This window comes from Malania oleifera, chromosome 7, assembly GCF_029873635.1.
Source record: "Malania oleifera isolate guangnan ecotype guangnan chromosome 7, ASM2987363v1, whole genome shotgun sequence".
Lineage (NCBI taxonomy): Eukaryota > Viridiplantae > Streptophyta > Magnoliopsida > Santalales > Ximeniaceae > Malania > Malania oleifera.
Genome location: NC_080423.1, coordinates 92,796,437 through 92,940,615, shown reverse-complemented (window position 1 = coordinate 92,940,615; position 144,179 = coordinate 92,796,437). Strand labels below are relative to the sequence as shown.

Genomic DNA, 144,179 nt, shown 5'->3' with positions numbered 1-144,179 from the left:
GATTGGGTTGTGTGGCCCGAAGGCGGGACTTGACAATGGTTGGCCGACCACTGTCAAGTCGATAGTCTAATCTATAGGTCCGATGGGTCTACCCAGACTGGTTCGTACACCAGGGACGATAACAACACACTTCTTGAAAATAACCGCATCGACCATCTAATCTCACACCACTCCGTACAGTGGCGTTAACACAGATATCATGATCACGAAGACCATAGACACAAAGCAACGGTACTGTGCAAGTGCTAGCCTAAACCAAGTCAACCAGGTTTTGATAACATATACATATACTGAAATTGTGATACAGAGATATATCATATCTTTCATTTTCACATTAATCATATCATTTTACATATATAAGTGTATCATGAAAATCATCGGCCCGTACGCCGGTATTACACATTATATCGTAGCTCGGCCCCTACACTAGCTACACATAGCACAGCCCGTACGCTGGCAAATCACATCACATAGCTCGGCCCGTACGCCGACAAATCTCATCACATAGCACGACCCGTACGCCGACAACTCACATCACTTGGCACAGCCCATACGCCGGCAAATCACATAAAATCTCATCATAAAAATCTCGGCCCATAAGCTGGTTTTCCCATCATAATAACCATATCACCACATTCCCAGAACAACAGTATATCACAATCATTACTACTTATGCCACACTAAACCAGTTTTCCACGTATACAACATATCATTATTTTCAACAGGGTTTTCTCAAGTATAAAACATATACATAAACATATGTATTTTTCCTAAAAACGAGTGTCATAAATATATACATACATATTGCAAAAAGAATTAGCTTAGTTTATCCCCTTACCTGATTCCTAAATAGCCCCTAAGAAAATCTTCCCCGCCCCCGCAGGGTTCTTAAATCAACACCCTGAAAAATGAAAACTCACAGAATTAAACTCTAGTATTTCAACGTGTATAACATTTCTTATAACTGCCATTAAGTCAAATTTGGCTTAAAAGCCTCCCTTCAACTTAGGGATGATTCCCAACATTTCCAACTGACACTTCTAGAAACGAAAACCCCCAGTATTAAATTTCAGTATTTTAACGTATAAAACACTTTTCTCAACTATCACAAATCCAAAAATTGAGTAAAAAAGCTTACCCTGGATTTGGGATGGAATCCAACTTCACTTCCTTAACAATTCGTCCCGGCAGACTTTGTGGAGAACTCCGCCAAGATCGTCGTGGTAGTTTCAGATCGTCGATCTAACGACTGATGTGGCTAGAAACGTAGAAAGAAGGGAGAGAGAACCGTAGAGAGAGAGAGAGAGAGAGAGAGAGAGGAGAGAGAGAGAGTTTTCTTAAAAATATGATATTTCTCCAAGATTTTTCACTCTTATAAAACAGAATTTCGTCGACGAGCCTGACCTTCGTCGATGAGTCCTTCACAAATTTCGTCGACGAGTTCCTGTATTCGTCGATGAAATTCAGGCTGCCTCAGACCCCCCTCTCGGTATTTTCTCGTCGATGAGCCCCTGTGTTCGTCGACGAATTTTCTATAGCCTTCGTTGACAAATACAGGGGATTCGTCGACGAAGCCTAGAAACTCCCCCTTTTTGTTTTTCTCTCATGAAATGCAGCGTTCGTTGATGAAGTCTACGGCTTCCTTCTATTTCTGGTTTCTATTTCCCTTTCCTTATTATTTAAATTTCCTTTTAAATTTGGGTCGTTACATGTATAATATAACTCACACCTATGTAGTTAGAAATACACATTTTCTTCATAATATAATCAACTCAATAAATAATATCATTTACGTAAATTCACATATATGTGTAGAAGAAAGCCCCTTTTGAACATACAACATCATCATGTAACCCCCATGATCTGGTTGTGTGGTCCGAAGACTGAACCTAGCTTGGCTGGCCTACCACTAGGCTAAGTCAAACCTTATGTCTGCAAATCCGATTTGCCTACGTAGCCTGGTCTAGACTCCAGGGGGTACACAACCCTTCTGTGGCAAAATCTAATTTTCATTACCAACACTTCTGTCCAGAATAGTGTGGTTGCACTATCTCTAATACTGGCTACGGTATCGTGCTCTTATCATATCTGGTCCTCAGGGTTCTTAAACCATATAATGCAATTTAAGTAATAAAAACTATTATATAACTCATTTTGTAAATCAGTATAAAACCTGTCGTATCAAAACCTGGCATATAGACGTCACATCAAAACCCGGCATACAACTATCATATCAAACCTTGGCATACAACCATCATATGAAACCTCGGTATACAACCGTCATATCAAACCCAGGATTCATCCGTCATTCCATAATTTTCACCACATTTCTAGTATTTCCATCAATTAATACAAATCACATTTTCATTGTATATTACCATAAAATACTCAAATTCAATTGTGCTGAAAAGTATAGATAAATCTCATGCCGCATGATTTTTGACTGATAAATCATAATATACTAAACTACTTGGGAAAAATATGTTTCCGTTGAAAAACTAGGTTTGACCATCTTCATAATTAATTTAACTTTAAATACCGGTTTTATATGAAAATAAGATGATCAACCCTATTCACTTTGGTTTTTTCCCCCAAACACTAATAATAATCAAAACCATAAACTTCATATGCCTAAATCATTTAGAAAATCCTATACAACTTACATGAATCCATATACTCAATTTTAATCGGTTCAAATTCAATAAAAAGTTGACATAATTTATGTAATGCCCCAACTCACCACGTAGGGCCTGGGGTGCTACTTAAGCAATGTCTGCGTACTTAATACCATAGTCATAATATAATTGTAGCAAAAAAATTAATACATTCTTCAAAATATAATACCAGAGTTCTAAACTTCTAACATACATAGAAGTCTACCAATATCCTTATTACAAATCATAGTGTAGTACAAAGTCAACCTAGTCCCAACAACCATAAAACATAACCAAGGAATTTAAATATAACTAAAACCCATAAAACACATTATAGAAGACAAATAAAACTAGCTACCGCCCAACCCCGGAGCTTGCTAAGCTCGATCCCGAGATGGTCCTGAAAAGATGATTATATATTGGGGTGAGACACTTCTCAGTAGGGGAAAACTAAGTTAAAATCAGTGTGTAGTCAGCATGAGTTTTAGTGTATATTGAAAATAACCAGTTCCTCATTTAACCGAAAATATCATTTAAAAATATATAATCATTCCATACAGTTGAAAATATCCCTTTTCTTTTCCACAATATAAACCAGTTCAGTAAATATTTAACACCATTTACATAAATCCACATATATGCATATAAGACAACTCCCTGTGACTAACGCCATTTACTTCTCCCATGGCATGGGTTGTGCGATCTGAAGGCTAGACTAAGCCTGGGTGATCAGCCCAAAACAAAGACAAAACATCATCCTCTGCAAGTACATCTGCAGGCATCCACAACCAAGCTGCAGGTCTGATGCCCTTACTTCAACCTCATGCAGGTAGTCAACTGAGACCCCTCCTACACTTCTATCCAGAACAATGTGGGTGCACATGGTCTAATAATCAATCACTAGCAACGGTACTGTACTCACAATACACTAGTCCCTAGGTTCCTAAAGCATATCATGCAATTTAAGTAAATAAAACAGTAGTATAAATCATTTCATTTCAATTGCCATTTAATAAGCACCCGGCCCCCGACCGTCAGTTACACTCGGCTCATAGCCGTCAAATAAAACCTGTCCCCTAGCCATCATATAAAACTCGGTGCCTGATCGTCATATCATATCCCTACATTATTCATAAGCAATTCCAGTATGTTTCACAACCATTCTCAAATTTGGTTTCACGATAAACCATAAAATCATTCACCTGTCATACAATTTCAATATTTGAAAACAGTCCAAGAGACAACCAAGGATACACCATATTTTTAGTTCGTAAAATAACTCAGATTTTCCATTGTTCATAATATTCAAAAATACTATGCCATATATCCTAGGTTTGTAAAATCCCTATTGAACGGTTGGTTTTCAAAATAACCTTTGAACTTATAAATAAATAAATAAATATACCAGTTTAATTCGTTCAAATTTAATTAAAATCCTGACTTAACTTCATCCTCTTACCTGATTCCTGAAAAGCCTGCTAAAATTCTAACGACGCCTGAGGCGTTCAAAACTTCAAACCCTGAAATTACATTATCCCCAATAAAATCAACTCAAACTCAGTATAAAAATCATTTACTACCTTTCTTAGGCTAGCATACTCCAAATATACACATAAACTGTAATGACCTACTTGTATAATCATAATTTTTTTTTCCATAATACAATATCCATATAAAAGTCCTATCAAATCACAATTAACCTGATAAACCATAATCCACCTAGACCCAAGGGTACCAGGGGTAAACTTGAAACATAATACCAATACCTAAGTAACAGGAAACGTGAAATCATATACCTATCAAATTACTATCCAACACAGTACCAGAGTTTACTACACTCGTCATACATAACCCAAAATAACCAAAACAAGTCCTAGGGTCATCACCCAAAAATCCGTCTGACCCTAACAAAAGACTTACCCTTCAGGTAGGGTAGGACTATCGAACTCTAGCGCTGCGGAGCCTTATCCGCTTTCCTATCTGGGGCTCTTGAAATGTTTATATAATTTGGGGTGAGACACCTCTCAGTAAGGGAAATAAACTAATGTCAGTGTGTGACCACATGACTAGTTTCGTGTTATATATATAATAGTATATAAACATAATTGATAAAATTGTTTGTATTATATCTAAGAAAACATATATTATCATATCATAGTAGAACATACTGAATTTCTGTACACATAAATCATCTCATATAACAATACATAGAAAACATCTTTGATGATTAGCTAGCTGGTGTCATGTCTTACCCCCATATGACTGGGTTGTGTGACCCGGAGGCGGGACCCGACAATGGCTGGCCGACCATTGCCGAATCAAATAAAAGTCTGTAAGTGCGATGGGTCTGCCCCTCCTGGTCTGGACACTAGAAGGACGCCTGCGCTGCAATAAACCACATCGACTACCAATCTTCCACTGCCCCGTACGGCAAGCGGTATCACTAACATAATCATGATCGTAATCATATAGCTACGATATCGTGCTTCGTGAAAGCCTAAACCAAGCCAACCAGGTTCTGATAACATATAACATATTTTCAAATATTGATACATGACTATTACATAATCATATCTGTCATGTTAAAATTTTCATACATCTTTACATAACATATCATATAAAATTTACGACCCTTATATCGGTATTTTGTATTTTATAAATCACGACCCGTACGCCGGCATATCATATAAAAACCTTGGCCTGTACGCCGATATATCATTATGAAAATCTCGACCCATACGCCTATATATCATATAAAAACCTTGGCCCGTGTGCCGTTATATCATATAAAAATCTTGGCTCGTACGCCAATATATCATATACAAACCTCGACTTGAAGAATCCCTGTATCCTTTGACATTTTCTTGAAAATAGTAAAACATACTTATTTTGTAAACATCATATTCCATTATCATAATTTTTCCATGGTAAATTCTACTCATGCCACACAAAAAGAGGTATTAATCCTATATCTGATCAATAACATTATTTCCAACATAATTCTACAACATACATATTTATCTAAAATTAAATGCTGTAAAATAGTAAATACCTTTTTGTAAAATCCTGACTTAATTTATCCCCTTACCTGATTTTTGGAAAGCCCCTAAAATAATCAGTCCTGCACTTGCAGGGTTCCCCGTTCAACATCCTGTAAACAACATCTCCCTGAAAAAAACTTCAGTATTTCTTCGAGTACTACATTTCTTACAACTGCAGGAAAACCAAATATTGAATAAGAAGCCTTACCTTAAATTTGGGATGAAATTCAAGTTATCCCCACCAACGATCTACTCTAGCAAACTTGAAAAGAACTTTCCCAAGAGTGTCATGGTGGCCTTGGATCGTCCAACCGGTAAGAATCCAACCCATAATCTTAGAAAGAAGGGGGAAGGGACGAACATGAGAGAGAGAGAGAGAGAGTGTGTGTGTTCTTCGCATGATTTCTGATGAAAAATTTGAGTTTAGGCTATTTATACACCTGCACTCGTCGACGAAGTGACGTGGCTCGTCACGTCACTTCGTCGACGAGGTCACAAAGGAAGTTCGTCAACGAACACCTATTTCTCATCGACAAAATTCAGAACTAAAAATATAACAACCTGCTTAGTTTACCTTATATATTTTTTCTTTTTCTTCCAAAATAACAAAACCAATATAATAAACCCAGCAGATCATAATCAACCTGAACCCGTGGGTACCAAGGATACAATAGAGATACAATATAGAAACCTAAGCAACAGGAAACATAAAATTATATACATTTCATAATATCATTCATTATAATACCAGAGTTACTATATTCATCATATACATCCTAAAACAATCAAAACTAATCCTAGAGTCGTTGCCCAAAATCCATCTGACCCTGTCAAAACACTTATCCTTCAGAAAGGGCAGACTAACTGTATCTATCTTAGCGGAGCTTTATCCACTCTCCTATCAGGGGCTCCTGAAATGTTCATAGAATTCGGGGTGAGACGCCTCTCAGTAAGGGAAAATAAACTTATATTAGTGTGTGGCAACATGAGTTTCTCTATGTTATACATAAAACCATACATAAACATATTTAATAAAACTATCTGTATCATATCTGAAAAAACATATATAATCATAGCATGACAGAACATACTGTATTTCCATAAGCATAATTCATCATATATATATAATAATACAAAACAACCCTGGTAGGTTAGCTAGCTATTGTCATGTATTATCCCCACATGATTGGGTTGTGTGGTCCGAAAGCGGGACCTGACAATGGTTGGCCGACCACTACAAAGTCAAAAGTACAGTCTGTAAGTCCGATGGGTTTTCCAGACCTGGTCCGTACACCAGGGGCGCCAACACTTCTTATAAACCACATCAACTATCCGTCCTCACACTGCCCCGTACGACAGCGTTAATACAATATCATGATGATCATGAACACATACCATCGGTACCGTGCAAGTGCTAGCCTAAACCAAGCCAACCAGGTTATGATAACATATATCATATAACCAAACTATAATACATGAATATTTCATACTAATAATTGCCAGATTAATATCATCACATCATTTTGCATATGTATATATATATATATATATATATATATATATATATATATATATATATCATGAAAATCATCGGCCCGTACGCCAACATTTCACATTTTACCATTCACGGCCCATACGCCGTCATATCATATTCATAACTTGGCTCGTACGCCGACAAATCATATCCATAGCTTGGTTCGTATGTCAAAAAATCATATCCATAGTTCGGCCCGTACACTGGAAAATCATATCCATAGCTCGGTTCGTACGCCGTCAAATCATATCCATATTTAAAATTCTGTATTAATATTATGTTCCCAGAAAACAATAATTCATAACAAATTCCACTCATGCCACTCAAAATTAGGTTTTACGTATATTTAAACATATCGTCATTTTCAACAATATTTTCCAAACATAATGCATATATATATATTTATTTATTTATTTTCCTAAAATCAAATGCTGTAAAATTATACATATATATATATATATATATATATATATTTCGTAAAATGATTAGCTTAATTTATCCCCTTACTTGATTCCTAAAAAAAGCCCCCAAAGTATATTAGTCCAACACCCGCTGGGTTCCCCGGTTAACACCCTGAAAACAACATTTTCCAAAACTAAACTTCAGTGTTTTCTTCATATATAACATTTCCTACAACTACAATAAAGCCAAATTCTGAATAAAAGTCTTACCTTGAATTTGGGGTGAATTTCAAGCTCGCACCACCAATGATCCACTTCAGCAGATATGCAGAGTGTCGTGATGGCTTTGGATCGTCGATCCTGTGAAGAACGGACCCAGAAAACTAGAGAGAAGGTCTGGAAACCGAAAAGGGAGAGAGAGAGAGAAAAGTTGTGCGTGAAATTTCTGCCAAAAATGAGGTTTATGCCTATTCATACACTGACCTTCATCGATGAGCCACGTCACCTCGTCGATGAGGTCAAGAAGGTAATTCGTCGACGAACTCTCACATCGTCGACGAAATTCAGAATCGTCCAAAACATCCTCTCGGTATCTTCTCGTCGATGAGACATATTCCCATCGACGAATCCCTCATATGCTTTCGTCGACGAATCCCCTGTGTTCATCTACGAGACCCTGTTTATTTCTTTTTTCCCCCTTATTTAAATACCATAATTTCTTTGGGTTACTATAAAAAATAGTCTCTCGATATCTTTTCGTTGACAAGACACGCGTCCCCCTCGATGATCCCAATAAGCCACTTCGTCGATGAACGCTTCACGTTCATCGACGAGGACTTGTTGTGACCCCCTTTTATAATTTTTCTTTTTCCTCTTTCTTTTATTATTTAAATACCATAATTCTTCGGGTCTCTACATTCTCCCCTCCTTATAAAAATTTCTTCTTCGAAATTTACTATCCATACGATTTATCATCCCTTAAAGAAAACAGACTACTTATTTTATTACTTTTCCTCACTTATAGCGGAGGAACACCGTGGTTACATTTAGAGTTCTGGGAGATTACACTAGAGGAGAATTGAATAATACCACCAGTACAACTACAACTTGATTTGCACACCCTTAGTATTTCATGAGTTATGAATTGGTAATGAAGCTAATGAAATGGTATTGCTTGTGGACAAACTTATAAAGCAACCACAATATCCTAAATTCAAGTTCAAGATTTTGGTAACTTTTTGCACTAAATTTTTTTTTTTTTCTAAAAGAGGGCGGCACCTCTATTTATTTGTTAATATACCCTCACTTTTGGCGGAAGAATACCATGGTTACAAGATAAAACAAAAGGGAGAGTATAGAAAAATCCTCAAAAAAAAAAAAAAATCGACGCCAGCAACCAACCAAATTAGGATAACAAAACTAAACATAACTTTTTGCACTAAATTTAAAGGTGAAAATTTTCGATAAATTTTCCTAACTTGGAGGCTGTAATTTTATGATTTACATGGTCATCGAGCTCATGCACACCCAAATCGTCCCTTCTTCAATCCTCCAATGCACACATATACATAGTTTTCCAATTCATTGATTCAAAATTTATAGTCGTCTTCTAAATCTAGAACACAATGAGAACATTATCCATATTGTCCCAATGAGGAACATATATATGACATTAACTATAATTATTAATTATGGAGTTGTTGAGATAAGACATGCTTATTAATGAATTTATTTATTTTATTAGGTTGGAGGATAGAACAAGGGACTTAGATTTTTTTTTCATTAATAAAACTCAAAATTAATGAATTTTCCTAATGATAATTTGATTAATACACTAATGGTGGTTGCAATGTCCCTAACTAGCTTAAATGCACCTGCAAAACAAAACCCATTAAATTAAGAAATGCATATTTATAACACAAAAAGCTAATTAATCTTTTTCCATTGTCTTTATTTGCAGAATTAACCTATGAATAATAATAATAATAATAATAATAATAATAATAATAATAATAATAATTATTATTATTATTATTATTATTATTATTATTATTATTATTGCCAATATTCAACTACTCACAAAGCATAAGGTTTGAAGTGGGTACTTTTATACTTTTAATTTTGGCAAGTGATGAGATATGAGAAGAGAAGAATGGCAATAATAACAAAGCATGTGCAGGGGCCCCTCCTTTCAATTCCCTTCTTGGTAATTGAAGCAATGCACAAATAATCATGCAAGTCCAACATGGACACACTTGCCCATCTAGGATAGAATTTTTAAAATAATAATAGTAATAAATTGTGTCTAAGTAGTTAGTGATTTTAATGCATATTTAATTTTACGTTAGGGTTTATTGGGGTCGATGCAAAATTTAGCTTACCGTGATAACTTTTCGCATGATTGCTATCAAGAAGGTGTAGGTTGGGAGATATTCAGGCTTGAGGATTCGAACTTATGCCCAAGTTAGAACATAACTTATGTTCGGATATAGGTGTGTTTGTCTTTCATTGAGACAGAGATTAAGATTTGTTTAACTTATAAATTTTTTTTAATTTTTTTATTTTAAAAAGATTATAAAGATATAATTTTTTTTTGTTAATATTTTAAAAATTTTATTAAAAATAAAAAAATGAAGAATTTATTAAATCGTAAAAAATAATTTTTTATTTTATTTCGAGATCTCCAAACTTGAGATGCCCCTTCTAATTGAAGGTTACGTGTTACAATATGATTGAAAATTTGTTTCACATCTAACAATAAAGATTATACATTTCAATCTTACTTTTCTTTTGTAATATTCATATATAAAAAATTATCATATTTCACATATATAAATAAGAGATCATCTGTACAATTATATACTGATGTATTATAGCATGAATAATATTATGATTTTATTAAAAATAATTAATAGACAAATATCTCATTATAGTAAAAGAAAAATTTCGGTACATGTTCATGTAACTAATATTGTGATTTCTTTAAAAAAAATATTATATGCAAATATCCCATTACAGTAGAAATAAAAATAATGTTTTTTTAAAAAAAATTAATAAAAAACTACAATAAAAAAATCCGTATTAATAAGTAATATGATAAGGATAATGACATATATTTTGAAAAATATAACTAAATCTTGCCTAGGAAGTAATTAATTAAATTACATTATTAAATATAAGTAATTAATTAAGTCAATTACGACTACTCTCCTACATTTTTTTGTAATTATTTTCTATAATAATTGTCCTACAAATATTAACATAATTTTACTTATTTTTAAAAAAATTCTTGTCATTATAATTAGTTGTTGTTAGACTTTTATTGTTAATTTATTATTATTTATTGTTAGGTAAAAAGTAAATTAGGAAAAACACAGAACTTAAAACAAAGAATAGCTTGTGCGTACTGTCAGTGTGCAGATCTAAAGAAGAAGCTCTCTCTCTCTCTCTCTCTCTCTAAATAGAAAGAAACTAACAAGAATTGGTTTCTAGGGGACTTTGCATCTGCTGCACACCGTGGTAGATCTCTCTTCACCTCCGGCGCACATTTTGCTGCGCGGCGATGACTCTGGTGTTTGACTCGTAGGCCGGCGGCGATGAATCGAAGCGTCAACTCCAGGGAGTCGTTGGTCGGAGGGAGGAATATCCTGGACGGATCCCTGCACCGGCGGGGTCGAAGTCTCACCGGATTCTCCAAAGAGGCGGCCGAGAATTTGGATCTCTTCTCCAAAAACCGCCGGACTCTGTCTGTTGCGTCGTCCGACGAATCCGAAGGTACCTTCATCTTTCCTCCAGAAGGCCAAACATTAGTGTCTGTGGTTATTTTTTTTCCTGTCATTTCTGTTTAGCTCCGACGGACTGGAATGAGCTTATGGATTAACGAATTGGAGAGGAGAATTTAGTCATTTAGGACAAAATCTAATATTTTGTTTTCTCTTTTGATTTTGCACTGTCTGAGCGCTTCAGAATCAGGTCGGAGAGACTGAGAAAGAGAGCTGTTTGATTCACGCCTGAAACGACGTCGTTTCGCTGCTAAAACATAGCTTTAGTGTCTAGGCTCTGATGAATTCTCTATGAATTATGTGCCGATATTCATATGATTTAAATTTTTAATTTTTTTTTCTTTTGATTTGTTAGGGAGAGAGGGAGGGGGAGCCAGAAGCAGTTTCACCGAAATTTTCAATTTGCAGTTATTTTCTTAATATTTTTACCTTCTCTTTTTGTAGTTTCGCTGAAATTGGGGAGACTTTCAGTTGGACCAGCGAAGGCAGTTAGGACTGGAATTGATGATCTGTTGTCATCCGCTGATGGAGGAAAACATGATTACGATTGGTAAATCTTCTACATTGCCTTTATTAGTTTCATTTTATATACCTGACTGAATTTCAGATCTGCCTTCCAACCTTTTCATCTCCATTAAGATCTACACGTTTTCTTTTTTGAGGATGTGAAAATGGCGTTGCATTGAAGTCTAGGTTGTGGTTGTATTTCAAGTAAAGCTGTACATAGCCATTCAACTTTTGTTGTTATGTATGTTTTGTGTATCAAAAAAAGTTTTGTTGTTTCATCAGTTCTAATTAGTAAGGGAAAGATAGATTTACATCCCCTGAATTTTTCGTTAAAGACAGGAGACTGGCCTCAACTTTTCGAAAATTTCATGAAACTTCGTTGACATTTTATTTTCGGGACAGTTGGCTGCAGAGAACTTAATCAGAATGTAATGATGTCATCCATTAAAATCTTTTAACCCTTATGTTTCCATAACACATTTTTTAAAATGTTTTTTTTATTAAATTATGTATCTTTCATCCTATCATCTTTCTCCCTCATAATACAATTGAAAATTCACCGGGCACTGACCATCATCCACAAGGTATTGCAACAAAAAGGAAAATATGGAAACCAGCAAATCATAATTCTTTTCTTTTTAGGTTGATTTGAACTTAAATGTAGGGTTCAAAAATGCTTACTGGCTTTTAATCCGAATGCTCAGGACAACAGACCAAAACTCTAATAAAAATGAAATTGATTATGCTATTGAAACCTAATTCAGGCACAGGCACAGGTAGAGCATGAAAATGTGTAGGTCTGGCATCATGAGATTTGAAACAAGGAAAGGGAGAAGGAGATGGGGCCAGGCTTGTGGGTCTGTAAGAGGAGTGTTAACTAACAGATGGCCATTTTCTCTGTCATGATTTCAATTTCTTTATATGGCGCGGCTTCTTATATTATATATATAGGGTAGTGTTTGCTTTGATCTAAACTTGTTTCCATTGTCTTTGGTTTTTGTTGGAGACGTGGGAATCCCACATTCTGACCGTGAGATTGATAGGGCACAGAAAGTGCAAAACAATCTAATTTAATGGTGTTCATTGATGAGGGAGTTGATTGGAGAGTTTTTGAAATGTGAATGGAGGTTTTTGTCCTTTTGACAATTCTCGAGGGACTTTAGCATATTTTGTCAGTCAAAGTAATGGAAAATGACCTGAATCACTTGATTATTGCCCTTGTCTCTCTCTCTCTGTTTCACACGCGCACGCGCATGTGCATATGTTTATATATGGATGCCTTTCTTTAAAATTGATAATTTTAGATAAATGTTATGATTTGGGTTTACCGTGAAAAGGAGCCATACAGACCATAAAGAGTCATTACAAGATTTATATGCCTGATAAGCCACATATATTTTATATGTATGTATGTATGGATATATGGATGGATGGATGGATGCCTTTCCTTAACTTTGGTAACTCTAAATAAATGTTATGATTCGGGTTTACTATGAGAGATACACAGACCATAAATAGTCAATACTAGAAGACATAGATGTCTGACATGCCACATAGATGTGTTTCTTTTTTTGGAATATGCACCGGGTATCCATGCATCCGTTTTACGGTCCACGTGACTAATCTTGCGCCCCTTGAAGTTGACCCCACAATTCCAAAGGGAGGATAAATTCAAGAGTCCAGGGGCAGAAACGAGCCCGGGAGGGTTTGACACATAGATGTGTTTCTTGCCCCTGTGTTTTGGTGTATATTTTTTTATTGAAGCATGCCTTGAGGCATTATGCTTTGCACACCTTTAGAAAACAATAGTTTAAATCAGTTGAGTTCACTCAATGCTGAATTTTTTTGTCATTGATAGTAATAAAACTTGAATTTTGTATTTAGGACTCTTCTGCTGCCATTAATAGATGATATTATTATTCAGTTTTTAAGTAAATTTTTTTTAATTGTTTTCAATACATGGTAGGTAAATGTTCCATTTACTATCAGCCATACATGCCTATACAAGATGTGTTGCACTAAATAGTTGCTATAGGGAAAGACTTGAACCAGTGATCAGAGATTGTTGTGTGCCTCTTTTATTATTTATTTTATGTATAAAATTTGTCATTGTCTTATGATGTTAACAGGCTTCTCACACCCCCTGGAACTCCTCTATTTCCTTCTTCGGATGGAAGTGAATCTCAAACAACCTTAGTGGCCCCAAGAAGCAGCTCTGTAGCTAGATCAAGCTCTACAACTAAATCTTCAAGGGTATGCATTCCAAATTTCTCCACTTAAAAGTTTCAGTCCAAATCCAAAATATAGTGCATTCCCAGTGGATGTTTGCTTTATGCTTTTATTAATGATTGAGCATAAAGAGCAATCCGGCTTGAGATAAAAAGGAAATTCACCATGCTATTGAAGTTGTGAGGCTGATGTCACTAGAGTGAAATGTGTTTTTGATAAACTATCCAAGACAAAGAAATGGCCAATCTTTACCAAACACTGTCGTTAAACTCTGTCTATGCTTTGATTGCTTATTATGAGGACTGCAATGGTCCACTAATTATTATGAATTATTTTATTTGATTAAGTCAAGAAAATATTTCCTTGCCTGATCATGAAAAGGTTCTGAAACATCAAACATGTTTGTCAAGCTTTTTATGTGTAACTAATTTAAAGTTAATTATTTGACTCAAATCTGATTTGTTTGACAAATTCCTCATCCTATTCCAATAAACACTTGAGATGTCCTGTTTGTCTATTTTATTTGTAGTCTATCTCAACATTGCCGAGAGTTCCTAGTTTCATTTGCTAATCCCATTCAATTTGCTATACCGTTAAGGTAAGAAGGTACTTAGATAAAATTGTTAGCAATTAATAGGCTTGGCTGATATTTATGAAGAGGAAATATAGTACTTACAGACGGGTAAAAAAAATCCTAATGTAGAAATAAGTGGCAGCCGCCCAAGAGCTATGCTTTAGCTATGGTTCTGGTTAACTAAGGAGGCAACGTGATGGAACAGACTCTTATGTTCTTGTTCAGGTCAAATTTAGTTTTAGTCTGAACCCAGAACCACTGGTAATCAGTGGCAGTGGGTCTTATTCATCAGGATTTAATCAATCAAGATCTTATGTAGATTGTTTGTACAACCTGATTCCACCTTAAGGATTGTGTGCAGAACCCAAATCCTCCTTAAAACATTTCTCTTTGTGCTATTATGTATTTTTACATTTTAGTAATGATAGTTTCCCAAGAATGATTTGTTGCTGCTTGCCAAGGAACTTCTTTTGAAGATTATTATGTTGAATGACTAATCTGTCCCCAATTTCTTTATTTCAGCTTTCAGTGACACAATCAGAGAGTAACAATGTCTCAAGACCAACTAGAAGCAGTTCAGTGACTCGGCCTTCTGTCTCTACTACACAATACAGTTCCTATTCCTCAGCTAGATCATCCTCATCCATCCTCAACACCAGCTCAGCTTCGGTCTCATCATACATTAGGCCTTCAACCCCTACGAGTCGCTCTTCTACAGCTAGATCATCCACACCATCTGCCCGTCCAACACTTTCACGATCCTCAACTCCATCTAAAGCCCGCCCAGTGTCCACCTCTTCATCAATTGACAAAGCTCGACCATCCCAAAATTCTAGACCCTCCACTCCAAGTTCTAGGCCACAAATCCAGGCAAATTTAAATTCGTCAACAGCTCGGTCAAATTCTCGGCCATCAACCCCCACTCGACGCAATCCATCTTCTTCTCCACCTGTGCCAAGTCTATCAGCCTCAGTTGGGCGTGTTCTATCAAATGGGCGAAATCCAGCACCATCATCCCGACCAAGCTCCCCAGGTCCACGGATCCGGGCCCCACAACAGCCAATCAATCTTCCTGATTTTCCACTTGATACACCACCAAACCTGAGGACAACTTTGCCAGATAGGCCACTCTCAGCAGGTAGATCCCGGCCAGGGGTTGCTGTCACTGCAAAGGGCAACTCAGAGGCTTCTGGCCCCACTAATTTGCCTAGAAGACAGTCATCACCCATTGTCACTAGGGGAAGACTTGTGGAACCTGCTGGAAAGGGGCGCTTGCATGCCAATGGCCATGTTGATTTACCAGAGTCTCGAAAAGGTGCACATGTCTCAGAAATGACAACGAGGAAACCTGTAAAAACTTCGACAGCCACAGAGAGCACTGGATTTGGGAGGACGATCTCCAAGAAATCACTGGATATGGCTATCCGGCATATGGTATGCATACATTGCTTGCTTTTATGTTTTTTGAGGTATTTGTAGGTTGTGACATATCAATATGCTAGTTAGCTTGTCCATATTTTCAAATTTCAAGTCCAACATTTTTGCAATGTTGTGCATTGGTTTTAAGAAAATTATTATTATGATTATTCTTATTATTATTATTATCTGCCAAGTGGGGTGACTCATGAAATTTAGTTTGTTGTCATGCCCCTCTGGATGTCATCATTATCCCTATCTCTTGACCTTTTTTTGTACATCATTGCCAATCATAAGATCATATATTAATTGTTATCACCATCACTATCATATAGTTACCATTCCCTCTAGATCAACTGTCAAAAACATTGGAGATCGCCATCAAAGCGTCATTGCAGTGACCATTGCCATGAACTTCTGTTTATCATTGTTTCTGTCTGGTAATCATCAATAAGAATTAGCAACAGTACACCGTGTTATAATGGTGGCCACCATCAAATTTCTAAATTGTCATTGTTCATTATTATTACATCATCATAGTAATTATTGATTGCCTTTCCTCCTTAATCAGACCAAGACAGTGACATAATGTCTACTATAAGTAGGATGGGATGAAGAAGAGCATTGTATCAGTGTTTGGTTAAAGGATGTTCTACACATACTGGCAGAATTAATTTGCCTTCTGCCTGGTTTGTAAAGAATTGTCTTAGAGAAGAAATTGTTTTTTAGAAAGAATTGTCTTCGCTGAAATTTTGATAAATTTGATGGAGTTCCATATTGGTCCTTCCATGATTGGTGCTCATAGTTTGTAGCAGGTGTAGAGGTGATGATTTTAATATTTTTTGGATTCTAATTTATAACATTTTAGACAACCTTTTTGTTTTGAGGCAGAAATAAGTGCGAAATGGAAGATTGGAGGTCTGACTATTTTTAGACACTTTGCTATTGATGCTAATGTTTGAAGAGAGTTATGTTTTTGGGACAACATTTCTATTGTTGCTTGCATAAGAAATGAATTTTCCCTTGTTTGGTTGAATACAACCTTACCCATATTTCCATCTAAATACAGGACATAAGAAGCAGTGCAGGTCGCCCACTGTCGGGCACCTCCCTCTTCCCTCAGAGCATTCGCTCTGCCACTGCCAAAACCCACTCTAGCCGTGCAACAAGTGCTCCAGCTTCTGTCAACATCAATGGAAGTCCGCCTTTCAGTAATGGCAGAATATCAGAGAATGGAAACGGAAACTATAATAGTAGGTCTCCAGAACTTGGGAGTGAAGGCGATCATTTTTCTGCAAAGGTGAGTGAAATCGACATGTTTGAGAGCTCCAGATACGATACCATTCTGTTGAAGGAGGATTTGAAGAGCACAAACTGGCTGCATAGCGTGGATGATAATAAGTCGGATCAAGGACCCATCTTTGGCAATGGGTTTGAGCTTCTGCCTGAGCCTTTTGGCCCCTTATAGTCTCTGGAAGTGTGTGTGCTATTATTATTTTTTGACAGTCGTATTTATTTCCTTCAAATGATTTTCCTGCTGCTGAAGAATGGAATATGTCAATTTTGCATATTTTACTGCAGTAAGATGCATTTGTGGAAGGCTGGTGGGAGGGCGAAAATGTTGAGGTTCCAAATTGTATTGTCGAGTCCTGCCCGTATTATTGGATGGGTTTGTTTTGAGAGGAGTCTACCAGGGAGATGGAGGGATAGAGGGCTAAAATGTATATGCGTTCGTGGGGACTGGGAGAAACCAATCAAATCAGTTTGAGAAAGAATTGAATGTAATCGAGTTCATTTGATTTTATCATGCTCTCCACTTCATTCGTTGTCTTTCCTACTCCATATGGCAAGCCAAAACATACTACTAAATGTGATGCCTAAATCTTTTAAAATTTTTTTCCCTCTCCAATCACTTTGAATCTTTGGCGTCAGGAAGGTTACTAGCATAAAAGGCATTTGTATTATTAGGATTTATGTTTTTCTGTCCATTAAAGGCTGATTAGAGTCGTACAAATAAAGATAGTTTATGTAGTTTATCTATTATGTTTTTTAATAATATGATCTACTAAAACAACAATTATTTCATATGATAAAAAGTAATTACAAAATAATATGTATGAATTGTATTTACATGTGCTGTATGTAATTGCCAATTAGTGCTTTTAGATGGCAAGATGTACATAAAATTATAGATTTGATGAAGGCAAAAGTAAACTACAGTTGGTTTGATAAGGGATCTTATTTTTTTAATAAGAGAATGCATCACAAACCCAAATGGCCAAATAAATGAGTATAATTCGTCAAAAATAAATAAATAAATAAATAATGTGACATACAAAGATGACATTGTTCCAATAATAAATTAATCTATGTCCTTCATGTACATGATCAACTCCATTAAGTTTTACGATTATTTATCAACAAAAATCATCTTTTATAATCAAAATTCATTAGGATTATTCAAAAGGTCCAATTGTCACTTTTAAGTTAGGGAAAATTTGTAATAGAAGACGTACTTGTACTTTAGGGTGTACAAGTGTATTTTCCTTTAAAAATTTTCACCCTCATATGAAGTGTCTATGAGGACACAATTTTCTAACCTAGATTTTCTGCTTAGACCCACATAAGTGAGAGAACTACTTTGGTATGGTACACAATAATGTTGATCTCAAGTGGGTTCAAATGTTCATATAACATGTTCTATTGATGGGTTCTAAATTTTACATACAAAAACTAGACTAAAACTTGAGAAAAACTTGTAGGAAATGGTTTCTTAATTTGCTTAGGATTTTTACTAGGCACAAAATGGTATATTAATATTTTAAGTTATTAGAGTAATGTTAGATCCACATTGTCGGAAAACATATCAAACTATACCTCACACTTTAGAGTGGATCAAAAATGCTAATATGGTATTTTGTGATTAGTGAATGTCGGATCATAAGTAAAAGAGATCGTTTCTTATAAATCATTCTCCTAAAAATTAAATTTGTGAAGGATACATTGAAAAACACTTAGAAGGAATGGTCCACGCATGTACAACTTAGAGCCTATAAATTGTAAGATGTCATGTTAGTACTTCAACTCATACAAGTAAGTTCTATTGCCACATTAGCAAGAAAAATGTGCTCATCAAAGCTAGGTATGATGGGTTCTAGTGCTCTATGCATGATTTTAAAATCGAACGGGTGACTAACTCGATGACACCAGGGTTGTTCAGATAGATTTGACTAGTGAGTTGAACTGTTGATGTACCGGTGATGTTAATATACATAATAATATATATTATTTAGTATCTTGATTAAAAAATAATAGTAGACCACCTCCTATATAATATTAAAAAAAATATTATTAGCATTAAATTCAAAATCAGTTACGAGTAAAGATCTAAATAAAATTGTAACTATTTTTTAAAGTTCTTGATAAATATTTTTATTTTTTAAAAAAATATTACATTTAGTCAAAATAAATTAATAAATTACCATCTATCTCTTTCACGAATAATTAAAAAAATGAACTGAAAATAAAATAGTTGCATAAGATCTTTTATTACATAAAAAGAATAAAAAATTAGTATTTAAGAAATATGTATGGCTTTATTAGTTAGCAAACAACATAAATGACAAGTTGAGTCTTCTCTTATTAAATCGACCAATTCCTAATTAAACCCAACCTCTTCCTTTCCTCCCATCTGTTCCCAATATTTTTTCCCCAACATCTCTCTCTCCATGGAAGACAAAAATAACTTTGCTCTTTCATTTTCTCAAAATCACCTATTAATTTATTTCAATCAAAAGCCTCAAACCATCAAAATCATTCATGGTAGAAGATATTGCTCTAAGTATCACCATTTAGGAAGGAGATGGTAACGATGTAGAAATTCATTACAAGAAAGAATGGTCGCTACTGTTTGACCTGAAGTTTGAGTCCCTGATGCAGGGAGGGAATGGTGGTGATGTATTTTAAATTGTAGCTTAGGACTTCCATATAAGAGGTCTCACATTCAAATCTTTTGAGTAGAAAGGAAAGCGTATGACATGAATGATAGGGGTAGATGTTTACCATAAAAGCAATTCATAGTTACAAAACATATATTGTTGGAATTTTGTAGACTTATATAACCTATTTTATAAAAATTTTGACTAAATAAATATCAAATATTTTGGGAATATGGAATTAGTAGGTTTTATGATGAATGATCATTATATCATGTCCACGGGTTTAAAGTACCAATTTATATAATTTTAGTATTTCTAGGTCTTGTTTACATGTATGTACGATCACCCTTGCATGTATGCATGACCTATAACTTTGATGTAGCTACATACACAAGAAGTAGGGGTCCAAACGAACCAAGCGGCTTGGGAGCTCGATTTGATAAGATTTTGTTCGAACTCGTGTATTATCTAAATAAGTGATTCTCAAGCCCAAATTTTTGAGCTCGTTTAATTAACGAGTCGAGCTTGCATAAAGGAAACAGGTAGAGAGCTCCCACATAAAAAATACAAAGAATGTTGGCCTCCTCAATAGTATATAAAACCCCTTGCCCAACACCCCCTTCCATCCACCTTCCCACAAGGCTACAAGCCAGCTCCATCACATACCTGCTACTTAGTGTATGATTAAAGTTGTGGCCCTTTATAATTATGGGTTTTCCTTGGCATTTCTAGTTGTATTTGGGTCTGTTTCATGATGGATATACTTTAGTACTTTAAACCCAGCTAGCCATGAATGGCCTTTAAAATTTTAACTATTAAACTGGGTTGCCTTGGTTTTGTTTGGTTAGTGGTCGAGACCGAGCCGAGCTCGAGTTCAGCCTGAGCCTATGAATAAAATTTCGAGCTGAGCTCAAGCTTGATTTTTGCAGTTTGAATTGAACCAAGCTTGAGCTTGACCTAAGCTATTCTTCTTTCAAGCTGAGTCTGAACATGTTAAAGCTTGGCTTGGCTAAGCTCCTTTGTAGCCCTACCAAGAAGATGAATTTTGGATACAAACATGACTATGTATATTCCAAATTGAGTCTCTCATTAATTAAAACATAAAATTTTGAAAGCAATCTCATATGACCATGATTATTTAAACATTAATAAATTAATAGGCATTATTGATTGTATCCTCACCTATGCAGGGCTCAATCAATTGTATTTATTTTGGAAAATTGTAAGTTTCCCTATTCATGTAAAAATGTTTTGGAATACTGTTGGTGCTAGGAATTTGATGATTGGTGGTCGTACCCTCTTGGTGTGTCATTGGTTGCAAAAAATTTCTAGTAAAGATAAAGAAAGTGAATTGGTATTGTACATTCAAGAATTCAAGAATCCTATTGATATTGAATTTTGGGTTGTATGATATTTGCTAATTTTTTTTTTCCCGAGCAAATTGATTTAGGCATTGCAGAGATGATTTTGTTTTAGGCATTGTAGTTCATGACCCTTAGGTAGGACTATAATGACTTAGAAATTTTGATTTTTTACTCAAAACGAGGAAACCAGTTTAGCATTGTAATCTAAGACCTTAGGCTAGATTTCAATGTCTTGAGGATTTGGTTTGTACCTAACAATTGATTAGACAGTGAGAAAAGTATATGCATGACATGATTTTGTTTTACATGTGTAATGAAATATATTCATTTATTACTTCCTTAACTGCTTTGCCTACTATGTAATTGTTTGCCATCAAAATATTATCTGAGACCAATTTAAGGACTAGGTTTAGTCGCTTAAGTTTCATCTTATTGTATGTAAATTTGGTATTGAGAGTAGATAAGCATGTAAACCGAATGAGGCTGCTTTTATTAAGATATAGATTCTATTATGAATAAAAATAGAAACACTTAAATTGAGTATGTCTAATGCTTATAGAACATTCTATAAGAAAATCCATTAGACATATCATCCCTAAGATGGGGAATGCTAGCGTCTTTATAAAAGTTGGTTATTAGTGGACGATCAACTGCCATCCTTTCTTATTTTTCATAAAAAAATGTTCAAATACTCAAACTCCTTTGAAAAGGCTCATAAGGTCTATGTATAGGATCGTGCCTCATTGAAACCTTATTACCTTTTGCCTTTCCAAATTGATATACCCAAAATATATCACCTACCTAGAGGAGACCAGAACACAACAATAATGAGGGGTGTTACTACCCAAGTCAACCGCCGCGCCGGAGCAATTGACGCCCGCCTTATAATGGCCAGAGTGATCCACGCCAATGGGGTAATAACTGGAGCGATTCATGCCCACCCCATAACTCACCAATAAATGGTGTATCACCCTCGGGTCAAACTCTTTCACTATAAATAGTGACTTGAAGAAGAGGCTAAGGTATCTCATTCTAAACTCTACTTTACTGTTGCATAAAAAACCTCTTGAGCCAATCCCTGACTTAAGCATTGAAGAGATCCCCCAAAGTACACCCCAGGTCCTCCAAGCCTTACTTATTTATCTCTTTTCAGGTGGTCGTGATCAGGGATCGTGAAGGTTGTTCAATTCTTGGCTGCAACAGTTGGCGCCGTCTGTCGGAACATATTGAGAGGTTTTCTCTTTCAATTCTTGATCATAACTACATCAAATAATTGAAGGTCGATGCATTGGCTTGATTGAGATCGTATGAAATGCCGCCGTCTGACACCTAGACGTACTCGACACCATCTGATCCATCGTCGATCAGGACCCTACCCAACCCAAGCTCTTCATTTGCGGCCTTGGATGGGACACTACCATCAAGAACCTCCGCAATCTCTTCTTAACCTATGGTGACCTCGAAGAAGCCGTCACAATCCTTGGCAAGGTCACCGGGAAAAGTAAAGGGTATGGGTTTATCACGTTCAAGCATGTCAATGGTACTTTGCTTGCGTTGAAGAAGCCAAGTAAGAAAATTGACGAATATGTAAGAACTCGAACTGTGATAAATAAGTTAAATAAATAAGAGAGGGGGCAAAATTGGGAATTTGGAAGATTTCGTCGACGAAATTCAGAGACTCATCGACGAGGAGAAGCCGAGGAGTCTCGGAAAAACCAGCGATCTCAGATTCGTCGACGAGGCCACCAATTCGTCGACGAAGTCACTGAAAGATTCATCGACGAGAACACTATTTCATTGACGAAATTGGGACGGGTAAAAGGGCTATAAAAGGAAATTTCCATTACTTCTTAACTAAGTAACTTAGAAAATCTCTCTCTCTCTCTCTCTCTCTAAGACTCTCCCTACTCTCTCTCTCTCTCTAGATTTCTTCGTCGATCGTTGATGGAATCAGAAATCTGAAGTTACCACAAGGATCGTGGAAGGATTCTCTACAACTTTTATGGATCGGAATCTCATTTCGGAGATTTTTGGGTTTCAGCGTAAAATTGAGGTAAGGCTCGGTTTTCATTTCTGATCCTGCAACTTTGTAGGTAACTGTCTTGTGAGCATATTCTGTAATGTGGTTTGTAGGTTTTGGAACTCGGTTCGCTGTTTAGGGGTCTTGGAGTTTGGGATTTGTGATTTGGGGAAAAAGTAAGGGGAAACTGTGTTATATTGGTTATTTTTGAAATCGGACTCAATGAAACTATGGTTCACGGTCCTGTGTGTGTTTTGGCTACTCATTTGGGGGGATCTAACGGGGAAAACTATGGGTTTTTCATTATTACAGTTTTGGGAAAAAGGGGGCCACGGGCTGCATCCCTGGTTTTGTTGAAAACCGTGGGTATATGTTGATTTATACTATGATATTGGGATGACCATGCCTTGACTTTGTTTAAACTGTATTTGTTTGGAAAATCATGATTTAGATTACCAAATGGGTGTGGTTTGTTTGGTTATATGAGCATGCATATGTTGTATTTTGGTGAAATAGGAACGGGGTTCCGAATTGTTCCAAGTTTGAAAATTCGGCTTTTGCCGAAGAGTGCGCAATACCACTAGATTGGCCGACTTTCGAGCCGAAGGGTGTGCAAACACCAGATCTACACCGATTCAATGCTGATGCTATGCCAGGTTACCAAGGGCACCGACGTTTGCCGAAGGGTGTGAAATATCACCAGATCACCAGTTTTTATCGAAGGGTGTGAAATACCACCAGACAGTTCGGCTTCAAGCCAAAGGGTGTGAAATACCACCAGATCACCGATTTTTACCGAAGGGTGTGAAATGCCACCAGATAGTTTGGTTTCGAGCCGAAGGGTGTGACGACACCAGATTGTATTGCTTGGGTTTGTGAAAATACTGGAACTGTTTTGAATCTTTTGACTGTTGATTCATGCATGTTAGTGTATCATGATAACACTCAAATGCCACACACCGATATAACCTGTGTTCTTCCTTACTGAGAGGTATCTCACCCCTACTGTACGTACATTTTTACAAGTCCTTCAAGTAATCGGAACTAGCGTCCTGGTGTAGGGAGTGTAGTGGCCGGTGTACTGCGTTTAGCGCTTGGGTAAGTGCTAGGACTGTATTTTGATGGGTTGCCATTTTGGGATGTGTTGGGCACCCAGTTTTTACGTTTTGGTAAAGCCATATTTTGCTCTTGTATAGACTCTGGTATGGTACTGCATATGTGTGTATAGATGACCTTTTTTCGCTACGTATTTGTTTGTGATTGGATGTGTTTAGGGTGCCTAGGAACCCCACGGGGTCGGACCCTCATCCATTATACTGTATCTTTGGATGTTTTATCAGATACAGGGACAGATTAGTTACATTTTCACCCATGGGTCCCATTTCTGGATTCGGGGCGTGACAGCTTGGTATTAGAGCTAACTAGGTTACTAGATCTTATAGACTTGGTTAGGCTTAGTTATGAGTACATACCAGAGTATAGGATGTGGATATGGGTAGGGTTGGTTGAGGGTTGTTTGGTTGCTAGACCGGGATTTATCGACGGTATTCCATGTTTTTCCTAGGATGATGATTCCAGTAAAAACAGGGCAGATCATTGATGACTTCCATGTCAGTGTGATAGGACAGACCTAGACCTGGTAGAGGGTAGTTAACACGATTAGTGTAGATCATTGTGTTAATTGTATGTGTTGTAGGGATACTGATAGATTCCTATTGTGTTGCAGCATGGAGCCCAAGGATAATGACTTGGGAAGTGGCTCCGAGGAGACTGTGAGTGATGAGTCTCCTTCTGTGCCTCGAGGTTTGACGAGGTAGGTATTGTGGGAGATCGGGCGGAGTGTGAGGAGACGTGAGCGCTCTCCTACTACTACGGGGTACACCATTGAGAGGTTCACATGCATGCATCCTTCGACGTTCTCTGGAGGACCTGACCGGACAGTAGCAGAGGATTGGGTGGAGAAGTCTGAGAGGATCTTGGAGGTCTTGCACTGCACGGATAGGAAACGAGTCCTTTATGCCACCTTCCAGCTATCTAGGGAGGCGGGTCGATGGTGGACTGCGGTGAGTCTGCTGGAGAAGTAGAGAGCCGATCCAGAGGAGATGACGTGGAGCCGTTTCAAGAAGGTGTTCTTTGATAGATACTTCTCGGATTTCGTACGTGATGCAAAGGCAGATGAGTTTTCTGTGCTGACTCAGGGGAGTATGACGGTGCAGGGGTATGCAGCTCGATATATAGAGTTGTCTCGCTTTGCACCATGTATGATCTCGAGTGAGTATGAGAAGACTCGGAGGTTCGAGAAGGGTTTGAGGAAGGATATTCGTAGACTAGTGGGTATGCTTCAGATTCGCGAGTTCTCGGTGTTGGTGGATAAAGCCACGGTGATTGAGAATGGTATCCGAGAGGACGAGGTGGATCAGGAATCGAGGAAGAGGACAGTACGTTCTGGTTCTCAAACAGGATCTCGTCAGGAATCGTGGAAGAAGAGGAGCAAGGGCTCGGGCTATCATGAATACCGAGTTCCAGGATTCTCAGATGAACCAGACTCGTGGACGTTGTGTCAGATGCCACAAATGGCATGAGGGTGAGTGCCAGTTATTTGAAGGTAACTGCTATAATTGTGACCAGCCAGGTCACATGTTTCGTGATTGTCGTGTACCAAAGCGAGATGTGCCTGCATCTAGTGTGAACTGAGGGAGCAATTAGATACCTCGGGGAATTGTTCAGACGAATACAGCTTCGGCCAGAGTATACTCTTTTACTCCAGCGGACGCTTAGCATGCAGGTAATGTGGTGACAGGTACCTTATTATTGCTTTTGAATAAAGCTTATGTTTTGTTTGATTTGGGTGCAACCCATTCCTTTGTATCTGTGAATTTTGTGGGACGATGTGGGGTTGAGACTCGAGACATGAATAAGGTTTTATCTGTTACTACACCATCTGGGAGTGTATCTTTCTGTAGGAAGATGTTGGTAGACTGCCCAGTGGAAATTCAGGAGAAGCTACTACCGGCGAATCTTGTGGTATACGACATGTCGGGGTTCGATATCATTCTAGGGATGGATTGGTTGTTCTCTAGTTATGCTATGATTGACTGTCATTGGAAGGTGGTAGTTTTCAAACCTCCTGGGGAGCAGGAGTACGAATTCGTGGGATCGTGTGTGCATTCAGCGCCATAGATTCTGTCGGCACTACAGACAAGGAGGTTACTCTTGGACGGATGTCAGGGATACCTAGCTTGTATGAAGGAACCGCCGTAGAATGAGTTGAGACTCGAAGATATTCGGGTAGTCAGCGAGTTCCCGGATGTGTTTCCAGATGACTTACTCGGTTTACCTCCAGATCGTGAGGTGGAGTTTACGATAGAGTTGCTGCCCGATAAGGCACCGATCTCTAAAGCTCCATACCGGATGGCTCCAACAAAACGTCGGGAGTTGAAGGAGCAGTTACAGGAATTATTGGACAGGGGATTTATTCGACCTAGTGTTTCTTCCTAGGGAGCTCTAGTACTATTTGTAAAGAAGAAGGAGGGGTCGATGCAGATGTGCAATGATTACCGTGAGATTAACAAGGTAACTGTGAAAAACCGTTATCCTTTACCTCGTATAGATGATCTCTTTGACCAGTTGCAGGGCACGCGGGTCTTTTTGAAGATCGATTTGCAGTCAGGATATCATCAGGTGAGGGTTAGAGTGGAGGATGTAGCAAAGACGTCATTCCGAACCAGATATGGCCACTACGAGTTCTTAGTCATGCCATTTGGGTTGACGAATGCTCCAACGGTGTTCATGGGTCTGATGAACAGAGTTTTCCATGCATACCTAGATCGATTCATAATGGTATTCATCGATGACATTCTGGTATACTCGAGGAGTACGGAAGAGCACGTGGAACATTTGAGGTTAGTGTTACAGATTCTGCGGGAGAAGAAGCTGTATGCTAAACTGAAGAAATGTGAATTCTGGTTGAGTCAGATTGCGTTCTTAGGCCATGTGGTTATTGGGGATGGAATATCCGTTGATCCTAGAAAGATTGAAGTTGTGGTCGACTGGGTAAGGCCAAAGAATGTGCAGGAGGTTCGGAGTTTTCTAGGACTGACGGGTTACTATCGTCGGTTTGTAGAGGATTTCTCTAAACTGTCTGGACCTCTGACACAATTGACCAAGAAGGGATTCTAGTTTGAGTGGACCAGTGATTGTGAGCAGTGCTTTCAGGAGTTGAAGCACCGGCTGGTTACTACTCCAGTGTTGACCATTCCTTCGAGGGATGGTGGGTTTGTGATTTATAGTGATGCGTCTTTGAAACGCCTAGGATGTGTGCTCATGCAGCAGGATAAGGTAGTAGCTTATGCCTCTCGGCAATTGAAAGATTATGAGAAGAATTACCCTATGCATGATCTGGAGTTGGCTGCTGTCGTATATGCACTGAAGATCTAGCGACACTATCTGTACGAGGTATAGTGTGAGATCTTCACTGACCATAAGAGCCTAATGTATTTCTTCACACAGAAGGAGTTGAATATGAGGTAGATACGGTGGCTAGAGTTGATTAAGGACTTCGATTGTACGATTAGTTATCACCCGAGGAAGGCTAATATGGTAGCTGATGCGTTGAGTCGGAAGTTAGGGCCTACGACTGTATCTGTGGTTGTAATTCAATATCACATTAGAAGGGATTTGGAAAGCTTAGGTATAGAGTTGGTGGTTGGTGATCATCAGACTTATCTTGTTGGATTGGTGGTCCAACCGACCTTATTTGAGCATATAAAATCCACGCAGGCTTGTGATGCAGAGTTGGAAGAGGTTATGGAAAAGGTACAGCCGGAACTGACTACAGAGTTTAACATCTCTGAGGGAGGTGTGTTGAGATTTGGGACCAGACTATGTGTTCCAAACGATGATGAGATCAAACAGATGATTCTAGAGGAGGCGCATCGTTCTATATATATGGTACATCCTGGTAGTACAAAGATGTATCGGGACTTGCGTGAGACTTTCTAGTGGTCTGGTATGAAGAGGCAGATTGCTCAGTTCGTGGAACAGTGTCTGACGTGTCAGCAGGAGAAAGTTGAACATCAGAGGCCAGTAGGGCCGTTATAGCCTTTACCTTTTCCGGTGTGGAAATGAGAGCATATTTCCATGGATTTTGTGACCGAATTTCCATCAGTACTTCACGGACAAAATGCTATTTGGGTGATCGTGGATAGATTGACGAAATCTGCTCATTTCATACCGATGAAAGTTAGTTATCCTTTAAGTAGGCTGGTAAAGTTGTATGTGCGTGAGATTGTGAAAATGCACGGGGTACCAATGTCCATTGTGTCAAATCGAGATCTGAGGTTCACTTCTTGATTTTGGACGAGCTTACAGGAGGCACTGGGGACGAAGCTTACTTTCAATATAGCGTTCCACCCCCAGAGTGATGGACAGTCGGAGAGGACGATACAGATATTGGAAGATATGTTGCGAGCTTGTGTGTTAGACTTTGGTGGTAGCTAGATACAGTTTGTGGAACTTGTAGAGTTCTCTTATAATAACAGCTTCTAGTTTAGTATCGAGATGGCACCGTTCGAGGCTTTGTATGGTCAAAGGTGTCGATCTCCTTTATGTTGGGATGAGGTTAGTGAACGTCAGATGTTAGGACTTGAACTTATGCAGCAGGCGTCTGAGAAGATGGGTTTGATTCGGGAGAGGATTAGATCATCTTAGAGTCTGTAGAAGAGTTATACAGATGTTCGCCATTGTGAGTTAGAGTTTGAAGTGGGAGGTAAGGTATTTCTGAGTATCGCTCCGATGAAAGGGGTGATGAGATTTGGGAAGAAGGGCAAGTTGAGCCCGAGGCATATCAGACCACTCGAGGTGCTTGAGCGAGTGGGTCCGGTAGCCTACAGAGTTGCATTACCTCCAGCACTTTCGAGGGTCCACGATGTGTTTCACGTATCCATGTTAAGGAGGTACGTGTTGGATCATTCACATGTTATCAGTTATGATGTGTTGGAAATTGTGGATACTTTAGCGTATGAGGAGATACCTGTTCAGGTTCTGGATCGTAAAGTTCAGAAGCTTCGTACCAAAGAGATACCGTTAGCGAAGGTATTGTGGTGTAACCATGAGGTTGAGGAAGCTTATTGGAAACTGGAAAGAGAAATACGCCAAAAGTATCCATAGTTGATTTGAGCACTTGTACATGATCTTACTATGGGTTGGGATGGGTGGTTAGTTGTCGGGAGTGTGTGTGTATTACGAACTCCTGAGACTATTGTATATGTAACCACGGTATTCCTCTGCCATAAGTGAGGGTATGTATATGTATGTGTATGATGGGGCTATGCTATAGTGGTTGCCAGTTTTCTCTAGAGTTGCGTCTATGTATCCGATTGTATGAATGAGTTTATGGATGAGAGATGACAAATTTCGAGGACGAAATTTTGTAAGGAGGGGAGATTGTAAGAACCCGAAGCGTGATAAATGGGTTAAATAAATAAGAGAGGGGCAAAATTAGGAATTTGGCAAATTTCGTCGATGAAGCCATATTTCGTCGACGAAGCCTTTGTTCTTCTCGTCGATGAAATTCAGAGACTCGTCAACGAGAAGAAACTAAGGAGTCTCAGAAAAATCGGCGATCTCAGATTTGTCGACGAGGCCACCAATTCGTCGACGAAGTCAATGAAAGATTCATCGACGAGAACACTATTTCGTCGACGAAATTGGGCCGGGTCAAAGGGCTATAAAAGGAAATTTCCATTACTTCTTCACTAAGTAACTTAGAAAATCTCTCTCTCTCTCTCTCTAAGACTCTCCCTACTCTCTCTCTCTATAGATTTCTTCGCCGATTGTTGATGGAATCGGAAATCTGAAGTTACCACGAGGATCGTGGAAGGATTCTCTACAACTTCTACAGATCGGAATCTCGTTTCGGAGATTTTTGGGTTTCGACGTAAAATCGAGGTAAGGCTCGATTTTCATTTTTGATCCGAAAACTTTATAGTTAACTGTCTTGTGATAATATTCTGTAATTTGGTTTGTAGGTTTTGGAACTCGGTTCACTGTTTAGGAGCCTTGGAGTTCAGGATTTGTGATTTGGGGAAAAGGTAAGGGGAAATTGTGTTATATTGGTTATTTTTGAAATCGGACTCGGTGAAACTGTAGTTCATGGTCCTGTGTGTTTTGGTTATTCATTTGGGGGGATTTAACGGGGAAAACTATGAGTTTTTCATTATTACAGTTTTGGGAAAAAGGGGGCGAAGGGCTGCATCCCTGGTTTTGTTGAAAACCATAGGTATATGTTGAATTATACTATGATATTGGGATGGCCGTGCCTTGACTTTGTTTAAACTGTATTTGTTTGAAAAACCATGATTTAGATTACCAAATGAGTGTGGTTTGTTTGGTTATATGAGCATGCATATGTTGTATTTTGGTGAAATAGGAACGGGGTTCTGAATTGTTCCAAGTCTGAAAATTCGGCTTTGCCGAAGAGTGCGCAATACCACTAGATTGGTTGGCTTTCAAGACGAAGGGTGTGCGAACACCATATTAGCATTGTTTCAAAGTTGATGCTATGCCAGGTTACCGGGGGCACCGAAGTTTATCGAAGGGTGTGAAATATCACCAGATCATCGGTTTTTACCGAAGGCCGTGAAATACCACCAGACAGTCCGGCTTCGAGCCGAAGGGTGTGAAATACTACCAGATCACCGATTCTTACCGAAGGGTGTGAAATACCACCAGACAGTTCGGCTTCGAGCCGAAGGGTGTGACGTCACCAGATTGTATTGCTTGGGTTTGTGAAAATACTGGAACTGTTTTGATTGTTTTGATTGTTGATTCATGCATGTTAGTGTATCATGATAACACTCAAATGCCACACACTGATATAACCTGTGTTCTTCCTTACTGAGAGGTGTCTCACCCCTGTTGTACGTACATTTTTACAGGTCCTTCGAGTAACTGGAACTAGCGTCCTAGTGTAGGGAGCGTAGTGGTCGGTGTACTGCGTTTAGCGCTTGGGTAAGTGCTACGACTGTATTTTGATGGGTTGCCATTTTGGGATTTGTTGGGCACCTAGTTTGTACGTTTTGGTAGAGTCATGTTTTGCTCTTGTATAGACCCTGGTATGGTACTGCATATATGTATATAGATGACTTTTTTCCGCTGCGTATATGTTTGTGATTGGATGTGTTTAGGGTGCCTGGGAACCCCACGGGGTTGGACCCTCATCCATTGTACTGTATCTTTGGATGTTTTATCAGATATAGGGACAGATTAGTTACATTTTCACCCTTGGGTCCCATTTCGGGGTTCAGGGCATGACAGAACAAATAACCGGGACCCTGCTTGTGATATTGGGAAATTCCGAATCTAATGTGAATTCGATTGCAATTGATGTTTCTATGTGCAAGATTTATGTAGCTAACGTGCCTATTCTCAAGGTATGATTTTTTCTCCATCATACAATAATAATTCTAATATATATGCCACAATTTCAACACTTGAAGAGCTCCGCCTTGATGGCTAATAATAATTAATAGAATGTTCAAGTTATTTAATTGATTGAATAATGATCTATGCCCCAAATGCATAGTGGGGTCATGACAGCTGCACTGCTAGTCAAATAAACAAAATCAAGCTTTGAAATTCAAATGGGTTGGCCGAATGCACCATGGGGTCGACAATGAAGACTCTTGCACATTCATGTGCGCTGAACAATGTTCTGAACAGTGAATTTGAAAATGCCATTGGAAATTTGAGTTGAAATTGCAATGCACACTGAAATTGCACCATTATAGCAACTGCAATCGGCAAAACCAAACTCCTTAATGACATTTTGTTGAGCACCTGGAGCCCAATCAGCTGAACAATCCACACCATAATCAAAACAAATAGTAACAAAATCACTGTCATCAATAGTAGACATCTCGTAGATCTCAATCTCAAACTTCAATCTACTACGGGCATGAGTCACTTCCAAGTCTGCGACCCAATCTCTGAAAAATCTAACTGGGAATAGCCTTCGATTGAAAATAAAGATAGAGCAACCATAAAATTGGTGTAACAACCAATCGGACATGAAATCCAACCAGAAAAGAAACTAAAACATCTACAAAACTCAAAGCCACAAATGGTCGAACACATGGTGCACACACAACCATCATACACACAACTTTAACCCCTATGAAATCAAAACTATAAATACCTCTTGGATTGAAAAACCATCTCGGCATCAAAACCCATCAAAATATATAAAAAAATCAGATTCAACAATTCCATGGTACCCAGGATATCTGAGATGGAGAAAACACCATCATCCTCACCATAGGAAGATAATTTACACTTTATCTCCATCAACAAACTGGAATTGGAACTCAAATGAATCATCCACCCCTCATCGGATGACGCAAAAAGCATCCAGCACCATCAAAAGCTGAATCTTCAATTTTAAAATAAAAAAGTCACCCGTTTGTTCATATCGAATTAGGGTCCGAGAGCTCGCAATTTTCAAACTGGAAAATTTTTGTTGCTGCCTTTTTCAAAACCCTAGAACAGTAGAGAGAATGAGGAAGGGAAAAACCCCTTGGTAGGAGTGGAAAAAAAGGATCTTGATCACGGCATTAGAGGTCGCGAAAATGGAGTCTCGGGAATTGAACATATCAATTAGGCGATTCTCCCTTGATTAATCTTAACTGTCGAAACCATACTCGTAAGAGATGCATTGGTAAAAGCAATACCTTCTTTGTGAGGTTTACAGGCTTGCAGGATTTGCGTCCCATAGTCCGCGAAATCAAAATTCAGTGAGCATGGAATTAGCCCATGGGGAGCGTCCCTCCCAGAGAGGTTCCTTTGATCAAGTTAGTTTGTGAGAAAAAAATCATTCTTCTGATGCAAGAATGCTTGTCAAGCCTTCTACCAAATCCAATCTTATTTGACAAGGCAAACTGTCCATGGTTTGTAATAAGTCTGTTTCAAATCTAGTATGGTTATCACACTTTAACATCTTCAAAACATGAGACTAGTATTTCTGTTGGAGAAGACAATGTTGCTACACATTTCAAGGCCTTGCGAGAGGAGAGATGCACGGACGTATTGAAGTGTTGAGGCAATCATCCTTGCCTGATTCTCAAGGTATGGGCTTTTCTCCTTCAAACCGGTTTCTTTTAGTAAGAACCTAATTTTTTATGTTGATTAAATAATGAATAATGGGAGTAACTTGTCCTATCATTTGAAAATCATAGTAAAGTTCTTTATAGTAGGTAAACAGCCTAAAAAATGAGCACAACTCATTAGGCAAAGAAAAATTGGCTCAATTGAGGCTTGGAGATGGCCCAACCAATGAGCAACGCTTATGAGGCCTGAAGATGCTTAGAAAATGAGCACGACTCATTAGGCAAAGAAGATCGGCCCAACTGATGAGCAACGCTAATAAGGTCAAATGACGCTTAAAAGATGAGCATGACTCATTAGTTAAAGAAGATCGACCCAACTGATGAGCAATGCTCATGAGGCCTGTAGATGCCCAAAAGATGAGCATGGCTCATGAGGCAAAGGAGACCGGCCCAACTGATGAGCAATGCTTATGAGGCCAGAAGACTCCCAAAAGATGAGCACGACTCATTAGGTAAAGAAGATCGACCCAATTGACGAGCAACGCTCATGAGGCCCAAAGGTGCCCAAAAATGAGCATGACTCATTAGGTAAAGAATACTTGCCCAAAAGAGCTGCTTGGCACAAATACCCCACGAAGAGTTGCTCGGCACAAATGTCTAATGAAGAACTGCTCAGCACAAATGCCCATGAAGAGCTGCTCGACACAGATGCCCCATGATGAGTTGCTTGATGCAAATGCGCCATGATGAACTTTTTGGCACAAATGCCCCACGATGAGCTGCTTGGCAAAAATGCCCCCACGAAGATTTGCTCTACACAAAGGCCCAATGAAGAGCTGCTCGGCAAAGCCAAAAGCGTAGTTGGGTTGGCTCGGGTAAGTCGAAGTGCGCCCCAAACCTGGCTTTGCTAGCTGTAGATAAAGAAGCAACGAACAAGGTAAAAAAATAATAAAATAAAATAAAATAAAATAAAACACACAACATTATTTTGGATCGGGTCATCATCCAGATAAGACACAACTAGACTCCACAAAGCCTAATAAGAATAACTTTCGAACTTTGGAAATGAATTTCAAAATTGAAACTAAAAAGGGGGGGGGGGGGGGAGGCAACTGATATATTCAAAATATATCACCTACTTAGAGAATACCAGAGCGCAGCATTAATAAGGGGAGTTATCGCCCAAGTTAGCCTCCACGCCAAAGCAATTGACGCCCGCCTTATAATGGTCAGAGCGATCCATGCCAACGGGGTAATAACCGGAGCGATTCACACCCACACCATAACTCACCAATAAATGGTGTAACATCCTCGAGTCAAACTCCTTCACTATAAATAGGGACTCGAAAAAAAGGTTAAGATATCTCATTCTAAACTCTACTTTACTATTGTATAAAAACCTCTCAAACCATTCCCTGACTTAGGCATCAGAGAGATCCCCCGGAGTACACCCGGGTCCTCCAAGCCTTGCTTATTTATCTCTTTTCAAATGGTCGTGATCAGGGATCGTGAAGGTCATTCAATTTTTGGTTGCAACACAAATCATCAAATATTAAATAAATACAATGAAAGACACAAAAAGAAACACTTTTTTTTTTCAATTTTATGTTATAACTGGATCTTCAAAATAAAAAGCCTACATATCCTCAGACAAAGGATCAAAATATCTATAGTTCCCAAAAATATTTTTAATTTGGACTTAAAAAACATGTTTGGGTTTTTTTTTTGAGAAAACCTTTAATTAGGAAAATTTAACATTTTTAATAAAAAAAAAAACTTGTTTTTTTTGCAAAGTTTACCTTAAAAACATAGAATCTTGAAATCAGCAATTTTAGAAAAAAAAAAAACTTTTTCCAACCTTAAGCCGCATCATAGGTAATTGTATTAAAAAAGTTTTTTTTTTTTTTTTGAAAAATGAATTTTTAAATTTTTGTGGAAGGAAAACTATAAAACCTACCTTGAAAATACTAAAATTTGATAAGAATCTGTTTTGAAAAATGTGTCCAAAAGCTACATGATGGACAATCATTTTTACTTTTATTTTTTGAAAAATTAGTATTCCTTGAAAAGGAAAAACATTTGGTTTTTTAAAGAGAAAAACCATAAAACTACCAAAATTCAAGTACCAATAGACTTCACCAATCATTCTAAAGAGTGTGTAAATACAGAAATATCCCAAAAGATTAAGGAAAAATCCAAAAAAAAAAAAAAAGAGAGCCAAAAATAGCCTTTGGACTAGGCAATTGATTGTGCCTTAATGATCAGTCGACCATCTGTAGAATGGTAATTGGTCGGTCGTGCCATCAAGGTCGGTTGACCACTTGCGTACAACTTTTATATTTTTATAATATTAATGCATGTTTAGTGGAACTAGATACCATATTGCTCTACATGGGTCCTAGATGATATGCTAGTGTTCGATTCTAACATGTATACATAAATGTTACATTAAATTCTGTGCAAATCAACCATGATATAATATGCAATTAAAAAGATATAGCATTAATTATCATAACAAACCGAGAGAACTGATTCATGAGGATTAACTTGATGAGAAAAACTCACTCAAAGAAATAATCACAAGAAAAGATGAAGAAAGGAAATAATGCCAGTTCCCAAAATGTATGAGCTTCCCCAACACACTATACCAATTTCTTCTTTTTCTTAGTATTCTTTCTCTTTTTCCCTTTCTATTTCAAACCTACAAAATGATCCTTCATGGTCTATTTATAGACAACGCAAGTTGGTTTGAAATTCAAAATTCAAACCAACTACTAACTACGAACCAATAGCTGGCCAATCTCTTGATCCTTATGGGACACATGTCAATGGTTAAGACATGTGACACAATTGGATATACAATCAATCAAAATGAAAGATTCAAAATTTAAAAATTAACTGAATCAATCAATTGAGCATTATGGGATACACATGACGTTTTATTGTTTTAGAATAATATTATTATTTTTACAAAAATTATAATATTTTATTATATATATTATTACCATAGAAAATAATTACACAATTTTTTTTATGGTTTCATATCAAGGAATAGTAGAAGGATCTATAGCTATTGCCAAATTTAACCATGTGAATATTCATTCATTTTAATGTTGAACGGAATAATGCAAAATAATTAACTATTACCACGGAGAAACATGTCTATATTTTCATTTACATTACATCTTATTTTCATAAGCAACCAAACATAACCTTAGCACCATAGCCTTATTCGATCACTAGCCCATGATTTTATTGGTTGGAAGGCACAAATGCATACTTGAAGAGGATAGCGATTTATTTGACAAAAGAGGAGTTTGCCCATAAATTAATTGACTATCTTTGAGGAGAAAATATTAGATACACTATCTCTACATTGAAATCAAAATAATTTTTCATCTCGATACAATAGATCAAACATCAACTGACATCATAAATATTTTTACGAACACAATTTTGATTTTACAAAGAGCTGAATCGAAAATCGGACTTTGTTTAAGTAGGTTCATTAAGGATTAATTGGACTTTGTTTGTGGGGAGCATAAAGCCCTTGTCCCTTCAATTAGGACATGAGAAATTCGTGGGTCACACTGTTTTCTGGCCCTTTGGAAAAGGAAAAAAAAAAAGACCTAAATTTAAAAACCCAGGAATGAAAACTACATCCCATGCATCTCGACAATAAATGTTTTTTTTACTTCTTCTTTTTCTTTTTTTCTTTGAGGGAAAAAAAAAAGTTAGTAAAGCAACTAGTATAGTAATGCATGGAATGTCAAAGGAGGCTTTGATTTTGAAACGACAGTGTGGTGGGGCAGAGGGTGCTTAGCTTTAGATAACGATTTGACTTTTGAGCTCAACTTGCATTTAGGGGCCTTTGCAAGTTTATCTTATTATACAATCATATTTGAGAATCTACGGTTTTTGAAAGTTCCATTTAAGGTGTTTCGAGAAAACACGAGGCACGCATGGGATTCGTGTTTGGAATGAAGTTTTTAAAAAGGTTATTATTTTTCTTATCAAAATTGTCCTGATTAGAGTGAAAAACTTCTTTCTTCGATGCATTGTGCAAATCGAGGATCATTGTCTGTATATTCACATTTGTAGTATATATTTCTCATGAATAATTGAATGATCAATCAAAAATCACTTCATGATGAGTTCTATTATTGATCATTCATGATATATGTATGTCAAATCAATATAAGATGGAGAAGATGGACAATCCCCTGTTGCTATATTTGGAAACTCAGATTTTATATCTTAAATTTAAATTTTTATGAATTTAAACAAAATGTAATACAAAATCATGTTGACTTCATTGGCAACAAAATACTTTAACCTTGTGTTTCAAAGTTTGAATTTTGGATCTTAGAATTTCAATTTGTATAGAATTGAACAAAAAAGTAACGTAAATTTGTATTGAGTTTCTTTAAATCCCAACAAATTTAAATTCAATCTTCGAAATCTATGCTCCCAAACACTATCTCAAAATTCTTAGGTTTGTTGAGAAAAATAATCTTGATCGTTGAATTGATAATAAAAAAAAAAAAATTATATACCCGGCCTCACATGGTAAGGGGTTTAAGGCTTGTTGTTGGTTTTTTTATTAAAATTTGTATTTGAACTTTATGACTTTTTTGAATAATTTAATATCAACAAATTTACTGTATCCTAAAATAAATTTACTTAATTTTTTTACTATAAATTCATTCAAGCAAGGACAAATGCATCCCAAAAACAATAAATTATTCAAAGCTTAAGCTTATAGAAATTTTCTAAATTTATTCTTCTATCACGTGCAATCCTAACAATAGGTAGATAGAGTCTCAAAAATTAAAGGAGATTAATCTTCAGTATATATAGTGAGGAAGACGAAGAAGAGGCTATATTTATTATTTGAAAAAACAAATCAAGCAAGAACTTAAGAGATATTACTTAAATTATATGATGGGTTCAGAGTATCTATGTGAATTTAAATTTGAACTTTACGATTTTTGCACAATTTAATGTCGATACATTTAAAATTTTAGAACTGTATACCTATTTTACTTAAATTTAAATTTAATTTTTTAAAATTAATTAGATATTTTTACATTTAAACTTTTCAAATTCAAATACACTAGTCCATGCATGCATCCGACGATACATAAAGCACGTCTCAAAAACATGATTTTCAGCAAAAATTCAATCAAGCAAGAACGTGCTTACACATGGTGATAAAAACCTAATCGTTCTCCATTTATACTATAGTATGATCAATTGCTAATATTCTATTTTAATCCCAAAATTTATATATATATTTACATGTTTAGAATGTTATTTTTAGTAATGAAAAAAAATATTATACAAAAGCTTATCTCATTCTCTAGTAATTAATTTCTCCCACCATTGTCGTAAAGAAGAAAAAAAGATTAGGGGGTGAAAGGCAAAAGGAGGTAGGATGGCATAATGAGCATACCACAAGCAAAGGTGCTTTCACTGTTCAGCATCGCATAGCATGTGTCACACGAAGACATCAACCTTTTGTGGGACACAAACATGACCTGCTCTCCACTGGCAATACATTAAATTCAATTAAAAAATAAGTTATCAACATGAGTCAAACCATGAATTAACACCTAAAAGCAGTCCTTTAACATCTTCCTTACTCATTGTATGCTTCTCCCTTTCTAAGATTCCAGCTCTATGGAGACTCTTAACCTAAGCTAGGATGGTCTAAAAGCTCTAAACTCTTATTTTTCATTTGGTCTATTTATGAGTCAAAACATATTTCTAACTGTCTTTTAAGTCTTATCTTTGAACAATGGCGTAAAGAAAAACTATATGTTTTATTAGTAGAAAGTGGTTTTGAGGTAAATTAAGTAGGTCAGGTTTATAAGGTATTTACCTTGAGAATATATAATATGCATAAATTTCAAGTAAATTTTTTTAAGATACACATTTTTGTTTAAGATGGGTCGAAGAAATACTCTTGTAGAAGAATGCTGATATTTCTAAATTAATTGTCTGTAAAATGAAAAATAAGATATGTTTGAAGGAAGAAAATTAGAAGAATCTGAAAATAGAAATAAAAAAGAAATGGGTTTTTTTTTTTTTGCTGCAGCATGTTGCAGCTTCCTTTTTTTGCATGGTTTATTGACGTAAGCAAAACCGACTTCATTGTTTATGTATAGGCTTAATTAATTATGCTTATTGACATAAATATTTAATTTTTACAAGGTAATATCTTTTCAAACTGTCATGATTATTAAATTTGAATTTAAATTGACACTTAGTTGCTATAAGTTATTTGTTAACGGTCATAAAATTTAAATTTAATTATTGTTTCTTTTCAAAATTAAATTTGAATTTTTTTAAAATTTTAAACATGAGATCTGTTGTGAAAAATGAATTACACAACGAAATATATATGATCAAACACACAATGCAATAAATGATGAATATATAGAACAATCTACAACCACAACACGTATATGGAAACAAGAACAATAAACACAAAGAATTACGTGATTCGGCAATGCCTACTATTGGCCCCACAAGGTTTACGAATCTTATTTTGATGATAACAAATCAAGGAAATTTAACATATTTGGTTAAGTGATGATGTTTCAGGTAATTCAAGTATCAAGATCAAGTGACTCAAGTGGCCAATATCAAAGAGCTTGATAAATGTCATTTAAAAGTTTGAACTTAATGACACAAGATCTTATGAAATTAAAGATGAAGTTTAAAGCCAATCTCAATGTGAAAAAATGGAAGCTATACATGAAGACTTAGTGATTAGAAGTGTGATACCCCGTGGAAGAAAAGTATAAAAAGGATTAGATGTTACTACCCATATTAACAAGGTGAACCTTTCTTTTCGAGAGTCTTCCCATACGAACTCCACGGTTAAGCGTGTTTGGTAATAATCTTGGGATGGGTGACCTTCTGGGAAGTTTTCTTAGGAAGTGTGTAAGTGAGGGCAAAACACACTGAAAAGGACACGTGTTGGTCTGTGGGGCCAGTCATTAGTCCGATAAGGCCCTCCCCCTATTGTCTAGTTTAGATGGAGGAGAGACGCAGTGCTCCCTGTCAGACCCTGGTTGGGGCATTACAAAATGGTATCAGAGCAATTACCCAGCCTGAAGTATGATAAGATTCACATCGCCTAGGTTTGGAAATGTGGGTTCGCAACGAGGACGTTGCATTCTATAAGTGGGGGAAGTATCTGATACCCCGTGGAAGAAAGGCTTAAAAAGGATTAGATGTTACTACCTATATCAACAAGGTGCACATTTCTTTTTGGGAGTCTTCCTATAAAAACTCCACAGTTAAGCGTGCTTGGCTTGGAGTAATCTTGGAATGAGTGACCTTCTTGAAAGTTTTCTTAAGAAGTGTCTGAGTGAGGACAAAACACACTAAAAAAGACACATGTTGGTCTGTGGGGCCAATAATTAATCCGATAAGACCCGCCTCCTGTTGTTTGGTCCAGGTGGAGGAGGAGAGACACAGTGCTCCCTAGTAGACCCAAGTTGGGGTGTTACAAGAAGAGTCATAGATTTTAAGAAGTCTCATATAAGTACTTTAAACATTTCAATATGAATGAATGAAACTCTTAGTGTCGACACCCCAATTTTAACAAGCAAAGGTGCTTTCACTGTACCCCCAGGGTGTGGTTCAGGTGGTAGTGCGGGCTGCGGGAGTGCCTTTCACGAGGTCAGGTGTTCAAACCCTCCCGAGTTCGTTTTCGCCCTTGAATTCCTAAAATTTACATCTCTTTGGAGTTGTGGGGTCTACTTCAAAGGGGCGCGGGATTAGTCACGTGGACCATAAAATGGATACGCGGAAACCCGATCCGTAATCCAAAAAGAAAAGGTGCTTTCACTGTTCAACATCAAAGATATCAACCTTTTGTGGGTCACGAACATGACCTACTCTCCATTGGTAATACATTAAATTCAATTAAAAAATAAGTTATCAACATGAGTCAAACCATGAATTAATACCTAAAGCGGTCCTTTAACATCTTCCTTACTCATTATGTGCTTCTCCCTTTCTAAGATTCTAGCTTTATGGAGACTCTTAACCCAAGCTAGGATGGTTTAAAAGCTCTGAACTCCTATTTTTCATTTGGTCTATTTATGAGTCAAAACATATTTCTAATTGTCTTTTAAGCCTTATCTTTGAACAATGGGGTAAAGAAAAACTATATGTTTTATTTATAGAAAGTGGTTTTGAGGTAAATTAAGTAGGTCAGGTTTATAGGGTATTTACCTTGAGAATATATAATTTGCATTAATTTCAAGTAAATTTTTTTAAGATACACATTTTTGTTTAAGATGGATCGAAGAAATACTCTTGTAGAAGAATGCTGATATTTCTAAATTAATTGTCCGTAAAATGAAAAATAAGATATGTTTGAAGGAAGAAAATTAGAAGAATATGAAAATAGAAATAAAAAAGAAATGGGTTTTTTTTTTTGTTGCAGCATGTTGCTTCCCTTTTTTGCATGGTTTATTGATGTACGCATAACCGACTTCATTGTTTATGTATAGGCTTAATTAATTATGCTTATCGACATAAATGTTTAATTTTTACAAGGTAATATCTTTTCAAACAGTCATGATTATTAAATTTGAATTTAAATCGACACTTAGTTTCTATAAGTTATTTGTTAACGGTTATAAAATTTAAATTTAATTATTGTTTCTTTTCAAAATTAAATTTGAATTTTTTTAAAATTTTAAACATGAGATTTGTTGTGAAAAACACATTGCACAATGGAATATATAGGATCAAATACACAATGCAGTAAATGATGAATAAATAGAACAATCCACAACCACAATAAGTATATGGAAGCAAAAACAATAAATAACACAAGGAATTATGTGGTTTGGCAATGCCTACTATTGGTCTCACAAGGTTTACGAATCTTATTTTGATGATAAAAAATCAAGAAAACTTAACATATTTGGTTAAGTGATGATATTTCAGGTAATTCAAGTATCAAGATCAAGTGACTCAAGTGACCAATATCAAAGTGCTTGACAAAAATCTGTTAAAAGCTTGAACTTAATGACACAAGATCTTATAAAATTAAATTAAGATGAAGTTTAAAGCCAATCTCAATGTGAAGAATGGAAGCTATACATGAAGACTTAGTGATTAGAAGTGTGATACCCCATAGAAGAAAGGATTAGATGTTACTACCCATAACAATAAAGTGCACCTTTTTTTTCGGGAGCCTTCCCATAAGAACTCCACCGTTAAGTATGTTTGGTTTGGAATAGTCTTGGGATGGGTGACCTTCTGGGAAGTTTTCTCAAGTGATATGCCCAAAATAAACTAGCCAATAACAGCAAGTCAACACCTAGCCTGCGCCTCCCCCTAGATCAAACATTCTGACGAAAGCAATCAACTCCAATCCAATAAAGAGGAGGAGAGATCCACGCCAGTAGCTTAAATAGCCGAGTGATGGGCGCAAATAGTTTATGACCTGGGAGCAATTCATGCCCCCGCGCAATAAAGACGAATCAACCAAGGGTCAACTCGAGCCCCTATGAGAAGGGATGTGAGGAAGAAGCCAAGGTAAGTCATTCAACTCATTCTACTGTTGCATTCAGCCTTTATAGAGCATTCCTCTCACTTAGGCATCGGAGTGATCCCTCAGAGTACACCCCGGGTCCTCCAAGTCTTTTTGTTTCCATCTTTTTCAGGCCCCCCGGAGATCAGGGCAGTCTTATCGATCATCACTGATTTTATCCTGCAACAGTTGGCACTGTCTGTGGGAACCGCTCTATAGAGGCACTCATCCTGCTCCATTTCCGCCTTTAAAAAAAAAAATGTCAACCTCACACGACTCTTGTCATGCCCCGAACCCCGAAATAGGACCCAGGGGTGAAAATGTAACCTAATCTGTCCTTGTATCATACAAATTATTCACACATACAGTACAAAGGATGAGGGTCCGACCCTGTGGAGTTCCCAGGCACCCTAAACACATCCAAACACAAACATATACGCAGTGAAAAAACCATACATACATATGCAGTACAATACCAGAGTCTATACAAGAGCAGACACAATACTCTATCAAAACGTACAAATGAGTGCCTAACACATCCCAAAATGGCAACCCACCAAAATTACAATCCTAGCACTTACCTAGCGCTAAACGCGGTACACAGGTCACTACGCTCCCTACACCAGGACGCTAGTTCTAGTTACCCAAAGAACCTGTAAAAATGTACGTACAGCAGGGGTGAGACACCTCTCAGTAAGAAAGAACACAGGCTATATGGTGTGTGACATTTGAGTGTTATCATGATACAATATACACGCAGTTAAATGCAGTCCAATACTAGTTTACACAGTGCATACACGCACACATATACATACACATGATCAGTAATCCCGGTGTCATCACACCCTTCGGCTTGAAGCCGGTCTGCGATAATCCGGCGTTGGCCCATAGCCAACTCGTGAAGCACGGCGCCACCGGCACATGGCTAGTCCTCAACTCCCATGGCATCATACCGGTATATAGCTGGTGGATCCACACCCTTCAGCCTGATCTTCCGGAATAGGCTCACGCCCTCGGATATAGAACCGGACACTCTTGCCCACATGGAAGGCGGTAAAATACACACCCTCAGATATAGAGCCGAACACTCTTGCCTACATGGCAAGTGATAAACACACGCCCTCTGATATAGAGTTGGACACTCTTAGTACCTGGAACAATTCGGAACCGCGTTCCTACTAGCATTTCAACATATCACACACACATGCATGCTCATATAACCAAACAAACCACACCCATTTGGTAATCTAAATTATGGTTTTTCAAAAAAATATAATTTAAATAAGTCAAGGCATGGTCATCCCAATATCACAATATAAATCAACATATACACACAGTTTTCAACAAAACCAGGGATGCAGTCCGTCGCCCCCTTTTCCTAAAACTATAATAATGAAAAACTCATAATTTTCCCTTTAGATCCCCCCAAATGAGTAGCCAAAACATACACAGGACCATGGACCATAGTTCCACCGAGTCCAATTTCAAAAATAACCAATATAAACATAGTTCCCCTTACCTTTTCCCCGAAAAGCATATCCCGAACTCCAAGGCCCCTAAACAGCGAACCGAGTTCCAAAACCTACAAATCAAAATATAGAATATGCTCATAAGATAATTTCCTACAAAACTACCAGATCAGAATTGAAAACTGAGCCTTACCTCGATTTTACGCCAAAACCCAAAAATCTCCGAAACGAGATTCCGATCCGTAGAAGTTATAGAGAATCCTTCCACGATCCTTGTGGTAACTTCAGATTCCTGATTCCATCAACGATCGGTTAAGAAATCTAGAGAGAGAGAGTAGGGAGAGGTTTAGAGAGAGAGAGAGAGAGAGAGATAAGATTGAGTTTTCTTAACTTGGAAGAAATGAAAAAATCCTATTTATAGCCCTTTGCCCCCGCCCAACTCATCAACGAAATGGTGTTCTCGTCGACAAATCTTTCACTGACTTCATCGATGAATCGGTGGCCTCGTCGATGAATATGGGATCTCCAGTTTTTTCGAGACTCCTCGGCTTCTCTTCGTCGACGAGTCTCTGAATTTCGTCGATGAGAAGAAAAAAGGCTTCGTCGACGAAATCTAGCTTCGTCAACAAAATATATCAAATTCCCAATTCGCCCCTCTCTTATTTATTTAAACCCAATTATCACGATTCGGGTTCTTATAGCTCTAACTCTGGCCCCACTGGAAAAGAGTCAGCCCAGTCAACCCACTCTACACCCGCAGAACCTTTAGGAGATAGAAGGGAGGAGTTCCTCGCCTTTCAAAATAAAATAGAGGACATGCTCAACCTGTTCTTACGCCAAAAGAGTCAGGAAGGGTGCACCCCACTTCAACAATGGGTGAGTCCGGATCCACCCCGGAAAACAGATGAACCAAAGGAGAGCGAGGAGAAAACTTTCCCTACCAAAAAGGTAGAAAATGCGAATAGCATAGACGTCAACCAACAAAAAAGATCCTCGGAGTTGGAAGAGAGGATCAAAAAGATAGAGCAGATAGAAAAAATGAGGAAAGAAGGCAAGACCAACCTCCTCTATAAGGAAGCGTCTCTACGGTCCTCGAAGCCACCCTTCACAAGAGAAGTGATGGAGGTCCCACTGCCGAGCAGATTCAAGATGCCCACCTTTGAGAGGTATGAGGGTCTCTCCGACCCAATCGACCACTTGGATACCTTCATGGTGCTGATGCAGCTACAAGGTGCTCCTGATGCCATTATATGTCGTGCCTTTGTAGTAACCCTCAGGGGTAGCGCTAGAGATTGGTATCGGACCTTGCGACCTGGATCAATTGGCTCCTTCTCGGAGATGGAACAACTATTCACCAGCCACTTCCTCAGCAGTTGGAGGATTCTCAAAACAACAACCCACCTAATGAGCATGGTCTAGGAAGAGAGGGAGACACTAAAGAAATTCATGCATCGCTTCAACGCCGCAACCTTGGAGGTCCGCAATCTATACGTGGGGGTAGCATTGGCAGCCCTGACCACAGCTCTCCAACCTGGAAGCTTCCTGTACTCGCTAGGAAAAAACCCATCGGTTGATATGGGGGAGTTGATGGCCTGAGCGCAAAAGTACACCAACTTGGAAGAGATGATGGACACCAGGGGAAGTCGTATTGAGTTGAAGAGGAAAGGGAATAGCCGGGAGATGGGCGAATCCTCCAGATCTACGAAAAGACATGAGGCCACTATGCTACTCACCAGCCCTAAGATGAGATGACAGTCCAGTAAGTTCTCCACCTGTACACCCGTAAATATACCGCGTTCTGAAGTATTGATGCAAATAAGAAAGAAAGATTATGTCTCGTGGGCCAAACCCATGTGAACTCCTGTGCATAAATGAAACACGTCTAAGTTTTGCCAATTCCAAAGGGATCACGGGCACGACACAGAGGAATGCATTTAGTTGAGAAACAAAATTGAAGCCCTAATAAAAAGTGGATACCTATGAAGGTTTATCAAGAAAGAAGATCCGTAGAGGGAACCTCGCGAACAAAGGAGACCCAATGTAATCTACAAGGAAGAATAAGTCATATGGGAGATTGTAGTGATCTTTGCAGGATCTGCAAGTGGAGGAGACAGCGGAGGCGCTCGCAAAAGGTATGCTAAACAAGTGCTCTCAGTGGAAAAAGGGGAACCAAATAGAAAAAGAAACAGACAAGGTGAAGATATCATATTCAACAACCAAGACGAAGAAGGGGTACAACAACCACATAATGATGCACTGGTACTCTCCTTGTTAGTGGCGAACTACAAAGTCAAGCGCATATTAATAGATAATGGGACCTCGACAAACATTATGTTCTGGTCAGTACTAGAAGGGATGAAAATTGGAAAGGAAAGACTCAAACCAATTGCAACCCCCCTGGTTGGGTTTGGTGGAGATGTGGTTAATCCCATAGGGACAATCACACTACCTGTGACAATGGGGACAACCCCACAGCTAGTTACTTCATGGACAGAGTTCTTGGTGGATGATCGGCCCTCGGTGTACAATATCATATTGGGCTGCCCTTTTCTTAACGCAATCCGAGCTGTAACATCGACTTACCATCTCAAAATGAAATTCCCCACACCGCAAGGGATAGGGGTGGTTGAGGGAGATCAAACAATTGGTCGGAACTGCTACATTATGGCCTTGAAAGGAAAATGGAGGCAAAAGAAACCCTAACTGTGGAAGATCTATAAGTAAGGGGGGAATATCCTCAAATCAGCACAGTAGATAAAGATATTGCTCGCATACCTCTATGTGGCCACCAAGAGAGATCTGTGCAGATTGGGAGTCACCTGTCTGACACCTTGAGAGCAGAGCTAAGCCAGCTATTGAACGAATTCGCGGACGTGTTTGCTTGGTCTGATGACGATATGCCGGGTATTGATCCTGCTATCATAGAACATAGGTTGCAGGTGAACCCCAACCATCGACCTGTGAAGCAAAAGAAAAGGAGTTTCGTGATGGAACAAATTAAGGTAATTGATGAGGAGGTAACAAAGCTTATGCAAGCAAACTTCATCAGGGAGGTGAACTAGCTGGAGTGGCTAAGCAATATGGGCTTGGTAAGGAAGCCTAACGGAAAATGGCACACATGCATAGACTTCACAGATCTAAATAAGGTGTGTCTGAAGGATAGCTTCCCTCTCCCCCAAATTGATAAGTTGGTAGATTCAACTTCTTTGCACGAACTTCTCGGCTTTATGGACGCATACTCGGGATACAATCAAATCTCCATGCATCAGGCTGACGAAGAGAAAACGTCTTTCATCACTGAAAGGGGGCTGTACTGTTATTGAGTCATGTCCTTCGGATTAAAAAATACAGGAGCCACGTACCAGAGGTTGGTGGACAAGATATTTAAAGATCAGCTTGGTAAAACTATGGAGGCATATGTAGATGACATGCTGGTAAAAATCTTGAAAGCAGAGAAGCATTGCGAAGACCTGAGAGAGACGTTTGAACTCTTATGCAGGTACCATATGAAGTTAAACCCATCAAAATGCATGTTCGGTGTTTCAGCAGGAAAGTTCCTTGGTTTCATGGTGATGCATCGAGGTATAGAGGCCAACCCAGACAAAATAAGAGCACTGTTAGAAATGGAGGCTCCGTGGACGAAAAAGGAGATCCAAGTCTTAACAGGGAGGATAGCCTCCCTCAGCAGGTTTGTCTTCTACTCAGGGGGCAAAGGCTTACCTTCTTCAAAGCACTAAGGAAGAAAGGAGGATTCGAATGGGGGGAGGAACATAGCAATACCTTCGAACAGCTTAAACAGTATCTCAGCTCCCTACCTCTGTTAAAGAAGGCAAAGACAGGAGAAGACCTATACTTGTACATAACCTCAACAGCAAATGCGGTCAGCTCAGTTCTAGTCCAAGAAGAAGGCAGGCAGCATCAACTCATATATTACACTAGCAAGGTGTTGAGTGGAGCATAAAAAAATTACAGCACAACTGAAAAGGCAGCTTTCTCCATCATCTGTGCTGCACGAAAATTAAGGCCCTACTTTCAAGCTCATAAGATAACTGTGCTAACCAACCTACCACTGAGATAGATTCTCTAAAAGCCAGAAAGTTTGAGGAGGATGATGAAGTGGTCCATTGAATTGGGAGAGTTCGACATACAATACTTGCCAAGACCTACGGTCAAGGCCCAGGTGCTCTCTGATTTTGCAGCAAAAAGACCCCCTGAAGTAATGGGAAGATCATATATGGGCGTTGCATGTTGACGGGTCATCAAACGCAGCCGGAGGAGGCACAGGATTTATCCTCATGGCACCAGATGGTACCGAGACTCTTTACGCACTAAAATTGGAATTCTCAGCAACGAATAACGACGCCGAGTATGAAGCTTTGTTAGCAAGTCTACGACTAGCAGAAGCATTGGGGGTAGCGCAGATCAAGGTGTCGAGTGATTCCAAATTCGTAGTAGAGTAGCTGAAAGGAGAATTTGAAGCTAAGGATCAAAAAATGAAGAAGTACCTGGCCAAGACCCAAGAATACGCAAAGGCATTCATCCATTTTGATATAGAGCGCGTGCTAAGAGCCGAGAATACAAAGGTTGATGCGCTCGTGAAATTGGCCTTAGCAACCAGCTCGGAATGGAGGGATGATGAGGAAGGACGCGATCGAGCTCGTCAAATGATGTGACAACTGCCAGCGCTACGGGGGAATACCACACGCACCCTCCAATCCCCTCTCCCTTCTTGCCAGCCCCTGCGCCTTTACCTAATGGGGAATAGATATCTTGGGACCTTTGCCACGGGCAGCTGGACAAAGGAATTTCTTGCTGGTAGCGATCGATTACTTTACTAAGTGGGTAGAAGTCAAAGCCTTAGCCCACATAACTTAGCGAAACATCACTCGATTCATCTGGACATCGGTGGTCTACCGGTTTGGAATTTCGTGGGCCATGATCGCTGATCATGGGAGACAGTTCGACAACGAGCGCTTTAGAAAATTCTACTCGAATTTATCCATTAAACTACTCTTCGCGTCAGTAGCACACCCCCAAAGCAATGGACAAGTCGAAAACATGAATCGTACCATACTATACGGCCTAAGGACAAGGCTCGAATCTATGAAGGGTAGATGGGTAGAAAAGCTCCCCTCCATTATCTGGGCATACCACACAACCCAGCAAGCCACGACAGGGGAAACCCCATTCATGCTCGCCTTTGAGGTAGAAGCAATCATCCCAGTAAAGGTGGGTATCCCCTCTTGGCGGAGGCAATACTTCAATGAGCAGGCCAACAACGAATAGCATAGGGCGGAAATAGACTTGCTAGAGGAGAGATAGTATCAGGCCGCATAAAAATTGCCGCTTACCAACAAAGGGTAGCAAAATACTACAACCATCGAGTAAGAGTGCGCAACTTCCATCCTGGAGACTTGGTCCTCAAGAAAAATCAAATTGGCACACAAGAGTCAGGCTCGCACAAGCTAAAGCCAAACTGGGAAGGTCCACACCGAGTTGCAGCAGAGATTAAACCGGAGACATACAAATTGGAGGAGATAGGAGGAAAGAAAATCCATAATACATGGAACTCCAATATGTTGAAAAAAAGTATTATTCATAAAGTGTTTCACACAACGTAGTAATAAATTTTCAATTACAGCAGTTGTACTACTTCAATAAGACTAAACAAAGTTACAAGCAAAATTTCAGCGGTCTAGCTCACTTTGCTCCCCTCTCCCGCTTCCTCCTCTTCCCCCTCTTCCTCTTCGTCCATTTCCTCTGCAGAGTCTGGACTCTCGTCTCCATAACTGTGCAAACACACGCCCTCCAAAGGGAGATCCGGGTGCTTAGTTCTCACTTGTTCCTAGCACCTCCTGAACCCTACTTGATAGGCCTTCACGGTGTCAAATACGAACTGCTACAATGGTTTGGGCCGCGTCAGCAGCAGCGGTAGCCGCAGGAATTTCCTCTCTACGGATCCGCTCGATTTCTTCCTAGAGGGCACATTGCCGGTTCTCGGCATCATGGATTTCGTTTTGAGAAATTACATATTTCTCCCTTGCATCCAGTGTCTGGCGGTACATCTCGTCCACCTTTTCTTCTTGCACCAAGGCCATTGTCGCCAGCTGAAGAAAGAAACAGGGGAAAACGGATTAGTAAAACTCCACCGTAAGAAGAAAAATAACCTAGCTGAAAAGTATACCTGGTAAGAGGTGTGCCAGATCTTCACTGAAAGAACATTAGGAAGAGAGCACTAAGCTTGAACATAGTCCTCCACATGGACCGCCCGGCATAGAGTGGAGGCAAAACGAGTCGGCTCATGAAAAATTGCCTCATTATAAGCTGTGGGGACTGGAGAAGAAGCTGTGATGTTCTCACCAGTAGGGGCTTCACTATCACCTATAGCAGGTGCGTACCTCTAAGATGATTCTCCCTCGAGCTTCCTTCTCTTCTTCCTACTCTTGCTCGCCCTCTGCTTCTTAGCTTCTCCCATGAGAGATTCGTATCTATTAAAATCCATATCTACAAAGATACAGAGAAAAGATAAAAACACCAACAATAGCGGGAATATCCAAACACATATATAGAATTCAGAGGCAAGATAATACTTGGGGAAACGGGGCTGATTCCCTCACTGCACGAGGACACGCTCCTAGAGCAGCTCCTCGTGAGGGGCAATCCCCTGCTCGTCAAGGGCTCGTAGTTCTTTCAAGATGGTTTACTCATCGGGGGAGTGCCTCGAAAGAATGTGGTGCACCCGAACTACAAAAAAAGAGTGAAAGGGAAACAAGTAAGTCAACGGATAACCTACATGCAGCCCTGCATAAAAAGGGGGGAGATAGGGATAGATAATGTTACCATCCAGAGGAGCATACTAAACAAAAGAGCTCATATAGTTCAACTCTCCCGAGGCAAAGACGTAGCGGGACTTCCAATAGTGTATGGAAAAGCTGCCCGACATAAAAAACTTATAACCTGGCAAAGAGTTGAAATAATACAGCTCTTTCTCTACAAAGTATGTTCGCATCTAGAAGCAACTCCTAAAGAGAGAAACTGTGGGCTGATGGCCCAGATGAAGCAGGAGGATGGCGAAACAGGTAAGCGAAAGGTAGGAGTTCAGAACCAATTGTAAGGGTGTTATTTAGTAAAAACGTAGTACGTTGGAGATAAAGGGGGGAAAAGGGAGCCTAAGACCTAGGTCCAAGTAATCAGTGTACAGGCAGAGCTCCTCGGAACCTGGATCAAGGGCTGATTTTGAGTCGGCTGGCAACCAAACAGTAATAATCTTGGGGATGGCAAAAAAGTACCGAACATTTTGTAAAATCGAAGGGAGTCAGGTCACAACGAGCGCTCCTCACTATAGTCGAAGCCCGCAAAGGTTGCGAGGAAGTATCCATACCAAAACGGGGAGGGCAAAACTCCAAAACGGATCAAATAGGCAAGCCTCCCACAAAAACTAGGTAAAAAAAATGCCAAAACGGATCAAACAGGCAAGCCTCCCACAAACAAGGAGGACAAGATGCCAAAAACATATTCAAGCGGATAAATTTTGCGTAAAAATAGCAAAGTAACTATACAAAAGAAGATTAAACAGACAATGTTCTAGCAAGAATAGTGGAGAACATGAAGAACAAACAACAAAAAAACATGCAATTCAACACAAAGATGGGGAAAAAGCAAGGAGAGGGACCGAGGGAGAGCGTACCTAGAAAAAAGTAGGACCCCTTGGAATGAGACGAGAAAGCAAAGGAAGAAAGTCACTACCTTTATAGAGAAAAGGCTGCACAAATCCTTGAGAGAGTGAGAATCTCAACAGAGCTCCGCCGCAGGAAAAGGGGTTGCGTCTCGAGAAAAAGGACACAAGAAATCCCCATACGAACGAAAATCCCCGAAGGTGCGCTGACATGACACTAGTACCAAGAATTCGCGGCTTCCCAAGGTACAACTGATATAAACATGCATTCATTAGATTTTTACTAGAAGAACGACGCCTTGGAAAGAGCGTCTGACACTTACCATAAATGAGAACGTCTCATCAGAGGGAAAGATCATTTTGACCAAACAAGCCCAACTAACGAGCACGGCTCGTGAGGCCAAAAGCCGCCCAAAAATGAGCACGAATCATTAGGCAGAATTGGCCCAACTGACGAGCACAACTCATGAGACCAAAAGCCACACAAAAATGAGCACGACTCATTAGGCAGAATCGACCCAATTGATGAGCACAACTCATGAGGCCAAAAATCGCCCAAAAGTGAGCACAACTCATTAGGCAGAAACGGCCCAAATGACGAGCACAGCTCATGAGGCCAACGACAGCCTTGAAGATGAGCACGATTCAATAGGCAAAATAGGCTCAACCGACAAGCACAACTCGTAAAGTCAAAGGCAGCAAGACTAGCTCGAAAAATTGGTTCCTTGAGGCAGCTCGGCCAAAATTGCTCAATGAAATAGTTTGGCAAAATATGCTCGGCCAGAGGGGCTTAATGAGACAGCCCGACAAATTGGGTCATTGAGGCAATTCAACAATATCTGCCTAGCCAAAATTGCTCAAGGAAATAGCTCAACAAAATACGCTTGGCAACAGGGGCTCAATGAGATAACTCGACAAATTGGTTCCTTAAGGCAGTTCAGCAAGAACTACTCACCCGAAATTTCCCAATGAATCAACTCGGTAAGATCTGCTCGGCTTGGAGCAGCTTGGAAAAAGTACTCCACGAAGCAGCTCAGGAAAAGTGCTCCATGGTACAGCTCGGAACATCAGCTCGAAAAAATCTGCCAGGCTCGGAACAGCTCGACAAAAGTATTCCACGAAGCAACTCGGGAAATGTGCTCCACGGAGCAGCTCGAAACATCAGCTCGGCAAATTCTGCCCGACTCGAAGCATCAGCTCAGCAAAAGTGCTCCACCAGTCAGCTCGACAAATTGACTCAGCTTGGAACATCGGCTTGGGAAAAGTGCTCCACGAAGTTGCTCAGAACATCGGCTCGGCAAGATCTGCCTAGCTCGGAACATTGGCTCAACAAAAGTGCTCTATCAATCAGCTGGGCAAGTTAGCTCGGCTCGAAACATCAGCTCGAAAAAAGTGCTCCACGAAGCAGCTCAGAACATTGGCTCGGCAAGATCTGCCCAACTCGGAACACCAGCTCAAAAAAAAAGAAAAAGAAAAAGAAAAAGGGGAGCATTACATATTCTTGAGACAATGGGGAAAGTGAAGATACAATAATTGTTCAAAATTTCGTCCAGAAATTTGAAACTGAGGGGGGAGGGGGGAGACAACTGATATGCCCAAAATAAACTAACCAATAAGAGCAAGTCAACACCTAGCACGCGCCTCCCCCCGGGTTAGACATTCTAACGAGAGCAATCAACTCCAACCCAATAAAGAGGATGAGAGATTCACGCCAGTGGCTTAAATAGCTGAGTCATGGGCGCAAACACTTTATGACCTAGGAGCGATTCACGCCCCCGCACAACAAAGACGAATCAACCAGGGGTTAACTCGAGCCCCTATAAGAAGGGATGTGGGGAAGAAACCAAGGTAAGTCTTCAACTCATTTTACTGTTTCATTCAACCTCTATAGAGCATTCCTCTCACTTAGGCATCGGAGTGATCCCCCGGAGTACACCTCGGGTCCTCCAAGTCTTTCTATTTCCATCTTTTTCAGGCCCCCCGGAGATCAGGAGCAATCTTATCGATCATCACTGATTTTATCCTGTAACATCAAGAAATGTGTGAGTGAGGATAAAACACACTGAAAATGACACGTGTTATCCGGTCCAAGTGGAGGAGGAGAGACGCAATGCTCCTACAGACTCAGGTTGGGGTGTTACAAGAAGAGTCGTAGATTTTAAGAAGTCTCATCTAAGTACTTCAAACATTTCATTATGAATGAATGAAACTCTTAGTGTCAACACCCCAATTTTAACCAGGCCCCTCCAAGAAGACCCGGCTCTATAAAGTTTGACCTTAAGTCCTAAATGACCCTGAATTTTAAAATCAAGATCTTGAGTCCCCAATTTCAAAAATTGAGTCTCTTTGATTTCTGTTAGTCAGGTTCCTCAAAAAAAATTGATTTGAAACTGAGTTTTGTAAATTTTCCAAAAAATAGTCTCTCAAAGTCATTTTAGAAATAATTAATTTTTCTTGAGTCTTGTTTTTAACATAGATCTTTTTTAATCTCTATTAGGACCCCATAGTTCCAAAACCAACTCCACTTGGGTATTGGGGTTTGAATCTTAGGAGCCCAAAAGTTGAGTCCTTTTAAGCTAAGTGTTTATAACTTAGTTGATTTTAAAAACCAATTTTCTTGAGTCCCATAGGTATTAATTCCTTGTAAGGCTAGATTTCTCTCAAATGTTGTTTTATCAGTACTAGTTCCCATAATCAAGTACTCTTAGAACTTAGGAGTTGGTTTCTTTAATCTCTGTCAAAACAAAAAATGTATACAAAAACAATAAGTTTCAATCGAGTTTCACTAAGTCATTTAAACTAAGTTTTTCAATTTTAGTAAAACTTAATCCCTTTCTAAAATTGGAGTCCAGGGATTGGTGTTAATTTTAGAAATGATTTTGCTCAATTATTAAGGTCACATTTTTATTAAGTCAGTTGCTTCATAAGGGCAATTTGGTCAACCCAAGTTTTGTTACAAGTCAAAATTGAAAAAGGACAAGCATGAGGATTTATTTTCAAGATGGGGGAACATGTGCAAGGAGGTTACAACAGGAAAATTTAAAAACAATAAAACAAAGTGTAGACATATCATAAAGGAAATAAAGGCAGAATGTACAAACTGAAGTTGCAAGAAAGGAAAGCCGGGGGTACATACATCATGTAGAGACCCGAAAAATATAATAATAATAATAATAATAATAATAATAATAATAATTAAAAAAAAAAGAAATAAGGAAAAGAGGAAGATGGTTTGGGTACAGCCCAAATCGTCAAACCGTCGACGGTTTCCTTGCTTCTGACGATTTCGTGAGGAAGCAAGGAAACCGTCGATGATTTTCTTTTTACTGCAATCCGGTAACATGTAAAATAGTAAAAAGGGAATGAGTAAAACCCAAAATGTCAATGATTTTGTGAGAGGAATAGAAAACCGCCAACAGCTTTCTCAGCAGAATTGTTTTTAAATAAGGAACCTACGAGCATTTTGTAAGTTTAAAAAAATAAACTCTCTCTCTATCTTCCTCTTTCAAACCCTATGGCCCTACCCCTTTCTTCCTTCTACTCCCGTTCCATTAAACCCCGTTTTGACAATCAAGAACCACCACAAGATTCGTGGGAAGGTTCTCTGCAACTTCATCGGAGCAGATTTTCAATTTGGGGTTCCGGGGCATCACTCCAAAACTGAGGTAAGGATGTATTTTGGGTGTTTATTGGTGATTTATCTAGTTTATTTGATGTATAGGCTTAGAAATGTAAATATGATAACTGTTCTGGGAATTCAATTGATTGACTGGGGAGTACATGTGTAATTTCAGGGTGTTGAAATCATGAACGCCGTAGACGTGAAATAGAAAAAAAAATAGTAAACAGGTTTCAGTTAGTCAGTTAAGGGAAATATGTTATGCCAGATGTTTAGAAATTTTACTAGTAATTTATAGTATATATAAATATTTATGTGCTTTCAAAATATAATTTCAGGAAAAATTCAAAATATGAAATTGTGGGTAAGAAAATATGTATTTTCAGAAAAATTCAGGAATTTGAATTTCAGGAAAATTCTACAAATTATAAGTTATTTTTATACAGCAAAAAAAAATATAGATCATAGTATATGAATTTTATTTATTTAACTGTGTGGCATAAGAAATGACAGTTTAGTATAGAATTTTACTCAGTTTCTATATTATTATGATTTACAGTTGATACAAAAACAAAATTACAAATATTATAGAAATATGATTTCAACTATTATAGAGTTATAATTTATAGTTATACAAAACCAAGATTTTACAGTTTTTATATGACGACATGCTTATTTTCACATTTTTTTTTTTATAATAGTAAAATCAATATCTCATATTCCCGCTCAGCAGATCAAAGTCCACCTGGACCTATGGGTACCAGGGATATATCAGAACATATACCAGAAGCCTAAGCAACAGGAAACATACAATCACATACATCCCATCATATCATACATCACAATACCAGAGTTATTACAATCACTATATCTCATAATATACATCCCAAAAATCAGATCTAGGGACATTCCCCACAAAATCTATCTGTCCCTACAAAACTTATCCCTCAAAAAGGGCAGATAAACAGCACTATATCAGCGGGGCTTTTCCCGCTCTCCTATTTGAGGCTCCTGAAAAGTTTATAAAGTTTAGGGGTGAGACACCTCTCAGTAAGGGAAATAAACTAATACCAGTGTGTGGCAACATGAGTATATCATGTTATATACCATACATAACATATCCAGTAACTGTTTGTCAAATCTGGGAAAACATATATATATATCAAAACATGGCAAAACATACTGCATTTTCATAACATATCTCATCTCATATCATAATAAATAATAACATAAAAACATCCTAGTAGGTTAGTTGGTTGTTGTCGTGTATTACCCCCACATGACTGGGTTGTGTGGCCCGAAGGTGGGACCTGACAATGGTTGGCCGACCACTACCAAGTCAAACATACAGTCTGTAAATCTAATAGGTCTGCCAGACCTGGTCCGAACACCAGAGGCGATCACACCCTTCTTAAAACCACATCGACCATCCAATCTCACACCACTCCATACAGCAGAGTTAACACAAATATCATGATCATGAAGATTGTGGACACATAGCAATGGTACCGTGCAAGTGCTAGCCTAAACCAAGCCAACCAGGTTCTAATACCATATAACATATATTGAAACTGTGATATATGGATATTTCATATCATTAACTTTCACATCAATCATATCATTTTGCATATATACATATATCATGAAAATCATCGGCCCGTACGCCAGTATTACATATTTTATCATAGCTCAGCTCGTACGCGGGCAAATCATAGTACAGTCCGTACGCTGGCAAATCACATCATAGCACGGCTCGTACGCCGGCAAACATATCATAGCACAGCCCGTACGCTAGCAAATCACATCGTAGTACGGCCCGTACGCCGGTAAACATATATAAAATCTCAGCCTGTACGCCGGTTTTCCCATTATAAAAATCTGTATCATAATCTCATTCCAAAAAATAGTATTTCATTACATTTTATAACCATGCCACACTGAACATATTTTCCGCATATTTAACATACCATCATTTTAACCTTATTTTCCAAATTATAAATCATATATATATTAACATATTTACTTTCCAGAAATCGCATGATATACATACATACATTTTCTCAAAAAGAACTAGCTTAGTTTATCCCCTTACCTGGCTACTGAGAAAGCCCCCAAAATAATCTAGTCTAACCCCCGTAGGATTTCCTGACCAACACCCTAAAAATGAAAATTTCCAGTATTAAACTTCAGTATTTTCATGCGTACATCATTTCCTATAACTGTCGCAAGACCAAATTTGGTTTAAAAAGCCTTATCTCAACTCTGGGATGATTTCCAACTTGCTTTCACCAACGATCCGCTCCGACAGATTTGGAGAGAACTTCCCCAGGAGCATCGTGGTGGCTTCAAATTGTCGATCCGGCGAAGATTTGGCCAAAAATGATGTGAGAGAGAGAGAGAGAGAGAGAGAGAGAGAGAGAGAGAGAGAGAGAGAGAGAGGAGTTAACTTAATAAGGAAGATAAAAGTCAAATTTTTCATATTTATAGAATAGGGGATTCGTCGACGAGCCACGTCATTCATCGATGAATCCTTCAATAATTTCGTTGACGAAATTCAGTCCTTCAGGCGACTCAAAACCTCTCTCGGAAATTCTTCATCGACGAAATTCAATCTTCGTCAATGAATTCTCTGAAGCCCTCGTCGATGAATACAGGGGATTCATTGACGAATACAGGGGATTCGTTGACAAAGTCCTAATGGTTTCCCCTTAATGATTCCTTCCAAAGTGCAATATCGTCAACGAACGCGAAGCGTTTGTCGACGAAGTCGACTTCCTCCTTCTGTTACGATCTCCATTTCCCTTCCTCTTTATTATTCAAATACCATTATTCTCTAGGTCGTTACATTTTACAATACCATGATATACAGAAAATATACAACCATGATATACAGAAAATAAAGAACCATGATATGCAGATAATACAGAATCATGGTATTACAGTTAATACAGTTGTTTCAGATAATACAAAATCATGGTTATTTCAGTTATGTAGAATTATGGTAAACAGTAAGATACATATATATACAGTATTATATGGTATCAAATCCCTGATGGACCAGATCAGATTACAGAGTACGGTGCCGTAGCTAATACAAAATACAGAGTGCAACCACATATCTTAGATGGAGTGTGGAAATTGTTCAGTCGATTGTGCCTAGAGGAGAGACGAAGACTCCCTGGCCATCAGGTCCAGGTTGAGGGGGTCAATTGTACCACAAAGGTTTCAATTTGACTTAGCCTGGTAGGCTTGCCAGAGTTAAGTCCCACCCATGGGCCGCACAATCTGAGCATGGGAGGTTAATTCATGCAAACAGTTATCCATCCAGGGGAGATTTTTGACATATATATACATACATATATATATATATATATATATATGGATTTACAGAAAACAGAAATTATATATACAATAGCTAAAAGTATGATTAGATAGAAAATTTGCAAACACTTGTATTTTGAGTGATCCAGTTGTGATTTATGATATGATTTATATTATTATGTTATTTCAGATACAATTTGATAGATAAATATATTATTCATGAAAACCCTTATGTCACACACTGGTACTAATGTATTTCGTCTTAGTGAGATGTGTCTCACCTCAGAATTCCAACATTTCAGGTGATCCTATTAGACGAGCAGAGTAGGCTAGGAGATGGAGAGGACTGTTGATACTACCTTGATTAGAGGGTAAGTAGTAGGAAGGAGATTTTTGGGTGGATTTTTGGGGATATGTTCCTAGGTTGTTTATGGTCTTTTTGGGGATGTAGTAGACTCCGGCATTGTACTCCATGGTATTGTGTGTATATATATGATCAGACATTATGTTTTCGTTATTTTATTGACATGTAATATATAAACTGAATTATCCCCGGTACCTATAGGTTTAGGTCGACTCAGGTTATGATTTAAGGGTATCAGAGTAATTATGTAAAAAAAATAGTATAAAAATCAAGGCATTACACATCAACATAAAAAATACAAAAAATAAAATTTAAAAAATAAATAAATAATGCAAAATACAAAAAAGCAAAAAGCAGATTCTGAACCCTCCACTTTCGAGCTGCCACCTTGAAGCACTCAAAAAGCCCGCAATTCTTAAATTGCCACCTGGACCTTCACCTATGCAAATAAAGGAAGATGGCTCACTTGGTTAATAGAAATTAAAAAAAAAAAAAGATAAAAGAAATCACACATGCAGGTTTGTTAAAAGGAATTATTCCCTTACATAGGCCATTGGTGGGGGATTTGTTGAGAAATTGGCGCCAAAGCACCTTCAGAGCCTTCCTATAAATAGGGAGGCTCGCACTGTAACTGAACACCTCAGAGGGCACAGGAGTACTCTATGAAAATTAAAAGAGACAAGAAAGGAATTAAGAGTAAAGAAGTTCTGCCAAAACAAAGAGTGAATCAAAAAAAAAAGACGGGGGAGGTTTTGCTGAGGCAACGACAGATAAGAGTTCTACACTATTCAGTGCAGGGAGCAGAGGATAGAACTCTGAAGAATGCAGAGCATGGAAAGCAGAGGGAGCATAATTCAAAGTGCTAAGCCAAAGCACAGACACACACAGAGTTGAAAAAGAAGATCGGAGGAGAAAGAAAGAATAGGTAAAATACAGAATATTCACTTTCATTTCGCTCAATTCCTATAAATTGTGTGTAAAGTTCAAGTGCAGGCAACCCCTCCTTCGGTGTTCAGGTTCTAATTTAAACTAGAACTTAGGCTCTCTGAAGGTCCAGACCCATGCCTGAGCCCGTACCCAAATAAAGATCTGAACACCTAACCATGTCACCTGAACCCCTTGACCCGAACTTGGATTCAGGTTCAAAGCGCATTTTCAAGCTTTAACCCCCTGTAACGACCCGGCCCTTTACACGGACTCAAGTGTCACTCACATACATCAAATACCTATACCTGTTCAAGATATGGAAACAACCCGCCCTACAAGGACATACGGGTGTAAATCATACATAATCATGATGTAAATGTCGCGGAAAAACATAAACATCTATTGGGATTACTACTAGCCTTATACTAGAGTTTACTAATATATCCATAATTTACATACATTCAGACTTAGAGTAATTGTCATATTACAACCCTCCAAAAAGGACTTTTATCAAGTTTAGTACAAAATTTAGATGCTTACGTAAGCTAACCAAAATAACCTCCCTAGTCCCTTTATCTACTAGGACCGACGCACGGACGGACCTGAAAACAAAGGTTGTAAGATAGGGTGAGACACCTCTCAGTAAGGAAGAAGGAGTTACAACAATGTGTGACTACATACATGCATATTTTCATTCAACATCTAGAATATAAATCAAATATTTTCAATACAGTAATGCATCAGGTATATTATTATTCATATTACAAAATTCCCACATCTGTCTTTCAACCATTTAATGATTTATCAAATGACCAACAGCAAAATATCGCTATAACCAGTTTTACCCCGTGGCTCGGGTTGTGCACTGGTACTCGTCCAATGCCCTATTTGTGCAGACACTGCCGAGTACCTACATACGATCCGACTGCCTCCATTGGCCCAATATCAGCCAATGGTTTCACCCTACTAGCCAACCATCTTGGTACCCACATCGTTTAGTACGTGTGGTTGCACGTGTACATCTAGCTACGATATCATGCCGTATCATATAATAGTGGTTTCATTTCACCCTGCAAAGAAAGCATTTTTCAACCCTCCCGAGACTCTCAAGCTGTGGTTCTGTGTATCATAAATTCAATTTATACAAATATGATTTTATCTCCCATAATCTATATCAATAGTATAGAAATAATTCCATCGGGTTCAAACTGGCGTCTTTCCACTCAGTTTACCCCTCTTTGTTTACTGATGCGGCTCAGTGTATCACCAGCCTCTGTTTATCACATTGTCAGTATAACAAATTGGAATTTCATTCCCATATTCTATATCAGTAGTATAGAAAATACATTCATTTCCATTTCAACATATATCACATAAGTTTAATACAAAAACCCGTTACATGATAGAAATTCAATATACATAGTTTAACTAAATAAATAAAGGAATCGAGCCTCTCCTACTATAGTATAAACACAAATAATGATGTTTGTAAAATTTGGAGATCATACGTCGAAATCCTTGTTTTTACCAAAAATCGTAAAATCGTCAAACCGGCATTTCTACGCGGTAGAATTTCACAAATAAGCATTTAAATCATACATAATAACATAAACTAGTTTTTTTTAGCGGTTTAGTTTTCCAAAATAACTGTTGTAATCAAATTCCCCTTACCTTATATTCGAAATGAAACTTCGTACGAAAACGGTCCAAAACGACAACCCGAGATCCTAAAAACCTAAAACCATAGAACATAACCTTACTATGTTTTCTACTGCTATCCAAATATCCAATCAAAATTAGGATCAGATTCCTACCTCGATTCTTGGGAAAACCCGAAACTCTCCGAAACAACGATTTGATCCACTAAAAGTGTAGAGTTTCCTCTTCTGATCCACGCAGTACCCTCCGTTTTTGGAAACGGACGACAAACGGCGAAGGATCTTGGGGAGAGAGAGAGAGAGAGAGAGAGAGAGAGAGAGAGAGAGAGAGAGAGAGAGAGAGAGAGAGAGAGAGAATAAGAGAATTTATAGAATAAATCCTAACTTAGCCCTTAAGTAATCTAAACAAATATCTCCTCCAAGATATTTATATATAAATATCTCAAAATATCTCTTTTCAAAATATCTTCTCCAAAATATTTTTTTTTTTTCGGGGTCAGGTTACTACACCCCCAGCCCGTTCTCAAAACCTACCAGAGCCCATTCTCTTTTAACCGACAAGGCCTATTTCCAAATTTCAAAACCCAAAACCCCATCTCTGTTTTAACCCACGAGGCCCTATTTTTAAAATCCCAATTGGGCCGACCCATTTTTAAATCAAATGAGGCTCTCTTTTTAAAATCCAGATTAGGCCGGACCATTTTTTAAAACCCATAAGGCCCTATTTTCAAAATCTGAGTGGGCTGGTCTTCCTTTTTTTTTTTTTTTTTTTAAATTCAAGTGGGCTAGCCTGTTTTTTTTTTTTTTTAATCCGAGTGGGCTGATTTACTTTTTAAAAGCCAAATGTGGGCTCTATTTTATAACTCAAATTGGGCTGGCCCAATTCCAAAACAACTCACTCAAGCCCACTCTCATAAAACTCAAAACCCACATGTGATCCAGACCTAACACAGGTCGTAACTCCCCTCGAGTCCATATGCACACCCGAGTTAACCCATAGGGGGCAACTCGAAAACAGATCCCTGAGTTGACTTGCACAAGTCAACTCTGATGCTACTCGGATATAGATCGTTGAATTGACTCGCACAAGTCAACTCTGATGCAACTCACCGAGTGAAGATGAGCTCACTCGTCCTCAACCCTAATCCTGAAACCCTAACCCTAACAACCACACACAAGCCAACATCATCATCACCATAAGTTTTCAAACCCCACAAACAAAAATTAAACAAAAAATAATAATAAGACAGAGGTGGAAAAAAGGAATTTATCTTTTTTGCGTATGCCCTGATCCGACCTCTCCAAGATCTCGACATCGAATTTCAATTTGAAACCATGAGGTTTTAAGAATCGCAAAATCACCTCATGGATCTCAACAGTGTACCTCCAGAGTAGGGAACGAGATCGAGAGCTGAGAAAAGGAAAGGAGAAAAAGAGAGTGAGAAAATTAGTTTGAGCTATAATCTGAAACCCTAGGGTTTCAAAAATCAGAGAAAAAAAAAGAAAGAGTGAGGGGGTTTCAAGGGGATGGTTAGGGTGTGTAGTGATTCGCCAGTTTCAGAACTGAGAAGGGAGGTTCGAGAGAATGAAGATCTAAGCTAGAGTCCTCAGCAACCTCGTTCGTAGAGTATAGACCACAGAGAGAGTTACAAAGAAGAGAGAAAAATAGAGAGGGTGTGTGACGCCCCGAACCCGCCAAGTGGGGTCAGGGTGCTATGTGTTCCAATCACCTGTATCTGATACCATAATTAACATGCATGCAACGGAACATAAATAAATGACGTAAAATAAATACCAGAGTTCTATATAACAACCCAAAAATTACTACAACATCCAGATATCTGTATCCACAACCAGTATTTAAAACAAAACTTAGTACAAATATATATGTATATATACCAGTATCTCGCAATACCCCAAAAAGAACCACCAAAAACAATCCTAGCCTAGGCCTTCAAACCCGGTCTCTAAAAGAACCTGAAAAGTTGTTAATCCACTAGGGTGAGACACTTCTCAATAAGGGTGGAATAAATTATAACAGTGTGTGACAAATGAGTTTTAATATTTATATATCAAAATAAACTGTTTCTTATATAACATCAATAACAACTGAGAAAACGTATCATTAATAACATCACTGACATCTAATATCACACACACATCCAATATGCACAAGTACATAATATTTCTATAGGCGAAAGTCCCCGAGGATAGGGAAGATTACCCGCCCATACAAGTAGCTTCCCTATGCTCTGGTACTAAAAACTACCTACCAAAGCACTCACCTTACTCAGTAAGCTCTCAGGTGAAGTATTACCTCGCCACCAGTACACACATCTTTATTATTTTAAAGGCAAAGGTTTCCAAGGATCGGGATGTTTACCCACCCATACAAGTAGCATCCCTTTGCACTAATACTAAGAAACTACCTAGCAGAGCACTCGCCTTTCTTAGCAAGCCCCCGGTGGTATGTTTACCTCGCCACATGCACACACATGCATTCACAATATGTTATACCATTATTTTGATGCTATAATTAAATTCACATGCGCACAACACATCCACACAGGAATCATGCATCTCATACTTCATCTTCCAATGTCCTCAGTACGTGGTCTACACAGGCACCACAACCCACACAAGGTACATAACATGGCCCACACAGGCGCCACCATCCACACAGGATACATAACATGGCCCACACAGGCGCCATTATCCACACAGGATATAACGTGGCCCACACAGGCACCACTCCAGCTTCCGCGACACGTGGCCCATATAGGCACCACTATTCACCAGTATCCAATTCCCATGACCTACCTGTCGTACATCAATAGAACAAGCTCCTCGACCTGTCAATGTCCTACCCCATATAAATGACAGTATGACGAGCTCCTCAACCTGCCAACGTCATATCATGATTTATATTTAGGCAATATAACAATCTCCTCATGCCAACATTATATTGAGATGCATACGAATAACCACACCAGTTAGTTCATACAGACGCATCAATGCATTTCCACACAGGAATCCAACAAATCTATACATTTCCCATATAGTATCCCAACAGATCAATACATTTCTACACAGGAGTCAAACATAACAACTCACTAATCATGCCATAATCATTCCAAACATCCCCACATGCAAACCCAAATACCAAAGTAATTCATATTCAATTTATTAGGAAAAATTGTTCTCATGTCACACAAATTTAATATCATATGCAATTATCCCAAATATAAATCTTAAACAAAATCATCATTTTTGCAGTAATCAGATTATTCTGAAAATTATATAGATAAATAATAAATTTCATATGCTCGTAAATAACTGGTTCATCTTAATAAAATACTGATATAATTTTATTCCCCTTTACTTGATTCCCTAAACCACGCCTGCAGGGCTCCCAAGATTATACCCACGGCACTCACCTGAACCCTGATTCAATTAAATCAACCCCAATAAAATACTATTTTAATCTTTCCTTATTTACAATAATTAAATACCAATTAATTTCTAAATAATCCATTTATCCTAGTTTTGGGGCTATTCCTACAACGATCCCACGAGAAATCTGTTTCACTAGACTTGTAAAGAATTATCCCTAGATTCTCTTGGTGGTGTCCGATCATCAATTTGGTCTAAAATTTAAGAAAAATTGAGGTAAGAATGAGAATTTGCCTTACCCCAGGTGATATGCCCACATTGCTCCTATGACAAATCCACTTCGGTAGATATGTCGGTGGCGAAGAATGGAGTCTAGTGGTATTTTCAAATTTTCAATTGGGTGAGAATCCGCCGCGAAATCGTAGAAAGAGAAGGAGTGGAGAGCGTAAGCTGAGAGAATTTTTTTTTCTTTCTTTTTTATTTCTTTCTTTCCCTTTATTTCCTGTTCTGTGTGAATTCCTTTTTTCCTTTCTTTCTTCTCCTCTTCCTGCTTGCTCCAGAAAACTTAGCCACTAAGTTTTTTTTTTTTTTTCTTTCCTTTATCCTTACTTATACTTTATTATATACTTATATATATATATATATATATATATATATATATATATATGTACTTACATATATACTTTTATATATATATATATATATATCCTTATATGTATTTAAATATACATACATACATATATATATATATATATATATATCCAAAATCATCAAATTTCTTAATTTAATTAATTTTCTTAATAATAATTAATTAATTAATAATAATATTTTTTTAATTAATTATTTTTTTTTTTTAGGTTGTTACGGGGTGAGAAAGGAGAGAAGAACAGAGAGTTACAAAGAAGAGAAAAGAATAGAAAGGGAAGAGAGGAAGAGAGAGTGGGTTTCCGAATGAGAGAATGAAAATGAGACAAAACTAAATTTACAGTTTAAGTATTCTGGAACTCAAAGCCACGAGATTAAGACACATGGCGTTGTCTCCCTCGTTTGATCAAGGTGCATGCAAGACCTTCTCTCGACCGTTGGATTCGTGTTTTCCATCTGCACCTCAGACGTGGCCACATTAGATTCTTATAAGTGTTGAACCATTTTCTATTTGCTGTCATGTGATAAGAGCATCCAGTATCTAAGATCCAAGAATAATCCATGAGGCACTTCGAATCTGATGAAACACATAGCATATCACCATCACTACTTCCTGAGTCTCTTTCCACTATATTTACAAATTTTGATGGATCCTTCTAATTTTCAGCATTCCCTTTCTTCCACTTTGGACATTCCAATCTTATGTGCCTAATTTTACCATACTTAAAACACTTTGTGTCCTTCCTCTTCCTGGACTACATCCGATATTCGCTCTGGGACTTACGTTTTCCACGTTCTTGGTTACTCTTGACTACAAACACTTCACCATGTGAAACATCATTGTAGACCATTTTTCTTTGATGAAAATCGAGCAATGCGCTTGTCACCTCTTCCAAAATCAGGCTTTCCTTGCCCCATGTAAGAATGGTAACCAAATTCTCATACATGTGAGATGTAGGTAGGGATTCAATAGCATCCGCGCCTTATCTTCCTCCTCAAACTTTACATCAACATGCATCAAATCACTCATAATCTAATTGAATGTGTTGATATGTTGGTTCAAATCCAAACCCTCCACCTTCTTAAGCCAATACAACCTTTGCTTAAGAAATAGTTTGTTCGATAAAGACTTAGACATATATTGGCTGTCTAGTTTATGTCAAACTGCTGCCGGAGAATCATCATCCATGATGTGATACAACACATCATCCGCCAAACACTGGATGGTTGATACTGCCTTTGCCTCCAATTGATTCCAAGTTGCTTCATCCATGCTTTCCGGTTGAATTCCATATAAGGCATTCACCATGCTTTGCTACACTACAAGATACTTCACCCTTCTTTGCCACAAGCCGAAATTCCTGGTTCCATCAAACTTGATAACGTAAAATTTTGCATATGAAGATCCAGAGGCCATTACAACCTAGCTCTGATACCAATTTGTCGTGAAAAATGAATTACACGGTGGAATATATAGGATCAAACACACAATGCAGTAAATGATGAATATACAAAACAATCCACAACCACTGCAAATATATGAAAGTAAGAACAACAAATAACACAAGGAATTACATGGTTCGGCAATGCCTACATCCATAGGAGCAAACGACAAGGATTCACTATCTTCTTGTCCAAATTACAAGAACAATAAATCAATCCTCTCAACTCTCTTCAACCATCTCTCTACAAATACATCTAGTATGACATATAAATAGAGTTCTTGGAGGTTTTTCCTCCAAATCCCAACCATATTAACGTCCCCCTTTCAAAATTTGAAATTTGCGCTAGGTATCCCGAGCCAAACCGTCAATCATTTCAAAAAGAATGGAAATTGTCTAAAATACTATTCCAAACCGTCGATAGTTAGAGTCTTATCATCGATGGTTTTCCTAGCTGCTGCTAGATTTTCTTCATGCTTTCGTCTCAGTATGTAAGTCACATATCACAACAAAATCTTTATCATACATATAGCCAAGTTTCAAGTGATTGAATAATCAATTATATTATATATAAAATTATTTACTTCAATACTTTGATTTCTTTCCGTTTTTCTCTCCAAGACAATTTTAACTTATGGGATGGGAGTTTCTTTATAAACATATCCAAATCTTTCAAAATTTTCCATGTGCAATAAAGGTTTTTCTTTTTCTTTTTTATCCACTAGGCATGTGCCTAGGTTTAGGAACGAAAGAAAACACTCTCTTCTATATTTTATTTTAAACAAACTTCAACATATGTATAAATTTTAAATTAATGTACACCAACTATAATTATCTTTGAACAATCCGAATCATATCATTTGAGACACATGTTGGACTACCTTTCTTGGGTGCTGGTTAAGCTAATATGGTATATATCAACGCGACTCTACTCATATATACATAACTTTAGGCATTTTAGCATGACTTGCGCATCATATACATGTTTGACTGGTCATTACGTTGAATCAATATAAAGTATTTGGACTATTCACTAATAAAGTTGGTGCCTAGTGTAAGTTGAAAGCACCATGTGCACATGCATACATGTTGCATACACAACCATTTTTAAAATTGCACCATGTAAAGTCTAAGTGTAGAAAGATGGAAGTCATAAATATAAGACATCTAAAAATTTCTTCTTTTCCCTATGATCAAATTAATGTTACATAGAATTTGTGCTTGGCATGCTTAAGATTTTCACTTACAATAAATAAATTATCAGTTTAAAATGGTTCTATATTATATAATTAATAGTAGGGTGCTATATGTATCAAAATCTTAAACATGCAAGCATTAGTAATATGCATGGGTGCATAAAATATTCGAAGCCATAATCAAGTGTCCTTACCCTCTTCTTACTTCCTTATTTAAAACCTAAAACAAGAGTTCATACTTTCATTCTGATTGCACATTTTCCTCGTCTGGTGACAAAAGGACAAATATTAGGGATCTAATGAAATCGACCGAAATTGATGAAATCGATTGAACTACACCTGATCAAATCAAAATTGATTAGTTTTTATATTAGTTGGTTCAATTTGATTTAGAAAATTAATAAACCAAATGTTTCACTTCTATTTTAGTTTTGCACTTTATGAAGCCAAGGAACCGAACTTAACTAAGGAGACATATTCAATTACCAATTTTGAAATGTCTAAAGAACTTATTGATAGAATTGTTCATTTTTGTAACATCTCTTTAAAAAAATTAATTTAACCATTCATTGTTTAGAGGGCAAATCCAATTTTATTTCTAATATGAATTTCATAGGGCAAAATTTCTAATTAAATTGACGTAATTTAACAAAGTCTCCTTTAATTTTTAGTTGATATAATCAAGGCTCACTATGAGGCCAAACAACCCAACACGAACTGAATTGACCACCATTTGGTTCGGTTTGTTTCATAAATATTAAGAACTAAATAATTCAATTTAGGTGCAGAAATTTTGCAGATAACCAATTATATCGAACTGAGTGCACCCTTAGCCAATATGACATTTTACAACTAAACGTAAATTGCAAATTCCATGTGAAAAGACAATCCTATACCAAAAAAAAAGAAGATTTATATGCATTATTATTATTGTTATTATTGCTATTATTATTATTATTATTGGGAATGTCTCATTTTTTTTATTATATAATTATTGGCTCATTTATAATTGCTTGTTCAATTATGTCATGATTGAAATCGAATATACTTAAATACTTTTTCAGAGTAATTGTGCTAATGTAGTGTAAGCCCACTTTTGGGTTAGGTTGGTGAGTTGAGATAGAGAATCCAGAGACTACAGGCTGTGCATGAAAGCCACTCTGCAGCATATATTTCAATTCCTTGCTTTTCTTTCTTTTCCCCTTCTTTTCTCTCTTTTCTCTCTTTAAATTGCCTTTTGTCTTTAAGCTACATTTGCAAAACAAGAATCCGAGGCTCCAAACACCCCTTTTCTTAGCTCCAACTTTACATCCAAATCCATGTTAAGATTGAGTTATGTCCACTGTATTTAAGAGTTCATGGTTCAAATTTTAAATTCATAGTTGTGTGATTTAAGAGTTCTGAAATATATTTTCAATATTTATTGGTTTATATGTGAATGTAAAGACCCATTTTTGGGGGATCCAAACCATTGAATGATAAATAAATAAATAAAAATTGACCCCCATCCACCAGCAAAAAGGGCCATTTATTAATTGGTCATACCCTGCACTCCAGGGAGAGGGGGACCATATGAATATGAATACGATGTGTTGGAATTATATGGTCACTTGTTAAAAAAAAAAATTCTCATTTGCATCACAATATCTACAATGCAAAGGGTCCCTTAATTTGTTCTGGTATATATGTCAAATGATGAGAGAGAGAGAGAGAGAGAGAGAGAGAGAGAGAGAGAGAGAGAGAGAGAGAGAGCCCTCCTAGCAAATTTGTTCTGGTATATATGTCAAATGATGAGAGAGAGAGAGAGCCCTCCTAGCAAATTTGTTTTGGTATATATGTCAAATGATGAGAGAGAGAGAGAGATTCTTAACAAACCCTAGCAGCACCAACCCAACCACATCAAGAAGGAAAGGGGAGGACAGGTCAACGGTGTCCAATTTTCATTTGGCAGCTTACCCTTTTTCCTTTTCTTGAGTGCAAGTAATGCATTGTCCATTTTCCCTCCTGACTGAAATTAAGTCTTACCATACTTCCCCTGCAATGCTCTGTTTTGCTCTGCTCCGTCACCCCCCTCCCCCAATTTAATTCCTACCGAATGCACCACCCTCTCTTTAGCAAGCAAGTTGTCTTCAATTATGATATTTCTATTACTTTCTCCATTGAATGAAGTGAAAAATAACAAATCCTCTCTCCCTCTCTGCCAAAAAAAGGGAAATGATTCTATTCTTTTCGGCTTTAATTTTCCCATTGACCAACGGGCTGTTAATATTGTGACCCCGAGGGAGTAAATGCACAGAGTGGAAAAGAATTATTTACCAAAAATGACGCATAAAAATGGTACAGTGTACAGAGTATTTGTCACGTGTGTGTGATGGCTTGCGTTGCACACCCAAGGTCAACTTCTTTGTAACTGACATTTACTATATAAGATTTTGCATCAATTGCTTGGATCCACCAAGAAATTGGTTGGATTCACTAAGTAGTCGGTCATTAACTCACACATAATTCTACTGTCCAATGACATGAATTCACATGACATTATATTTTAGTGAGTAATGTAGATCGTGATAAATTATATGGGTCTGTGATGATGAAGGTCCACATGACAGGTTTTACTGAGTAATGCAGTGTAGTCCAACCGTCCAACCGTGCAATACAATAAGCATTTGATGATATGGATCTACATGGCAGGATCCCTCACTATGTCACTTAGTAAAATCCTGTTATGTGGGCTTACGCCTTTAAGTTGTTTATTTTTTTAGTGAAGGTTAAAAATTTTTGCAAAAAAAAAAAAATTAAAAAATAATAATTTACTTGTGTTTTTATTCTACCACTTATGTAAATGCCAAAATAAATAATGTATCATTGTTCATCTATCTAGTCCAACTCTACCATATTCATTTTAATCTTGGGAACACAAGTTGGTTTTATGGGAGTGGACTACTTGACTTAGATGATAATGAATAAAAAAATTATCCTAGTTCGAATTTGATCTATCATTTTTTTAGTTTTACATTCTTTTTAATTCACTTTATCTGAATTAGCATGTGGAGGGATCAACCAACTCTACTTCATATAAACAAAATAAAAAATTTATCCAAAATATTTTAGATGTTAAACATATGGTAATTGATCTTACATTCATTAATATCGAACATATAAAGAGAGAGACTTATTTTTAATATGATTATAATTCAGAAAAGACACGAAGAAAAACAAGTCTTTTATATAATTTTTTAAAATTTATTATGTTATATTATCACGCACAAACTCAAAATAAGAATGTTCATCCTAAACCCTAAATTCTAAACCTATCAAATTTGGACAAACCTAACCCTTTGAAACAAATTGGATGTGACAAATAAGCAAAGGAGCCACATGGGATGCACGAGTGGTGTGACTCACGACCAATTGCATACCAAAAAAAGCAAGACCCAGTGAAAGGAGGTGTGCACATAACCCTAATAATTATATATATATATATATATATATATATATATATATATATATATATATATATATATATATATATATATATATAAAGACTCAGAAATATTCCCATGAAAAAGACCTCACTATATAAGATAAAAATGAAAAATCTATTTTTTATATTTTTATATTTTTGTTTTTAAAAATTGTGAGAAATCCATTTTCTTTGCTCAGCCCATGAAACACAAACCAACCACTAACCACCCAACTCCCTTTTTATAATATTTCCAACCACAGGGAGGCAATTGGGTATGCTGAGACAGAGCAAAACAGGGCAGCTAAAAGAATGCGTTAGTGCTTGGCGCTGATTCTGCAAATGCAACGGCGGAATCTGAGGTCCTATGGAGTAGTTGCCGAAGCTGAGGAGAAGGGAAGTGGGTACGGGTATGGCTGCGTGTTCGAGAAGACGGCCAGCATCGAGATCTGTGCTGTTCTTCCCTTCGCTTCACGAACAAGCTTTTCATTCTCACACCTCCTTTAGCTGAAACTCCCAGAATCCTAAGCTCTTCGTCCACCATACCAGCTTTAAATGAATGGAGATCGAAATACCGTTTGAAGAATGAAGAAGAAGAGCATCCGCAATAAATATTACCGTAACACCCACTTCTCTGTTTTCCTTGATGCGCTTCCAATCCCACATCAGTCGACGTCCGCGCCATTACTGCAAGTCAAGGTTTCACACTCCTCTCTCTCTCTCTCTCTCTCTCTCTCTCTCTCTCTCTCTCTCTCACACACACACACATAGCTTCGTTTATATTGCTAATTCTCAAGATCCTGAGGCCCTCATGAGCTGATTGTTGAACGAATCCCGACCTTCGGTTTTCTCTTGTCAGATAAATCTTGGAATTGTTCAGTGTTTTGCGCTGAAGTTAGATGAAACTAGGAAATGTGGATTTCCATTTTTTCTGGAAATTATGGTTTGTAATTTGAAAGACCCGGTTAAAATAAGATGCTAATTTCACTGGGTTTTTATATTTAATTGTTCTTATAGTGTTTGAATTATGTTCACGCTTCGGGGTTGTAGCGGATTAATCAACTTCTTAAAAGGAGGAGCTACAGAGCGTGAAGCTAGGTATATGTGAATAGTGGACTTAACACCAGTGGGATAATTTCCAAGGTAATTGCTTCAATACTTATAGCTAAAATGCCTAGTCCTGACAGTTAAAATTCTAAATCTGCGATTTATAATCTTCGCAGATTCTTCTGTGAAGTCCATAGTTTTCATTTTGCTGATTAATGGGTTTCCTAAAACAGCTTAAAATTTTCAGTTTACTGGGTCTGATTTGTTGTTATCGGAATATATTTTGTTCAATGTGTAGCCAAATTTATGTTTGGAGACTTGCAGTTAGAAATAACGGGGAACTTTTATACATGATTGGTTTTTCTTTAATTATTTCCATCTTGGCTATATTTTCAAATTCATTAGGAAATTTCCCAGCCATAAACCAACCTTGGTACAGTCATTACAGTGTGTGCACCTTGTCTGAACTTGCATTTGTCTGATTTTATGCAACAATGTGTAAATACCAATCATGATTATGCCCTCTGTGACGAGCAGCCATGAGCCTCAGAAATTTAGGAGGCAACAAGGTAAAACACGAGTGTGCGCACACTCACCAAGACACAGAACCCGAAATCATGCGGAGGATGTGTTAATCCTTTTACTGATGACTTTGAACTTTCAGAGAGCAATTTCATGCTAATGGGTGACCATTAGCTTGAGAACATGTTTTTTTATTAGGAAACTCATCATGTGGAGTTGTTTTGGAAGTTAACTGGACCACGGATCCAGAATTCCTTTCCTTTTCCTTTTTAAACAAACAGCTCTGTGGCAAAAACACAATAATTATGAAGTGCTTATTTGTTTTGATCTCATTGAACCAATTAACCAATGTCCCCCCTTCAGGCAGGTGAACTGGTGAATGTGTCTCTCTTCCTTGAGAAAAGACCAAATGGAATCCCACCCATGGAAGGAGGGGGTCAGAGGTGCAACAAATAATTATACAAGATCCCAGCAGAAGTTATGAAAGCCCAATAGGCTGTAAAAAAAGGGAAAAAGAAATTGCTGAAAAGAAAGGGATTCTTTTGTTAAATAGTAGTGGAAGCTTTACTGCTTTTGCTTCTGCTTTAACGGGAAAAGGTTTATGCTGGTGCTTTTTTCCTTTCCAATAACATTTTTATACCATTGATTTAGTAGCCACTATGGTCGTCCTTAAGTGCTGCGTTTTGTAGGAAAAATAATGGAACAAGAAGGCAACCAGTAGAAAAGTTTTTCTCTTTGGAATTTAAGGCTAGGAGATCAGAAGATATAGGAATTTGGGAGTAAAAAATGTTGAACACTTCGACAAAGTTTGAAGAGAATGTCTTTTTAAATCAACAATGGTTTTTTTTCTCCATATTGTCTCATGTTTATTATTATTATTATTTTTCAATAAACAAAGAAATATATAAAAGACTTGATGTTTAATTGTCTCAACAGTTAACAGATTTTGGCATTTGAGCTTGAAGTGACAAAAAAGTACTCTATTTTTTCCACTGCTATGCACACGCAATTCTCAGTTTTCTGAACTTTTTGAATGGCCAATGCTATATTTTTTGAATGTTTCACTCAATTCCAAGTTGTCAAACAGCATCAATGGAGAAAGAAGAGTGCAAATGCAGTTATTTTCTGGGTGCATCTGATTTTATAATATTATTGGTGAAAGTTGTGAAAATACAATGCATCTGGTCATTTTGCGGTTCTCCTTCATAGGGCAGGCAAAAACTAATGGGCAAAATATCTTTCATCTGATGTGTGGTATATATACCCCAAGGTTCTGTTCAGAAAAACTCCTCTCAGCTGTGTATTTTGGGGAACTGTAATCATAGCATGAACTTCTTCAGTCATTTTCAGTAATGGAAAAAACTGGCATTTTCTTCAACTCTTTTACACATGCATACATATATCTTTAATTTATGCATTTCCATATAAATTCATTTAGGAAAAAAGATATGATGTAATGTTTTTATTGGCACTTGTTATTGCTGATGCATCTTTGTACCTTATGACTCATTACTACTTGTTTTGTTTCTTGCTACTTAGTTGGCTACTATTGTTTCGTGGTGTTCAAAGGTGGAAAAATGATCAGAGTTAATGTTCAATTGGATTTTTTATTTTACTAGGGAAAATGGAAAAATTGCAGAGATATTACTCTCCAAGTCAGAACAACCTCTACAGATTCCGCACCAGACAACTATCTATGAATATCCACTTCTCTGTTGCAGCATTGCCTTTCCTTGTACTCCTGATCCTTCTCCCGAAGACCTTTTGCGACCTGAACTCAGACAAAGAAGCTCTCCTCAACTTTACTGCTGCTGTACCTCATGGTCGAAAACTCAACTGGAACTCCAATAGCCCAATCTGCAGCTCCTGGGTTGGCATTACTTGCAACCTTAATGGTACTCGCGTACTTACCCTCCGGCTTCCTGCAGTTGGACTGTATGGCCCAATTCCTCCTAACACACTTGGGAATCTTGATGCTCTCACAATCCTTAGCCTCCGATCCAATCGCCTCAGTGGAAGTCTCCCTGCTGATGTACTCACCCTTCCTTCCCTCCACAATGTATTTCTCCAGCATAACAACTTCTCAGGTGATATTCCTTCTTTTCTCTCCCCCCAGCTCAACTTGATTGATCTCTCCTTCAACTCCTTCACAGGAAGCATTCCAGCCACTATAAATAATTTGACAGGTCTGACAAGCTTAAGCCTCCAAAACAACTCCCTTACTGGAGCTGTTCCTGATCTTGAACTTCCAAAGCTTACACATCTAAACTTGAGCTACAACCAGCTTAATGGTTCAATTCCGTCTTCCTTCCAGAACTTTCCTGCTTCTTCTTTTGAAGGTAATTCTATGTTATGTGGCCCGCCATTGAACCAGTGCTCCTCAATCAATCCCTCACCTTCTCCTTCCCCAGCTTACTTGCCATCTCCACCAGCAATCCCTGTCAAACGAAAGAGATCCAATAAGAAATTAAATACAGTGGCTATTATTGCCATTGCAGTTGGTGCTTCCACAGTGCTGTTTCTTCTAGTTTTGATGATACTGCTGTGCTATTCAAAGAAAAGAGGTGAGGAAGGTGGCACAAAAAATAGGGCCTTTGCTAGCGGACGGAATGAGAAGCCTAAGGAGGACTTTGGAAGTGGGGTGCAAGAGGCTGAGAAGAACAAATTGGTTTTCTTTGAAGGCTCCTCTTATAATTTTGATCTAGAGGATTTATTGAGGGCCTCAGCTGAAGTGCTGGGAAAGGGGAGTTATGGGACTGCCTACAAGGCCATCTTGGAGGAGGGAACAACCGTGGTTGTGAAGAGGTTGAAAGAAGTGGTGGTGGGAAAAAAAGAGTTTGAGCAGCAGATGGAGATGGTGGGGAGGGTTGGTCAGCATCCACATGTTGTGCCCCTTCGTGCTTATTACTACTCAAAGGATGAGAAACTCCTGGTTTATGACTACATAGCAGCTGGCAGCTTGTCTGCACTGTTGCATGGTATGCTTTAATAGTCTCATATAGTCTTTTTTTATTTTTAAATCCAAATGTGAAAATGGGTATACAAGAGGAGGTAAACATCACAGGACAGATTAATGTCCTTATACAATCTAATAATTGATGATTGTAAAGAAAAAGTAACATAACATAAGACCTCTGCAGGTCATCCGAAAACAATGATATATTTTCTTGTCACATGCTTAGATAATATCTGAATGCTTGCATCGAGGGGATAAAGGATGTGTTCATACCAAAAGCGAGCAAATCTATTGGGACGCTGTTACTTGCTTTGCCTTTTGTAACTCATCTAAAAAAAAAAAATGTTTTCAAATCCAGCATTCAAGTACTCCTAGAAGGTTTCTAAGGTTTTATCCATGTTCTTAATATGAACCAATAATCACACCCTGAGAGTTCTTTTAGAAGAATGAGAAATCCTTACGAACAAAGGACTGTTTTCCAGGAGCACTATGACAAGTTCCCTAGGTGTTTGTTGTGTAAATAACACTTTCATAGTATACAGTGAGGAATATCCTGCACTGGATTTGTAACATACAAGCTTGGTTATAATACAAATTCCCAAGTAAACTGCATACGACATACACTATACATAATTGTCCATTTTTAATGTCCCTGAAGAGTACAAAACTTAGTAGGATTTATAGACTAAAAATGAAAATTATGTAGGATATCTATACTGTAAATTTGCTTGAATGGAAGTGGATATGCTTTTGGCTTGCAACTCAAAGTGTTTACATTTCTTTTGTTATATTGGAATTTTTGTTATATTGGAACTCAAGTGTAGCTCAAACCTTAAAATTATAATGTCAATTCTGACCAGAGTGTTTGCACCTGTAAGGAATGATGCATCCCTGTTCTTACATTTCTTTTGTTCAACTATGATTGCAGGAAACAGGGACATAGCTCCACTTGACTGGGAATCCAGGTTAAAGATTTCTCTTGGAACAGCTAGGGGCATTGCCCATATCCATTCTGCTGGTGGTGGAAAGTTTACTCATGGCAACATCAAGTCTTCCAATGTCCTTCTCACGCAAGATCTCATTGGGCGCATCTCAGATTTTGGCCTAACTCCTCTCATGAACTTCCCTGCTGTTCCATCCAGAAGTGTTGGCTACCGAGCTCCTGAAGTGATTGAAACAAAAAAAGCTACCCAAAAGTCTGATGTTTACAGTTTTGGTGTTCTCCTCCTTGAGATGCTGACAGGAAAAGCACCAGTCCAATCACCAGGGCATGACGATGTGGTTGACCTCCCAAGATGGGTCCAATCAGTTGTCCGAGAGGAATGGACAGCCGAGGTGTTTGACATAGAACTAATGAAGTACCAAAATGTTGAGGAAGAATTGGTGCAGATGCTTCAGATTGCAATGACCTGTGTATCAAAGGTGCCAGACACCAGGCCCAAGATGGAGGAAGTGGTTAGAATGATCGAGGAAATTCGACCCTCCGATTCTGAGAATCAATTATCATCAGAAGAGAATAAGTCCAAGGGCTCAAATACTCAGACTCCATGATGATAGTGCTCCACTTTCTACCAATAATCCTTTAGCTTCATTCAGGAAGTGAGAAATATTACCCGCACTGTGGTGAGCTACTAACAAGAGATTGCATGATCTACTCCATGTTTGCAAGTTTCTGGCAGTAAAATCTGTCAAATTGTCAAATTCTTTTAGGGTTTTAATGTTGCAATTTTATTGTCTTTGCATTGTCTTCTTGTTGCTGCTGCTGCTGGCATGATCCCTCAAACAATGTTCATCAAAATTGTAAGTTAGCTGACAATGTATTTTTCGATACTCCATGATTCCTCAACAATGCTAGGGCATAAAATGTACTAATGGGAAGTTGAAATGAATCAGATGCACGCTAACCACTGAACCCAGCAGCACATCACCACCTGGCTGGTTGAAAAATCAACCACACTTGATTACTCAACTTCAAACATTCACTACAAAGATGTACCGCCACTTATAGGGCAATGGTGCTTTTTATAGCTGTTGATCCTACAAATTACATGAGGGCACCATTTAGGTGAATAAACGCTGTTGTGAGATTTCAAGCCCTTATAATGCTAATGGCAAATAAACAGTGAGCGAGACTGCCAACCAGCAGAGCTCTTTCATCACCAATCAGAATTTTAAATAAAATAGAATCCAAATTCCATATTCAGAACTTAGAACTCAACCCTTCACAATAAATAGGATGGATCTTTGAGTTCTTATTTCTGTGGGAAGTATGAATGAATGTAGTCAGAAGCATATGCTTTTGATCCATGCTGCTGTTACTTAAAATTTTTTGTCCGCTCAAATGCATTGAAATTCATGTCTCCACAAAATGTAAAAATCTCTAAATATGGAACAAACTATATAATATAATAATTACAGCAACTTCTCACAATGACAAGTTGAGTGGCTACATGGAGGAAAATGCTGAAACAGGAATAACAAAAATCGGTGCCTTAGTATGTTTACTGCAATAAAACCCTGTCAAAAATGGTAATGTGTGAAATCTCAGCAGTCCATTATCCTGCCTGCGAATCGTTTACAGTTGCCGATAACATGACAATGTTGTGAGAGGCCCCGTTTAGGGTTAGACCAATCTATGATATCCGCTTCAAAAGGATTTCATTAATTCCTGCAATGTTATTGAACTTAGCTTTTTAAGAGCCCTTATTGACCAAATCAGCACCGCTCACATACTTAGCAACAAATGATATCATTCGGAATGGGGCACCAATCAGTGGAGCATCCGACAGTGGCACAGCAGCCTTTTTATCTCTCTCAGCAGCCTGTGATCCCAAATCTTGAACTTCATTCTTGTTCAATGGGATTGGCACAATTTCTCCAGCCGCTGGATTTTGCAAGATTTCTCTGGACCCTACAGTTTCCAAAGAGTATGGAAGTACAGCAGTAGGCTTCATATCGATGTTGTTATCATCGATCCTCTCATCTTTGATTGAAACAACACTGAGAGGCTCCATCCTTTCGGCTGATGGAGACATCCTTCCCCTGGGATCAGAAACGGATTGAGCAAGATCAGGAGCAACCACTTGATTGGATCCAGCAGCTGGCACATTTTGTCCATCCGGCTCAACATACAATTCATTCACCTAAGAAAAACAAGGAGTAAGAGTGAAATCCAAATTTAAAAAATGAGATAAAATTTAAATTTTAATTAAGATGAAAATAAATCATTTTCTGACACAATCCAATTATCAAGTTAAACCATTTATTTTTCTAATCAGAAAATGACCCTCAAGTGTTTTCAATTTATAGTGGTATAGGCCTAGATATATAATACTAAATAAGGGCACCAAGCCGTCGAGGTTAAATCAGATAGCACTAGCTTATCAGTTCATGGCTTCAGAATAGTTGAGGCAAATTTACCTTCTCACTGAGCTCAGCATTTTCTGTCACCAATTTTTCAACCACTGCATGTGATGCATCTTTCTGAGAGTTCCGGTCCTCATTTTCAGAAGCATTCTACATAAGAAAGAGTAATCTGTTAGTAATTTCAAGATAATGTTTCTGGTGAAAAAAATAAATAAATAAAACGCCCACATGCAGCTCATCAAAAAACAACGGTGTGAAAGGGCTCAAAAAATAATGATTTGTTTGATTCAACAAAAGTATTATTAGTATTAAAATAATCAGAGGATCAACAGAGACGATACATGACTAAATAACTAAATGATTGAATACGTGCATGGGTGCCTGTTAGTGTGTGTAGCACCAATGATCTTACTCGTGGGTACGAAACCCTAATCAGTTCAATTGAATACCCAATATATTAATGCCTCAATTAGAATCCTGAAATATAAATAGACTGCTTGCCAAAAGTTACCTTCATATACTTGGAAAAAATACATATCAAATGAAAACAACGACAAAAATATAAAATTTAACAATTTTTTCCTAAATTTTGCATCACTAAACAATGTGTAACTAATTTTTCCTAAATTTTGCATCACTAAACAATGTGTAACTAAGGCAGCACAGACCCTCCTTCAAAACTGACTCAGGAATAGATTACCCAGATAGAGAGTAAAATTACATTCATGGAAGCACCGTATATTAGCAAAGGTGTGGACATGTTATTTCTTTCTGATGAATAACATCACCGCCTCATAAAACAGGGCACTCAACCTCATGGAAAAGGTCACTCAACCTAAGGGATGGTCTCGGACTTTTTCAGAGACTCATTGATCACTAGTAAACACATTAATTTACATCCCCAGACCCAGAATACTAAACTGCATCATAAACTTTATTTATTATGAAGTCATCACCAGCATCACTTGTCACCTCATAATCTGCTTGCTCTGGCTCCACCGCATTTAGATGATTCTTCTTTGGATATCATCAGGAGCTATGCCCCTTTTCATCGCAGCTGTAGCAGTCCATGAGTTTATATCAAATTTCCTATGATATATGGACTTGGTAGAAAGGAAAGGCTTTCACTGCTGGCTACAATAAAGCTTCCCTTCGAAGGGTTTTTTGTTTTCAGCATTTTTGGCAAGCGAAGGTGCTCAATCAACAGAAATAAGAGTCTCTCCATATATGCCTGCCCTTGTTGAAATCCACCAATGTGTAAAATAATTTTTTGCTTCTTAGTTTCCTTAAACTGATCTCAAGACGAGTTTTTGCAACATCTTTCTTTCCATTGGAAAGAGAACAGAGTCCCGCAAATAGTCTCAAGCATAATAAGAATGTATGAATTTGTGCATTAATGTTTCATTTATTGATCCAAAGTATTGAGCTATTGAATCCATGCTGGGGTTCCATATAGGTCCAACATGTATAGGCAGAATCCTCAAACAAGAGGGCTATATTAATTTTCACCTTTGGTTTAACCCTTCTATATGAAAAAAGATTTTCAACTGGTTAAACCACAGTCAACAAGATCCCCGTGCATCCATCATATCCAGGAGTCACATTCCTGATTTGTGGTGCCTTCCATTTCCTGGATTGCAGTAGCACACAATTTAGATTACTGAAAGTGATAATCAAATCACTTACGTGTATTTTTCCTTTTTTTTTTTTGGATATAAAATTCACCTATGTGTACTTGACTAAAGAAAAATGAAAAAAAACAGGGGCAGGTGGAGGGGGTGGGGGGGGAACCTTGAAAATGCAGAGAAAATCTAATCACACGAGTCATAAGTGAGAGAATATAGAAATTAAGCAAGTTGTATTTATTTCATGCAATCTTACCTAATGCCATCTTCAATACATGGTACGCAGTACAAGTGCTTCAAATTTCATCATAAATTGAGAACAAACCAAAACTACCCAGATACATGGTATACCACATACCATCTACCCTGTCCTGATTTGTGCAAACACTGTATCTGCACCTGTACCAGGACTCGGAGTGTTCTAAGGAACTATAGGTTAAACCAGTCATTTTTATCTGCTTCACCTTTGCCATTAAATTCAGATGAGCAGAATTTTAATTTTTTAGTTAGACTTTATTACTGTTTATTTTGGTCATTCAGCATTATTACTATGTGTTATTGCTCTGTCAGTAAACATGAGTTAGTAAGGTCATTGTTATGTACTTGGCATTTATTATAAGTGAAGGGAGAGATCTATCATTGTGATTAGGTCTACCAATTTGTCGAATACTTTAATACTTCAACATGGTATCGGAGGAATATCCGACCTAAACCCTAAGTGCATAGCTACTGCTAAAGCAAACCCTAAACCATGAATTCCTATGCAAACCTGCCACTATAGGATGATCATACACATGACCAAAGACGAGGAACAACTTCAGGAAGCACGGCAATAGCTTGAAAAATTCCTAAATGTTACTTTTGTTCAGAATCTCAAGAACCCCTTCAGATTTTGCAAAACCAACATCATATATAGCAGCAGAACCTACCAATCTAGAAGTACGTGAAATGTCATCTCTGGAGAAGGTCCTGCACATGTGTCGGCTGAAAGCTGGCACCTCCAACCCCATGAGGTGGTGATTAAGAGCTTTTTGAGCACTGTTTTTGCTCCAATTTCTTCCTGATTTCTTCCTGAATGCCTTAAACATACTTCCCTACTCAATAAAATCACATTGTTGGTCCCGTATTTTGTTAAAAAATACAACCTTTTTTTTGTTGTTCACCCAGTGCACTTTGTTAATGGTTGTTTCGTACCATTAGGGTTCTGCAATAGTTTCAGGAAGAGTTTCTTGGGGCTGCGGCAGAGTTAAGCTAGTTTTTCAGTGACTCATTCGTGATCCATTTTAGTTGTTCATCATGTTCATGGTTGTTCTGGTTGTTCTAGCCATTGACCTTGTTGATTGTTGGTCTCATTTGTCAATGTTGCATTTGAGTCCATGAATCCTGAAAGTATGTCTCCATCATTACAGCAATAACAATCAAGAAGTTGGAAAGAGTTATGTGCACTAGCCTAAGACTATTAAGATCTATTTGACAGGCTTAGGTAAATATGAGTACTTATTTCAATCCGGGACAGGGACGATAAAAGGAAAGAAGCATGGATGCAAGAAAATGCATTGGTTGTCCCTATTTATGGAACTCTAGATTGGGCGTATGTGCACATCTGAATGTATGCAAGGAGATTTGGGATTGTATCGAGCTCTAATATTCAAGTGACATTAAACATACAATCTATCCTTGGAGTATGTTGAGTTACAAGGAGTTGAATGTCAGAGTACTTTGAAGAGATGAAGCACATCCATCAGGAACTTAACATCATGATTTGTAAACCATAATTGCTGATGTAAGCGTGATACAAAAGTAGAGGGAGCATATGATAGTTCTATGATTGTCTTAATTTGTGAGTGTATACATGATGGCGGCTCAAGGAGAGTCCTCCAACTTCTACTACTATTCCTTTGTTTTTCTCATCTGATGATCCCATTTCGCAAGATGTTGACCTTCCCTTTTTTGTCCGAAAAGTGAAATGCACCTTTATACAACATCCAATCTCTAATTTCGTTTGCTATAATTTCGTGTCACCTCATATTATTGTTTTGTTAGTACTCTATCTTATGTTGCTCTTCTTGAATTTGTTTTTGAAGCCTTGGCCCATTCTAGATGGAAGACTGCAATGGTTGAAGAGATGTGTGTATTACAAGAAAACAATAATTGGGAATTGGTATTTCTTCCTCCTGATAAGTCTATGGTTGATTGTTGCTAGGAGTACACTGTGAAAGTTAATTCTGATGTTTGTATGGCTCTTTTGGAAGCCCGTTGGTAAGGGACATACTCATGCATTCAGTTTGGATTATTCAAACACATTCTACTGTGTCGTTGTTTGTTTTTCATCTCCTTGGCCACCACCTATCATTGGTCTCTACATTAGTTAAATCATAAATGTGACGAATGTCTTCCTTTATGGTGATCCTCAATAAAATGTCTATATGAAGTAACCACTTGGGTTTGTTGCACAAGGGGTGTCAGGCTTAGTGCGTTGGCTCAAGAAATCATTGTATGTTTTGAAGTAGTCAATCAAAGCATGCTTGATCAATTTGATGTTGCAGAACTTGAGTTCAACGTTCAACGGTGTGCAATAGATCATTCCGTATTTCATCGTCATGCTACATCCGATAGGATACTACTCATTGCGTATGTAGATGATATTGTGATAATGGTGATGATGATCAAGGTATCTAGCAAGTAAAGCATTTTTCTACATGCTAAATTTTAGACCAAAGATTTAGGACCATTGAAATACTTGGTGGGTAAAGAAGTATCCAAATCTCACACTAGAACTATTTTGTCAAAGAGGAAGCATGTTCTTAACTGTATAAATGAGATTGCATTGTTGGATCCAAAACTGCCGATGCCCCCATGGTTCCTAACAGCAAGTTAGTGTTAGATGTAGGGCCAACCCTCAACGACACAAGATATTTGTTGAAAAGTAGAACTACCTCACAGCTACTCGATCGGATATATATTTCACAAGTAGTGTGAGCCAATTTCTTGATTCTCTAAGAACAAGTCATTGGGATGTAGTACTTCACATTTTGAGATACCTCAAAGGTGCACCTCGGAGGGTCTATATATCATGGTCGAGAACACAATTATAATCAGTGATATACAGATGCAAATTGGGTTGGGTCACCTTCCAACACAAGATCTACAACCGAGTACTATTGTGGTGATAACTTGTTCTCCTGGATGAGAAAGAAACAAATTGTGGCTGCAAGGTCATGTGCTGAGTTAGAATATTGGATTGTGGCTCACCCTACATGTGAACATGTCCTATTAAAAAACAAGTTGGAAGAAGCTCGTTTTCCACAGTATCATTCTACGAAGTTGCTGTATCCTAATCGAATTGATATTCATATTGCCTCCAACCCAATCTTCCATAAGTAAACATTACACATTGAAGTTTACAGTTACTTTGTTTTGAAGAAACTTGTGCAAAAGCTCATTACAACAACTTATGTGAAGCCTGAGTTCTAACTTATTGATTTATTCACTAAAATCTTGGGGGTTGTTTATGTTAAATTCATTTGTAACAAGCTAGGAGCACATGATATTTTGGTCATTTAGGATTATTACAGTAAGAGGTTATTAATGCCTTTAAGTATTATTATGATTAAGTGTGTTAGTATGTTAATTAGTGAAGGTTAGTAAGGATATTATTTTCATTAGAATGTATTTGATTTGTATTTGAAATAGAGGGAGAGAGTTATCTTCAAGTTAGGTCATTCATTTTAGGCCATTCATTTAATCAAAATCTCAACATGGTATCTGCACGTAATCCAACCTAAATCCTATCCTACTTAGCTATTGCCAAAAAAAAAAACACATTCCCAACGCTACCCTTCTCAGATCCACCTTCACCCTTTCCATTATTTCACAAAACCAACCATATAGCCAAAAACATAACCCTCTGAAGCCTACCTCCATAAAACCCATTCAATGGAAACAACCCCACGTGCTCCCACGCACAGGTCAACTGCTGGCAGTGCCAACCCCACACGCTGGCACGTGAGAGTTTCCAGCCACCTTTTTCTTTTTTTTTCCTTTGCCATGTTTTGATTCCCTCTCTAAGCAATATTATAAAGCTGTTGGACATGTTTTTTGTCCAAATATACAACCTTTTTCGACCATGCATTCATGGTAATCCATTAGTTTTTGTTCGGTGCTTCTAAAGGCTTCTTTGTGAGTTTCTTGGAATAGTGGCAGTGTTCACAAGTTAGGATTGTGAGGCTGTGGCAGTGCTATCTCAGTTAGTAAGTCGTTCACCTCGTCCATGGTTGTGTCGGTGCTTCAAATAGTTTGTGATTGTCCCGATTAGTCTTGATTGTTCTTCTTGTTTGACATTGGTGTGGCTGCAAGTTTGTGAGTGTTGGGATGGAGTCCATGAATCCCAAAAATATGTTTCTTTCATCGCTGCCACAAACAACGACTCAAAAGTTGTATGGAAAGAATTATGTTCAATGGTCTAAACTTGTTCTGGTTTATTAGCACAATTAGGAAAATTTGACCACTTGCTCCAATCTGATCCTTCTGATGAGAAGAGAAAAGAAGTGTGGATTCAAATGCCTTGATTGTCTCCCTCTTGTGGAATTCAATGGAGCCACAAATTGCACGAATGTGTATGCAACTAGATACGTGCAACGAGATTTGGGATTATGCCAAGCTTCTATACTCTAGTAACATTACACGTACGTGTGATTTATCCCAAGAGTACTTTTAGTTACAACAAGGAGATAGGAGCATCGCAGATTATTTTGGAGAGGTGAAGCGTATTCATGAGGAGCTTAATGTCATGCAACACGTAACCACCAACGTTCATGAGATGCAGAAGCGAAGGGAGCATATGAAAGTTCTTCGGGTCCTAGCGAGCTTGAGACCCAAGTATGAGGTAGTACAGTCCCAGATACTTAGTAGTGCAGAGTTGCCATTGTTTGCTAATGTTTATTCTCGTGTCCATGATTCCTTTAGCTCACATTTTCATGCTCTTAAATCTGGCTTTGAGAGGACAACTTTTGCTACACAAGGTGATTCTAGGTCTCTACCAAAAAACCGCAGGTGTTATTGAGGTGGCTCAAGTGGTCGTGGTGGTAGAAATGGATGAGGTAAAGGCACTCCTCGCAAGTGCACTCATTGTGGACGAAGTAATCATATTGTCGAGCAATGTTAATATCTCCACGGTAGAGCTTCACATACTGCCAATGCAGCCAACACCGACTTCACACCTTTGGGGGTAGCCAATGCACCCACCATGGACTCCACACCTTACCTTTGGAGGCCAAGTGAGGGGCAACGTATTGTATCCATGTCAGAGGAAGAGAATTCCAAGTTCTAGCAATATCAAATGTCACAACAAGCTTCTCTTCTCAATGCATCTCTTGCCCAAACAGGTAACCCACAGTATGTCTATCATCCAGTACTTCTCGCCCTAGTCCTTGGGTCATAAACTCCGCTACCACTGATCATATCACAAGTATACCAAATTTTTTTTCCACTTTTCAATATCCTAAAAATTTATCCTGTGTTACTCTTGCTCATGGATCCACCACCGCAGTCAAGGGAATTGGGACAGTAAATCCCACTTCTTCTATTTCTCTTTCTTCGGTTTTGTATATTTCCAAATTCCCTTTCAATCTTATGTCCATTAGTAGGATTACTAAATCCATGAATTGTTCAATAACATTCTTCCTTGATTTTGTGGCTATTCAGGATTTGAAGGTGAGGAAGACGATTGGCAAAAGGCGTGAAGCTGGTGGACTTTATCACTTTAAGCTGCTATCTCCTTCTATCGTCTGCACTATTATTGCCACACCTCTCCAAATTCATTGTCATCTTGGTCATCCTTCACTGGAAAAGTTAAAATGTTTTGTTCCTCAATTTTGTGTCTAGTCTTGATTGTGATTCTTATTAGTTAGGAAAGCACCATCATCTCCCTTTCACTTCTCGAGTCAATAAAAAAAATAAGGGCCCTTTCATGTTAGTTCATTCTAATGTTTGGGATCCTAGTAGAGTTGTGTCCAAGTTGGGTTTTCGGTACTTTGTAACCTTTGTGGATGCCCATTCAAGAATGACTTGACTATATTTAATAAAATATCGTTCCAAGTTATTTCATATATTTTGTGCCTTTTGTTCTAAAATAAAGACTCAATTTGGTTTACCTGTTTGAATACTTTGAAGCGATAATGCTAAAGAGTATTTTAGTTCATAATTCACTATTTATATGACTCAATTTTGAATTTTCCATCAATCATCCTGTGCCCACACTCCTCAACAAAATGGGGTTGTAAAGAGGAAAAATAAACATATCCTTGAAATCACTCGTATCTTACTTTATCAAATGCATGTACCTAAAGTGTTTTAAAGTGATGTTGTACCTACTACTTGCTATCTGATCAACAGGATGCCAGCCTCTATTCTTAGTGGTAAAATTCCTTCCTCAATTCTCTTTCCTAATTCACCTTTATTCTCTCTCCCTCCTCGTATATTCAAGTGTGTGTCGTTTGTTCATCAACTAACTCCTGGGGTGGATAAGTTGGATCCTCATGTTATAAAATGTGTCTTTCTAGGCTACTCATATACTCAAAAGGGATATCGTTGTTATACTCTGGTACTGCATCGCTTCTTTGTTTCTACAGATGTTACCTTCTTTTAGTCTACACACCTCACTACACCCAGTCCCAGAGTGCTTTTGAGTTCAATGAGTTTGAGTCTCTTCCTCTGCCTAATCTTCCAGATTCTACTTTGTTGTCCTTGCCTCTTTGCCCAACCAGCCATCTAAGTCTCCATGTAGTTCAAGCCTTTCTCATCATCTTGATCAGCCTAATTTGCAGGTGTATTCACGACAACGGCTCCAAGGAAGAGAGTCCCCTCTAGCTTCTACTACCACGCCTTTGGTGTCCTCATCTGATGACTTTCCCATGATGGTGATCCTCCTATTACTGTTCAAAAATGTAAACACACATGTACTCAACATCCTATTTCCAACTACGTTTGTTATGACTTCCTATCACCCTCCTATTATTGTTTTGTTACTGTTTTATCATCTTTTACCCTTCCTAAGTCTGTTTCGGAAGCCTTAGCTCGCTCTGGGTGGAAGAATGCTGTGGTTTAAGAGATGAATGCTTTACAGGACAATGGCACTTGGGACTTGGTATCTCTTCCTCCTAGCAAGTTTGTGGTTGGTAGTCGCCGAGTATACACAATCAAAGTCAACCCTAATGGTTATGTGGCTTGTCTAAAGGCTCGTCTTGTTGCTAAAGGGTATACTCAGATGTATGATTTGGTTTATTCTAACACCTTTTCTCTGGTTGTCAAACTTACATCAGTACATATGTTCATCTCCTTGGCTACTACTCGTCATTGGCCTCTACATCTGTTAGATGTGAAGAATGACTTCTTGCATGGTAACCTTGAGGAGGAGATCTATATGGAGCAACCACCTGGGTTATTGCTCAGGAGGAGTCGGGCTTAGTGTGTCAGCTTAAGAAGGCACTATACGGTTTAAAATAGTCTCCCAAAGCATGGTTTGGTCGTTTTAGTGTTGTAATACTTGAGTTTGGTCTTTGACGGTATGCAGTGGATCATTCTATTTTTTATCGTCATACTTAATCAAGTAGGATCCTTTTTGTTGTTTATGTGGATCATATTGTTATTACAGGTGATGATGATAAAGGTATTCAAAGTCTCAAACTTTTTTCTACAAACTAGGTTTCAAAACAAAATTTGGGACCATTAAAATATTCCTTGGGTATAAAAGTATATAGATCTCGTACAGGGGCTATTTTGTTACAAAGGCAGTATGTTCCTAATCTGTTGGATGAAACTGGATTGTTGGAATCTAAACTAATTGACATGCCCATGGATCCAAACAGCAAGTTAGCGCTGGGTATGGGTGATTTGCTACCTAATCCTGGACAATATCGAAGACTTGTTGGAAAGTTGAATTATCTCACAATCACTCAGTCGGATATATCTTTTGCAACAAATTTTGTTAGTCAATTTCTAGATTCTCTGAGGGCAAGTCATTGGGACACAGTCATTCGCATCTTAAGATATCTCAAAGGTGCATCAGGGAGAGGTCATTTAAATCATGATCAAGGTCACACTTATATCCATGAATATATAGGTGCAGATTGGACTAGGTCGCCTTCCGACTGGAGATCCACAACCGGGTTCTATATCTTGGTTGGTGGTAATTTGGTTTCTTGGAAGAGTAAGAAACAAACTGCGGTGGCCAGGTAAAGTGCTAAATCAGAACATAGAGCTATGACTCACACTACTTGTAAACTTGTCTGGTTGAAGAAAATGTTGGAAGAATTTGTTTTTTCACATTCTCAGCCTATGAAGTTGATGTGTGATAATTAGCCTACTCTTCATATTGCCTCCCACCCAGTCTTTCTTGAGCAGTTGAAGCACATTGAAATTGATTGTCATTTTGTCTGAGAGAAACTTGAGCAGAAATTCATTACTACTACTTATGTGAAGTCTGATATGCAGGTTGCTTATGTGTTTACCAAAGCTATGGGGGGTGCTCGTGTTAAATTTATTTGTAACAAGCTAGGAGCATATGACATTTATGCTCCATCTTGAGGAGTGTAAGAGGTTATTTATGTCTTTTAGTATTATTATTACTAAGTGTGTTAGTATGTTAATTAGTTAGAGATAGCAAGGGTATTATTGTCATTATAATGTATTTGACTTCTATTATAAATAGAGGGAGAGACCTACCTTCAAGTTAGGTCATTCATTTAATCAAAATCTCAACAATTACTATGTGTTATGGCTATGTTAGTGAGCATGAGTTACTAAGGGTATAATGGTCAGTGTCATGTACTTCACATTTATTACAAATACAGGGAGAGACATCATTTTGATTTGGTCTTCCAATTAAACCAATACTTCAACAGGGCTTATAGAGGATAAGCAGTACCTCAAGTAACCTCAGGAAATTGGATAGCAGTATGATGAGAGCACTAGAAATGGCAGTATTCATTACTCCTTTCTGTTTGTCCAGATAGTCCAGTCTAGCTATGATAGCACAAAGCTGCCGACTTATAGCCTGGAGTTAATCAATAGTGCTCTGGTGTTCTTTCATTTGGGAAGATAAATAACCTTATGCCGTCTCCAAATCCTTGTTTCCTACATCAATTTTTCTGTCCAATCACCAATCTTGCAATCTAAAATTTTGAAATAAAATGTTTCACTTTTTTTTTACTTGGTGGTTGAAGGGGCGAAATAACATAACTAAAACAGCTGGGAATTTGGCCATCGCGTATGGAATCATAGGAAACAATTTGGGCTGAGCCTAGGCCTAACTGCAGTCAAAGATGGGTTGAGGTAAAGGCTATTTCACAGTTCACACAATCCAAATGGTCACACCAGGCTTGGATGCAGCCCCTGTCCCAGAAACACACAGTAGGATCAGTCATATTAAAAATCTGACACATTAGGGATAATTACTGGGAGATTGAGTGGCAAAGAGAGATCCTTTTGCGCAGAAATGCAAGGGTGGAGCCTATGGAAGGAGAATCCTCAAACCACATTTCCAAGTTCTCAGGAAAATTCTAAACAGATCAGAATAGAAAACCAAATTGGAAAGGGAAAAATCTGTACTGCTTCTGCATAATCTGGATTAGTACAAATATAAGTACACAACACCTTTCACATTAAATATGACAAGAAAATAATTATTCTTGAGTACAGCTGTTATGACTTCTCTATACTCAAAGACCTTATAAATACACTTGGAACTAGGCTGATAAATAAATTTTGTAAATAAAATTGGACTTAGGGAATGACACATTTTGAGTAGACCATGAAAATGACACCTAGATAAGAATAATTAATAACTGTCATTGCAACTAAAGAGTGGACTGTATTCCAGAAAATATTAACTAATGCTTCACTCGTTGCAGCAGCATTGCATCATTCCCCCCTTTGTTAGAAGAAACTCCCCTCCATGCGAGTTGCCATTTTTAATTATCCACACATCTTGGCATCACTCAGCATAAGCTCCAGTTCTAAGACTACTCATACAAGGTTTTCCTTTCCATATGACTAGACATCAAAATTGCTCATCCAGAAGTCGAAATTCTGAATCTGTATCCCATGTTGTCTTGGGCAAGCCATGAATCCTCACAACTACTTGAAAAAATATATGTGCTACAAAAGTAGCAGCAGATGTCTTCTTTTTTTTTTTTTTTTTTGCAAGCTGTTAAATGTGCCATTTTTGAGAAGTTATCAACCACCACAAATACAGAATCAACACCTATTGCAGTTTTGGGAAATCCCGCAACAAAACCTATACTTACCTCAACACACGGAGCAGTAGGCTCTGGGTAAAGGTATGTAGAAACCAATATTTTGCTGCTGGCCTTTGGCAATTCGATATGCTTCAGCTTAACATCTTGACATACGTAGGCCAAAAACACTTTTCAGCACACCAAATTAAGTGTCCTATCTCAACCAACATGTCCAATAACATACAATTCAACAATTACAAACTCTCTTAAAGAACCAGTTGGAACACACAGCTGGCTCCCTTGAATAAATATCCATCTTGAAGCAAAAAATCAAGCACCTTCTTGTCCCCCGCTTCATGTCTTTTTAAGATGTCTTTGAAACTAGGGTCTTCCTTGCATTCCTCCAACAGCATGCTCACGTGTTCCAGAATTTAACAAAAATGGACTCCTGGGTTCCTGAGCAGCATATAAACAACAGTAAGAGTCCTTGCTTTTTTTCAATAAAATCCTTCGACTACAAAAGCAAACAAGAGCATCTGGCAACCCTTTTGATCATAGCATCTTCTTTTATTGGTCTTAGCACTGTCTTTTTACCATTAAAACAGAAGTGTTCGTATCACCATGATGAATGGTATTAGGATCATATTGGCATGGCTGACCAAGTAAGATGTGGCAAGCATCCATTGGCACCACATCACACCAAAGAGCATCTTTTAAAATGAATTGCCAATTTACCTTGCAAAACATCTTGAAGACACAAGCACCTCATTTCCTTTGATGAGGTAGGGTCATGAGTGTTTCTGAAGTCTTGACTTTCAGCTTGTCCATCATTTCTTTTGCTACTCGGTTCTCACTGCTGCCACTATCAATTATTAAACTACAAAATTTTTCCCCCTTAATATCCAGCGAGTGCTAAAAATGTTTCTTAACCAATCTTCACCATTTGTCACTGACTCACTGGTGCTGCAAGCATGAACCTTAAACAACCAGCGACTCACCTACCTCAGGACCTTCAATTCCTTCTTCTTCCAAGTTAGCTTCATGCCCAATCTCATAATTAATCCCATCCACACGGCTACACCAACACCTTCTAGTTCTTAGTTTTATGAAAAACTTGGCTTATCATGTAGGCTTCCTTTTTAGGCATTCATTTGATTGATATGTCCAATTTCTGAACACTTGTAGCGCTTAATGGCATTCCAACCCTGCGGGTTATAAGGCTGATTTTTGTGAGTTAACATTTCTGTGGACTGCAGGTGCCACCTGTAATTCTATTTGAGGCCCTGGAGCTGGAAGAAACTCCCCCGAGGAGCATGCCCTTGATTTTTTCAATGTACTCCTGCCACTTGGGCTCCAAACCTTTACAGCAAGCTGATGGAAATCACTTATTTTGAAAGGTCGTAGTGAGCTTACTTGATCTTGAATTGCTAACAACAACCATTGATGTATCAGCTTACCTTTTGAAATTCTGTTTCAGAAAGATTACCCGTTATATTCAATTGATGAAACTTCTCATGTAATCTTTCACACTCTTCCCATGCTGCCTAAGATTTTTCAATTTCTGATACACTTGCTAAGAATCCCTTATAGGAATTGTGCCTTGAGCTTCTCCTTCAATTTATTCTACTGTTAGACACTCCTTTTGCCTCTAAGCTCACAATCATTTTGGTCATGGCTCCACCAAGTAGAAGCAGCTTCTCTCAATCTTACAGCTACCAACTTGACTCACTGATATTCTGCAAGTTCTTTGTACAAAAGCAGCTCTCTATGCTGTCCATCCAGTTCAGGAATTCAGCAGGTTCCATGTCATCATAAAATTCTGCAATTTGGACTTGAACAGCATATACTTTAGAGTTTAAAATTATCCATTCCTCACAGCATTTTGGTCTTTTATTGGGCTGAAAACACCTTCTAAGTCCAAAGCTACTTCTGTAGCTGGAATCATCACTTCCATCCTCAAAAAACTGATTAGGTTTGTCTTCAACTTCTCTTACTGGTTCATGATCCCATTACCTTCCATTTCCTTGATTATTTTTGTTAAGAACCAACTCTATAAGGTTTTGAATTTTCTCTTATAGTTCATGCAACATCAGAACAGTAGCAAACGTCCTGGATCTATGGCAATGCTTTCCTCTTCCACCCTTGGCAGCCATCTATAAATACCCAAAGGAAAACCTTCTCTACAGTTGCACAAGTCCTGGCACTTTGGCCACAGTTTCCACTTCCAGCCCTAGCAGCCATCTGTAAATACCCAAAGGAGAACCTGCTCTGATACCAATTTGAAGCAATGAACGTGACGGACATACACTGTAGGATCTGTCATATTAGATATCTGACAGATTAGGAATAACTACAGGCAGATTTAGTGGCAAAGATCCTCGTGTGCAGAAACACAGTGGTGGAGGCTACAGAAGGAGCAATGGGTGAATCCTCATCCAAACTTCCAAGTTCTCAGGAAAATTCTGATCAGATCAGAATTGACAACCAAAATGGGAAGGGACAATTCTGTACATCTTCATACATGATTGTCTTGCACATCAAACGTACCCAGGAAAATGATTATTCTTGACTACAGCTGTTTTGACTTCTATAGACTCAAAGACCTCGTACATACACTTTGGAACTAGACTCATAAATGAACATTATAAAGTTGGACTTAGGAAATGACACAATTTGACAAGACCATAATAATACCAAGATAAGAATAATTAATAACTATTATTGCAACTAAAAGGCGAAGAATGAACTGCCTTCAATGCTTCACTGGTGCAACAGCCTTACATCACTTTCAAAGGGGTAGGGCTTCGGAAACAAAGCTCATGTCAAAAGGGAAGGGGTTTCTCAGATTGACCAAAGGATAGGTTGTCAGTGACCAGGCATGACATATTAGGGCATACGACTGATGCTTGGAGTTGAGGGGCAAAGCAATTGAGAGTTTTCTCTATTTGAGTGGCTTGGGACCTAATTGAGGACAAGGACTTGCATTTTTTCTGTTATTCAAATTTCAAAAAGCCAAACACGTGATTAAGGTCTTGAATATTTCTATCCAAAAGTAAACCCAACTCTACTTTCCAAATAATAAAAATCACAATAAAAATATAAATTAACTAAAATATCCTAAATTTCCTACATCTAAATGATGTGTAGCTTTCACAGAGCCCATGCTCTCAACAAGCTAGGCTTAGGCTCAGATTGCTCCCACACATGGTAAGGAAACTGCTGTGTCAGCATCAAAATACTAGCATGCAACACCGACTCGCAAAAAGATTAAAAAAAAGTGGGGGGGGGGGTGGAATTAAGAGAAACAAAAGAAAAACTGAAAACAAAGGAAAAATTAAAGGAAAATGGTAAACTGTAATTACGGTTTCAATGTTCATATCATCCAAGCCACTTCCAAAACACATTACATCCTAGGGCTCTCATAAAGGCTTTATTAAGGAAAGAAAAATGCATAAAACTTATTAAATCTCTAAAAACTGAAATCACAACAAAATTTGAAAAATATAATCCTAAATTACTACGACACCTCAAATTCTTAATTGTGCACAACATTGATGGCATATAATATGGCCAGATCCAAAATGTTAAGAAGATGAAGTGTTGCGGAAAAAAAAAAACAAAAAAACAAACAAACAAACAAGCAAACCTCGCCAACTTCTATTGATGAGGGATAAGCAGCATTGATCCTCTCAAGGCTGTGAATATGTGACTGCAAACCAGACATATTTTCCATCAACTGTTGGTTTTCTCTTAAAAGATTGTTCTGAGATTCTTCCAACTCCGTCACCTGCCAAGCTTTGTTTTTAATTTCCACATCAGAAAAAACACAGATGCTTTATATTAATGGGTTAAATTAAAATTCAAATATATGATTATATGTGCTTGCTATATGAATGATTTTTTTGCCCCAACAAGTTCAATATAAGAAATAAATAAAAAAACAATTATCTAATATCTATGATGGAAACAAAAGAAGTCAAAAAGAATAGAACATGAAACTAAAGGTTTCCCAAATCCCATCCTTGTCCAATCTTATCAAATGCCTCTAATGGTGGAAATATATGAATAACGAAACAAGAAAAAGCCTAAATTATAAAAGTATTATACCATCTAATTGTTAGATTATTGGTTTACCACTTCACCTAAAAGCTTAAGTTGTTAGGTTGTTAGCCAACAATGAATATCAAGCCTTAACACTACCCCACACATGAAGCCCAATGCATGTGGGAGAGACTAAGGAAATGATAAATAACACCCATTACAAAGAACAAGATAATTTTTAAGGCAAAAGACACTGACTTCCCAAGATTTACAAAAAAGACATAGACCTTGGTTATGGTTTTAGAAATCCCATGAACATACCCTAAAGATTTCAAAATCCCCTAGAACTATCTTGACATTTGACTTCGGGACACTTATACCCCTCTTTGAGCTTGTCCTTTTATGAAATATAGGGGGAGATCTGCATCTATTTGACAAACCTCAGGAGAGGTCTGTGAAATTTTTGAAACCTCAAGGGAGCCCCATATCTTTTTTTCAAATCTTAACAAAGATACCTAGATTTTTAAAAACTTAAGGGAGATCCACATCTTTTCATCAAACCTCAAGGGAGGTCAGTATCTTTTAACTTTAAACAACGAAACAATAAACACAAGCTACATGACTAGAGCCCACAAACCTCCTAGAAACCATGGCACTAATACCGCGTCAAATTACCAATTCACCTAAAGCTTAAGCCATTAAGTTGTGGATCAACAATGGCTTTTTACTTCCATAGCAATTGTGGGTCAACAATTTTTTTTATAACAATCATAGGTCAACAATGTATATCAATCCTTAACACTAACCACAACTGTTACATTGGGAAACATATAAAAACACATAACTTGGAGATTTCCAACCAAGTGCATGCACACCAAATGCTCCAACATCCTTTCATGATCAATATAATGTTCTAAGCTATTTTTTTACCATGGGAAAAAAACTCATAAATTGGGGATTTCCAAATGCATGGCTGCATGCACACCAAACGCACAAACATCATTCATGATCAATATAATGTTCTAAGCTATTTTTATCAAAAATTAACAAGGATATTAAGGCTTTTTTTTTTATAAATCCAAGATGAATGGCACCAATTGAACTTAATTATCAAAAGAAAAAAAATTACAAAGCTACTCGACGACCACCAAGATGGAGCCTGTGGCACACCAAAAAGAGCATGGAATATCAGATTTGGCTTCATCTAATTATTAGTAAATCAACTGACCATACCCAGACAAGTAACCTTCCAGGATCATGGTGTGTTCATCCATGCTGAGAAATACTTATTAAAGCCCTCCTGTAAAATATGTCAATTATGGGGCTATGTACCTGCAACCGTAGTCTAGCATTATCATCGTTCAGGCTAGCTACCATTTCTCTGGTTATATTCTGTTCAAAAAAATAAACAAATAAGATACACTGGCATAATGAGATTCAATATTAGAGAAGACTGGCATTTAAAGCCCAAAAATGATAACTCATGAGTACAAATGATGCAAAGTACAAAACAAACAAAGAAGCAAGGCAAAAATAGGGGAGAGAAGGGTCCAAGTAATGGTTAAAGCCCAATATCTGGCTCCACATAAAAATACCATTCTAATTAGAAGTAGGAGAAGAGAAGAGAAGAAAAGAGAAGAGAAGAGGGAAGGGAAAGAAAGGAGAACCAAGCTCCCATCTTCACCATTATGCTGGAGAAATGTTCATTCTCAGATGCGCAAGAAGCACATAGAGTTGGGAGATACTAAAATTCGAAACCGGTACATTTCCACACAGAACGACCTGTGTTTACATACAGCATGTGGCCATGTGGGTTCATGTCTAGGTGTCAGAATTGTCTGACTGCAAAAAAGCCTTAGGACATTGGAAACACAACCATAATATTAGATTACCATTATTTTCAGTGTATCTAATAGGCTTGTTACACATGAGAACTTCACTATCATAAGATTATACACAAGAAAAATGTAATTAGCAATGCATGTGATAAAACTTTTTGTAAATTAATAGTGCATACTAACCACTTGTTTGGTTCACCGACTTAGGGCTGGAATGGAAGTAAAATTCTGTCCTTGATTCCATTCCAACACTTGGTTTGCATGAATTGAGGATGAATCGCTTTCAGGCCGGAATGCTAATTCCATTATTTATTAAAATGGTGATTCCTCCTCTTATGAGGAACAATAATTCTACTCTAGATTTTTATTAAAATACAATTACAACCCTCGTCAAATAATATATAGGGCAAAATACAATGACCTCCCCTGAGGTTCCAAAAATTCCAAGGACCTCCCTTGAATTTTCAAGAAATCCAAGGATCTCCCTTGAGGTTTGCCAAAAAGACACAAACCTCCACTTGTATTTTATAGGAAGACAAGTCTTTTGAGGGGAGGTTTGTATCTTTTTGACAAACCTCAAGAGAGATTTATGGTATTTTTGAAATCTTATGGGTGGTCAATGGAATTTTTAAAACCTCAGGGGAGGTCCCTGTCTTTTTGTCAAACAACAACAACTATAATAATAAAATAATAATCACACGAACAATAATTATTTTAAAAATAAAAATAATAATAAACTATTATAATGTAATAGTAAAAAAAGGGCAGCTCGGTGCCCAAAGCTCTTTGTACTCCTGCATATGGCGGGTCCAAGGAAGAAGAAACCATGATAGGTCTATAATATGCAGCCTTACCTTGCATTTCTGCAAGAGGCTGTTTCCATGCCTCAAAAAAATTATTAGTATTGTAAAACAATAAAAATAATAATAATAAAATAAACAAAAACAAAATAACATTGAATTGAAATCATATATTTTGAATGATTGCAAAATAAAAATAAATCTGAACTAGGGATATTTTTAAAAATCATTTATTTTGTATTGCGATTCCTACAGCTATTTTGTGTTATTGACCAAGCATAGTAATCATATTCCAACAACACTTTCATTCTTGCCTAGATTCCATTCTATCTCAAGTCCTTTCCTACTTCAATTCCATTCCGCAAACCAAACCGAGAATAAGAACTTTCTCATTGCACCAAGATTTGTTTCTCTTTTTTGTTAGCCATGCATATCAACTACAACTTCAAAAGAAAAAAAAAAAGGAAAAAAAAAAAGGTGTTCTAGACACATTCCATACACACATCAATACCACATCTTAATTCTAACCAAGGTCTTAAACTTCAATTTTGACTAAAATTTCGAAGCTTAAAAAGTACAGAATTTCAATGAAAATTTCGATTCCAATTTCGATTTTAAAAATGATGGAAACTAGTAATAAACATGGTGTTCTTTTATGGACCTTTAGAAGTGGCTAATAGACATAATAATGAAGTTTTAGAACTAAAATATCATAAATTAAATGCATCAATGATAGGTATGGTGTGTACATAAAATGCTGTAGATGTAATATAATAATCATATTAGACATATTCTGTAATATAATAATCACATTACACATATTCAATGAATATAAATGAAATTCATAAATGTTCAATTAATATCGTGTTATTTTAATTATACAAATACATATAATTTAGACACAAATATGGTCAAACAAAATTTAGTTGTTAATATTGAGGTTTTATTTTTCATGTAAGTTCAAAAGCGCCAGTAAAAAGTTTTGTTGTGATAAAAATAAGATAAAATGAGAGAGAAATTCCACTTTTTATTTAAATCTCGAATTTGATTTTTATGGCAATTTCATTCAATACATAAAATATCAACAAATTTCAATAAAATTTCAAAATTTTGATAAATTTTGTATGATTCTAAGAAATTTTTATGGAAATTTTGTAAGATGGATATTGACTGCCTTTTTGATTTAGAGGGTGATGAAAAGCATAAATTCTGACTGAAACTTCAACAATTTCATGGAAATTTAAGACCATGGTTCTGACAGGAGGGCTCCATAGATTTCGAATACCATATTCCATGAACATGATAATAATGGATACATAAATCAAAAAATGTTTTTAGTAGACAACCTCCCATCCCCTCCCCCCACAAAAAATAAAATAAAATCTTTCACACACATGGTATTTATGGTAAAAAATAGTGAAGATAGACCCCTAGAAAATGTTGCATTACAAAAAATTATCCCACCCAAAGAATTCTCTATGCATTTTTACTGCTCCCCCGGAAATTCCGTCTATCCTTACCATACTCAAGATTGGTAATTTCCATTGCCTATCCAAGGTTGAGCCCTGGGATTTGATGACGGAAATAAAAGGCCACCTAGCTTCACGCCCAACCATTCCAGATTATGCTTGCATTCTCTGAATTAATATAGAGTTTATGGCTTCACTGCCATTCCCCATTATTCATGTTTGCTTTTACTCAAGTTACTCAAAGCTACATGTGTTGGATATCCCTTTTGATTTCATTTGCTCTATATTTGTACTTGGTTGCATTCAAACTTGCGAGTGCTTAACGTGCATGTCTACTTATGTAGTTCTGCTTGTACTTGGAACTAACAATGAACCATCTAGCTTGTATCCCAGATTTTGAGTTTTCTTGAGACCCCTCAGTTCACATGTTTCCTCTAATGCACAACTGGGCATTGTAATAATAAATGATGCCCATTGTTTTAGGGTAATGGTTGTTCATCACTTTCTCATGGTTGACTGCAGTAGCGGGCAATTCATGTTTAAACTTAGAATATAGGAGATAATGGATCATCCATGCCAATAGTTAGTCAAAAACATGGTTTACAGATGTTTGGATGAATTTAAGAGCCTCTATGCAATTAAAAATTGCTTCACGAATAATTTTCTTGGCTTTTCTTTTATACAAAAAAAAAAAAGAGATCATTAAACACAAAGGAGATGAGAAAAGATTCTATGAGAAAAGGAAAAAAATACTACAATCAAAACAAGGCCTGCCAACCATACTATAGATCCAAAAAATGCACCCCTTTAAAACATGAGCCAAAGGCCAAAGGAAGCCATTCAATGAAGCATATTTCAAAGCACATAACACATCATTTTTCTTCCGCATAGAGGTAACTGCATTTTCTTCCAACCAAATACCCCACAAAATTGCAAAATTGCACGTAAGATTGAACCATACTGACTCCAACCAAACCTATGTAGGAAATAGCCAACAAAACCTCCACTGATTTCAGATAACTCAATTTTCTCCAAATAAACCGAACAACTTATTCCAAACCCTCCAACAGCATAAAGAACAAAGCAAAAAAAAAAAGAAGATAAAAAGCCGATGTTGAACTATCGACGTATACACATTTGAAGATGAAGCCATCAAAGGCCTCCTACTCTTCAACAGATTGTTGGTGTCAAATCTGCTTAGAACAACCAACCGCATAAAACACTGTTTAAAGATTGCATCATCAAAAGAGAACTGAGTTTACTAATGTGATTGTTTCCTTGACAAAACCAGGTTAAGGAATTGATCAAATTAAGAATACAAGATCGAGTTTGTGTTGTGCTCATCTAGAATAATGTTGAATGTTATAATTAACTCAATAGTGTGTCATGTACTTGTTGCTTAATAATCAATAATTATGACTCCATGTATTCATAACACAACAACAACAAAACCAAGTCTTAGTCCCACTAAGTCGGATCGGCTATATGAATCCTTTTCCACCAATTTATGCGATCATGGACCATTTCTTTTGATAGATTCAAAGATATTAAATCCTTACTCACTATCTCCTCCCAAATTATTTTAGGTCTACCCCTACCCCTTCTACTGCCCCCCACAGTAACTAAGTCACTCTTCCTCACAGGTGCATTATGTGGCCTACGTTGCAAGTGTCCATACCATCTAAGTCGACCCTTCCTTATCTTATCTTCTATAGGAGCTACACCTAACTTACCACGAATATGTTCATTCATTAATTTATCTTTCAATGTTATACCACTCATCCATCTAAGCATTCTTATCTCGTCAACTTTTACTTTTTGGATATTATGTTTCTTCGTCGCCTAACAATCCGATCCATATAGCATAGCAGGTCTTATAGCTGTCCTATAAAACTTCCCTTTTAATTTCAAGGGTATTCTATGATCACATAGCACACTTGAAGCACTTCTCCATTTTACCCAACCTGCTTTAACTCTATGCATTACATCATCTTCAATTTCTCCTTCAGCTCACATAATAGATCCAAGGTATCAAAATCTACAAGTGCTATTGATTTCTTCATCATCAAGTTTAACTTTGTCTCCAATATTCCTCCTATCATTACTAAAATTACATTTCATATATTCTGTTTTATTTCTACTTATCCTAAAGCCTCTAGATTCCAAAGCTTCTCTCTATAATTCTAACTCAGCCTCTACTCCGTCCCTAATTTCGTCAATTAATACAATATCATCTACAAACAACATACACCATGGAACCTCCTTTTGAAACTCTTAGTCAATTGGTCCATCACTAAAGCAAAAAGATAAGAACTCAGAGCAGATCCTTGATGTACACCTATGGTGATTGGAAATTCTCTAGTTTCTCCATCTATAGTCCTTACACTAGTCATTACTTCATCGTACATATCCTTAATGACATCGGTATACCTACAACATACACCCTTTTTTTCTAAAACCCACCATAGAACTTCCGTAGGTATCCTACATATGCTTTCTCAAGGTCAATAAATATCATATGCAAGTCCCTCTTCTTTTCCCTAAATTTTTCCATTAATCTTCTTAAAAGATAAATAGCTTCTATGGTAGATCTCCTAGGCATAAAACCAAATTGATTTTCTAAGATCTTCATTTCTAACCTTAATCTTTGTTCAACTACCATTTCCCATAATTTCATCGTATGACTCATAAGTTTAATTCCACGAACTCCATGTATTCATGGCTTATTGTAATTTCTTAGGGAAGAATTGGAGGGCCATAGTACTAGAAATGTTAATCTTAGGGGGGATTTCAACCTTTCAAATACCATGATTAAGCAGAAAGGACATGTCAATATGCATCACATCACCAAAAGAGAACTGAATTTACTAAAGTGATTGTTTCCTTGACAAAACTAGGTTAAGGAATTGATCAAATTAAGACACCTATCTATCATTAAGACACCTCCAAAAATAGAAACTTCAAGGAATACTATGCTCATTAAAGATAAAAAGTGGTTAAATGACTCCATTATGCACCCAGGGAAGATGATACAAAGGAAAAGAAGCAAGAAGCATAGAATCACCCAACCAAATGTCTTCCCAAAAGCAAATGCAAGAACCATTACCCACAACAAATTTGGTAAAAGGGATGAGAGAATAATTATGTGAAACTTCACTCCAAGGACTCTCAAAAGAATATCTTATTCCCAAATTTGCCTTCCACTCATTTACTTGCATGCCAATTTACTTTTGGTACCTGTATGCCAAAGGGAGTTCTCCTCTACGTGAAACCACCAAAGCTAAATACCCATTAAAGCCATGTTTTTCAAACATAAACTTACCAAGACCCATTTGTTACACCTAGTGCTTACAAAATGCTAAGGCGAAAATTCATAAGCAATGATGCCAACAAAATGCATACAATATTGCATTATTTTCTTCAATTTCTATGTTTTTATAAATGACTACAGAAGGAAAAGAAAGAAAGCAAAAAATATTATTAAATATTCCTTTTAGCCCACAAATTTTTTCCCTTCAAAATATGGATGGGTTTTAAGGAAAAATTTTCAAATCATGTCTAGGTATATCACTTCAAGCAAAAGGAAGAATTCTTCTTTTGGGGTTTATTTTTTGTCAAATTTTCAAAGGAACTGGAGGGGAGCATAATTGTAACCTTTTTGTTTTTTTTTTTTTTTTTTTTTTTTCTTTAGGCGGATGCCTTATCCTCCATCTTGATGTAAATTATTCTCTTTCTTGTTAATGAATTTTTTTTTCTATTGCTTTCAAATTTTTAGTGTGTTCCTCTTCCAATTTCCTATCCTTTTCCATAATCCACAATAGGAAAATTATAATTGAGGGTAGAGAGAAATATCATAAATATGATTCATGTTAATTAATGCTCAGTCAAAGATATTATTATTCCTATAAATTAATGCACTTCATTTACTAACAATAAATTAATCATAAATGCTGTCATGGTTGTTAACTAGGTTCATGTCATGAATCAAAACCTTAATTTTTTTTCAACCAACAATTGAGAATTTGAATTGAATCATAAGATTCAGCATAAATTCTAAAAATCCATGCAACTATCCATGATTGAAATGTATAGTATTTATTAAAATATCAAAACACTAATAGCTTCAAAATACCTTAAACATCAAAAGAATAATAAGTCCCCATATCTAAACACTTATAGCTTCAAAATAAACTATTCATGCGAAGAATCAAACACATGGAGACTTTATAGGATTGTCTAAAAAGTTTAGGAAGCCAAAATTTTTAAAGCAATTCAATAGAAAGAAAGTAGAAAGGTTCGTTTATTTAGAATACATACTCCAAAGGCCCTTAGAAAAGGTCATAGTGATTTTACATTCTAAAAACTAGTGAATTTTTTGGATTTTCAAATAGTTGGGTGTGATAGGGAACCACCTGAACTTGTTGGATCAAGGCTGGATTTGAACACTTATTGAATCACAAATCATAATGTTCGAATCATATGATTCAAATCAAGAACTGTAATGATCATGGGTAATTCTAGCTTATTTCAATTTGCCTAATAGATTTAAATCAATAGGCTAGTGAATAGAATCAAATCGTGTAATTTGAATATTTTACAATTTTGACAAATATGAATCCAACTAATTAAGGACTTTTATGTATTAACAGGACTGAACATGATTATGATTTTAAATACTCAGCAGAAAGGAAAAAAAATTACCTCTTTCAGGAGCCCGGATTCTTTCTCTCTCTCTAAATATTTGATTTTTTCCTCCAAGCTTGCCTGTGGAACATTATATAAGTTAACTTTACTGATCCAAATGCATTCACGTAAATCATTTTACAAGAATATAAATAATGCACTCAGAGTCACAGACAGGCAGCAAAAAATGCAAGTGCTTCACAGCAACAACAACAAAACCAAGTCTTAAGTCCCACTAGGTGGGGCCGGCTATTTCACAAGAGGAACAAAAATTAGTCTTAATTTGTTAGATAAAACAGTGAAGTTGAAAAAAAAATACCTCTTTCAAACCCAAAGAGGCCTTTTCATCTAATAATTGACTGATTTTCTCCTCCAAGCTCGCCTGTGTCATCAGATGATCAACTCCTCCAGAATATTCACAGAATCTTAAAACATTTCAGCATTAAAACATGATATTTGCAACATCCAACTGAAAATCACACAGTTCTCAACGAATAACTATGAAAATGATAATTTGCAAAGTTCATGGCAAAGCAAAATTTTCAAATGAAAATGCCCCCAATTTGGAGAAGTACCACAAGGCACAAACTACAATTTAACACAATTGTCCAAACTAATTTACCTCTCTCTGAAGCCAGAAATCCTTTTCACGCTGTAATTGTGCAATTCTCATCTCTAGATCAGCCTGTAAATTATACAGTCAAACAAATTAACCAATCAAATAACATACACATGGAAGGAAAACAGAAGCGCAATATAAAAGGTTCAGACCATCTCAGAGAATTTGATTATTCCATGGGCAGTCTACCCCTACCCTATACCCGCCACCCCCACCCCCACAAAAAATAAATAATAACAATAATAATAAATTTAGATTTTTAGTACCTCTTTCTGTATATGTGAACCTTTTTCATTTTGCAATAGTTTAATTGTTTCTTCTAAACTAGCCTGTTAAAAAAAAAAAAAAAAAACCCACAATATTGAAGTTAAAGATAAACTATATACTAACAATTGCAAACAAGAAACAAGCTCGCAGAGCTAATGAATCACCCTTACCGCTCTTTGCAGCCAGTGCCCTTTATCTACAATAGCCTGCATAACAAAATTTTCACAAAGACTGCCAAATTTTAGTGAATGGTGAAGATGAGAACCTGAAAAGCTGGCCAGGGGAAACATAAAAGGCAACTAAAGGTCCCAAAGAAACGCAAACTGCTTGGATGCTTTTTTTTTTTAGATAAGGCATTTGTTCATAAAGAAGAAGGAAGTACAAAATTGGGGGGGAAAGCCCTCTGACAGATAAGAAATAATTGCAAAAAAGTTGCTCTCCAATCTCTCCACAAATTGGTCAAAACAACATCCTAAAACTTCCCTCAAGCTAAAACCCAAAGAAAAGCAAGAAAAATCACTATATATCCAATAAGTAAGAAGGTGTATCTTGATCTTTAAAACTCCAGCATTCCTTTCCTTCCACAAAATCCAAAGAATAACAAATCAAGCATAGAATCTGAGGGGAACATCAAGAGGTTGTGTATGAGCAAGATTACAGCATTTGGAAATGTAGGTGTTTACCATATGCGAAGACATAATTTAGGATGTTTGGATTTAATTTTGTAATTTTCAGCATTTAAGAATTTGCAATTATGTTTAATTAAAAATTTTCCATTATTTCCCAAATTATGATTCCTTATTCATTGATTTGCGATTACTTCCTAGACATAGAGTTTTTCTTTGTGGCATTTGTTATTATTTTCTGGAGAATATTCCTTTATTTAGAATTAGGAGAAAACCTATATGAAGGCTAGATGTGTAAAAGTGAGAGGCATATTTGAATATTGAGAATTAAGCCCTAAATTGAGTCTTGCTCTAATCTTACCAGAAATAGTAAAAATTTACATTATAGCTGCATGGACACCTAAGCGTTAAGAAACAAGTGCTCACTTCTATCATTAAAAGATTACCCTAGAACATCTGTATTTATGTCCAGTTTATCTCTAAAAATAAAGGCTGTGTTTCTACAACTTTCTCATTCTACTTTTATGACAAAAATGTCATTTACAGTTTCTTATGTACCTGTCTTATCTTAATCCAATTTATTATGTAAACATTTTTTTTTCTGCCCAGCAGTAAATGCTAAGTTCAGGTAGTGACACCATTTACCCCTTGATGTGATAAATATACATGTAATATTTTGTCTTTTAATCAATAAAATTTGGAAGTGATGAATTTCAGAACCCATGTAACTGGAGCTAGTAAAAAATTGGCCCAAGCCCTTTTCCACACTCTTGCATGATAAGAGCACTTTTTTTCTGGGTATATATTCTTAGTTATACATGCATTAATTTTCACACTGCTTAATAAATATGACCATATAATTTTTTTTATTTTTCCATACATGATGCCCATGCAAAGCATGGACCTAGAACTAGTTTCAAATGAGGCTTACAATGATTCATATACAATTTCATGCTTAGGAAAAGAATTAAGCAGTTCCTTGTGGCAAGCATAACCAAGATCAGTTTTCATTGTACCATATCCTCACATAATATGGACATAAATTAGACTATTAGAGTCATATGTTATATTTTGTGAATTAAAACATATGAGTCACTTTGTGTGTTTGAGATTGGGTCTTTATCTTTCACAATGAACACTAATGCTTTATGAAACAGTTGAATTTTCAAGAAACGTGTAATGGTATAAGACCAACATGGTCACACCAATAATCATTATTCCCATTTGACAATTGGTGTTTATGCAGAAAAATATTTAAGGCTGTTTTCTAAAATTACCTTGAGAAAGCTCAGGCAAGTTCATGGTTATGTGCGTGCATGCAGCAAATAGAAACTATTATGTACAATATTGCAACTAATGCAATTTTAACATATTTGAGAAGATCAAGACACTCAGGGCCACCTCAATACGTGGCCAGACAAGAAAGTCGACTTACGCCTTCATTGCCATCGCCGCGATATCTATCCAGATCCCCATCAGTTTTTATTCCAGCGTCAATTTGAACGCCTGCACTCTCAGAAACTTGACTATGATTCTGCTCGACCACATGGTTCTGATTCACAGAAACAACCTCTCCAACTGCAGCTGTGCTATCTTCTGTTGCTTTCTGCTTGTTTTTCTTTTTCTTGTTCCTTTTTTTCTTCTTCTCATCCTCCATTTGTTAACCTCGGATTCTAAAACTTATACCCACCAGATTGCAAAAACAAGTGCCTCTCGGATCCACCGACAATTTCACTTCCAATGATGCACAAGGCCGCCCACTTCTCAACCTGTGACAAGACAGTCTAGAATGAAAACCATCCCGAAGCATATACAGCACAAATTCGCACCCAACTCAATGTCAGATTATCTATTCATGCACATATGCACGCACATAGTCACAAACATACTGCAAAGACACACACGAATCTGCAATATATATACATATATTACACCTGATTCGTCGTCAAATCGAAGACTAATTTAACAAAAATACATTATCAATATGACAAACCACAAGCTATCCATTTTAAATGCGAAATGGAAAAATCGCGAAACCCTAAATCTAGAACTGCAGCAATCGATATCAACAACAGATCGGGGAAAACGTTCAAATACGATTTAAAATGCGCAGAATCTTCAAACTACTTAAGAGAGAGGCGGCGACATGAATGAAATGATTCAGAGACACGTACAGATCGATCCAAAGTGTTTGGAATAATGATCAGGAATGGGTGGAATTGGAAGATCTCAGATGCTTATGGTTTAAAAATGCGGCGTTTCGGGAAACCAGAAATGTAGAAATAGGAAATCAGAGGAGAGAGGGAGGGAGGAGTAATAACGGCGCGCTTTGCGGTCACTAGAATAAAATGTTAGACGTTAAAAGGAAATCATTGTCCAAGAATTTTTTTTATTTTGTTGGGTTTCTCTAATCTCTAATACAGGAAATTTTCCTTATGTATCATTTTTTAAAATATATTAAATTTATCTTTATAACAGCAACTAATTATTTCAAAATACTCCTTAACTATATATAATTATTTCAAAATATTCTTATTATTATGACAAATTTGTCCTTACAACTATTTATAATTATTTCACAATACCCCTATAACAATTTACGATTATCTCGTAATGTCATTATACTATCTAATTTTCAGTTATTTTTTTATAATTATTTAAAATTATAAAAAATAAAAAACTAACATACTTCTATCAAAGAATTTTTAAAATTTATTGGACTTTTTCTCTAATACTATAAATGATTCTTCTTCCGTATCATCTTTTTAAAATATCAAATATATCTCTATAGCTACCAATGATTATTCAAAATGCTCCTTTAATTACTCACAATTATCTTAAAATATAATTGTATCAAATTTATCCCTATAACTGTTCATAATTACCTTAAAATATTCCTATAATTATTTACAATTATCTCAAAATATTATTTTCCTTATAATTTTTTAAAAGTTTAAAAAATATAGAGTCGCGAAGCACATACATAGTGCATGCACATGGCTTATCCCTATAAAATTGATATTACATTGTAAAAATTATTTGATAGACCAAATTTATTCCATATACAAATTTAATGAAATAAAAAATATAAACAAAACTATGACTAATTTTATTTCCAAACAAACTATAAAAATTTAGGATTAATTTTCCTTTCAATAAAAATTATTAAAAATTAGAATTGATATAATTCTTTAATTAACAAAAGAATTGAGTTTGAAAAGTCAACTTAATTAGTAGTTTTAGTATTTTCATCGATTGTGCATCGAAATTGTTTATCTTTTTAGATATTCATAAAATTGTTTAGTCATATATATCCTAAAATTTATTTAACTCTAACCATACAATTTTATAAAATATAGATAAATAATAATGTATTACTTTCCATACGTAAGAAGTGTAGTTTATTCTAAAAATTAATAATAATACATTGAATAAAGGTAATCATTAAATAATAGTATTTTTTATTACTAATAGAAAATTTAATGGAAACAAAAATAAAATAAAAATATTGACAAAAAATTTAAATCATAGTTTTTTTGTAATTCTTAACCGTGAATTAATTATGGATTTCTTTGTAATTTGTTTTGGAAAGAAAAAATAACTATTTTTTTATAATTTTTATGAAAAGAGCATTGACTTTTTATTTATTTTGGAAAGAAAATTATATTTTCTGTGGTTTACTGTATGAATTGTTATTGTTTTGTTAAATTATTCTATGACTAATGTGGTAAACTTAGGTTTGTTTGGAACCACTTATGCATAAATATTTTTCAAAAAAAATACTGAATTTAATAGATTTTGAACTGGAAAAGTGATGAATGTTATAAGTGGTGTTGGGTTATATTTAAAATAAATTGTATTTTGGTACTTACTTTTATTATAGGGTACTATATAATTATTTTTAACCATATTTTAGATAACAAATATTAATATTTTTAAATTAACAAATTCATTAATAAATATTTTAAATATTTATGATTAAAATTTAAACATTTTGTATTATAAAAATAATATAAGATTATTATTTTTAACTAACAATAATCTTGTTATTAATGTTTATCTATTGCATATCACTATCATATTAAATTATGATAAAAATAATATCAACAATTAAATTAAAAAATTTAATTTGTTTAGTCTTAACTTAAATTAATAAAGAGTTCTTGTTCAATCCAAAATTTAAATAATAATAATAATATTTTTGTAACTAAATTAAAATGATAGTAATATTAATTTTTCATTTAAAATTTAAATATTTTATATTATCTTAAAATAATATAATATTATTACTTATTAATTAATAATAATCTTATTATTAATTTATATTTATAATCTATGGTTATCACATTAATTTATGTTAAAAATAGCATTAACAACTATATTTAAAATTTTAATTTAGTTAATTTTAATTTTAATTTATATATGTTTTTTTTAATTCATTGTGGAATTTAATTATATTTTATTAATAATTAATAAGCTATAATGCATAGTAAAATAATATATGGTTAATTTTGAATAAATAATTTAATTAATAATTATGTTAACTATTATTTTAATAAATATTTAAATATTTAAATTACTTAAAAATAACATAATATTATTTTTATTAACAATAATCATGTTCTTAATTTATATTTATAACATATGATTATCATATTAATTTATGTTAAAATAATATTATCAATTAAATTAGTATTTTTTATTTTTAATATTATTTCAAATTAACAGATGGTTTTTCTTTTTCATTCCATAATTGAATTATGTTTTATTAATAAAAAATATATAATAATACATAATAAAATAGTATATAATTTTCTTCTAATGTATTTTTAAACTTATAAAATACCTACTAACTTTTTTTATATTTACAAAATTAATTCCGCCTATGAACATGTCACTTATAAGTGACCAAAAAACTATTTTAGATTGCTTCTTAAAATTCGCTTAAAAAGTTATCAAAAAAGTGATTTTGGAAAAGCAGTTTTTTGCAATAAGTGTTATAGTAAAAGTCAAACACTACTTTTTTATAAAAGTACTTATTTTAAGTAATAAGTGTTACAAGCACTTTTTTTAAGTATTCCCAAATGGGAGCTTAGCCTACCTAATAATTTCTCCATTACATACCAACATGAAAATTTAAATAAATGAAAAAATTCAAGTGACAAATGTTGACCCGTGATATCATGATTTTGTGACCTTAAATATTTGTTAATCGTCGTAGCCCGGGAGTATATAAGTGTGTCTCACAGCGGATATATAATGTAGAGTGAGGGGGGGTGATTGACTCTTTTTGTGTATATTCAATTTCTTTACAAAATAAAATCTCTTGACAAGATGGCAAACAATTATATCACAATATACAAAATATAAATCATGCACAAGACAATAAAATAAAGAGTAGGGAGAGAAAATCAACACGGAATTTTTACGTGGTTCGGCTCCAAGCCTACGTCCACGCCTTAGCACTAAGTTAAAGATTGCACAATCTACTATCAACGCTCCTTCCCTGGTGGAGCAAGTCTTACAACTCAAGTACACAATCCTACACTTGGGAACAAATCCCTACTTGTTCACAAAGAGCTTTTACCAAGCGTTTCACCAAGAAACCTCACAATGATTCACAAAGAACCTTACACGAAGTAGATGATTACGATGAGAATGCTCATTGAATGAGCAAATATTAAATACAAAGCAAATCTCACACTTCTCTCTCAAGAATTGTATCAAATAAGATTGGAGAACAAAAGAGATGAGCACCAGCGAATATGAACTAAGATGCAATGTACTAAGTTTTGGAATCAAGGATATTTTTCATTATAAGCTCGTATAAATTATCAAAACCATGTCAAAACAAGACTAATAGCTTGTATTTATAGCCAAAATATCCAACTACTCGTTATTGGACCATTGGGAGCAATTCCTAAACAAAACTAGCCATTTTTGCCTGTTAGTATCATTCTACCCGTTGGGATTATCGACTAGTACCCTGCACTCGTCGACTAGTATCAACTAGTCACTCATCGATGAATCCCCTATTCTCATCGATGAATGCCCTGAATTAGAAAAAGTCATCAACATTAAAGTTGTGAGATTTTTTCTTAACTTTCTAAGTACACCAAGATCTTCCTTTTTGAACTTTTCTAGCAAAAGTTATGCTCCAAAAACCAAAGCGTATTCAGAAAATTTAATAGGTGCATAACTTAAGTTTTAAACCCAACCAAAAAGTTTTTTAAACAATTAAAACATTCTTAGATAAAAGTATATGAAATATATTAAATCTAATAGAGTTTAATACTTGTCCAAATGAGTTTCCCCTTGAGTATAAGATATCTTGTTAATAAAAACACATTTAAAAATTTGTTTCGATATTTATATGCTTAATATGTCCTTTATGAAAATAACTTGACTTTCTTGAATGCTTAGGACATAAAGCTTGTTTTGACACAATCAAGACTAAGTATGAAAACATTTATAAAACCAAGACAATGAAAACTTGTACATTTGAAAAACATATTTAAGTTTAGGATTCTTTTGACAAACTCTTCGAGTTAACTTTGAAAACCATGTATGTGAGTTTGTTGACTTAGGTGAAATCCTATAAACTCATGTGTCCTAGTATGCATGCAATTACTCAACTCTTTCTCAGAAATCAAGCAAGAAACAAAATGCAAGAGTTATAACATAAACTACCTCAACAATACACCCCATTACATATAATATAACATTAAGCTTCCTTGGATGTGCTTAAGTCCTTTCCTAGTACGTGTCCATTTGATCTTCCTATTCGAACGTCAACTCGATCCGATCTTTGCCTCTAATCTTAGTACTTCATGTAATTGTTACTGAACTTGTACTAAACATGATTTGCAAAGATGGAAAGAAGAAGGGCATATGAAGAAGGATTGTTTAAAGAGGAAAAGAAATTTAGAGGAAAAGAGCATGAAAAAGACTGAGTAGGCTACTGTAGTGGAGAGTAGTTTATCAGTTTTTGATGGGGATCTTTTGGCTGTTACTACAGGTTCCAGTTACTTAACCGACACCTGGACTTTGGATTCAGTGTGCTTATATCATATGTGTCCATACAGGGACTGGTTTGACTCCTATGAACCAATCTCTGGAGGGATGATGTTGATGGGTAATAATGCTTCCTGAGGTATTCTTGGTATTGGAATGGTCAGAATCAGGATGTTTGATGGTGTGGTTAGAACCATCAAGGATGTGAGACATGTTCCAGATCTGAAAAAGAATCTGATTTCCTTGGACTCTTTGGACAGTAATGGTTTCTCTTTTTCAGCTAGGGATGGTGTGCTGAAAGTGGCTAGAGGTTCACTGGTAGTAATGAAGGGTCATTTGAGGAACAATTTGTACACTCTGGTGGGTAGCACAGTGATAGGTGAAGCTGCAGCAAGTACCTCTTCAGATACAGATACAGATTATACTACTCTGTGGCATATGAGGCTGGGTCACATGAGTGAATGTGGTTTGCAGGAACTGCACAGGCGGAACTTACTAGGGGTAATTCTTGTTGTAAGCTTAAGTTCTATAGATATTGTTTGTTTAGTAAACAACGTAGGGTGAGTTTTAGAACAGGAAAACATACGAGCAAGGAGGTGCTGGAGTACATTCATTCAGATGTGTGGGGTCTAGTATAGGTACAATCTCACGGTGGTGCTATTTATTTTGTCTTATTTATTGATGACTTTTCCAAGAAAGTACGGGTGTACTTTCTGAAGCACAGAAGTGAGGTATTTAGTAAGTTCAGGGAATGGAAAGTTCAGGTAGAGAAGCAAACAGAGAAATAGGTGAAGTTTCTGAGATCTGACAATGGACTGGAGTACAAAAACAGTCAGTTCACTGACTTCTGTAAGGAAGAGGGGATCACTAGGCACTATATAGTTCCACATGGGCCACAGCAAAATGGGGTGGCTGAAAGGATGAACAGAACATTACTAGAGAGGGCAAGGTGTATGAGGATTCAGGCTAATTTGCCTACGTCATTCTAGGCAGAAGCAGTGAGTGTAGCTGTAGAGACCCGAACTCATAAAATAAGGAAATAAATAAGAAAAGGGTAAAAAGGTAAATTTCGTAGGCTTCGTCGACGAAGCCAAGGTTCTCGTTGACAAATGTCATATAAGGTTCGTCACCGAAATTCAGAGCCTCGACAATGAATAGATCCCGACCAAAAGGGAAAAATATCAAACAAGGGCTCATCGACGAAGGAAGAGGTTCATCGATGAAAAGTCTTCTGTGGCTCGTCGAGGAAGGTACAATTTGTCGACGAATTTGACCAGGTCAAGGGGTCTATAAATATCATTTTTCGTTACTTAGGGGTTAAGAAATCACTAATTAGTCCGTCGAGCGCGCTCGCGATCGCTATCTCTCTCTCTCTCTCTCTCTCTCTCTCTATTCTTCTCTCTCTCTCTCTATCTCTCTCTCTCTCTCTCTCTCTCTCTCTCTCTCTCTCTCTCTCTCTCTCTCTCTCTCTCTCTCTCTCTCTCCCTCCCTCCCTCCCTCCCTCCCTTCGTCACTCGTTTCGACGATTGGAGGATACCATGTGGATAAGGGGAAAAATGTCTACGATTGTAGCAGATCGAATCTTTGCTTTGAGGATTTTCGGGTTTTATCCTGAAATCAAGGTAAGAGTCTAAGTTTGTTTTTGGTTCGATAGATCTATAGTAAATAGGGTTGTGTTGAAGTATTGTTCTTTGGTTTTTAGGTTTTGAGAACTTGATTTACTGTTTTGGAGTCGTATAGTTCGTGTTTCAGTGTTCGGGACAAAGGTAAGGGAATTTGTTTACATCAGTATTTTTAGAAAACTAAATCACTAGAAAGTTAGCTTATGCTTATATGTATGTTATGACTGTTCATTGGCAAAGTTTTACGGAGTAAAAGTGTCGGTTTTTCAGTTTTACGATTTTGGTAAAAAGTCGGGTTTTGGTATATGATCTCCAAACTTTCCAAAACTACTTTATTTGTATTAAACCCAGCGTAGGAGATGCTTGGAACCCTTGTTTTCTGTTAAACAACTTTTTTCGAACTATATACTATGTATGGTCTGTTCTTACCCAAACGAGTGTGGCATATGTTATGGAATGGAATACATGTGGAACTGATTAATGCGTATATGAACTATGGGAACTGAAGTTCCAAATTGTTATCAGAAAATGTGGAAAATAGGTGTCGGTTAGATACCGAGCTCTATATGTGAAAGAGTTAAACCGAGAGTGTGTGTGTACCAGTTTATACCATAGTTTAAATGAAAGAAAAAATGTATGAAAGAATGCATGAATGAGATTGTGAAAAATAATGGAATTGCGCATGTTAATGTGTTTGATTGTAAATCGTATATATAATATTGGGACCACAACTTGTTACTATGAGAGCCTTAAAAAGCTCAACGTTTTTATGGAAGCCCTAAAAGCTTAATGTTATTATGTAAGCGCGGTACTGTTGCTAGAATATGAGATACAGTACAACCACACCTATGTTCTCAGTGTGGGTATCTATGCAGTCGTCTTGGTACGAAGGGCCACTGGTTGATCACGGACCAGGGTGGTGATGGCCAAGATGGACTAGAGTAAATTACGATGCCTGACAATGCCTGCACGAACAGGGCTCAATTAGTGACCCGTGCCACAAGGTAGTGTTGGCATAGTTATTATTCTTTCAAAGCTGGACGGTGTTCTAAATATACATATGCATGATTTAAAAACAAAAAGGGCAAAGTCACAGGTTTAAGTACCAGGCGAAGGGATTGTATAGTGTATGGGCCTGTATCCTACCCTAACCTCGAGAACTCTCGCTTGTTATGATACTCAATTGGCTATTGTAGGATTTATATCTACATATCTCCTATATTATAGTATTGAGAATATGTTATATACATAACTGCTTGCAACTGGTTTAAACACATGTTGTCACACACTGATGTAATATCTTCCACCTTACTGAGAAGTGTCTCACCCCAACTTACAACCTTTGTTTCAGGTCCTTCAAGAAACTGGTCCTAGGCTTTTAGAGGGACGTTGAAGCTTAGTTATGTTTTTAGTTTTCGTAAGTATTTTGTATATGTAATAGACTTAGTTTAGAATGTCTTTTGGGGTTTATAAGAGCAAGTTATGCTTTAAGTACAATCATATGTATGTAAGAAGTCAGTTAGAAACTTTGGTAAGTCTAATAGATGAAGTATGAATGTTTATGTTTTCTACAATGTATGAAAGCACAAATCTGTATGATACACCCGTATGTCCCTGTTTAGGGCGAGTAGTTTATATATGTTATCAAATATGTGTAGATTATGTATGAATAGTAGCACTTTGGGCCCAACTATTGGGTTGAGGCGTTACAGATGGTATCAGAGCCTTAACCAGTCGGAAGTGTGATGTAATTCTCGCTACATGGTTATGGAAATGCTCAGAGCTTAGGTTGTTAGGTTTTGTAGACTAAATCTTACCAGAGTTTAGGATGTGAATAAGACTTTTGAGTTTTGCTTAGTAGGCCTGGATACAGAAATCCATTGAAAAACTTTTGTGTTTTTCTGGATCAATCGAAAGATTCAGAAAATCACGACAATCCATCGATGGTTTTGTTTCCAAGTGGAGGGGTGGAACTAGAGTTAGAATGAGAATGTTGAATTAGTAGAGTACGTCAGTGTTAGGAATGTTAATTTTGGGAAATGAGTCTATAGCATTGTAGTATTAACTAATACGTAGGTTATTAAGCTTCTAATTGATTTATTTCAATTGCTTCTTCAGGATGAAGTCCAAGGATAGTACTGCCAATGTAGGAGACAGTAGCGGTAAAGGAGCTGGCCATGAGGCTTGCAGTGACTCCACGAGTGTACTACGGGACTTTGCGTAGTAGCTTATGGCTAAGGTAGCATGAACGAATAGGGTCCAGGACCATCCCACAGCTGAGATGGGATGCTCCATCAATCAATTCATCCGATTGAAGCCTCTTGTCTTTTTAGGGAGTGCAGACCCGATTCGAGCTAAGAATTGGATCCGAGAGATTGAGAAGATCCTAGATGTTCTGAACTGCACAGAGAAGTAGAGGGTAACCTTTGCAATGTTCAAGTTGTCAAGGGAGGCAGAGAGATGGTGGGTATCGGTAAAGATGTTGGAGGAGCATCGACCGATACTAGTAGCGATGACGTGGGCCCGTTTCAGAGAGTTCTTCTTTGAACAGTACTTCCCAACCACAGTCAGAAATGCAAAGATGGAGAAATTCATGAGTTTGACGCAGGAGTCGTTGACAATTCAGCAGTACGTTGCCAGATTCCAGGAGTTATCCCGATTTGCTCCATTCATGATTCCTGACGAGGCAATGTAAGCCTCGAAGTTTCAGAGGGGTTTAAAGAAGGAGATACGAAAGCAAACAGTGATCTTGCAATTTCAGGACTTTATTACTCTAGTAGAGAAAGCCACTATAGCAGAGGAGAGCCTGCAAGAGGATGCAGAAGTCTAGATTCCGAAGAAGAGGCCAGCGCCTCCTAGTTCTTATTCAGGCGTGAGGCAAGGCACATGGAAAAAGTATGGAGGTGGTGAAGGTCAGCGACGAGAGATGGGAGGTGGTACATCTCAGGATACCACATCCTTACTAGGTTGTCCCTCTTGTGGCAAACCTCATGCAGGGAAGTGTTTGCTAGGTTTGGGGGTTTGCTATCGGTGTGGCAAACCAGGACATATGGCACACAATTGTAACACGTCGGGTGGCAACGCACCCTCATAGCAGCCATATAGAGGAGGTGCTTAGGCACGATGTGGTGGTCATCAAGGGGGTACAGCCCAGGCAAGGGTGTATTCCCTAACTTCGGGCGACGCAGAGAACGCTAGTGATGTAGTCACAAGTATCATTTACATGCTTTCCAATAAAGCTGTTATATTATTCGATTTAGGGGCAACACATTCCTTTATCTCTCGGGGATTTGTTAAACTGTGTGGATTAGAGGTTCAACAGTTAGATTATGAACTGGTAGTGGCAACGCCATCAGGGTCAGTAGTTGTATGTAGTAAAGTAATCTGTGACTTCCCAGTAGAAATTCAGAAGAGGGTACTACCAGTCAATCTTATTGTGTTTGACATGCATGACTTCGATATTATCCTAGGGATGGACTGGTTATCTACTAGTTATACTAGTATTGATTGCCACATAAGAGAGGTGGTGTTTAGACCTCAAGGGAAACAAGAGTTCAAGTTCTTTGGGTCGTGTGTGCATTCAACACCATAGATCCTTTCAGCTAAGCAAGTTAGGAGATTACTACTAGAGGGGATGCCAAGGGTATTTAGAATTTGTGAAAGATACCCCAGAAGCAGAACGTAGATTGGAGGGGATTCTTGTAGTGTGCGAGCTCCCAAACATGTTTCCAGAGGACTTGCTAGGATTACCTTCAGATCGTGAGGTGGCATTTGTTATAGAATTGATTCCAGGTATAGCGCCAATATTGAAAGCTCCATATCGTATGGTTCCAACTGAATTGAGAGAGTTGAAGGAGCAGCAACAAGAGCTACTAGATAAGGGGTACAATCGACCGAGTGTTTCACCCTAGGGAGCACCGGTGTCATGTTGGGGAATAAAACCTGGAGCAACAATCACACACGAAGAAAAATAAACAAGCACATCCACACTGAAACACCGGATTTATGTGGTTCGGTCCAAACTGACCTACGTCCACGGGAGCACACACCACTGCACTATAAATTGGGAGAAATATACAGAGGAGCCTCATTGCTCTACTCAACTCTCTCTCTCTCTCTTACACACCTCAACTCGCTGCACTGCACAACACTATCATAGCATACAAAGCTCTCCACACACACTCACAACTTTTCACACATTGCACACAGCTCTCTCTCTCACATATATATATATATATATATATATATATATATATATATATATATACACACAAGGGGGAGCTAAATTCAAAGGGGGTGGCTGCAGATTTCAACAAAATCTGCAGCGTAGGTGGAGGGCTGCTGGCTGTTGGTCTTCATTTCAACATAGGCTGCATGGGGAGGTGCGTGCCGATGGTTCCACACCAGAATTCCTAACCATCTCCCACTTAGAGACGAAGGCAGCATCTTAACCAGTGTATAGACGAATGATGTGCTCATGTCTGTCTTCAAGCATGAAGACCAATTGAAGTTGAGCACAACTTCAGTTTCTCCCTAGTCACCACCTTCCTGTCTACTAGATTTCTGCGGACTAATCTGATGGCTGTCATCTTCACAACTAGTGCAAAAATGCCGGTGTAGTCAATCCCTTTCTTCTGCTCAAAGCCTTTGACTACCAACTGAGGCTTGTACCTTCTGGAGCCGTCATGCTCCTCTTCAATTCTATATACCCACTTGTTGTGAAGGCCTTTGGGCAACTTCTATGTTCTGTTGGAGGTGAGGGACTTCATCTTGTCCTTCATTGCAAGCTCCCACTTGCTCGCATCTCCTGGCTGACATGCTTCATCACAGTATTCAGGCTCTCCTCCATCTGTAGGAAGTAAGGAATCTATATACCTTCCATATGGTATATGAGGCCGAGTAGATCTCCCAAGCTCCGGTGCTAGAGTAGGAGATGGTGGTGCGACGATCTACTCCACTGGTTCCTCCGCTTGAGGATTCTCGGCATTCTGCTGTTGTGTCCCGACAAACTTCTTTAGGGCACGGGTGTTTATCTGGAAACTGACCCTCTTCTGTTTCCTGACTATGCAATCCTCACACATGTCAATCTGCACTGGCTGTAGACCACTCAATTTTTCTTTTGAGTGCATCACCCTGAGTTCCTTCTCTCTCATGTGACCAAGTCGTTGGTGCCAAATGTTGCTATCGTCATTTCCTACAGCAACTGAAATAGACATGGAGGCATTGGAGGTTAGAAAAATTGTTCCGCTTTTCTTACCTCGTGCAATCGAAAGTACACCCTTTGAAACTTTCCATTCATCGCCAATGAATTTTGTTGTGTATCCCTCCTCTGCCAACTGACCAACTGAGATCAAATTCTTTCTCAGGTCTGGAATATATCTGACATTCTTCAGCTTCCATACTGACCCATTCATTTTGATCTTCACAACTCCCTTGCCGATTACGTCGCAAGGTTGATCATTGCCAAGGTACACCTTACCGAAATCACCTGGTGCATACTCCTCTAGGCAATCTTTGCAGCATGTGGCATGATATGAGGCTCTGGAGTCTAAGACCCAAGACTCATGCTTGCTCTCCAAAGAGCAGATCAACATCTCATCATTCTCAGAAGCAATATTTGCTTCTGTCTTTGCCCTCATCTCTTTGTTCTGACTTCTACACTGGTTCTTGTAATGACCAGTCTTTCCACAGTTCCAGCACTTAATAATTTTTCTACTCGGAGAACCTGTGTCTTGAGTACCTCTGAAATCTCTGGATTTGGACCATCTAGTCCTGGATCTGCCACGATTGTTAGATCGTCCATGCCCGCTTCCCTTTCCTCGGCTTTCCACATTCAAAGCTGAACTTGAAGTGGAGTTATTGTTCGACTGCACTCTGATCTCCTCTATCAAAATCATGCTGATAACCTCGTCGTATTTCAGTTTCGATTTTCCTGCAGAGCTATTGATCGCAGTTACAATACCTTTCCAACTCTCAGGCAGCTGACTGAGAATTAATAGGGCACGGATCTCACTGTCAAAGGTAATCCCGACCGAGGCGAGTTGATCTGACAGCTCATTGAAATTATTCAAATGCCTGCTGAAACTCTCACCTGCAGACATGCTCATTGTAAACAGTCTTTTCATGAGATGTACCTTGTTCGCGGTTGATGGCTGCTCGTACATGTTAGATAGCGCATCCATAAAAGCCTTGGTGGTTGTCAAGTTTTGATGTTGAAGGCAACAGACTTTGCCAACATCATCCTCACGGCTACGAGGGCTTTTCGGTCAAGCAACTCCTACTCGCTCTCCTTCATGGATTTTGACTTCTCCATCAGTGGTAAGTGCAATTCCTTACCAAACAAGAAGTCCTCGATTTGCATTTTCCAGAAATCGAAGTTCGTGCCGTCAAACATCTCGATGTGAGAGCTCTTCTGGTTTGACATCTCGATTCGCTGATCTAGAGATGGAATTAGCTCAATCGGACAGCACGGTTGGATCCAGAACAGCCGAAAACCCTAGTAATGGCTTAAGTCGTTCGATAAATGGACCCGAAATGGCTTCAAAAAGCCCGGTCAAACTTTTGGTCAAAACTGGTCAACTTCAGTCAACTTTAACGGAATATTCCTCTCATAGACGGAATATTCTCTGATGGCGTTAGTGATGCCGTCACTGTGCCGTCTGCTGACGTGGCACTGGGCCCACCAACTGTTGGATAACTGTGGGGCCCACTGCTAATGTGGCGCTGACGTGGCGTGGGACCCAGGGCTGACGTGGCGGCTGACTGGCAGCTTACTTTGCACCATGTGGCGCTAACGTGGCGGCTGGCAGGGCGCTGACGTGGACTAACGATGTGGCCCTGACGCAGCAGCGCTGATGTGGCTCCGGGTCTAGGATGGTTCGGGTTGATCCGGACTGAAAGCTGTTCCGGGTCGAGTCGGGTTGCGTCTGTCCCGGCGAGGAAGACGCATAGGCACTCGTGTGGCGCGTGACGGGTAGGCACACACGCATGATCGGCGCGTGAGAGGCGTCTTTCTCCTGCTCGGCGTGTGGTGGCGCGTGCGGGGTCGTTCGAGCTCCGGTTGCAGCCGTTGGCTTCGTCTCGGCGAGAGGAGTTCGATGGTAGCCTTAAAATTAAAATTTGAGCTACTGGACAGGGGCTCAAAATCCGGAATTTTTCTCCGATCTGGCGATTTTACTCCAACCAAAGCTCTGATACCAATTGTTGGGGAATAAAACCTAGAGCAACAATCACACACGAAGAAAAATAAACAAGCACATCCACACTGAAACACCGGATTTACGTGGTTCGGTCCAAACTGACCTACGTCCACAGGAACACACACCACTGCACTATAAATTGGGAGAAATATACAGAGGAGCCTCACTGCTCTACTCAACTCTCTCTCTCTCTCACACCTCAACTCTCTGCACTGCACAACACTATCACAGCATACAAAGCTCTCCACACACACTCACAACTTTTCACACATTGCACACATTGCACACAGCTCTCTTACATATATATATATACACAAGGGGGAGCTAAATTCAAAGGGGGTGGCTGCAGATTTCAACAAAATCTGCAGCGTAGGTGGAGGGCTGCTGGCTGTTGGTCTTCATTTCAACATAGGCTGCATGGGGAGGTGCTGCTGCCGACGGGTCCACACCAGAATTCCTAACATGTCATTTGTAAAGAAGAAGGACGGGTCGATGAGGATGTGCATCGACTACAAAGAGCTTAACAAGGTGACGATAAAGAATAAATACCCGTTTCCCAAGATTGATGATCTGTTTGACCAGCTACAAGACATACAAATCTTCTCCAAGATCGATCTACGATCTGGGTATCACTAGCTGAAGGTGAAAGCGAAGGATGTACCGAAGATAGCTTTTCAAACCCGATATGTCCATTGCAAATATATGATTATGCCCTTCCATCTGACAAATGCACCTACAACATTTATGGATCTGATGAATAGAGTTTTTCACGAATACTTAGATCAGTTCGTCATGGTATTCATAGATGACATCCTAGTGTATTTCAAGAGTGCTGCAGAAGATGAAGTTCATTTGAGACTAGTGCTACAAATGCTAAGCGAGAAGAGGTTATACGCTAAACTGAAGAAATGTAAGTTCTAGCTGGAACATATTGCGTTTCTAGGGTTTGTAGTGTCCAAAGAAGGGGTATCAGTGGATTCAAGTAAAATAGAAGTTGTAGGGGACTGGGGCGAGACTGAAGAATGTTCAAGATGTCAGAAGTGTTTTGAGTCTTGCAGGATACTACTGACGGTTTGTAGAAAGGTTCTCCAATTTATCAGGTCCCTTGATGCGACTCATAAAGAAGAACATGAAGCATGATTGGACGAATGAGTGCAAGCTTAGTTTCCAGGAGCTAAAACAATGGTTGGTTTCTGCTCCAGCTCTAACCATTCCATCTGGGGATGGTGGATTTGTTATCTTCAGTGACACCTCTAAGAAAGGTCTTGAGTGTGTTCTAATGCAAAAGGGTGATTGCTTATGCTTCTCGTCAACTCAAGGAATACGAGAAGAACTACTCGATACATGATATGGAATTAACAGCGGTAGTGTTTACATTGAAAATCTGGAGGCATTACATGTATGGTGAAAATTTGTTGACCTTATTGGTCACGTCTGGCTTTTATTATGACAAATACTTATTATATATCTAATGTGTGTTTGAGGTTTTATGCAGGAACTAAGATTGTTAAGATCAAGATAGGCACAAAGCAAGTAAAGTCTGAAGACCGATTATCGATCTTAATTGTAATATAATTCATTTGTGAAAATTGGTCTATAATAGTAAGTAGGGCTCTGGTTTGTAATAAGCTCACACACATCACATGCATGATTTATTTTGTAAGCTCAAACCAGATACGAACTAAAAAGTGACCGTAGAAAGACCTTAGGGTTTAGGTCGACTGACACCGGACTTTTTTAGTGTCTTAATTTTGGACATAAATGACCCTAGGACACATACATTTGTACATATATTTGTTAGGCACTTGAATAGGGTTTGTATGTTTCGAAACATGACCGAAATGCACACTTGGTGCACTTTCAATCGACTGGCCAACATAGTTCATTTTGGCCTGGTCAACCGGACCGGACCTGGGTCAACAGTTGACCAAGGTCCTGGTCGACCGAACTAGGTAGTTCAAAAAGCCTCGATCGATCGAAACCTCCCTGGGTCAACATTTTGACCATCTAGTCGACGAGCCACTTTTGTACTCCAACTACCTGGTCGACCGAGTGTCCTCAGGAGAAATCCCAACGATCTGGTTGATCGAACCAACCAGTTCAAAATGGCTTGGTCGACCGAACCTTGGTGATTTGAAAAATCGCCTTCTCCTGGTTGACCGAGCCTTTAGTTCAAAATCCCCCTAGTTGACCGAACTATATGAGACCTGGTTGATCGAAACATTTCTGGTCGACTGGACCTCTCGGGTTGTCCTGATTTTTACTATAGGTAAATAATTTTTAAACAGGGTTAAAATATTTGAAACATCATTAAACTTTCTTAATAATACCTAATAGGTCCCCAACAATCATATTTCCTCCCATGTCTATATATATAAGATCATTTGTGAAAATTAGACAAGGATTAGCTACTTTGATTAGGGGAGAATTCTCTGAAAATCCAAAAAAACCTATACTACCCATTTTTTAGCCTCATTCACTCATGCTTACCCTTTATTAGTGCCTACATCATCTATAAGTGGATTGAGTGTTTGTTTCAATAGGTGGATTGAGTGTTTGTTTCAATAGGTTTGCTCTCCTTGCCTTGATTGATTGACTTGATTTTCTTAAGAGCTAAACCCAAGTATTCTTAGGGGACTTTGTTGATAAGTGTCTCCTAAGAAGACTTATATAAAACTTATGAGATATCTTGAGAAGTTCATATTTGTTTTTGGATTGCAAAAACTTGTCAAATATTTTCAAATATCTATTGTGCTTTTATCTGGAAAAATATTTGAAGAGATACTTGTTCATGTGATAAAATCTTTGTTGCAATATTCATTAACTCACATATCATTTGCTGAATACAAAGATTGAATATATTTTTGCAAACCAAACATATACAGTACTTGAGCATCATACAACTGAGAAAATCCGCTTATTGAAATATACATATATATTGTTTGGCTAACATCTTTGTATGAACATCTTGCCTGAATATCTTGTGACACAAAGACTGCTTGATTGATACTCTCACGCACTTATTACACTGATAGTAAATATATATATATATATATATATATATATCTGAGAGTCGAGTTATTGGACCACATTGAGCTTACATATTATATCATTTGTGGTGTATGTAATTGCGCGTATTTGGGTACATATCTGCTTTACACGAAAGCACAATCACTGTACCATTTGATTGTAATACAAATCTGTTGTATTTCCAGGCACGGCCTTGAAGAGGGAGACTAGCCCTGGAATAGTCCCGGATTGGCTTAGACTCGGTTAGGAAAGTTAGGTGCGTCGTCCTGTTAAGGCGTATAGGTTGAAGTCAACCTCGCTAATTGACCTGATTAAGGTTGAGGTCAGCCCTATGCTAATTGACCTGGTTGTAATCAGTGCCGCTCCACCCTTAAGTGAGCTATTAGTGGAATCCTCGGGCTTTCGAGCTAGAGGCGGAGACATAAGCACAGTTGGCCGAACCCCGATAACATATCGTGTGTCTGTTTACATTTCCGCACTTTATATTTATCGCACATATATGTCATGGTGCGAATGATGTGCATGATTTAAATTCCACGTATCTTATTTATCAGCACATTTGGAATTGTGTATAAAGACCCTAGGTTACCAAATCATATTGACTTCTGACTTAAGAGAAAAGGTTAAAATTTCCAATTCACCCCCTCTCTTGGGAATACACCAATTCTAACATAAAGGTACTAGATTTTTACCGACCATAAAAGTCTTAAGTACATTTTCACCCAAAAAAAGCTGAATATGAGGCAGCGTAGATGGCTTAAGTTGATAAAGGATTACGACAGTACCATAAGCTATCATCCAAGAAAAGCAAATGTGGTAGCTGATGCTCTGAGTCGGAAGTCCATTGATGCATTAGTCTCAGTAGTGGGAGTTCAGCGTCATATCTATATGGACCTGGAAAGGTTGGGCTTGGAAGTAGTGGGAGGAGATCACCAGGCTCTTCTTGCTAGCTTTGTGGTAAAGCCGACCTTATAGGAGAGGATCCGAACAGCTCAGAAGGAAGACGAAGAGCTGGTAGAGGTTATGGAAGGGGTATAAAGTGGTTTAAAGCCGGATTTCAATATCTCTGATGATGGGATATTGAGATTCCACAGTAGGGTTTGTGTATCGAATGACACTGAGATTAAACAGGTCATTCTGGAGGAGGCACATCATTCACTCTACACCGTACATCCAGGAAGTACGAAGATGTACAGAAATCTGAGGGAATATTTCTGGTGGTCGAACATGAAAAGAGAGATTGCTAGTTTCATAGAGCAATACCTGACATGTCAGCAGGTCAAGGCAAAGCACCAAAGGCCAGCAAGACCCCTTCAGCCACTTAACATTCCCAAATGGAAATGGGAGCATATCTCAATGGATTTCATATTAGGGTTATCTACCGTGGTACATGAGCAGAATGTCATATGGGTTGTAGTAGATCGACTGACAAAGACTGCATATTTCATTCCAATCAGAGTTAGTTATTCTCTGAATAGGCTGGCAAAACTATATGTGCATGAGATTGTACAGCTCCATGGTATCCCAGTTTCTATCATTTCAGATCGAGACCCACGTTTTACTTTTCGATTCTAAAAGAGTCTACAGGATGCCTTGGGATCATAACTTACGTTCAGCACGTCATTTCACCTGTAGACGGATGGGCAGTTTGAGAGGACTATTCAGACGTTAAAGGATATGTTGCGGGCATGTGTACTAGATTTTGGGAACAGTTGGATACGATATCTATCGCTTGTGGAATTTGCATATAATAACATCTACCAGGCCAATATAGAGATGAAACCATATGAGGTATTGTATGGTCGTCGGTGTCGATCTCCATTATACTAGGATCAAGTAGGCGAGCGGCAGATACTAAGACCGAAACTGATTCAGCAGGCCTCTACAAAGGTCGAGCTATTTAGAGAGAGAGTCAGGGTAGCTCAGAGTCGATAGAAGAGTTATGCATATACTCGCCGACGAGAGCTAGAGTTCGAGGCAGGAGATATGGTATTCCTAAAGATCGTTCTGATGAAAGGAGTAATGAGGTTTGGGAAAAAGGGGAACTAAGCCTTCGATACATTGTGCCATTTGAGATCCTGGAAAGGGTAGGTTTGGTTGCTTATTGAGTGACATTACCCCCAACACTATCCAGAGTTCATGACGTGTTTCACGTGTCAGTGCTGAGGAAATGCGTGCTAGACCCTTGGCACGTGTTGAGTTACAAACCTCTGGAGATCAGTGATGCATTAGATCATAAGGTACAACAGTTACGGACTAAGAAGATACCGTTGGTGAAGGTATTATGGCGTAATCACGCAGTGAAAGAAATTTCATGGGAATTAGAGTCAGAGATACACTAGAAGTACCCTCAATTATTCAGAGATAGTTAAGAGTTAGACAGGTAAGTAGAATAGGTGGTTCAGGTTATTTTAGATATGGTTTTTGGGAGAGTTTTGTATGTATATTGTAATCTCTCGAAGCATCACATTGTAACCACAGTATTCCTCCGCCATATGTGAGGGTATGTAATAAATTTAGGCCAGAGCTATTATGTGGGTGGCTACCGACTCTTCTGTAGAACTAAGTGATAAGGTGAAGTTATGCTTAAAATCGGTTAACAAATTTCGAGAACGAAATTTTTGTAAAGAGGGGAGACTGTAGAGACCCAAAACCATAAAATAAGGAAATAAATAAGAAAATGGTAAAAAGGTAAATTTAGCTGGCTTCGTCGATGAAGCCAAGGTTCTCTTCGACGAATGCCCTATAAAGTTCATCGCCGAAATTCAAAGCCTCAGCAACGAAGAGATCCCGACCGATAGGGAAAAATATCAAATGAGGGCTCGTTGACGAAAGAAGAGGTTCATCGACGAAGAGCCTTCTGTGGCTCGTCGACGAAGGTACAATTTGTCAACGAATTTGACCAGGTTAAGGGGTCTATAAATATCATTTTTCATTGCATAGGGGATAAGAAATCACAAAAGCTCTCTCTCTCTCTCTCTCTCTCTATATATATATATATATATATATATCTCTCTCTCTCTCTCTCTCTTTCTTCAATCCTTCGCCGTTCGTCGCCCGTTTCGATGATCGTAGGATACCACATGGATCCGGAGGAAAACCTCTACGATTGTAGCGGATTGGATCTTCACTTTGAGGATTTCTAGGTTTTATCCCGAAATCGAGGTAAGGGTCTAAGTTCGTTTATGCTTATATGTATGTTATGACTATTCATTAGCAACATTTTACTAAGTAAAAGTGTCGGTTTTTCAGTTTTATGGTTATGGTAAAAAGTCAGGTTTTGGCATATGATGTCCAAACTTTCCAAAACTACTTTATTTGTATTAAACCCAACGTAGGAGATGCTTGGAACCCTTGTTTTCTATTAAACGATGTTTTTCGAACTATATACTATGTATGGTCTGTTTTTATCCAAACGAGCGTAGCATATGTTATGGAATGGAATATATGTAGAACTGATTAATACGTATATGAACTATAGGAACTAAAGTTCCAAATTGTTATCAGAAAATGTGGAAAATGGTGTCGGTTAGATATCGAGCTCTATATGTGAAAGGGTTAAATCGAGAGTGTGTATGTGCTGGTTTATACCATAGTTTGATTGAAAGAAAAAATGTATAAAAGAATGCATGAATGAGATTGTGAAAAATACTGGAATTGCGCAGGTTAATTTGTTTTATTATAAATCGTATATATAGTATTGGGACCGCAACTTGTTACAATGAGTGCCTTCAAAAGCTCAAAGTTATTATGGAAGCCCTAAAAGTTTAATGTTATTATGTAAGCACAGTATTGTTGCTAGAATATGAGATACAGTGCAACCACACCTATGTTCTTAGTGTGGGTATCTATGTAGTCGTCTTGGTATGAAGGACCACTAGTTGATCACAAACCACTGGAGTAAATTACGATGCCTAACAATGTTTGCATGAATAGGGCTCAATCAGTGCTTTATTATTGTATAACTTGCGCCACGGGGTAGTGTTGGCATAGTTATTATTGTTTCAAAGTTGGACGGTGTTCTAAATATACATATGCATGATTTAAAAACAAAAATGGGCAAAGTCACAGGTTTGAGTACCGGACAGAGGGATTGTACAGTGTATGGGCCTGTATCCTACCCTAACCTTGGGAACTCTCGCTCGTTATGATGTTGAATTAGCTATTGTAGGATTTATATCTATATATCTCCTATATTATAGTATTGATAATATGATATATACCTAACTGCTTGCAGTTGGTTTAAACACATGTTGTCATATATTGATGTAATATCTTCCACCTTACTGAGAAGTGTCTCACCCTAACTTACAACCTTTGTTTCAAGTCCTTCAGGAAACTGGTCGTAGGCTTTTAGAGGGACATCGAAGCTTAGTACTGTTTTTAGTTTACGTAAGTATTTTGTATATGTAATAGACTTAATTCAGAATGCCTTTTTGGGGATTGCAAGAACAGGTTATGTTTTAAGTATGATCATATGTATGTAAGAAGTCACTTAGAAACTTTGGTAAGTCTAATAGATGAAGTATGAATGTTTATGTTTTCCGCAATGTATGAAAGCAGAGATCTATATGATACACTCGTATGTCCCTGTTTAGGGTGGGTAGTTTATGTATGTTATCAGATATGTGTAGACTATGCATGAATAGTAGCACTTTGGGCCCATCTATTGAGTCGGGGCATTACAGTGGCATGTTACCTGGTAAACATGTCTCCTTCTACAACTATTAATGCAAAGGTTCCTAAGGAGATATAGAAAGGTAAGCTAGTAAATTACTCTATGTTGAGAATATTTGGTTGTCCATCATATGTGCATGTGCAAGAACAGGACATATCAAAGTTGGACTCTAAGTCCAAATTATGCGTATTTCTTGGTTTCCAAGAATGAGTGAAGGGATACCAGTTGTGGGACCCTATAGCATGGAAGGTGGTGATTAGCAGGTATGTGGTCTTCGATGAGGAAACCATGTTGAAGAAGAATTCTGATAAGAAGGTGGAGTCTGATTCAGCAGGAGTACCTATTCAGGTGGAGCTGGACTGTCTTCAGAATTCAGGTGTGGGTAATACTCACACTACTGTTGTTGATTCTGTTGCATAGGATACAGTGAGAGAGGCTACAGTTCCTTAGGAAATTCCTTAGACAGGTGATAGACATGAGCCTACAGGGCTAGCCCCGGAAGAGAAAGGAAGAATGTTAAACCTCCGGTCAGGTATAGGTTTGAGGACTTAGTTATATTTGCTCTGGTTACTAGTAGTGGAAATCCTTCTGATTTTCAGGAAGCAGTTTAGAGTTCTGAACGAGATAGTTGGCTTGGAGCCATGATTGAGAAGATGGAGTCTCTTCATAAGAATGACACTTGGGTGTTGGTTCAGAAGCCCAAGGACAGGAAGCTGATTGTTTGTAAGTGGGTTTTCAGAAAGAAAGAACCTACTTTAGAATCAGAAAGGATAAAATATAAAGTTAGGTTAGTAGCAAAAGGATACAAACAGGAAGAAGGTATAAATTATAATGAAATCTTTTCTCCTATTGTTAAGCATGCTTCTATTAGATCCTTGTTAGCATTGGTTGTCATGCATGATTTAGATCTGGAACAGATGGATGTAAAGACATCTTTCCTTCATAGTGAGTTGGAGGAAGATATCTTTATGGAGCAATCGGAGGGGTTTGTGGAACAAGGCAAAGAACACTTGGTATGTAAGTTGAATAGGTCTCTTTATGGTTTAAAGTAATCCCCTAGGCAATGGTATAAGAGATTTGATTCTTATATGTTGAGGATTGGGTATGTTAGAAGCAGTTATGACAGTTGTGTTTACTTTAGATTGCTTAACAGTGGTGTATATGTGATCCTTATGTTATATGTGGATGACATGTTGATTGCCTCTAACAGTATTGATGGGTTGAATATGTTGAAAGCCAGGTTATAGGATGAGTTTGAGATGAAAAATCTTGGTACAACTAAAAAGATCCTTGGCATGGAAATCAGGAGGGACAGACAACAGAAGAAGCTGTGGTTGTCACAGGGTAAGTATATTGAGAAGGTGTTGGAAAGGTTTAACATGGATAAGGCTAAATCGGTAAGTACACCTCTAGCTGCTCATTTTCAGTTGTCTACTAAACTGTGTCCTTCTACTGATAAGGATAAGTTGGATATGGCTAATGTGCGTTATGCCAGTGCAATAGGGAGTCTGATGTATGCTATTGTATGTAGTAGACCAGACTTGTCATATGCAGTTAGTTTAGTAAGAAAATATATGGCTAATCCAGGTAGAATGCATTGGAATTTGGTGAAATGAATTTTCAGATATTTGCGTGACACTCTAATTATGGTACCCTGTTTGAAAGTATTGATGATTGTAATGTTCAGGATTATGTGGACTCTGATTATGCTGGTTATTTGGATAAGAGGAGGTATACTTCTGGCTTCATTTTACCATGGCTGGTGGTTCCATTAGTTGGAAGGCTATTGATGACACGTCAAAGTTGCGTAATTAGGCGTTTAAAACTGTGCATTCAAGATTATAATTCTAGTTAAATGCCTAATTATGTCTAATATTTTTAACGTCGAGCTCATTTGATAATCTTGAGATAAATATCCTATTTTTGTAGTAAATTTACGGTTATTCGTGTTTTAATATTGCAAGACAATTTTGGAAATTAGAATTGAAATTAAAAACGTAGATGAAGTCATGCATGTGACTGTGAGCCATGCACGTATTTATTTGAGGCCGCGTGATCGAACTTGTGTCTGAGTAGCCGTGTGCGTGTGTGAAAGGAAGTCGTGAAGTCATGCACGTGAATGCATGAAATTTGAAGTCATGCAAAAGAAAAAAAGAAAAAAAGAAAAATATATAAGGGTCGGGCCATGCAAAATAGAAAAGAGATCGCGCATCCGTGAGTGTGTGTGCGTGAGTGGCTGGGCTTGGAGGTGAAGACATGAGTGGGCTACCCTATGTGTGTGCTGGAACATAAGAAAAAAAAGGTTTTTGTTGGGTCTAATTTGACTCGACCATGCACGTAAGGCCCAAATCTTGTGAAGGGGTAGCCGGCTGGAAGGAATAAAAAGGGGGAAGGCTTGCTTAGGGTTTTGGGGGTCTTGTTTTTATTTTTTAGAGTAGCTTTTGCAGGAGGCAGCAGGGGGTGTCATGCATAGGTGAGGCTCCTTCTCTTCTTTTCTCTCTCTTTTTCTCTTCTTATGTTATCTCTTCTCTCATTCTCCCAAATCTCGGCTTCTCTCTTTTTCTCTCGGTTTCTTCCTCTCCTCTCCCTCAGTCTTAGCTCTCTCCCTCTCAGCTCTATCTCCTTTCATCTGCTGCTCCTACTGTCTCCTCTTGCTACTGCGTGCTACTCTACGAGCCATTGCTGTTGTTGCTTCTCTCATCTGCAACCTGGTGCTGCTGCTGTGTGCAGGGAAGGGGGAGCAACTCGACAGCTATTGTGTTGTGCCTATGCCTGTGCCTGCTACTATTGTGTTATGCCTACTGCATGGGAGCAACCCGAGAGCAGCTCCAATTCCTCTCTCTCTCTCTCTCTCTCTCTCTCTCTCTCTCTCTCTCTCTCTCTCTCTTGTTTTAAATACCTGTTTAAGCTTTTGACATAATTAATTTTAGTTTTATTTCAATTAAAGTTTGTTGGATTTTAGAAATTTGTTGGGTAATTTATATTATTAAGTTCAGTTTTTTTTGCCATCGTTGGGTTTGTTTTTTTTTTTTTTTTCCCTCTCTCTCACTCTCTCATTTCTTTTATATAGTTTTTTTTTTTTTAGTTAATCTTGCTTATTTGAGTTGTGTTAAAATCCTAGAATTTTAAATTTTTATTTGGTTATTATTAAAGTTCAAGTTTTTATTATCTTTGGAATGAGTTTCAGGTTGAGTTGTGTTTCATTGTCAAGCTCGATTTGCTCTTTCTAATTCTTAAGTTCATTTTTTCTTGAGTGGATTGTTTGGTTTGGTTTAGTCTTTGTTTAAACTATTGACTAGGTTGATTTTTATCTGAGTTAGTGTTTGATTGAGTTTTTTTTGGATTGAATGCTTTAGTCAAGTAGTAGAGTATCAGTTTTTTTTGTCTTTATTTGGAAGTTTAAACGCAGGATTTCTTTTCCAGTATGAATATTTAATATAGGATTTAACTACTGTTACTTGTTTCTTATTTAGATTTCACACATTTTTCAAGTTTCGTTGCACAAATCTCAAAAATCCTAGGAAACTGAAACTGAACTGTGTTCAGTAAACTTTTTTTTTCTTATTTGCTTTTGGGATTATGCAAAATTTGGAATTAAACTGCATTCCCTGAGGAGACAATTTGGTCCTTGGGCTAATTATTACACGACTAAACTCCTATACTTGGGATAGCTTCCGAGCTGCTCATTTTTAGAGTAAGTCAGCTATGTTACAACCTAGTATAACTTTGTCTACTACAGAAGTTGAATACATAACTTTGACAGAGGCAGGTAAGGAGGCTTTGTGGCTAACTAGACTGATTCAAGAACTTGGTGTTGTGCAGGATAGGTTACATGTATTCTGTGATAGTCAGAGTGCGATCCACTTGGCAAGGAATCAGGTCTCCCACTCTCGCACAAAGCATATTGACGTGCGGTACCATGCAATTAGAGGTTGGGTTGAAAGTGGTAAGTTCCAATTATTGAAGATCCACACAGATGGAAATGCTACAGATATGCTCACGAAGCCTGCTACATTACCTAAGTTCAAGCGATGTTTGGATTTAGTTAATGTAGTCTCTTGTTGATTGTTGACAAAGCATCCAAGAGCATGGGAATGAAATGTTGTGCTTGGCTGCGATTAAAAGCCAAGGTGGAGATTGTTAAAAAATATGTTTATTTTTATTTATTTATTGTGGCTTTTATCACAGCCGTTGGATCATCTCTAAATCCAACGGTTGTGTGGTGTCATATATATGTTTGTAAGCCACGAGAAAATATTGGGATTACTTGTCCTCTTGTGCAAGGAGAGCTAGAGAGGGATTCTCTCTAGGAAGAACTTTTCTTCAACGGATTGAAGGTGAAGGGGTGCACAGGGGATCTGAGATCGATGAGAGACTGATCAGATCTTGTACTGCCATCATTTCATAGTGGATTTTTCTCCAAGTGCATGCTCCATGGACGTAGGCAACCTTGCCGAACCATGTAAAATCTCTCGTCTCCATTTTTTTGTGAATATTTTTTTTGTGATTTATTTTGTTGATCCGAAGATCAAAATCGTTGCGCATCAACACATTATTTTTTCTTGTTAAGGCATAATGATATGATTTATAAGAGGTTTTAAAATTATTTTTGTAAGAATCATTTTTCTTAGTTCGCAAAGACTTTTTAGAGTTTTATTTCCCTCTTGTGGCTATACCATGATTTTCATTTTTCTTTTTCAAGATAACATTTTCCTTCAAAACATTTTGATTTTTCAAAATTTTCATCTCAACTTGAAAAGATCCATGGTTTTTTTGAGTCTTTTTTAAAAACTCCTCATTTTTCTTTTTAAGAGAAATATTTTCCTCTTTTAAGGTAGAATAAAGGCAAGATTCTTTTCCTTTCCATTTTGACAATTTATATTCCAAACCTTTGATTTTGACTTCTAAAGTTTCATTTTCTTCTTTCAATGAGGACTCCCTTAGTTTAACCATAGCAAGCTCTTTCTCAACATTTTTGTTTCTTCTTTTTGCTAAGACTAATTCATCCTACAATTTAGCACAAGTTTCTGCTATTTCATCATAAGAAGGAGTATCATCATCATCTTCCGAACTTGTTCCTTTTTCTTCATGTTCGTTGGCCATGAAGCAATGATGTGCCTTTTTTTTTTTTTTTTCTCATTTTTGCTTATTTCTTTATTCCTAAAGTGTTGTTTATCTACAAGGGATTTCCTCAAGTCTCTTACTAGTGATTTCATATCATCCTTACTATCTTCATCGTTTTCAAGAACTCCTTTACAATTTGGACTAGATGATATAAAAGCAATGCATTTATCCTTCCTAAGCTTTTTAGGATCTAAAGTCGTATTTTTCTTAAGTTCATAAGTCATAAGTGACCCAATAAGCTCATCAAGTGTGACTTTGGTTAAATCCTTTGCCTCCTCAATGGCGGTGGATTTTGCATGCCATGACTCGGGTAAAGATCAGAGAACTTTTTGAACATTATCCTCCATAGTCTAAGTTCTACCGAGTGCTTTTAGTTTACTTGTGATGTGAGTGAACCGAGTGAACATGGATGTGATGGATTCTCCCTCGTCCATTTTAAACATTTCATACTCATTGACTAATATGTAAATTTTGGACTTCTTAACTTGTTAAGTGCCTTCATATGTGACTTCAAGTTTTTCTCATATTTCTTTACCAGTATCACAACCACAAACACGATTGTATTCATCATTATTTAAAGCACAATAAAGAAAGTTTTTGGTTTGAAAGTTAAGCTCAACTAGCCTTAGTTCGGTTTCCGACAACTCCTTAGGTTGTTTTGGTTCACTTTTGGCATTTTTGAATTCATAATCTCCCTCTGAGATGACCCATCATATCTTGAAATCGTGTGTTTTGATGAAGGTAGTCATTCGGTTTTTCCAAGCTGGCTAGTTTGAATTGCTAAACAATGGCGGTCTTGTCACAGATTGTCCTTGAGAGGAGGCACTCGCCAAACACTCCATTTGATCTTTACGCTTTGGATTTTACACCGTTAAATGCAAGCGTCTAGCTCTGATAGCACTTGTTAATCGTCATAGCCCGGGAGTATATACGTGTACCCCGCAGCGGATATACAATGTAGAGTTAGAGGGGAGGTGATGGACTCTTTTTGCGTATATTAAATATTTCAACAAAATAAAATCTCTTGGCAAGATGACAAGCAATTATATCACAATATACAAAATATAAATCATGCACAAGACAATAAAATAAAGAGTAGGGAGAGAAAATCAATACCAGGATTTTTATGTAGTTTGGCTCTAAGCTTACGTTCACGCCTTAGCACCAGGTCAAGGATTCCACAATACACTATCAACGTTCCTTCCCCGGTGGAGCAAGTCTTACAACTCAGGATACACAACCCTACACTTGGGAACAAATTTTTATTTTTCACAAAGAGCCTTTACCAAGCTATTCACCAAGAACCCTCACAATGGTTCACAAAGAACCTTACACGAAATAGATGATTATAATGAGAATGCTCTTTCAATGAGCAAATATTAAATACAAAGCAAACCTCACACTTCTCTCTCAAGAATTATATCAAACAAGATTTGGAGAACAAGAGAGATGAGCACATGTGAATATGAACTAAGATGCAATGTGTTAGGTTTTGGAATTAAGGATATTTTTCACTATAAGCTTGTATAAATCATTAAAATCATGACTAAACAAGAGTAATAGCTTGTATTTATAGCCAAAATACCCAACTAGCCTTTATTGGATTACTAGGAGCAATTCCCAAACAAAACTAGTTGTTTTTGCCCGTTAGTGTCATTCTGCCCGTTGGCCTCGTCGACTAGTGCCATGCACTCGTCGACTTGTGTCAACTAGTCACTTATCAATGAATCTCATATTCTTGTCGACGAGTGCCTTGAATTAGAAAAAGTCATCAACATGAAAGTTGTGAGATTTTTTCTCAACTTTCCAGAAACACCAAGATCGTCCTTTTTTGTACTTTTCTAGCAAAAGTTATACCCAAAAAAAATGAAGCGTGTTCAGAAAATTTGATAGGTGCATAACTTAGATTTTAAATCCAACCAAAAAGCCTTTTAAATAATTAAAACATTCTTAGATAAAAGTATATGAAATATATTAAGTCTAATATAGTTTAATACTTCTTCAAATGAGTTTTCTATTAAATATAAGATATCTTGTTAATAAAAACACATTTGAAAATTCGCTTCGATATCTTATATGCTTAGTATGTCCTTTATGAAAATATACTTGACTTTCTTGAATTGCTTAGGACATAAAGCTCATTTTGACACAACCGGCACTAAGTATGAAAATGTTTATAAAACCAAGATAATGAAAACTTGTCCCTTTGAAAAATATATTTAAGTTTAGGATTCTTTTGACAAACTCTTTGAGTTAACTTTGAAAACTATGTATGTGAGTTTGTTGACTTAAGTGAAATCTTATAAACTAATGTGTTATAGTATACATGCAATTGTTTAACTCTTACTCAAAAATCATGCAAGAAACAAAACGTAAGAGTTACAACATAAACTACCTCAAACACACACCCCATTATATATTATACAACATTAAGTTTCCTTGGATGTGCTTGAATCCTTTCCGAGTACGTGTTCATTTGATCTTCCTATTTAAACGTCAACTCGATCCGATCTTTGCCTTTGATCTTAGTACTTTATGTAATTGTCATTGAACTTGTACTAAACATGATCTGCAAAGATGAAAAACAACAAAAAACTATATATAGGTTAATATCATCAAAACACATAATACCATGATAATGCAGCCAACAAGGGTAACATTTATCTCCCTTTTTGATGATGTCTAACCTATTACTAATTTACTTAATATTTGCACTTGAGTTTGACTTAGTATAACGTATTATGCAAAGACAAGTTCACCTAAAACCACTAATGGCTTGTTTTCATCAAAATAATACAATTAAACTCACATAACATCTACGACTAACAATATTTTTTCATAAATATAAATTATTAGTGATATCTTATAATTGATGGATGAATATTTTATATAAAAACTCTTGGGACTTTGAAATTTTTACTTATTATTTTTTTAATTGATATTAATTATATATCTCATAATGCAAAAGTCTTTCGGTGCTTTTATAAATCTCTTTTCTTTACCTCTTTAAAAAAAGTTATAAATATCTCTGTTGATAATTTCACTTGTGAATTTGTCCCACATTAAAAAAAGTGAGTAGATGAAGGGTGATTATATACATGATTGAATCCAAAACCCAAAAGGCTTAAACTTTTTGATCAAGTTGATGCTCACCCATATGTATCAAGTACACCTATAAACTCCTCCAGTATTAAAATGTGGTATCAGAGCTGACGACTCATAAGTCTGGGTAAGGGAGTGTGTGACCAAGGTCAACAAAGATCATCTAGACTATAAAAATTGATACAAATATGATCAAAACATAGGAGGTAGGGATTACTTTGGAGGCCCACATAGAATACAATCTGAGACACACAAGACGCAGTGGTAAGACCCACTAGAGCAAACTGTTAGCGAATTAGTCCATGAGGGAGAAAATGACTTCCGTTCGAGGGGGATCAGTTGGAACTCACAGGTGGGAACACTTCCGTTCAAGGGAGAGCATTGAAACTCACAAGTGAGGAAGAGATTGTTGATAATTCTACTTGTAAGTTTGTCCCACATTGAAAAAAAGTGAGTAGATGATAAGTGCTTATGTTTGGGCCCAAGGCCCATTGACTTAAACTTTTGGATCAAGTTGATACTCACTCATATGTATCAAGCACACCTATGGATTCCTCTGGTATTAACAATCTCAATAATTAATCTAATAAATGAGGCATTACTACTACAGAAAACGCTTTTCGCAGTGGTTATTTTCACCATTTCGCAGCAATTATATTGGTCGCTATTTTTTTTTCACTGGCGAATGCGCAATTGCTGCGAGAGTTGGCATTTGCAAAAGTTCTAGTGGCGATTACAAACATTGCCAGTAAAGGTCATGTCAATCACCGCAACAAATATGGACATTAAAGGCAATTAATAGCGACAATTATATTTGTTACTAAAAAGACTTTGCAAGCTTGTGTATAAACCTTTTACCATCAAATTTAAATCTCCGCTAAATATATGTACAATATGTTTTAGGGCAATTATAATTGCCACTAAAACTTAACCACCTATTAAAAGCCCAATTATATATAATTTTTTACCACCAGAACATAACATTTAAACCTGAAAATAGTAAACATAATTGTCGCCAACTATTTAAAATAAAGATCCACAAGCAAATGATTTTTATCAAAATTGATTATAATCAAATACTGACCACTCACTATAAAATTCAAACAATTATAGAATTGTCTTGCAAAACAATACTTTCAAAAACGAAATGCATAAATAGACAAGTCCCAAATCCAAACATATTTGTCTAGTACATTCATAAACCAAAACAAAAAAGTCATGTCCAACTCTTAAGTCACAATCTCCATCCAATCCATCATTGATTCTAAGAAGTTCATACTAAACCATTAGCTCATCATAAGGTATGACCTGTAGAAAAGCAGAATGAAAATATAGAAATAAAAATAAGACAAGTAGAATAAGAAGGAAAACGAAGGAAAGAAAAAGGAAATCTACATTAAAAATGCAAGCATATGTTTCCAACAACACAAACACCTCTAGTTAACCACTTAAAGCAAAGCATAAATAAATGAAAACTTCATCAAGCAACCTAGCCTTAGATATCCTAGTTCACCATACACATCTTCCTGTAAAGCATTAGTTTTTCAAACATCATCCATTTGCATAGTCTTAACCTTACCCTAGTCTATCCGTAACAACAATTATAATCCCAAATATCACGTAGTTAATCCCAACATAAGTTTTGCATTTCCTATAAGATGCATACACTCAAGGTCCACAGTAGGTACACACATATTCTAAGGCAAACAGTATCTACCTCGATCAGTTTGTGGAGGCATCATGAATTGCAATGATGCACATTGTGATAGAGGTCCATCTTGTGAAAGAACCTTGTTTGAGGCAGACCATGCATGTTGTGCTAGGTGATTGAGGGTGTCCAAAATTGAAGACCTGACCCACAAGTAAGACTAGTCAAAAAGCACAAGGGCTAGAGGCAAAGCATGCATCCTGAAAGTATTACAATGGAGCCAGCACAAAGATTCTAAAATTTTCATGGTACATCTCTAATAGTTGCACATTTTAAGCATTATCTAATGTGAACATTGAAGATTTTTATCTGGTGTACTTTGCGATGGTAATATGAGATATATTCAGTTCAGTTGGTTAAAGATAGGTTGGAGGTTGCTGTGTTTTGCCATAGCTTGCTACACTGAAGAGGCTTCAGTTTTATGCTCAAGCTTGCGATGCTTACAATGGCTTTAAACTCAGGATATTCTTGTCTCTAATCATGTTTTTTTTATAATGCTAGTTTAAAGGCAGACCATGCATGTTGTGCAAGATGATTGAGGGCGTCCAAAATTGAAGACCTAATCCACAAGTAAGACCAGTCAAAAAGCATAAGAGCAGAGGCAGAGCATGCATCCTGAAAGTATTACAATGAGTTGCCTCTGTGTGGACACATAAAGGTTCACACTCCCACTAGAGGGAAGATTTTCAACATAAAAATAAAAAACACTTGATTACTCATTTTTTAAAAGCGTATTATTGCGTAATATGTTGTAAGATTATACACAACAAATTAAAATGAGTCATCTTGTGGGGGCTCTGCATAGCGGTACATCCCTAGTTGAGAGAGAGATGGAGTTTCCAAAAAAAAAAAAGTTACTCATTTTTTAAAATGTTCTGTTGTGAAGCATGTCTTCGGCTGTTTCAAGCATGTCTTCGGCTGTTTCAATTTTTTCCCTTGGATTCCTTTTATAACATGAATTGCTTGGTTTTCTAGTTATGTAGCACCAGCATATGCTTCCAAGTTGTGTGGACTGCCTTCCCTGAAGAAACTCAAATTCCCTCAATTGCTCTTCAGTGTGTTAATCCAAATCCAAACAGTAGGCTTAAAATGGGTGATCTAATCCACATGCTAGAGCCATGAGACTTGCTGCTTTGTGGTGTAAGAACTACACTGCCACAATATGAATTTATGACTTATGAATTTCAACAAATTACTGGGTGTTTCTAATTCCTTCTACCTTCACAGACTTTATCAGTGACTGAAATACAAGAATATCAAATTAGGAGAGCAGCATTTCATAAGAATTACCCAGCAAGAGATTTCAGCTGTTGCTAAATTGGTAAGATTGGTTTGAAATAGAAACTAGGCAGCAGCTATCAAGCTGAAAAAACAATGCTGAAAAAAATCACAATGTGGAGGTAAGCCTTGGATAGTTCCAAGTCAATTAGAGCAAGTTTTCAAATTTATTTCACTACAATTTTGTGCGGAAATTATGAACGCAGCAAGCAATGAAGCACTAAAGTATAATTCAAACACTCATAATAGGTGAAAACAACAAGAATCAACACACAAATATATGTGATTCGGCAATGACTACATTCACAGGAGCAATCCGGCAAAGGTTTCACTATAAAAATGAAAGTTACACAATACAAAGATACAATGATCTCTCACACTTTTAATATGCCCAGAAAGACATATTTATCAACCCCTCGGAGGCTTCCCTCCAAATACCCAACCGAACGTTCCAATTCAAAATTTAAATTCTTTCTTGCAGCCTGTGAGCACTCGTCGACGAGAAGGATCCACACGTCGACGAGAAGGGTCCACTCATCGATGAGCAGGGTCCACTCGTCAATGAGTCTCTGCTGCTCATCACCAAAAGACTTCATATATGTTTTTCTTCCTTTTATCTATATACTCCATAAAGTATAAGAGCCACACAAATACAACAATTTTCATTTAAAGAAAAATTTTGTATGGCAAGAGAGCAAGGCTCTGTATTATGCTTTCTGATTCTTAGGTACTTCATTAATAATTCAAATTTCTTGGCAATTATGTCATGTGGCTTTATTTGCCATATATTTGGACTAGACTGAGTAATAAACTGAATGAACTAAAAATCTGAAGTCCTAACATACCAAATATCATTCAGTTTAGTAAAATACTAACTTTAAATTGGATCATCCAAGCACATTAGAAGTATTATCATCATGAGTAAGAAACAAAAAACAACACTGACCTTGCTCTTTTTGGTCATCCTGCACAGAATGCACAACCCTTCTAGTGCGACATCAGTCTTGGTATATTGCGTGTGTGTGTGTGTGTGTGAGAAAGAGAGAGAGAGAGAGAGAGAGAGAGAGAGAGAGAGAGAGATTGATATAAATGAATGTGGCTATGAATTGCAAAATGCTACTGTCACGAAAGGGGGGGGGGGGGGGGGAGGGAAACTCACGGCTGAAAGGGCTTCACGACAGCAGATTCATGAACAGCTTCACAGCAGCAAGGGCGCAAGGCTTCTCGTGCAGAAGGATTTTCGGGCTTCTTGGCTTCACGGCGACAGATTCAGTTCACAAACAGCAGGGCACAAGGCTCTTGTGCCGCAAGGCTTCTCGGCGGCAGATTAGGGCTGCAATAGAAGAGGGAAAGGGAATTTGGCTGGACGCGCGGGTGTGTTCTGGAATCTGGCTTAAGAGGGAAAGGGTTAAATTCAGTATTCATTTTCTTTTTTATCAATTATTTATTTTATATATATATATATGTGTGTGTGTGTGTGTGTGTGTGGAGTTTTTTCCCGTTTTATAATTAAGAAGAAATAAAATATAAAATAATACTTTGATTGGGAAATTTTTTTCCAAAATAATGCTTACGTAATCTCACAGCTTCATGCTGCGAGATTTAAACTGATGGCCACTCTGCCTTCGGCGCGTGGCAAAGAGAGAAACAGGGGGCAGGTGACGCGTGGCAACGCTTGAAGAAATCTCGCAGCTCCAAGATGCGAGATTTAAGAAGCCATCGAACGGAGAGGCGACGCGTGGCTGCGAGATTACGAGGCATCGATCTAGTCGTGACGCGTGGCGAAAATCTCGCAGGACGAAGCTGCGAGATTTGCGCCTGACATCCATCCGCGTGGTGACACGTGGTAAATCTCGCAGGATGGTTCTGCGAGATTTGCTTCGTCTGCTGAATTCCTCCCCGAGGCTTCACAAAACACAATACTGCAAAGGAGAAAGGGAGAAAAGTTGCAGACCTTCGAGCTTGCAGAGGACCGTTGCATTGGCAGGTGATCGTTCGAGGTGCAGGTGACCGTTTGGGCTCGGGCGAAGGCGAGGCGAGGCTATTTAAGGGCCGAAGATGGGGTATGTTATTTAATATTTAGAAAAAAATGTGAATATTTTATTTAACTTACTGAGATTTACATGAGATAATTATTTATGTTTTGAGTTGGTTTGATATCACACGCCGCATTCCGACTATTTGGGTTCGTTGCTGCATCTAGAGGAATGTTAGTTTTTTTAATTAATAATTTCATTAACGTTTATGTCTTTAATAGTATTTGTATATACTCCGCATAATCATGTAAATTTTTAATAATATAATCTGAATATTTGAAATAAAAAAAAAGTATATTGATCAAATATTAATGCTTCAAATTTTATCTTCAATATTTTAAATTTACATATTCATTAATATCACAGAAGAAATAGTGTTTAGGACATTTGTTTGTTTGTATTTTTTGTGTTGTTTGTGGGTCTTAACTCACTTTGATAAGGTTATTTTGGAATGCACAATGCCATTTCTAATGGGTATTACAAGTCCTTCCTAATTCGTAACAAGGGCGACAATACTACCCTCGGATGTGTGGTTCCATTGAAGAATATTATAATATAGTTTGGTTATCTTGATCAATTTTAAAAACCTTTTTTTTTTTCTTTTAAAGTATGATCATTCTACAAACTTATTAATAATCATATTCAATAATTCAAGTGCTTCCCCTTTTCTTTAACCCCCCCTTCTCAATACCATAGTTCTTTTTTATGGTAATAATATACAAAATAACAACTCTTTGAATGTAGTATGATCCATCCATTTTTACATGTGGTTCGTAATCAAACGAGTAACATCATCATGTACAAAATAATTAGAACTGAATTTAAACTTGCTGAACTTAACTTGAATTTAATTTACTATGAACCACTATGAATATACATATGGATACGTAATTTTATGGTTAAAATTTTGGTCAAAACAATTCAAAATATCATTGACTATCTTCTTACTACTTCTCTAATTTAATTTCAATCTTCCAAAATATAATTTTTACAT

At 37.4% G+C, this 144,179-nt stretch overlaps 3 protein-coding genes across 7 annotated transcripts; 2 read left to right on the top strand and 1 right to left on the bottom strand.

Annotated features, from left to right (window-relative positions):
• Positions 1-11,038: 11,038 nt before the first annotated feature.
• Positions 11,039-17,942, top strand: LOC131160114 (uncharacterized threonine-rich GPI-anchored glycoprotein PJ4664.02). The gene is made up of 5 exons (XM_058115457.1): positions 11,039-11,404; positions 11,857-11,962; positions 14,049-14,172; positions 15,245-16,156; positions 17,208-17,942. The coding sequence occupies exons 1-5, from the start codon at positions 11,227-11,229 to the stop codon at positions 17,604-17,606; spliced, it is 1,719 nt and encodes a 572-aa protein (XP_057971440.1). The 5' UTR covers positions 11,039-11,226; the 3' UTR covers positions 17,607-17,942.
• A 54,559-nt stretch (positions 17,943-72,501) lies between these two features.
• On the top strand, positions 72,502-79,970 carry LOC131159965 (probable inactive receptor kinase At5g58300). Of its 3 annotated transcripts, none has more exons than XM_058115220.1 (4): positions 72,502-72,999; positions 73,351-73,443; positions 75,489-76,847; positions 77,754-79,970. In XM_058115220.1, exons 3-4 carry the CDS (start codon positions 75,494-75,496, stop codon positions 78,374-78,376), a joined length of 1,977 nt encoding a protein of 658 aa, XP_057971203.1. In that variant the 5' UTR covers positions 72,502-72,999; positions 73,351-73,443; positions 75,489-75,493; the 3' UTR covers positions 78,377-79,970. The 3 variants fall into 3 exon arrangements, with proteins under 3 accessions (XP_057971203.1, XP_057971201.1, XP_057971202.1); XM_058115218.1 differs by having other exon boundaries at positions 72,509-72,999; positions 73,318-73,443; XM_058115219.1 differs by lacking the exon at positions 73,351-73,443 and having other exon boundaries at positions 72,509-72,999.
• On the bottom strand, positions 79,141-142,561 carry LOC131159966 (uncharacterized). 3 transcript variants are annotated; one of them, XM_058115221.1, is made up of 13 exons: positions 142,309-142,561; positions 137,457-137,630; positions 136,178-136,303; positions 107,830-108,163; positions 105,939-105,974; positions 105,768-105,830; positions 105,505-105,567; positions 105,202-105,264; positions 104,901-104,963; positions 97,425-97,484; positions 95,698-95,838; positions 80,246-80,341; positions 79,141-79,968 (listed from the first exon to the last, which is right to left on the bottom strand). In XM_058115221.1, exons 4-13 carry the CDS (start codon positions 108,049-108,051, stop codon positions 79,519-79,521), a joined length of 1,257 nt encoding a protein of 418 aa, XP_057971204.1. In that variant the 5' UTR covers positions 108,052-108,163; positions 136,178-136,303; positions 137,457-137,630; positions 142,309-142,561; the 3' UTR covers positions 79,141-79,518. The 3 variants fall into 3 exon arrangements, with proteins under 3 accessions (XP_057971204.1, XP_057971206.1, XP_057971205.1); XM_058115223.1 differs by lacking the exons at positions 136,178-136,303; positions 137,457-137,630; positions 142,309-142,561 and adding an exon at positions 108,569-108,734; XM_058115222.1 differs by lacking the exons at positions 136,178-136,303; positions 137,457-137,630; positions 142,309-142,561 and adding an exon at positions 108,492-108,705.
• Positions 142,562-144,179: the final 1,618 nt, after the last annotated feature.

Bases quoted from the DNA above. Each gene is read 5' to 3' on its own strand.
- LOC131160114 (XM_058115457.1), top strand. From the start codon at position 11,227: ATGAATCGAAGCGTCAACTCCAGGGAGTCGTTGGTCGGAGGGAGGAAT. The intron at 11,963-14,048 runs GTAAATCTTCTA...TGATGTTAACAG, and splicing joins GGAAAACATGATTACGATTG to GCTTCTCACACCCCCTGGAA. The intron at 14,173-15,244 runs GTATGCATTCCA...TCTTTATTTCAG, and splicing joins CTACAACTAAATCTTCAAGG to CTTTCAGTGACACAATCAGA.
- LOC131159965 (XM_058115220.1), top strand. From the start codon at position 75,494: ATGGAAAAATTGCAGAGATATTACTCTCCAAGTCAGAACAACCTCTAC. The intron at 76,848-77,753 runs GTATGCTTTAAT...CTATGATTGCAG, and splicing joins CTTGTCTGCACTGTTGCATG to GAAACAGGGACATAGCTCCA.
- LOC131159966 (XM_058115221.1), bottom strand. From the start codon at position 108,051: ATGGAGGATGAGAAGAAGAAAAAAAGGAACAAGAAAAAGAAAAACAAG. The intron at 105,568-105,767 runs GTACTAAAAATC...TATAATTTACAG, and splicing joins GTTCACATATACAGAAAGAG to GCTGATCTAGAGATGAGAAT. The intron at 105,265-105,504 runs GTAAATTAGTTT...CTGATGACACAG, and splicing joins ATTTCTGGCTTCAGAGAGAG to GCGAGCTTGGAGGAGAAAAT.